The sequence below is a fragment of the Nycticebus coucang genome, chromosome 21 (assembly GCF_027406575.1).
Source record: "Nycticebus coucang isolate mNycCou1 chromosome 21, mNycCou1.pri, whole genome shotgun sequence".
NCBI classification, from domain to species: Eukaryota; Metazoa; Chordata; class Mammalia; order Primates; family Lorisidae; genus Nycticebus; species Nycticebus coucang.
The window spans coordinates 44,115,323-44,256,718 of NC_069800.1; the positions used below are offsets into that span (position 1 = coordinate 44,115,323).

The window sequence follows — 141,396 nt, forward strand, 5'->3', positions numbered from 1 at the left end:
GGGCCTGGAGCTTCTGAATAGCACAGGCCAGTCTTGGTTAGTCACTAGTATGAGAAGGAGCCTCTATTGAGTATTTCTGTTTCATAGATGCTTACTGAGTTTCTTAGATGCAGGCACCTTGCTTGGCATTAAGGATATAGAAGTAAGGAAACTTCCCAGAAACCCAAAGTGCACCTGGCCTAGTGGGAGACTCAGACATGTAGATAGGCTTGGTTTGGGGAGGGGAGCAACAGATTCTGTGGGAGCAAGGCCCCAGACACCCAGCTCAGTGCAGACACCTGGCAGAGTGGAACTGACCAAGCTGTGTCTTAAGTGCTCAGAAGTTGAGACCAGAGGGAAATTATGCAGGGAGAGGTGGACTTCTAGTGCAGACCTGTTCTGGCATGTGGACAGCTTCTGGCTCCAGGAACAGTACTATCTCCAGAAGGTCCAACTTCCTTAAATGGTCTTCCTTCAAGGCTGTGCCGGAAATAGCCCTTGGAAAGCAAGAGCAGTCATCCTCTGCTCTCCCAGCCCCTCATTCCACACTCATTGGGTCAGGTTTGCAGCAGTTGGCTCTCTTGGTCTCTAAGGCCCATCTTCTCCTGGTTTTCCTCTTGTATTACTGGCTCCTCCTTATCAGGGGGGCCCAGGCCTCAGTCCTTGGTCTTGTGTTATGCACAAGTTCCAGTCCTTTGACTTCCTTTCTGAACACACTCCCTCAGGGAACTCATCCAAGCTCATGGCTTTAAATACCATGTATATTAGGATTCTATAGAGAAATAGAACAAATAGGAGCTGCATAAAGAGATTTATTATAAGGTGTCAACTCAGGCGAATATGGAAGCCAAGAAGACTCACCATGTGCCGTCTGCCAGCTAGAGACCCAAGAAAGCTGGTGAGGACCAAAGGTACATCCCAGCTGGGGTCCGAAGGCCTGGGAGCCTGCAGTGCTGAGGGCAGGAGAAGACGGCTGTGCTAGCCCTGCATTCGGGCGGAGGAGAGGCAAATCCAACCTTCCTCCACTTTTTTGTTCTGTTCAATCCCTTAACAATTGGAGGAGGCCTACCTCATAAAGGAGGTTTTATGATCAACAAGTCAAATATTAACCTTTTCTGGAACACAGACACACCCAGAAATGTTTAATCAGATATCTGGGCATCCTGTGTCCCAGTCAAGTTGGCATGCAAAATTAACCACCCCTATGCCCATGCCCAAAAGCCATGCCTCCCAAACGGATCCTTCCAGACCCTTCTCCTAGACTCCACACTCTCATCTGACTTCCTGCTCAGTATCTCCATCCAGACACCCACGAGGCATCTCAAAGCAAATTCCTAACTCACTAGTAGCCCCCAAGCCTGCTCTTCTTATGGTCGTCTTCATCTTAAAGAGCGTCTTTTTTTTTTTTTTTTGATGTTTTTTGAGAAAAGATATATGGATTTGAGCTATCGTGTGCAGGTATGTGTATACAAACAAATAATCCATACAGTTATGAACCTAAGAGAAAGTTGCCTATATATACTCATATCCTGGAAATTTTTTACACAATAGACATAAAAAGTAAGTTACTTCATACAAAGGGAGAAACAGAAAAATCAGGCTTTTATCAGAGAGCATCTTTTAAAACATTGTATATATTTAAGGTATTCAACTTGATGATTTGATATATATGTATCGAATCATATATATATCAGAGCGCATATATATATGCTCTCTGACATAATTATGCATTGTGAAGTGATCACCACAATCAAGCTAATTAAAATATCCATCACCTCACGTAATTACCTTTGTGTGATAAGAACACTTAAGATCCACCCTCTTAGCAAATTTGAAGTATATACAGTTGAGTCTTGAACGACATGGGTTTGAACTTCTCGGGTCCACTTATATATGGATTTTTTTTCAATACATGCAGTTGGCCCTCTGTATCTGTGTCTGCAGCCAAAGATGGACCGAAAATACAATATTTGCAGGATGTGAAGCCTTCGTACCTGCAGCGCTGATTTTTACATGTGGGTTCCGCAGGGTGGGCAGTGGGACTTCAGTGTGTGCAGATTTGGGTATCCGCAGGGTCCTGGAACCAATTCCCCCTGCACACCCATGGTGACTGTAGTATACTATTCTTACCTAGAGTTACCACACTATACATTATAATCTCCAGAATTACTTATCTTGCATAACTAAAACTTTGTACTCAAAATAAAATAAAACTTTGTACTCCTTAACCGGCCTCTCCCCATCTGCCCTTCCCCCCAGCCCCTGATAACTATTAGTCTACTTTCTGATTTTATGAGTTTGACTATTTTCGATTCCACATGTAAGGGATATCATACAGTATTTCTCTTTATGTATCTGGCTTATTTCATTTAGTATAATGTCCTCCAGGTCCATCCCCTGCAAATGACAGGGTTTCCTTTTTTAAATTTGAATAATACTCCATTGTATATAGATAACCACATTTCTTTCATCCATTCATCAGTTGATGGACATTTGGGTTGTTTCTATACCTTATCTATTGTGAATAATGCTCCAATAAACATGGAGTACAGGTATCTCTTTGAATACTGATTTCATTTCTTTTGGGTAAATACCCAGAAGTAGGATTGTTGGGTCACTTTGTAGTTCTATTTCTAATTTTTTGAGAAGCCTCCATACTGTTTTCCATAATGGCTGTACCAGTTTATTTTATTTATTTTGAGACAGAGTCTCACTGTTGCCCAGGCTAGAGTGTCATGCCATGAGCCTAGCTTACAACCTTGAACTCCTGGTCTCAAGCAATTTTCCCACCTCAGCCTCCTGAGTAGCTGGGACTACAGGAGCCTGCCTGGTCCTGGCTAGCTTTTCTATTTTTTAGTAGAGACAGGATCTCACTCTTGCTCAGGCTGGTCTTGAACTGCTGATCTCAAAGGATCCTCCTAACTTGGCCTTCCAGAGTGCTAGGATTACAGGCATGAGCCACCCAGCCTAGCTGGCTGTACCAGTTTACATTATTCCACAAGCAGAGAACCAGGGTTCCAACTTCTTTACATCCTCACCAACACTTACTTTTTGTTTTTGAAATAATAGCCATCCTAACAGGGCTGATGAGGTGATATCCCCTGATTTTGATTTGCATTTACCTGATGATCATTGATGTTGATACTCTTCTTTTTTTTTTTTGCAGTTTTTGGCTGGTGCCGGGTTTGAACCTGCCACCTCCAGTATATGGGGCCAGCACCCTACTCCTTTGAACCACAGGCGCCGCCCGATAATCTTTTCTTATACCTGTTGGCCATTTGTTTTTCTTCTTTGGAAAAGTTTGCCTTTTTTTTTTTTTTTCTTTTTGAGACAGAGTCTCAATCTGTCGCCCTGGGTAGAGTGCCTGGGTGTCATAGCTCACAGCAACCTCAAACTCTTGGGCTCAAGTGATCCTCTTGCTTCAACCTCCCAAGGAGCTGGGACTACAGGCACCCACCACAATTGGCTTCATTGTGTCTTTTGCTGTTGAGTTTTATGAGTTTCTTATATTTTTTGGATATTAACCCCTTTATCAGATAGATGATTTGCAAAACTTTCTTCCCATCTTGTAGATTGCCTTTTCATTTTACCCATTGTTTCCTTTGCTATAGAGAAGCTTTTTATTTGTAGTCTCACTTATTTATTTTTATCTTTGTTGCCTGTGTTTTAGTGTCATATCTGAAATTATTACCAAGGCCAATATCAAAAAGCTTTTTCACTTTTTCCCTCTAGAGATTTAATGGTTTTAGGTTTTATATTTTAAGATGATTTGGGGGTTATAGTGTAAGGTAAGGGTGCAGTTTCATTTTTTTTGCATGTGGATATCCAGTTTTCCCAGCACCATGTATTGAAGAGGTTATTTCTCCCTATTGTGTATTCTTGGTGCCTGTATCAAAGATTAGTTATTTTTGGGCTTTCTATTCTGTTCCATTGGTCTGTGTGTTCGTTTTTATGTTAGTGCCATACTGTTTTAATTACCATAGCTTTATAAAATAAGTTGAAATCAGGAAGTGTGATGCCTCCAGCTTTGTTCTTTCTCCAGATTGCTCTGGCTATTCACAGGTTCTTTTGTGTTTCCATATGAATTTTTGACTTCTGCTCCCCTCTTTGACACCCTTGTCTCTGTCACACTACACTTTGGACCATTAAGTATCTCCTTGCAACTTGACCTTCAACATTCAGAATGATAACCTGTGTCTCACCACTTCCTCCGCTACCATGATTCAGCCACCGTCGTCTCACATGGATATTACAGCGGCCTCTTCATGGGCAGTTTGTTCAGTCAGAGGGATCCTATTAAAACTCTGAGAACATGTCTGTCACCTGTTCCCATCTAATCCTAGTAAAGGCCAAATCCTCACTGGAACCATAAGGTCTTTGAAAGCTACTTTATCTCTTTCATCTCTCTTCCCAGGCCCCCTTGCCTACTCTAATCCATCCTCACTGTCTTCATCTCCCTCCAACATCCCAGACAACTCCTGTCTCCAGGTCTTTGAGCTTGCTTTTCTTATTTCCTCTAGATACGATGCCTCATGTGGTAGGCAGAATAGTAGCCCCCAAAGAAGCTGACGTTCTAATTCTTGGAACCTGGGAATATGTTACCTTCCATGGCACAGGGATGTTGCAGATGTGACCAGGTTAAGGATCTTGAGATGGGGAGATTATCCTGGATTATCCAAGTGGGGACAATGTAATCACAAGGGTCCTTATACCGAAAAGGGGGAGACAGAGGAGTCAAGGTCAGAGGAGATGAGATGATGGAAGCAGATGTTGGAGTAATGCCGTGAGCCAAGAAATGCAGGCAGCACATAGAGCAGTGTTTTTCAACCTTTTTATTTTTATTTTTTGTTTTTTTTTGTTTTTGGCCAGGGCTGGGTTTGAACCCGCCACCTCTGGCATATGGGACCGGTGCCCTACTCCTTGAGCCACAGGCGCCACCCCAACCTTTTAAAATATTATAGCACACTTGAACCTATAGTTAAACTTCCATGGCATGCTTAAATTATGTTGATAAAAAAAAAAAAGAAAGAAAGAAAAAGAAGGTACTTACTGGGCTTTGAACTTCTTTTGAAAATAATTTTTTTTTGAGACAGAGTCTCAGTATATTGTGGCGTCACAGCTCACAGAAACCTCCAACTCTTAGGCTTCAGAGATTCTCTTGCCTCAGCCTCCCAAGTACCTGGGACTACAGGCGCCTGCCACAAGGCCCAGCTATTTTTTGTTGCAGTTGTCATTGTTGTTTAGCTGTCCTGGGCTGGTTCGAACCCGCCACTCCTGGGGTATGTGGCTGGCACCGTAACCACCGTACTACAAGCGCCAAGCCTTGAAAATAATTTAATTAATGATCTTTAAAATTTTTCACGGCACACCTAAGATCCTCCCTCAGCACACCAGTTGAAAATCACTGCCATAGAGGCTGGAAGAGGCAAAAAGATGGAATTCTCTTCCAGAGGCTCCAGAATGACCACAGCTTTGCCAACCGCTTGAGTTTCCCAGTAAAACCCATTTTGCACTCCTGACCTCAGGAACCGTAAAGATACTGAATTTGTGTTCTTTATGGTAATTTGTTACCGTAGCAATAGGAAACTGATAGTCCTCCCTCCCACTTAGGACATTACCCTGGGAAGCCTTCTGTAGCCTCCTGTAAACTTTCCCTAAACTTCCTATCTCTCGTCCCTCACCTATTTATTTTTTTCTCTTCAGCATCTAGTTAAATATATAATAAAATATATAGCATCTAACATACTATATATTTTATTTAATTTGCCTACTGTTTTTTTCACCAAACAGAATGTGAGCTCCAAAAGGAAAGGAATTTTTTTTATTGTTCTTGCTTCCTGATAAATCCCCAGGGCCTAAAGCAGTGCCTGGAACATTGGTGCTCGATTTGTTTGTGATATGATTGATAGGAGAGGGAGGCCTGCTCTGACAGTACAGCTTAGTGAATAAACGTGATGTGTGCCCAGACAGACGTGATTTCATCCAGTCCTCATGCAACCCCATGAGGTTGGTAACATTATCACTCTCTTTTACAGATGAGGATTCTTTTTTTTTTTTCTTTTAATTAGAGAAAGAGTCTCACTCTGTCAGCCTGAGTAGAATGCCCTGGTGTCATAGGTCACAGCAACTTCAAACTCTTGGGCTTGAGCAATCCTCCTGCCTCAGCCTCCCAAGTAGCCTTAGTAGTGACGGGGTTTCACTCTTGCTCAGGCTGGTCTCAAACTCCTGAGCTCAAGAGATCCACCTGCCTCGGCTTCCCAGAGTGCTAGGATTACAGGCGTGAGCCACCGAAGCTGGCGCCAACAGATGAGGACTGAAGTGCCTGGACCTGAATTCAGGCATCTTTACTCCCATGCCCATTCTCTGCTGCTGCTTCCTCTTTTTCTGCCCTAGAATTCTCAACAAGGGTGTTCTCTGGGGAAGAAAAAGCCTAGGTGCTAGAGGTTTCAATACCTCAAGGACTACATCACTATTGGTAAAATTATGTTCATCAAAGAGGAAGAGACTCGAGGGTAGAGTTTGGGTTTTTAATTTTATTGGAGGTGAGGTTCACATAACATGTAATTAACCATTTGAAAGTATTTAACTTAACAATTCAGTGGCATTTTAGTGCATTCACAGTGTTAGGCAACCGCCATCTCTATCTAGTTCCAAAACATTTTGTCACCTCACCCCAAAGGAAAACCCTACATCCGTTAAGCAGTTTCTTCCATTACCTCCCCCCCACCCCCTGGCAACGTCTGACCTCTGTCTATATAGATGTACCTACTTCGGATATTTCATGTTGAGGGAATCACGCCACATGTGATCTTTGGTGACTTTTCTTTGTTCACTTAGAGTGATATTTCTGAAATTCATGTTGTAGCATCTATCAAGACTTCATTCCTTTTCTCTTAGCTGAATAATATACTATTGTGTGTGTATATAGGGTGGAGTTTTTCAAGAAGGCAACTTGGCAAATGAAATTTTGAAGCTAGACAGCCATACTTGGAATCTGGGTCTCTTGGAGACATGGCTGTGTGGCGTTAAGCAAGGGAGTTCACTTCTCTGATTTTCCAGGTCCATTTAGTGGAGATCACATAGCAACCTTACAGGGCTATTGTAAAAAATAGGCATTCTATGTGCACATAAAGTACCGAGAGCATAGTACCTTTATGTAGTTTATAAATGGTTATAATGATATAATGATAATTCATTCAGGGACAAAGTTATCATGAAAATGCTCTGACATCTAGTCAGTCATGATCTTGGCTCCCTCAGAAGGTGAGCACGTTCTTAGCACCCAGAGTCCTGGGAAACCGAAATTAAGAGAGGGGTTCTGAGGCTGAGCTCATGACTGTTTTTCTGTTTTTATATGTTTAGTAGATTTAACCATCAGTTTTTTCCTTTCTCATTTATTTAACAGTCCTGCAAATACATGGCAGTGGAGGGAAAAGGAACTACCTTATAAAAAACATTCTAAGTATGTTCTAAGCATATGGAAGGAGTTCATCATTCGTCAACAGGGAAATGCAAATAAAAACCACAATGCGACATCACTAAGCACCCACCAGCATGGCTGAAATCGAAAAGACGGACCACACCAGCCGTGGTAGAAGATGCGGAGTTACTGGGTTCTCGTACATGCTGATGGTAATATAAATGGTACAGCCATTTTAGAAAACCAGTTGGGAGTTCCTTTTAAAAAAACTCAACATAAAAAAAAATAAAAAATTCAACATACATCTGCCCTATGAGTCAGCATTCCACTCCTAAATATTACCCAAGAGAAATGAAAATATTTGTCCACAAAAGTTTTGTACTAAATTCTAGCAAAAACGTTCATATCAACTTTAATCATAATAGTAAAAAAACTAGAACTAGCCTCGATGGTCATCATCAACAATAGAATCAGTAAAATGTAGTATATTCATGCAATAAAATATTACATTCCATAAGGAAATGATCTACTAATATGCACATCATATGAATGATTTTCTTTGCTTTTTAAATTTCGGATTATTATGAGGGCACCAATGATTAGGTTACATGGTTTGCGTTTGTCGGGTAAAGCTCTTCGCCCAGGGGCTGTGCTGTTTACTCTTACATTGTACCCATCAGGTGAGAACTTACCAATCCCCTTCCCTCCTACCCCTCCCTTTTCCTTCCTCCCCCTTTGAATTTAATTGTGTTTTTCTCTCATTTGGGTACATAGTTGTTTACCTATTGGTTTCATGTTACTATTGCTTACATCGGCTACTTGGTTTTCCATTCTTGTGATACTTTACGAAGAAGAATGTTCTTCAGCTCCATCCAGGTTAATACAAAAGATGTAAAGTCTCCGTCTTTTTTATGGCTGAATAGTATTCCATGATATACATATACCACGGTTTATTATTCCATTCATGAATTGATGGGCAGTTGGGTTGATTCCACGTCTTGGCAATTGTGAAGTGAGCTGCAATAAACATTCTCATACAGATGTCCTTGTGGCACAATGTTTTTTTTTTCTTCTGGGTAGATTCCTAGTAATGGGATTGCAGGATCCAATGGAACGTTTACTTTTAGCTCTTTGAGGATTCTCCATACGTCTTTCCACAGAGGCCATATTAATTTGCAATCCCACCAGCTGTGTAAAAGTGTTCCCTTCTCTCCACGTCCATGCCAGCATCTGCAGCTTTGGGGTTAGGTAATATCAAAGGGTGGTTTTGATTTGCAATTCTCTAATGATTAGGGCTGATGAGCATTTTTTCATGTGTTTATTGGCCATAATATGAGTCATTTTCAACTTCTATTTTTTGACATTACAGTCATTCAAAGGTGATAAGCATGCAGTAAAAACTGTACCTTGAGCACCCATACAACCATTCTATTTTTCACCTTCAGTACTGTATTTGATACATTTCATGAGGTATTCAACCAACACTTGATTATAAAATAGGCTTTTTGTTAGATGATTTTGACCAACTATAGGTGAATTTAAGTGTTCTAAATGTGTTTTAGGTAGCTTAGCCTATCCCAATTGAGACTGAAGGAAAAAAAGGTAGTCTAGGCTAGGCTATGATTGATGTTTGGTAGGTTATATATATATGTATATTAGAGATAGGGTCTAACACTGTTGCCATGCTGGAGTGCAGTGGCATAATCACAGTTTACTGCAACTTCAAACTCTTGGACTCAAGTTATTCTCCTCCCTCAGCCTCCCAAGTAGCTGGACTATAGGCGTGTGCCACCATACACAGCTAGGTTAGGTATATTAAATGTATTTTTGACTTACGATATTTTCTACTTATGATGAGTTTATTGGGATGTAACCCCACTCTACGTTAAGGAGCATCTGTATACCATCTGGTTCTTTTTAAATGGAATTCTAAAATAGACAAAACTAACCTGCAGGGATAGAAATCAGATCTGTGGTTGCTTCTGGGAAAAAGATTAATTAGGAAAGAGCATGAGAAAACTTTCTGGGGTGGTCAAAATATTCTGTATAGGCTGGGAGTAGTGACTCACACCTGTAATTCTAGCACTCTGGGAGGCCAAAGTGGGACGATCTCTTGAGTTCAGGATTTTGAGAACAGCCTGAGCAAGATCAAGACCCCATCTCTACTGAAAATAGAAAAATTAGCTGGGTGTTGTGGTGGGAGCCTGTAGTTCTAGCTACTCAGGGGGCACTGAGGCAGGAGGATCACGTGAACTGAGGAGATTGAGGTTGCTGTGAGCTGTGACGCCACGGCATTCAACCCAGGGCAACAGTGAGACCCTGTGAAAGAAAGAAAAGAAAGAAAAGGAAGGGAAAGAAAGAGACAAAGAAAGAAAGGAAGAAAGAAAGAGAAAGAAAGACAGGGAAGGAAAGGAAAAAGGAAAAGAAAAAGAAAAAAAATTCTTTTCTTTTTCATCTTATACTCCTTTATTTCCTATATCTCATCCAAGGAAAATGAAGTGAGATTTGGACATGTACCCAAAGGTATCTTCCAACTCTCACACTTGCTCCATCTAGTCCAAACGTTGCACTAGGCTTCTTCATTGTTGCCCAGACCATCAGTGAGGTCCCTTGGATCAGTGACCACCATGGTTCACTCTGCTGTGACCAGAGTGGTTGGATAGGAACAAGTGTGGAGACTATAGTCTTCTTTAGAGACTGTTCTCTAAGAATAGCAGAAGAAGACAAGGTTTAGCTACTAAGTGGTGGCCTGGGGAGAGATGGGAGGATCCACTCAAGGTTCCATACGTTGAATAGAAATTTTTGTGTAGCCATTGATTTATAAACTCTTCTTATGGGCTCTAGGTATTTAGAATTTGAATTAGGAAGCAACACTTGTAGGAAAAAGTATTCTGTATCTTGATATGCAGTCATCAAAATTGACTGAATGCTTGAATGCTTAAGATCTCAACATTTCATTATGTGTAAATGATACTTTCATTAACAATCTTCCTGTGGGCCAGGAACTAAGCTATGTGTTTTATATACATTATGTCATTTAACTTGTCAGCAAAGCCCTTGAGATAGACATTATCTGCTTTACAGATGAGAAAACTGAGGTGCAGAAAGGTTATGTAACTTGCCTCAGGACATACAGCTAGAAAAATGAAATTAAAACCCAGGGGTGACTCCAAAGCCCAGGCCTCAGGGATCACCTCTTCTCCCTAAACCCATTCTTTTCCCCGAGATTTTATAAATGCAAAGCCAAGTCCCAGAGAAGGCTGGAGACATGCTCAGTGCCACTTAGCTCTTCAGAGTCAGAATTGAACTAGAATCCAGACCTTCAGAGCTTTCTTACTGCATCACAAAGAGGTCAAGCTCGCTCCTACTTCTGGGGGTTGGAGCTAAAAGTAGAATTTTATTTTATTTTATTTGCAAGAGTCGATTTTCAAAGGGTGATTTTCAAAAGCATGATTTGTAAAGAGTTCATATAACACTCATATTGTGAGGGGCCCAAACTCGGGCATAGATATGCTGTGACCTGAAAATGAGAGATGGAGATTTCCATCTGTCTTCGTATTACTGGAGTAGTTTCAGGTTGGTTTTCTGTGAACTGTGGAGGCTTGCCATTCCCCCTCCCTGTAATTACGTCCTGTTCTCCCAAAGCCCTCTACCAGACTCACTTATTACTTTCCTTCCATGTGTGTTGGGTGGTAAGAAGGCCATTCGGAAGCTTCCCTCTCCTTATTTCAAGAGGAGAAGGCTGAGTTTCTCATTTTCCTCGACAGTAAGAGTTCTGATGTAGATTAGCATCAAGAACAAACTACAACAGCCAATCTAATCTGATTTTAACTCACATCCAATCAGTCAACAGTAAGCGTGGCTGTGGTCAGTTTCAGCCTATCAAGTTGTTTAAAAAGCAATGTTGTCTCCATTGTTCTTGGAGGGCTCCATCTTTTGTTTTGTGGGCTCAAACCACGATTGTTTCCCTGCAAAAAAGCTTGGTTTTTCTGGGAGGGAAAATCTATAGACTTTGGACTTTGTCCACTAAAGAGAAACTTCATCTTGAAATTCCTTTCTCTTCTCTTTAAAAGTCACAGAATGTATTTCGTGGTCTGCCTTTTCTCTGGAACTGGCAAATGGTGCTGTGAATGAATCACCCAGCTTCTAGGGAATGTTTTGCTCCAAGAGCTCAAGGGGGTACAACAAGATGATAAGCAGCCTCTTGAAAGGCCTCTCCCACCCCCCACACCATGGGGCCTGGAGCCTGTGGTTCATAGCCCTAGGCTGTGGCTGGGCTTTCAGAGACTGCTGGGCCCGACCCAGTTCTGCAGATGAGAAAACCTAGGGTTTAGCTTTTATGGGAAGGGAGCAGGGAGTGGGGCTGAAGCCATCCTGAAATGTAGTACTCTGCTTCCCAAGCCAGAGAACAATCAAGGCCTGTGGCCCTTAACAAGAGACCAAGAGTTCGGTTCTGTTGAATGAATTCAACAAACACACCCAAGCCCTTGCTCCGTACAGACTGTGCTGGCCCCTGGAGACATTGAGGTGGATCTGATGCAGTCCCTCCCTTCCATCTGTGTGGTCACACAGACACACAGACAGACAATAACAATAGACTGTGGCAAGCCCAGGGACACAGGAGAGGGCCCTAACCCAGCCCAGAGGAGAGTCAGAGAGAAAGCATCCAGGGGCAGGTGGCAATGCTGGGGTCTTAGCATCGGGCGGCACTGGTGAAAGGAGGTGATGATCAAGTGGCACAAGACCCCCTGGCAAGGTCTTTTCCAAGTCTGAGCCTCAATCTCCCCAAAATACAGTTTCAGGGGATGGCTGACTCAGCCGATGAGCTTCTGAGTAAGGGAAAGTGTTGATGGGAGTGTGTGAGTTTCTTTCTTTTTTTTTTTTTTTTGAGACAGAGTTTCAAGCTGTCACCCTGGGTAGAGTGCCGTGGCGTCATAGCTCATAGCAACCTCCAAGTCTTGGGCTCAAGCCATCCTCTTGCCTCAGTTTTTCTATTTTTAGTAGAGATGGGGTCTTGCTTTTTCCTCAGGCTGGTCTTGAACTTGTGAGCTCAAGCTACCCACCGGCCTTGGTCTCCCAGAGTGCTGGGATTATAGGCGTGAGTCACCGCACCTGGCGAGTGTGTGAGTTTCAAGGGTACCTGGCCAGGAGCCGGAAGAGATTCCCTTAGTTTGGCATTCAAGGCTTGGCCTTCTTCATCTCCCACAGGCCCAGAGTCTTCTGGGAGCATCAAGGCACTGCCCTACCACCCTCTCAGCTCTGCCCAAGTCCCAGTGTGTGTGTGAGAACATGCCAAGGTGAGTCACCTGCCCCTCCCCTGAACTTGGTCCATTGGAGAAACTACTGTAGGCAGGAGATAGCTCTCGGGGCCAACAAAGGACTTAGGTGCACAGCTGCTGGACTGTATCAAAAAGAAGATTCTTAATCAAGTCTCCGTCTCTCTAGGTGGGCAGGGGAGTGTCCCTAGATCCTCAGTGTCTGTTGGTGGCCCCTGTCTCTCTCCTGCTCTTACCAGCCAGGCCTAGCTCCTGAGGACGAGTTCTCTCCTCTCATCTCCTCCCACTCCCTCCAGGGCCTCCTGCAGTCCAGCGCCTGCCCTCCACTCCCCTGCAGCCTCCTTCCCTGAGCTCAGCTAGAACTGCTTTGTGGCTTGATCCCCTGGACACTCTTTTGGCCCTGTCTTATTTCACATGGCCTCCCACAATGTCTGACCCATGAAAACACCCTTCTGGGGGCCCTAGAAGCCCCTTTGGAGGCTTCCTCTGGCTCCCTGTTAGATAGGAGGGCTCCTTGAGGTTCTGCCTGGCTTTCTCATCCATACTCAACATCTTACTCTGAGCCTCAGTTTCCTCAGCAGTGAAATGGAGACAGTAATACAGGTTGAGCATGCCAAATCTGAAATCCAAGACGCAAAACTTTTTTTTTGAGGGTGGCGCCTGTGGCTCAAGGGGTAGGGCGCCGGTCCCATATGCCAGAGGTGGCGGGTTCAAACCCAGCCCCGGCCAAAAACCAAAAAAAACAAAAAAACAAAAAAACTTTTTTTTTGAGATGAACTTTTTTTTTTTTTTTGAGATGAAGGTTTTTGCTACACTGCCCAGGCTAGATTTAAACACCTGGACTCAAGTGATCTTCCTGCCTCAGGCCCCCAAGTAGGTAGGACTACAGGTATACATCCCTAAGTTCTGCCAAACATTTTTTTGTTTTTTAGAGAGTCTCACTCTATCGCCCTGGGTAGAGTGCCACGCATCTTATAGGATAGCTGACAAGAGCCTCAAACACCTGGGCTCAAGTGATCCTCTTGTCACAGTCTCCCAAGTAGCTGAGACTATAGGTGCTTGCCACACGCCTGGCTAGTTTTCCTATTATTATTATTATTATTTTTTTAAACAGAGTCTCACTCTGGTACCCTGAGTAGATTGCCGTGGTGTCATAGCTCCCAGCAACCTCAAGCTCTTGGGCTCAAGCAATTCTCTTGCCTCAGTTTTTCTATTTTTAGTAGAGATAGGGCCTCAACTGCTCAGGCTGGTGTTGAACTCCTGAGCTCAGCCAATCCACCTGCCTTGGCCTCCCAGAGTGCTAGGATTACAGGCATGAGCCACCCTGTTGAGCTTAGTTCTGCCAACACTTTTTGAACACCAATATGATGCTTGACATGGTGCTTAAAAGAAAGGCTCATTGGAGCATTTTAGATTTCAAGTTTTTCAGATTAGGGATGATGAACTAGCCAGCAGAATGCAAATATTCTATTTTTTTTTTTTTTTTTTGGTTTTTTGGCCGGGGCTGGGTTTGAACCCACCACCTCCGGCATATGGGACCGGCACCCTACTCGTTGAGCCACAGGTGCCACCCCAAATATTCTAAAATATGAAACATTCTGAGATTGAAACACTTCTGGTCCCAAGCATTTCAAATAAGGGAGACTCAATCCCCTGGACTGAGTGGGAGTACCAGTAGTACCTTTTCTAAGGGGTTGATGAAGGGATTAAATGAGCTAATATGTAGAAGACCTAACACCCTGATGTAGTGTGTTCAGTAAGTGTTGGTTAAATTATTAAGTCTTTTAAGACTTCCTTGGATATCTAATAGGTTTGTTCTATATAATTGGGCCAAAATGAAACACTTGACATTTTCCCCTCAGTGGGCTCCTACCCAGGCCTCGCCATCTCAGCAAATGCACCCCCATCCATTCATCACCCCAAACCTGGGACTCAGTCTAGAGCCCACCCTCTCTATACACCCACACTCCTGATCCATCAGCAAGGACTGTGGGTGCTGCCTCCAAATGTACTAGAATCATCCACTCTCGCCACCTCCCCTGCCAGGGCTGAGCCACTTTCGCCCCGTCTTGGCAACCTTTCCAGCCTCCTTGTTGGCTTCCCTACCTCCACCCACCTCCCCCAGTTCCTCCTATGCAGCTGCCAGTGGGATGTTTCAAAAAAAAATAGGCGGGGTCTTGTCACCACCGTCTGCCTCCTCCCTCAACATCCACAGTGTCCCCCACCCCAAGTGTGTAAGTCAGCTCTGATGCCTCCAGCTTCTTCTCCCATTACTCTCCCTGGGTCCTTCCTCTGCCCCACCCAAATATTAAAGCTCGTCTTCACCCCAGGGAACTGGGCCTGAACGGTCTTCTCCTGTATCTTCATATAGGCACTCTTTTTCATCCTTCAAGCTTTAGCTTGAATTCTTTCCTCTGAGACACTCTCCCTGACTGGTCCTCAGTGCCTCCCCGTCCTGCCAGCCCCCCACCCATTCACTCCCATCCTAGCAGGCAGCACAGTCTACATTTTTGCATCAATAGATTTGTTCTCTGCTTCATCAACCGCCTCCCCCACCAGCCTGTGAACTCCACAAGGCAGGAGCCATGTGCATTTTATCAACTAGTGTGCCCCACTGGACACTCTGTAAATGCTTCATCCACGCCCAAGGCCTCAAGCACATCTCTGGCCCTGGGCTCTGAGACCCTGGGGAAGTTACTCACCCTCTCTGGGCCTTGAGTGTCTGGTAATGGATGCCTCCTCCTAGGCCTGGCCCAAGTTGCAGCAGGGAGGGGAGGGCCCAGGCTGGCCCTTCACTGGCTGTGCTCTTCTTCCAGCAAGTTTCCACAAGACAGAGCTCCACAAGTGTTTGCTGAATTGAATCAAAGGACCTAGAAAAACAGATGCCAATATCTCTAGGAATGAGAAGGCCACGGGGGAGCTAGCTCAAGGCCTAGGGAGCTAATTTAACTATTGGGTGATTAAATATTTAATTATTGGGAAGTGGCTGTGGTGGAAAGTTGAGCACAGACCACAGGCGGCAGAAGGCTTGGTTCAAATTTGGGTTGTGGGAGGAGCCTCCCTGCTGACTCTGGGCCTTCCCCAGATCCAACCATCTGGATGGGAGAGGTCACAGCCAAGGCCATGTGAGGCCGGGGCCAGCACCAGGGCTGGGTTCCTTCCGGGCCCCTCCAGGGATCCCTGTCCCTGGAGTCCCTCCCTGAGCTAGCAGGGGCTCAGGGAAAAGGTGAGGGCAGACCCAGGGCATGACCTTGGGCAGGGTGGCTGGCTCAGTTCCTGCTCTGGCTAATGTGCTAGCCTCAGGGAAGGGCTGGGACATGCCTGGCACTGCTCCACAGACCTGGGGAATCCAGGCCTGAGATTCCTGTCCCAACAAGTTGGGGTCTGGTCAGCGTCAAACCCCAGTCTGCGCAATGCTGGGACACAAGGATGACTGGGCCTCATTTCTCCCTGGAGGGACATTCATTGTGAGGAGTGCAGAGGGGGGCCATGAAGCTTTAACCCAGGCAGGAAGAATGGGGGGGGGGCAAAGAACGAGCCAGAGCTACCTGGGGAGTAGGGGCAGGAAGGACATCTCAAGCAGAGCAGCCTGTAGGTGAGACCGAGGCTGGGCTGAATGCAATGCTTCAGCCCTGCTTGACCTCCTAAAGTGTGGACTTTGGCCTGAGGCCACAGGGGAGCTGCTGGAGGACCAGAACTGTGTTTTGGAAAGAGGAAAACCAGGGCTGATACAGGGTGAATTGCAGAAGGGGACAGATGGTATGGGATGAGTGGGAGGTGGGGGCAGTTGGGAATGCAGGGTTTTTGGCTGAAGTTCCTGAAAGGGGAATCAACAATTCCTAAGCTGGGGACCCAGGAGGAGACCAGTTTCAGGTAACAGAGGATGTGTGCTGCTTGGGGTAAGTAGAATCTCTGGGATATGGAGTAGAGGGAAGAGGGATGTCCTGAGAGAAGGCCTGCAGGATGACTGCACCGGGGGCCAGAGTTCTGGAGAGACCAGGGCTGAGGCGGGAGCTCCCTTCTCCGATTATCTCCCCTGGGCTACAACAGTGGCCTCCATAAGCTCCTTATATTGGTATTTCTCCTTCCCTATCTTTCTCTTCCTGCTCGCTCACTGTAGCTTCCTGGGGTTGGTGGCTTCTCAAAAGAGTACTCGTTTCAGCCTCTGCTGCAGGAGAACCCAGACTAAGATAAAGTCTAGTCGAAGCCACCAGCCAGTGGGCTCCTCCTGGCTAACACTGGCTGTGTCATCAGCCTCCAAACCAGGCCCAGGGCACAGGAGTCCCCCTTCCTCATTACCTGTACCTATCCCACCCTGGGAGGGTTCATAGACATAGACTAGGTGAGCCAAGGCCAAGGGGAAGGAGAAGAGCTGGATCCCAGAATGTTATAGAAGAGAAATGGACACTTCCCCCAGGAGTCTCTCTCTGGGACACTTCCCCCAGGAGTCCCAGGTGGGGCCAGCACAGAGTGGGTGGGAAGGCCTAGGGTATCCTCCATGGCCCTGGAGGGCTGTGGAGCCCTGTGACCAGGCCTTGTACTTGGGCATCCAGGCCAGCTGGAGAACAGAGACTCACTGTGATGGGAGGGGGTGCTAGATGGCACTTAAAAAAAACAACTTAAAACTATTTTCTAATTGCTCAAGTAGTATGAGCTCACTGTCTAAAACTTAAAAAATAAAGACAAGCACAAAGGACAAAAATTATTAAGCTCATCTGTGATCCCTCCATCATGGAACAACTTACTAATAACAAGGAAGTATTTATCCCTTTTATTTTTCCTATGCCCCCATTTATTTATTTATTTATTTATTTATTTTTTGAGATAGAGTCTCACTATATCACCCTGGGTAGAGTGCCGTGGCATCACAGCTCCCAGCAACCTCAAGCTCTTGGGCCCAAGGGATTCTCTTGCTTCAGCCTCCCAAGTATCTGGGACTAAGGTGCCCACCACATCACCTGGCTATTTTTTTGGTTAGAGTTGTTGTTGTTTGGCAGGCCCAGGCTGAGTTCGAACCCGTCAGCTCTGGTATATGTGACTAGCGCCCTAGCTGCTGAGCTACAGGCATGGAGCCATGCCCATTTTTATTTTTAAAAAAAGCAGAAATGGAGCCAAGTGCAGTGGCTCACACCTGTAATCCTAACACTCTGGGAGGCCAAGGTGGGTGTATTGCCTGAGCTCAGGTGTTCGAGACCAGCCTGAGCAAGAGTGAGAACTTGCCTCTAAAAATAGCTGGGTATTGTGGCAGGTGCCTGTAGTCCCAGCTACTTGGGAGGAGGCAAGAGGCAAGAGGATCTCTTGAGCCCAAGAGTTTGACATTGTTGTGAGCTAAGACGCAACATCACTCTACTGAGGGCAACAAAGTGAGACTCTGTCTCAAAAAAAAGAAGAAAAGCAAAAATGGAGTTACATCATTAAACATTATAACATTTCAATTTACTACTATAAATATGAACTCTTTCCATGTCTGCCGACTCTGGGCCTTCCCCAGATCCAGCCATCTGGATGGGAGAGGTCACAGTCAAGGCCATGTGGCTGAGGCCTGGGTCAGCACCAGTATGTAGGTCTATATCATTAATTTTAAGGCCATCATAGTTGTCTACTCTATTAATGGAGTCTTAAGTGAGCTGCCCAGAAATAATACTACTACTAATAATAACATCCACTTACTGAACACCTACCATGTATATGTCCTGCTGATCATTACATAGCCGTATGAGGTATTTCAGTTTATGAATGAGAGAAGTGAGGGTCAGGGGGTTGTGCCCAAGGCCACATAGCTATTGAGGCAGGATTCAAACCCTATCTCTGCCTCCAGAGCTGCTCTTCACCACAATGTCCAGCCATCTGCTGGGTCCCCTCTACTGGGCCCCCATATTTGCTTCTGCAAAGAAACTGTGATGACTCAGAACCCTGTGTGTGTATTTTACCAGTTCCACTTACAGTGAGACTTTATTTGGGGGAATTATATCGGGGTGGACAGTGTGGGGTGTGCATCCCTCCTGGCCCTCCCCATAAGGCTGCCTGGACATTGTGCCTCTTCCCTCAGCAGCCATGGAACCAATGCTGGCCAGAGAGGGGAATGAACTTGGCCAAGACCATACTGAGCAGAGGCTGCACAGGACCGGGGGCCTGGCTTCTGATTCCCCACCCAGGGCTTGGACAAAGCATGCTGGACACATGGCACAGATGATTAAAGGCCCAACTTCTGGAGGGCAGGGGTTGTGCCAGTCTCGATCACTCACTGCTGCATCTCTCCCCACCCCTGGTGCAGGTGCTGACATGTGGGAGGCGTAAATGGTCAAGAGAGGGATCTGTTTTCCTGTCGAAGTCTCCCCAGAGGGGGCTGGGGATCTAGTGGGGTTTGGGCCTGCAGAGAGGTGACAGTGATGCGGCAGCCTGTGGGGCCTGGAAGAACAGCAGGGGTGCTGGAGGGCAGGACCTGGTGTGAGGTTGGACAGCAGAAGGTCTGTGAGGCTGGGAATAGCTAAAGTCAACCCAGGAGGCTCCAGGCCCAGCCTTTGGGGCAGCCCCCACCCTCGCCTCTGCCCTGTCTGGGTCATTCCTGAACAGGAACAGAAGGGGGAAGCTGCACTAGTGACACTCAGCTGGTGAGTGGGAGGCAGGGCTTGGTTTCCTTTCCAGACAAGCCTTGGGTTTGTTCAGCCCTGGTGCCTGCCCCCACCCCTGCATGTCCCCTGCTGCTTCTGCCTTTGGCTTGGGCAATGGTGCACCCCAGAGCCCAGGGAGGCCAGGAGGGAGCCATCAAGGCCAGGAAACAGGTAAGTCTTGTCATGTGGGAATCCCCTGGGAGCCTGGTCTGATGAATCTCCTCTTCTCCCTGACCAACTGTCAGATGTGGAAGCCAGGGGCTACAGCTTCCTCATCCTCCCTGATGGGTGAACTCCTTGCTGTCCATCAAGACCCAATCTAAATGGCTCTCGTCTGGGAAGCTCTCCAAGAAGCCCCCAGCAAGGCAAACTGACAAATGCTCCCCCTCTGAGCTCCTGCAGCACTTGGCACACACACACTTAAAAATTAAAAGAATTACTGTTTACTGAGCACAACAAGGGAAGAGACCTCACTGCTTTTCAGCACCTTACAGGCTCCTCTCAGGATAGCTGGGAGGCGGTACCATCACCAGCTCCATTCTGCTCAGCAGCACAGTGAGGCTCAGGGAGGTGACACAGATACAGATGTAAGGCAGGAACAGGCGTGAGGTTGGACAGCATAGGGTCTGTTAGTCTGGGAGTGGCCAGAGGTCACTGTAGGTGGTGGGCCTGGGTGTCCTGGACACTGAAGCTCAGGGCTCCCTGGCTGTCCTGCACCAACTGTTTCAGGATCTGTTTCCTTTTCTGGATTAGGAACCCCCTAAGGCAGGGCCTGTGTCCCTGGAGACCTGGCTAAGGGAGCTGCTGACATAAGGACAAATCTTTGACCCTCCCCACCTGCCTGCATCACAAGAAGGATCTATGCTGGTGCCCTGTGTACAGTAGGGCTATTAATGAATTCTTGTGACATTTAGAAACCCTGATCACATTCCAAGTTTTGTCATGAACTTGACCTTGAGCATAGCGCTTCTATTCTCTCTGGTCCTCAGTTTTCTTAGCTTTAGAAAGAAAGTGTTTAGGCTGGGCATGGTGGCTCATGCCTGTAATCCTACTAGCACTCTGGGAGGCCAGGCAGTTGGATTGCTTGAGCTAAGGAGTTTGAGACCAGCCTGACTAAGAGTGAGACCCTGTCTCTAAAACTAGCTGGGTGTTATATTGTGGTGGGTGCCTATCGTCCCAGCTACTTGGGAGGCTGAGGCAGGAGGATTGCTCAAGCCCAAGAGTTTGAGGTTGCTGTGAGCTATGACACCAAGGCATTCCACCCAGGCTGACAGAGACTTTGTCTTAAAAATAAAAAAAATAAAAAAAAAAGGAATGCACTCTATTGGAATTCGTCTGCTTTTTTTCTTACGGCTTGACTGGGGTTCTGGGGCAGAAGACCACAGAGGTAAAATGCCATTCTCATCACATCATATCAAGGATGTGTGTTACCAACAGGACTGATCACCATTGATGTTGACCTTATTCCCCTGGTGGAGACAGTATTTGTCAGCTTTTGCATTGTAAGTTTACTCCCCTGCCCTTCTTCCCATAATATACTCTTAGAAAGGGAGTCACCGGGTGCAGCCCACACCTAAGGGCTAGGGAGTTTAGTATTAACATTTTGTCTTCTTTAGTATCTACTGTTCAGAGTTCTCCCACAAAGCATTGCTACATTCCATCTTCCCAAGAGCCTGGGAAACCGAAGATGGAGATATTCCTCTGAGGTTAAAGCCAAGGCTCACAGGGGGATCCCTGGGTCTTTATCCAGCCCCTGTGGGTCTGGCCTCTCCCTCTGGGCTATGAAATACAGAAGGTGTAAGCAGTACAGAACTACAGTGCCTGAGTCCCAGACCCAGGAAGGCTTGAATTTTGTCTGGGTTTGAACTTGAGGTCCTCCCCTTCCCCACCATGTCATGTCACCTCACTGAGCCTCAGTTTGCTCATCTATACAGTGGGCCTACTAGTAGCTCCTACTTCGTGTTGTGAAGAACAAACAAAGCACTGCATTCAGGAACAGGACCTCGCTTGGGAAACTCCACCCACAGTGACTGAGCTCTTACTATGATTATTATTTTTACTATTTTTTTAGCCCTCCTGTTGCAGACTGTCTCTTCTCTACACAGCAGGGTTCTAACCCCCTCTGGTCTGCTGGGGTCACAGCTCTGGCTGCAGATTTCCGGGCTGCCCTCTGCCCTCCGGTTAGGCGGGTGGATCAAGGGCCCTACCTCCTTTCATCTTTTCACACAAACTTTCTGGGATGTGGTGGAAGGAGGACTGGGCTGGAGGGGGGAGGGGAACTTTGCAGCCAGTGACTCCCTGTGACCTTGAGAGAGGATCTGTCTTCTGATCTCCTGTGGCTGAAAGGAGTGATGTGATAAGTGGCTGAGTTTCTTGTCACTTGGCCTTCACAGGAACCTGGTGGGGCATGCGTCTTCCCCATTTTCACGTGGGCAGATCTTTTCTGCCCTTGACATCCACTGTTTTGTCTCCAGACTCTAGACTGGGGAGAGATGCACTTGAGCCTCAGGTCTCCCATCTGGGAACTGGCCGCACAGCCCAGAAGGTGAAGCTGTGAGGGTTTTGGTTGTGGAGGACCAGGTTCACTGGTTGACACCACCTTTGTGTCATCACTTGGGCTCCGCCCACTCAGGTGCTGCTGTCTCCATCCTTCCCTAGAGGGGGGGTGGATGCTGGAGGGACCTGCCCTGGGCAGCCTCAAGGGAGCGCATGCTCACCTGCTCCCAGCTCTGATGCTCACGTGGTGGGGACGCATCTCTAGTGTTTTGGGTTTTAGGCCTTGAAGCCAGCTTGGCCTCACTCCCTGGAACATGTGGGGGGGACGCATCTTTAGTGTTTTGGGTTTTAGGCCTTGAAGCCAGCTTGGCTTCACTCCCTGGAACACAGAGATGTGCCCACGGGCACACGCCTATGTAAGCCGAGTCCTCTACCTCAGCTGAATCATGGCTGGTCCTCCGCTGCAGCTGCCATCAGACAGAGGCCTCCTGACTGTTCCCTGCCTGCCCCCATTCTGTTCTGGCCTCCACATCTCCCCAGCCCAGGCTCTGTTTGCCGTCCTCCATGGCTCCGCTCTGCCTCAGGGATAAAGCTAAACTTGGCATTCAAGGGTGTTCAGGATCCCCTCCCATCCCACCTCACTTCCCCCACTCCCAGCCTAGCCATGATGCTGTGCCCCATGAGCACCTGATTGGAGTTCCAGATACAACACTGTTCTAGCCTCTGTCTTGCTTATGTTGTCCCACTGTCTACACACCTGTCGTGTCCTATTCTTCCCTTGCCACCATCTCTGATAAGTCCCCCCAACACATGCTGGGGTGGGAGCCCCTCGGGCCCTTCCAGCCCCTGTGCTTGTCTGTCTCTGATGGAGAGCTCCTCACAATCAGATACCAGCCTTGGTTTGCTCCCTCCTGTGTCCCTAGCTCTTCACACAGACTCTAACACATGGTAGGTGCTCAGTAAATATCTACTGGCAAGAATGATTAGTATGGCCCAGCTAAGGCTGGCGGTGTGGAGCAGTCCAGGCAGAGGGACCAGCATGGGCAAAGGCCTGAGTGCAGGAAGGAGCTGCCTTGTGGGGGGACAGCAAGTGGCAGGCTTTGCAGAAGAGGGAAGAGGACCAGGTCCTACAGATCAGAATTTCTCTGTGTAAACTGTGAAGTGCAGTGCCATAGGAGACTTCACAGCTTCAGGCTAGAGCCTCCCCACCTCTCCACCCTATCTTGTAGCCCTGAGCCTGGTGGCTTCATGTAGATAACTCACAGCAAACCACGTAGGGTATGGCAGAGCTGGTCTGGAATTCCCCACTGAGTGTCTGTGATGGGTCCAACTTCCCAGTCGCTGCTCCAAAGGTGAGCTGGGCTGGGGTTGGACATGGCGGATTGGCCATCATTGAAGCCAAGTCACCAGGGCTATGGGTGAGGTGTGGCCACCACCAGTTCCCATGTCTTATGACAGTTGTAACCTATAGGTCCACTGCTAGTCATTTGGGGCAGGTATTACCCCACATTCTCCATAGTGCCTTCGGTTGTGGCTTTGACTCTGGTGGGGATAAGGAGTTTCTAGAGACAGAGGACTGTGTACAAGCAGAGCTCACTGTTTCAACAATGTTGACACCAATACTATCTATCATCTGCTGAGTGCTTTGGGCTGGGAAGTTGTCCCTGTTGAGGCTCCAGGCCTGGTCCGGGGCTGTGTATACTGTCAGTGGTCAAGAAATGTTTGCTGTCCATTAACAATGATGAATGATTTGCAGATATTAACCAATGAGTTGTTGTTTTACTAGGAAAAAGAATGTTTTAAGCAAAATTATGCACAAAGAGTTATTATCCACCAGGCTAGACCAGCAACTCCCACCTGCATAACTGGAAGTTGCTGGGGTTGTTATTGTCCTCTTACTGATAGGTAAACTGAGGCCCAGAGAAGGCAGGACCACATGGTCAGTGTTGGGAAGAGTTAGAATGTGAACGCTTATCTGTGGCTCCCAAGTCAATGTGTTCTCCAGCCAACTGGGTGGTGCCATCTCTGTGCTGGGGATGGGCCAGGCCATGGCCACTGCCCTCAGGGTGGGGACAGACACACTCAGAGTAGACTTGGGATGTGTCTGCATTGGGTGTGTCAGGAAGTTTGTTGTGGAAGAGATGGTGTTGACTCTGGACTTTGAAGGATGGGGAAGCTCGGAAAGCTGGGTACAGGGGTTAAGCATCCCTGGCAGAGGTTCCAGCCTCAGCAAAAGCACAGAGGGATGATTAAAAATAAAGAGCTCTTCATATGTTCAATAATGAAACCACTGTGTGAGCCACATCCTCCTGAGAACTGGGTCCCCTGAGCAGGCCCTTGAAGCCAGCGGTGGCTTCGGGTAGAAGGCTTCCTCTGTGTCCGCAGAGTCAATTCTTGTTAGAGAATTGAGCCAATTCTGGTAAAAGAGTACTAGGGGTGTGAATAACAATGGGAGCGCACACACGCTGAACACACACCACCTCATTTCATCCTCAGGTGGACCTTCCATGGGAGGTGCTCTCTTTAGCCCATTTTGCAGGCTGGCCTACTAAGGCTCAGAGAAATGGCATGCTCAAGGTCACATATCTGAGAAGTGGCAGAGTTGAGACTTGAACCTACGTCTGTGAGTCCAAAGTCTGCACTTTTAAGCTCTCATCTCAGCTCTAGAAAAGCTCAGAACTTTCTGGAGAACTCCTGGAGGTGGATTGAATGATGTGTTGGTAAATATTTAATGACCAGCTCTGTGGAAGAAAAAGTAAGATTTGATTTGTAGCATTTGCTGATTTCCAAGGTATAAATACTCCCACTGTGGCTGATATCAGGCTGCTGATGTGACATTATTGAACATGAACTTGGGGAAGAAATGAGCACAATAAATTCTTGCAAGTCGCTAAGTGTGGTTCCCCACCTCCCGCCAGTAGAGGCCTTCAGACATGTCTAAGGAGTGAACAGGGCTGAGAAACCTGCTCCTCCAGACAGGGACCCGCCCTGAGTCCTGGGAAGCTGCAGTTAATCTTTAAGCCAGCCTTGCAAACAAGTGCGGCCATTTCACCAGCCCAGGCTGGCTGCTGGTGCCCGCTCTGCTGCTGACTTGCTATGGGATCTTAAGCAGTCCCTTCCCCCTCTGGCCTGAGCTTATCACCACAAGCCCTACTATTCATTGAGCACAACCCTAGCCACTCTCACAGTTGCCAGTTCTAATATTTCTGGGAACCTTCTGTGGCCCTGTTCATTCTGGTTTTCCAGGTGAGGAGACTGGGCTGGGAGAGAGGAAGGATTTCTATGTAGCAGATGTGAACCCAGGTCAGCCTGGCCTAAGTCCTTGCTCATTCCTGGTCTGCTGGAGGTGAGGAGACTGGGCTGGGAGAGTGGAAGGATTTCTATGTAGCAGAGGGGTGACTAGCTTAGATGTGAACCCAGATCAGCCTGGCCTAAGGCCTTGCTCATTCCTGGTCTGCTGGAAAGTATGTTGTACCCTGAGGCCTTTGCCTTACACATTCTAGGGTGTTCCTCCCAGCTCTTCTCAACAGGAGCCTTTGTCCAGGCAGCAGAATCCCAGACCTGGTGCCACTTTGGCTGGGCCTTAGTTTCCCATCTGTGAAATGGGAGAACTTTCAAAGAAGGAACATGGAGGCAGGTGGTGATATTTAAAGCTGGGTTCAGGGCCCCCTCCTTCCTCTGTGCCATGATTCAGGAATGGCAGGAGAGGAGTGAAAGGTGGGGCATGGACTTCTAACAGGGCAGCCCTGGAGCCTGGGCCAGGGGGATGCGGGGGGGTGGGGGGTGGGGGCGCCTTTGTGGTGTAAAGCAATATTTCCTCATTGTCTTATTTTTTCTGCTGTAATTCTTGCCCTCCTGGGTCCAGATGTACTTCTTGGCTTTATTTACCTGGAAGTGTGATTGCCACTGAAATGCCAGCGTCAGCCCCCTCCTAAGCAGTAATATCCAGAACTCTCTGACTTGTGACCGGCTGCCAGTTCTTTTTTTATGCACTTAAAATGCACACCTATCTATCAAAATAAATGTTGCTTCTCCTTGCCCTGTCTCTCCTGCCCCAGTCCCCACTTCGAGAACCTCAGGGTCCAAAGCTAGGTTCTTGTCAATGCCTCAGTTTCTCATAGGTACAGGTGATCACTCGCTGCCCAGCCCAACGGTTGTTAGGATTAAATCCTCCGCTCATCCCAAGCCCCTTAGCATGGCGCCTGGCAAGGAGCAAGCGCCCCATCCGTACTGAAGTTATTATTACTAATAATCATTGCGGGAGAGGTGGATGTGGGGCACACCGGGTAGGTGGGTGGTTTGGGCAGCTGGGGGGAGCGTTGCGGCCCGGGTGGGCGCTCAAGCGTGGGGGGGGGCGGGGCTCCGGTGTCTGCGCCCCCCCCTCCGGGACCCCCGGCTCTGGCCGCTCCTGGGTCTCTCTCAGGTCACCGGCCGGGAATCCGTCCCTGAGCTTCCTCCTTCCTCCTCCTCCCGGCGGCCCGCGGGCCCCTCCTCCCTGCTCGCGCGCTCCCTCCCTCCTCTTCCCCTCCCCGGGCCGCCGCCGCCGCCTCCTCCTCCCTTTCTCTCTGGATCTGTCTCTCCCAGCCCGGAATCCATTCCGGCCTGGGAGCCGGAGCGGCCAGGCCGCCGTCCGCCCGACCCGCTGGCTGTCCGGCGGTCCGCCGTCCGGTGCGTCTGTCTGCCGGTGCGCCCGGCCGCCCACCGGCCCAGGTGAGCGGCCCCCGCCCCTCCGCGGGCCCCCGGTCCCGGCCTGCGGCGGGGAGCTCCGGCCCGGGGACCACCCTGGCGTCGGATCGCCGGCCCGCGGCGGCTCCTGTCCACCCCCCAGTCCTCAGCCCCCGGCGGAGCTGCGATCTCGGAGCGCAGGGCTGGCACACCAGGACGTGCCCGGCGCGGCCTTTTGTTGTGATGCCGCGGGAGGAGGGGGCTGGGCGGGGGGCGCCGGGGTCCCGGCCGCGCCGGGCCCCCTGTAGCTTGTGCTTTCCCATTGATCCCCCCAGAGAAGCAGGCGAGCCGGGCCCCAGCCCCCGGGCCAGGTCTAGGCCAAATCTGAAATCTGAGCCGGTCGGCGCCGCCTCTGGACGCAGCTGCCCAGCCCTGCGCCCCCCGGGCCTGGTTAGGAGGTGGGGGGCGGCAGGGTGGGCTGAGGGCTCCTGGGTAGAGGCGCCTGGTTGGGCTATCAGGACCTCCCTGCCCTCATAGGGCCTCTGGTGGGGGCTGGTGCCATCCTGGAAGGGACTGGGCGAGACAGGATTTGGTTCCCGCTGCCCCCAGCCCCCAACCCTGTCCCTAAGTAGGCCTAGCCACTGGCCCCCTCAGAAGTTGGCAAAAGTTTTAGGCGTTTGCCATTGGGCCAGGTCCACCTTGTCTGCTTGTGCTGGGGTTGAGGGTGGCTTTGAGTCCCCATCAGGGGTACCACTTGCCCTGCTGTGTGTTCTCAGGCAGCTACCTGCCGGCTCTGAGCTGGGGGCCTCATCAGTAGCAGGTGGGCCTGGTTGGGATTGCTGGGCTGGTGGAAGCATGAGAATGATGGAGGTGAACAGTAGAGGCTCACTTGGGGGTATCGGCACAGACTCAAGAGTGCACAGAGCATGTGTGTCTGTCCTGAACCTCATGAACTCTATACAATGGGGGCAGTGGTCACCGGGTCACCTGGGTGAGTCTAGGTAAAGCCACAGAGCAGCTGAGATCAGACTTGGTTTCTTTTTTTTTTTTTTTGAGACAGAGCTTTGAGCTGTTGCCCTGGGTAGAGTGCTGTGGCATCACAGCTCACAGCAACCTCCAGCTCCTGGCTTAAGCGATTTTCTTGCCTCAGCCTCCCAAGTAGCTGGGACTACAGGCGCCTGCCACAACACCCGATGATTTTTTTTTTGGTTGTAGTTGTCATTGTTTGGCAGGCCAGGGCTGGATTTGAACCCACCAGCTCTGGTATATGTGGCTGGTGCCTCAGCCGCTTGAGCTGCAGGGGCTGAGCCCAGATTTGGTTTCAAAAGTGGGCCAGGCTGGGAGTCAAGACACCTAGGCTTCTAGGCTCACTGGGTGACGTAGGCCCAGGGACTGCCTCTCTGAGTCCTCATATATGACATGAGAATCCTCAGGTGATGCTTCTGTGTGCTTCTGCATGGAGGGACTTGGTATGTAGTCGGTGCTCAATGAATAAGTCCTTTGCTGGATGGGTGGGATGTGAGGTTGCTGACTGGAGTGGGGTTCAGCTCCAGAAGAGGATAAATTGGTTTCTGAAAAGATACCTCGTAACTCTTGAGAAAGCAACAGCCTGGCACAGTCTTGCCACCAGCAACTGTGTGTCCTTGGGCAACTCATTGTTCCCTCTGGCCTCAGTTTTGCCAAGTATAAAATGGGCCAGTAATAACAATAGTTGCTAACACCGATTGAACACTTCTTAGAAGGTAGGGACTCTTGTTTATCCTCATTTTGCTGATGAGGAAACTGAGGCTTAGAAAGAGGAAGTGTACAGTATACTGTTTAAAGCTGGAATTAGGGCCTGGCTCTCGGAGACCCTAGTCTGGCTGCACTTGGCACCTCTCCAGTGATGAGGAGAGCAGGGGTTACCCAGTATGTGACCAGGCCCACAACTGCATTGGAAAAGACTATGCTGATGAGTGATTGAATGGAAGCCACAAGGTCCTTTCAGTGATGTGATCTTTCCACCCAGGAAAATGATTTACAGTGTGTCACGGCTCTCAGCTGACTGTCTGCCCCTGGGCCTTTGCTCCTGAATGTGCCCCTCCTCTAGTGCCCTCTCTATGAGCTGCTTGTCTGCTCCTGCTCTGCAAGACTGGACTTAAGCCCACCTCTCTCAGGAAGAGAGGCCCCCCACTCTCTCGTCTTGTCCCCTAGCCTCTTCTTGGAGCAGAAATTAGCCTCAGCACACAGCCTAGCTCCTGCTTTTGTTTCTCTGATTGTGACCTGGGAGTGGGAGGTGGGAGATGTCTGGACCTGCCTCCCCACTAAGACCAGAGAGGAGATGGCTCAGTGACCTGCTGATGGATCTGTCCACCCACCTGGTCCTCAGCTGACCCCATTTTCCCAAACCTGTCTAGATACAAGCATTTCTGACCCTCTAGTGAGCACCTACTGTGTGGTAGGAGCTTTGAACTCAGGCTGAGCAGTACTGTGATGGGGTTAGCAGTGAGTGGGAGCTATGGGGGGCTTTAGGAGGCTTCCAGGAGGTGGTATCTGAGCTGAGGAGGAGCAGAAGTCCACCAACAAGGAAGGGGGGACTTTTTTCCTTCCTGTTCGATATTTCTCAGGGCCCCCCGGGTCGTAGGGAGTGTTCAGCTTGGCTAGATGCTTGCTGGGGTTGTGCACAGGTCCTTGGCCTCCCAGAAATTTGAATCAGGAGCCAAGTAGCAAACAAGTTGCCAGATAAATTAATACATAATCACAGATAGGATAAGGCAGTGATTTTCAACTGGTGTGCTGTGAGAGTATCTTAGGTATGCCATGAAAAATTTTGAAGATCATTAATTAAATTATTGAAAGAAGTTCAAAGCATAGTAAATATATTCTTTTTCTTACTCTTTTTTTGATCAACATAATTTATGTGTGCCGTGGAAGTTTAAGTGAGATAAAAAAGGTTGAAGGTTGAAAAGCATGGTGATAAGGGCTCAGAGAGAGAGGCCTGGGGTACTGAGGAATCTTGAGGAAGGAATGAAGGAGTAGGCTTAGGGAAAGGGCTTGCCAGACAGAGGGAAGTGTGTGCGGAAAGGCCCTGAGGTAGGAAGTGTATGTTGTTATGGAGAAAAAAATGGGAAAACCTGAGAATGACAGGGAGGAGTGTTATCAGCAAGGCTGGACCACGTGGGCAGCTCTGTGGTCCTTGGGGAGGAGTTTGGCCTTCATCCTACAGGGCCAGGGGGCTGCTTCGTGTCCTCTGTGTGAACAGCACCATGGTGGAGGACAGAGGTACAGAGCTGACCAAGCACCTGATGGAAATAGATCTGTGGGCTGGACTCCAATATTCTATGGGGGCCCAGACCATGTTTTAAGAGGAGTGGGTATTTGAAGCTGGGCTTTGGAACTCAACTGCCTTAAGTTCGCTAGTAGGAAGGCCAGACAGGGTGAGAGCCAGGGGTTAGGGAAGTGCAGTGTAGACTGGCTGGAAGCTGGGACTGAGGAGGGGTCAGCTAGAGAGATGGAGACCAAAGGCCAGGTAAGGGCTCAGGAGTCAGTTCAAATTTTGACTGTCCCCACTTGCTATGTGTCTGTGAGTCATTCATTGTATCTTTCTGAGACTAGTTTCTTTGTCTTGAAAATGGGGACAATAAATGTCTCCCAGTGCTTGGCACCAGTAGATGATAGGTCCCACTTCGTGGTGTGTTATATTGGGCAGGTCAATTGGCACCTCTGGGTCTGGCATTGCCTTGAATGGTAAGGCCTTGAATAACGATCTCACTGAGCCTGAAGGTACCAGGCCAGGCAGGGCTGGCCTAGGAGCTAATGTTGGCAGCCAACACCACCATGTGCTGGGTGACCTTGAGCTCTGCTCTGCCTTCTCTATACCTTCTCCGTATGAGGAGGCTGAACTGGGAGAATGCCATAGGTCTAGCCCAGCCCAGCTTCTTGAAAGCCGGCCTTAGGTAAGGTTGGCCACATTTTCCAGCTGGAAATACTAAGGTCCAGAGAGGAAAAGTCACTTGCTTAGGGCCTCCCAGTTGCCAAGTGGCAGAGCCAGGCCTAGGCCAAGGGTTCTGGGCTCCTAGTCTAGCGCTTGGCCCCACCAAGAGCCTCCCAGGTCTCTGCAGCTGTAGAGATACTCCAGAGACCTGCACTGCTCTGCCTGGGGCTGTCTGACCAGGGCCTCACTTCCTGCCTGGGTTTGTGGCCCGTGCCTCTATCTCCTGTCGGGTTCCCACAGCCCTTTCCTTCCCTCTGCCCTTCCCACCCTTTTATCTCCATGGGAAACCTCAGGGTGGACTTCCTGTGGGGGTCCTTAGTTTCCTCATCCATTAAGTGGGATAATGAGTCATGGTTGCCATAATGTCCTAAGACAGAAATAAAGTGTTTTGTACACATTAGGTGCTCAATAAATAGGAACAGGGAAGAGCCAGACACCTGCCCAAGTTCTGCCTCCTCTGGCAACTGATGCCCCTGTCCTGTGATTCTGAAGCTGTAAATGGGCACGGGGCTTGCACCAAGTAGGGCTAAGGAGAGGATGGCATGAGGCTGTGCCTAAAACCCTCATATCTGGTGGCTGGCTCTGCATCACTATTCCTGAGGAGGGAGACTCAGCAGAGGCCTCCCTTATGTTCAAGGCTTCATTCAAAGCTGTGTGTCCAAAGGCAAGTCACTTAGCCTCTCTGGACCTCACCCTCTGCACAACTCCCTTATGAGGATTAAATCAGCTAACATATAACATATTCCTGGTGTCTTAATCTAGTCAGTAAATTTTGTATTTTTCTTTCTCCTTCTTTTCCCTTGTGAGAGTTCAGATATTATCCAGTCTAGAAATAGCTGAGGCCATCCTCTAAACCTGGAATGCTGTGTTGAGAAGCTTTCTGAGGTTCAGTCTTGGCTTCTTGGGAAAGAGTGCTGTGATAGATTAGTAATGTCTGCTTTAGGTGGAGGATAAGGGAGTATTGTATGTGTGCCATGAGAGTTAGCCATTCTTGATCTATTTTGACCTTCCCTTTAGCCATTCTTGATCTATTTTGACCTTCACTTTTCATAGATGAGGGAATTGAGGCCAGAAAGAACCAGGGCAAATCATCCAAGCTGAGGGAGAAAAATGCAGATCTCTTGTCTTTTGTTCCAGGACTCTTCCCAGCCAGTCAAGCCTGCCTCTTCCCACAGAACAGCTGGGTGGGGCTGAGGCAAGGGGTAGGTGCTGGGGAGGACCCCAAAGCTGGAAGCCTTAAGAACCTCCATCTTTCTACTTCTTGTGGGTCCTTGGGCAAATGACTTCCCTCCCCCCCGAGTCTTGGTCCCTTCCATACTCTTTTCCCCCTAGAACTACCCAAAGAAGTTGAGAATAAAAGGGGAAGCCAGAAGGAAGAAGTTGATTGATCTTGGCCAAATTCTCTCCTGTTCTGGTCCTCAGTTTCTTCATCTGTACAGTGAGGGCTCTTCCTTCCTGGAGGCTCTGTGGTGGTGAGCCTAGTCTGGGAGTCCTCTGGGGGCAGGGTGGATCCTCTTTGGTGCCCATGTGGGGCTGTAAATGTTGAGGGTGGGTGGGGGGTGGCGGCTGTGGGGGTGTTGAGAGACTCTAGGTATGGGTCCATTTGAATTCTTGGACTTGCTGGGCTGTGAGGCGAGCACAGGCAGAATCCAGGTGCTGGAGGGTAGACATTGGGCTGGAGTGGCCTTGGGAAGCATGGCCTCCCTGACAACATCTGATTAGCTTCTCTAAGGCTGCTTTGCCCAAAATTATGGCTTTAACTTTTGCTTTGATGTCGATGTACTCACATCTGACGTTGTGCCCTCCTAAGCTGGGTCAAAGTAAGGTGACCCATTCCATCCTTTGTCTATCCTGGGGGTAAAGAAGAACTTTTATTCCTATTAGATGGAAGAGGAGAGGCTCACAGCAGCTAAGGCCCGAGGCCACAGGCACCCAGTGAAGTGAGGTGTGAGCTAGACTTCTGGCTTCTGAATGATTTGTGATTCCTACTGAGTGTGTAACCAGTATGTACCCAGGCTGAGTTCTTTCCCAGGTACTGGGTGGGTATGGTCCTGAGAACAGGTGACCCTGACTCTTGGGTGTCCAGCTCTGGCTGATGGACCTCCACTTGGACCTGGAGTACCAAGCTTGTGGAAGCTCGTGGCATAAAGGGTAGTGGAAGTGGCAAGGCCTTTGAAGCCAGTTGGTTTGGGGTTTGAATCCTGGCTTTGCCACTTGTTTGTTGTGTACATTTGTGGCAAAATGACTGCTCAGAGCCTCACTTTCCCCATTTGTGAAGTAGGGATGACAGTGCCAGCTCTGACAAGGTGGCATGAGGATCGGATGAGCCAATGTGTGTCAAGTGGTTGGGAACACTTGGGGCCCGCACTCAGGAAGTGCTTGATGTTTATGAGTGCCTGGGATTATGAAGGTAATTCCCTGGAGAGGCCGGAATTCTGGGCTGTGACTGGCCACCTTTGTCGGTGGTTGGCTTGTCCTATGGGGCAGGGAGTGGGGGAAGGTTACCTGGAGACAGAGGCTTGGTGGCTGGATTGACTGGAAATAGCCAGCTCCATCCAGCCTCCCTGAGCCCAGCTCCTGCTTCAGCCCTTATTCGCACATGACCTACCAAAGCTTCCTGGTACCCTGGTGCCCCAACTTGGGATTTGAGGTGCTCTCACCAAATGGGCCCATCTCTTCAAAGGAGGCTGCCATTTGAGTACTGGGTACGTTGTGTCCTTGCCCACGTGGGTTAAGGGGCAGCTGAGGCTAAGAGAGGCAGTCATGGGCCCAGGCTCTGCAGCAAGGGCTTCTGGAGGTACAGGTGGTCTGGGCCCAAGCTACCCTGATCTCTTCAACCATTTCCCTGTCACTAAAGTAACAGTGTAGCCTTTCTGAGCCACTGGCCATCTTCCCGCTTACCTGGGTTGTCCAGCCCCTTGCTGCTGCAGGCCCCACTGCCTAGCCTGCCCTCCCTCTCAGTCCCTTCCAGGGGCCAAGATGCCTCTGGCTCCAGAAAGCTTTCATCAGCCACCCTTCCTCTCCCTCCCCAAGCCCAGACTGCTCTCCTCAGCACTCCCCTTCCTCATGGTTCCAGCATATTTTGCCTAGAGGATTCTTTTGCCTCTAAGGGAATACAATGATAATCATCACTCCCAAGGGCACAGAACTTTACAGTTCACAAAGAACTTTCCACAGTCGCCTCTGAGCTTCTGCAGCAGGGCTGAGAGAGTCAGAATGGCCACAGTAATCTTCATTTGGCAGATGAGGAAACTGTGGCCTCAAGTTAGCCTCAGGCTAGTACTCACTCTTATTGCTTCAGCAGATGGACCTGGGCCCCATTGAACCCCAGTTTCTCCAGGCAAGGACCCCTTTCCTCAAGCCCATGAAAGCCTCAACTTATTGTCAAAAAGGATTTGAAAGTTCAGAGGAGTAAAGTGATTTGTTTTAGGTCACAGAGCCCTGAAGGGGCAGAGCTTGGAGGGTTCCTTCTAAGAATCAAAGAAGAGGCAGGTTATACCCACTTTTCCTCCCTTTCTGAATGGAGCATCCTCAAGGAACAAGGAGCCTGGTGGACCAGCCCTTGGGGATCCTTCTGTAGTCACCCATTCCTTCACCACATAGTTGAGCCCTTGCTCAGTGTCAGGCAAATGGTATGCTCCGTCCTCAACATCCCTGCGAGGTAGCAGTCCTGGCTCAATTTCACCAAAGGAGAAACTCAAAGAAACAAGGGGACTTGCCCAAGGTGATCCAGTGCATGGATTTGAACCCAGGCCTCCTGCACTGTGGGCCTCCTCTGCCTAATCTGGACCAAGCTTTTTCTGCCTCCCTTGGAACCATAGCCACTCTTCCAGCCCTCTTCACGGTTCCTCTCTGGGCAGCATGAAACAGCAGACTTCTGTACCTTCAAATGCTGTCACCCATTAGCTCTATGACTTTGGGGAGCCAGTTTAACCTTTCTGTGCCTCAGTTTCCCCATCTTAAAAATGGCCCTAGTGGCAGTACCCACACCCTTGGCTTATTCCAAAGATCAAGTGAGGTATTGTGCACAATGCTGTCAGCAATGCTAGCACATAGTAAGCATTTGATGTTTGTTAATTGTTATTTTATTATAATCTGTGTTAACCTTGGGAGGAAGGGAAAGACAACCCCATTATCCAGATGGGAAAACTGAGAGAAAGGAAATAGCATCCACCAGACAACAATGGGGTACCACAGTTGAAAGGTTCTTAGGGTACATCCCACGGTCCAGATGGGGAAACTGAGGCCTAGAGCCTGAGCAGGGACTGAACCAAGATCCCACTTTCTTGCCTTTAGACTGGGTCAAAGCCTCCTATCTACTTACTTGCTCTGGGGCTATAGGTAAGTTGCTCCCTCTTGCTGAGGCTCAGTTTCCCTATCTGGGAAATGAAGATAATAAATGTGTCCACGTCAGTGGGTTGTGGTGAGGACCCTGTGCCATCGTCTCCATTAAGCATTTAGTCCAGGCCTGGCCTGGAAGCAGCACTCAACAAATGGCTACAAGAAGAAGGTCCCTGGTCCTTTCTATGACTCAATCTTCTCATCTGTGCAATGGGTTTATGTACAGGGTGAGGGAGACAGTTTTATCACATCCCACCAATATGGCTCCTTAGTCTCTGAGCAGCCACTCTAGGCAGGGGTGAGGGCTGGGAAGGGCAGATGAGCCTCTTGTTCTGCCAGGGTGGGTATGGCTGCGCCCTGTGGATTTTGTTCCTGAGGGGTGCCACCTCCCCAAGGCTGGGCCTGGTTAGGAGGCTGAATCAGGCCCCACCAGGTCTTCCTGGTGCCTTGTGGCTGCCAGCACCTGGGTACCACTACATTATCGGATCTACCTGCCACCTCTGCTGTGTGCCCGGAGCAGTGGCTTCTCTTTCTGAGCCTTGCTTTCCTCACCTGTGGGCAGGAATCTTTTCCTCCTAGGGCTACTGATGAGCTTATTCTTCCCATATGCCTGTCCATGCTGGGGTTATAGAAAGTGTCTTGTTCTCATGGGATCTGTTTAAAAGAAAAAAAAAATGCAAGCAAGGAAAGGAAGAAAGTGTCATGGTTAACTGTCAACAGTCACTACTGTAAGATGGGCAGGGTGCTGAGTGGCGGGAAAGGGAAGTGGCATTCTAGGCAGAGGACCGTGTGAGCCAACGCTAGGCGGTGGGACGGTTTAGAGGGCCCCCGTATCAAGGTGGGTCCCCGACCCCCAGGGTTTGTACAGGCCCTGAGTGAAGTGGACAGGGTGTCAACATGCTGACTGCTGGGATGTGGGGTGATGCTGACTCCTGCCCTCCATACTTCAGATTTCCTTTTGAAGCCTTTGGGAGCAATCGACTGTCCTCCCCACCCCCACCCTCACCAGGTGTTCCCAAAGGCCCCAGAACCAGATGAGCCATAGTTCTATTTGGGGACAATTCTGCTGTTCCTGTTTCTTTCCTGTGCCCTAGTTTTAGAAACAACGTGGGTTTGGTTACCAGTTGGCCATTTGCAGAGAGCTCCCCCCTCCACCCACTCCGCCCACACCTTAGATCTGTGGCTGTTGTGGGCGAAGTAGGATCCAGTGTTGCCACTGGGAGATGCTCCTGGGCTCTGCACCTGGGCAGGGAGTTGGCAGCTGGGCTCTGTTACCCACTGGTGATGGGTACTGGGGACCCCAAGAATGCACTCTGGGAATAGCTTGTACTCTAGGGAAACCAGATACTCACTCTGATTCTTCCCCTACCACAGGGTAGGAGCCATGTGTACTGTGGCAGCCCAGCACAATCCAGAGAGCTTCCCAGAGGAGGTGCCACGTGGCTGGGTCTTAGAGGGTGAGCAAGAGCTCATGAGAAGAAAAGAAGGGTGAGGGCATGCCAGGAAGGGACCCTGTGCGCAAAAGCATGGAGGTAGGAAATAGCCTGGCGCGTAGCTGGGGGGTGAGGGGGCGGAGGGCTGCAGGTCTTACACAGGTGATTAAAGGTGACTTGGTGGTTGATCAGGCAGGCTTTGCCCTGGGGCTGATGGGAGCATCTGGGTTGTGGTTGGCCTCCTGCTGCAGGTGCACGGGGAGGACAAGAAGGTTACAGACCTGGTACAGGTGCTCAGTCACTGATGTCAAGTAAAGCAGCCCACAGAGGCAAGGGCTTAAAGACGGGGGTCAAACCCCCTTACCTGGGGCAGAAGGTAGGGGCTGGTCTGGGGCATTGGAGGAAGTGGGCCAGGGAGGACTTCCTGGAGGAAGAGGTACTCTGACTCACCAGGAGGATGCGGGGTGGGGGCAGAGCCTGGACAAGGGCCTGAACGTGCTGTGTAAGCAGGTCTTCATGTTGGAGCCCCAAGGAGCTACAGAGTCATGACTTGAGGGGATGGCTGGCACCAGTCGGTGGAGAGCCTGGGGTGCCTGTCTCTGGGCAGTGAGGAGGGGCTTTTGGGCTAGTGCCTGGTCCAGGGTCATTGTGGTGAGGTGCCCCTGGTGGCTGCACTGAGAATTGATGGGCCTGGAGGAAAGAGGGGGTGGCCAGCTCTGGTATAGACAAGGGAGTGGTGGGGTGAAGGGTGGGGGCCTCTTCCTCTGGTCAGCCTGCCTGTCCATCCTGCCTGGCAGGGAGAGATGGAGACACGTTGCAGCCTGACTGGCAGATCCCAAAGGTGGCTAGGGTGCGGGACAAGGGCTCCTGGGTTCAGGGCCCGGCCTCCTGCCCTGGTTGAGTAAACCTCACCCAGGCAATGTTTCCTGACTCGGGTGAAGGGCCAGGCCTGCCTATGGCTACCCACCCATGCCTCTTTAAAGACCCCTCTAACCCTCTGGAACCCAGAGAGTCCAAACTCTAGACAGGGTCATTTGAGAGCTATGGCTGCTGACTCTGGCACCAGATGGCGTCTGGCTTTGAATCCTAGTTTTGTTATCTGCTGGCTTGGTGACCTTGGCCAAGTAACTTTATCTTTCTGAGCCTCAGTTGCCCCATCTCCAAGGATGGAGGACACCCTACAGCCTCCATCCTAGGGCTCCAGAGAGGATTAAGTGAGACTTTGGAGGGTTGTGCCCGGCATGGTGCCTACCTCTGGGATCCGGCGTCAGAGCTGTTGCCCCAGCTGGCTGGGGTGCTGGGACCTGCTGGGCTGTGGAGGGTGGCTTCCGTTCGGCCCTGGCTCCCAAGCACAGAGGACAAAGCCGCTTTGTGATAGGACGGATGGAGCGTGGGAGCCCCCCTTCTTGGGCAGTAAGGGCTGCCTGCCCCTCTTCATTCATTTCCCCAAGGGAGAAAGAACTTCCTCAGACAGAGAAGATGGGAAACAAAAATCGGGTTGTGTGGGGGAAGAGGCCAGGCTTGTTGGTGAACTCAGGCGGACTCATTTTCCCTCTGGGCCATTTTCTAAGTCTCAAGCCTACTGTGGGTGCCCCGTTCACTTACACATCCATCCATCCATCCATCCATCCATCCATCCATCCAAGTACCTCCCCCGTGCGAGGCTGTGTACTTTTAGCCAGTGTCTATTCTGGCCTGATGGTACCCAAGCATCCCAACTGTTCACTGTTTTGCGTATTATACCCACTACAGGGTGTTCAGCTATGGGAAAGACAGAAGTGGCCCCTGTCCTCCTGAGGCATGACTCACACTGAGCTATGTCATTAGAGCTGTGGTTTATGCTAGGAAGGAGAAGTTGATGGTCCTCACTTGGGCTGGGAAATGAGGGAAGCCTTCCACGAGGAGGTGGCTTTTGAGCTGAAACTCAAAGAAAGAGCAGAGTGGCTAGATGTGTTGCCATTTAAACACGTGTCTGAGCAATCTGAGCCTTCAGCCCCGCCGACACACCTCATAGTACCCAGGGTTCCTGAAGACCTGAAGGAGATGAGGGAGTGAGGGGTGTGGATGTCGGGCAGAAATGTGTTCTGGGCAGAGGGAACAGCAATGCAAAGGCCCTGAGGCAGAAGCATGCTGGGTTCTTGGGGAGACAGGAAGCTGCCCAGGGCCTGTGTGGATGGAGCAGGAAGGGGAGGGGCTTGTAGGTCACTTTAGGGCCTGGGAAGCCCCTGTGAGGACTTTGCCCTTTGTTTTAGGAGTTGGGGACTATGAAGTGTGTTAGCAGGACTGGAGGCCTCCAATTGGCATTTCAGGAAGGCCTTCTGCTGGGAACTGGCAAGCCCCAGAGAAGGAGGCTGGACCTGGGTTAGGAGGCAGGGAGGGAAGAGGACTTGGGTTGTGTGTGGAGATGAGACTGATAGAGCCTGGGACTGGTTTACATCGGGGTGGTGGTGGGGTAAGCAGAATCATCCTTTTTCTCTTGGGCAGCTGGTGGTGAGGGACAGCATCCCTTCATAGACAGCATCTGGTCCCAGTTTTCTCCCTTTTACATCCAGGTAGAGGCATAGACCCAGCAGCTTCCCCGCCTTGCCCTGAGGGATGGACAGAGTCCTCTAGTTCCTACAGCTTCCAAACACAGGGTATTCCCTAGGTAAAGCCAGCAGGATCTTACCCATTCCACAGATGGGAAAACTGAGGCTGAGAGTGGTACACCATGGCCTGGATTACACAGTAGGGCTGGACCTTGACCTCTCAGGGGCCTATGGAGCCTATGGATTTGGGAAATACAGACCCTTCTCCTAAATCTTAGCTAACAACTTCAGAGTATGCCTGGCATCGTACCTGGACTCTCTGGAGTTGGAAGCTGCCCAGGGTGCTCCTGGGGGTGAAGTTAGGAGGCTGGACTCCAAGTTGCATATTTAGCCTTTGGTTTCTCCTATTGTGAGATGGGCACAGTAATAGTCCCTACCTTACAGTGCTCTTGGGCAGGGGGAGGACCACATGAGGCAGCGAGTGTGAAGTGCAGAGCCCAATGCCGGGCATATAGTATGGGTTCAGTAGTCAACAGGCATTTTGATTATTGTTTTTGTGGGGAGCCCAGGCACTGGCCATGTCCACCTCAGAGCAGGGTTTTGGGGCAGGGCTGGAGTGCTGAGTGGCTTCTTCCAGATAACTCAGCACCTTGGCATTGAAGGTCCTGGAATCCATGGCCAATACCACTTTCCACATGGGGAAACGGAGTCTGGAAGGGCACCTGGATTTGCACAAGGCCACACAACAACTTGGGACAGAGTGGGATTTCTGTAGCATGTTACCTGCCACTCAGCTCCCCTTGCCCTGCTCAGGCATCACCCACTTCCGGGCCTTACCCTTCCCAGCTCTGAGGCTTCTTGCATGAGTCTTAGTGGGAAGGGCTCTTGTCCCGCCTTCCCACTAAGGTTGGGGCTGGGGTCTGGAAGGGGGCTCCCTTCCTGCCTATGAGGAAGCACAAGAGAAGCTGAGTCTGGGACAGGGTGTTAGTGGGAGTGCTGCATCCCCCTGGCTGAACTTTTGCCTTCCCCCGGCTACAGGTCCCGTCTCCAGAAGCACCCCTCCATCTCTGCCAGTGCCAGCCTGAGCCCGTAGTTGCTCCACCTGGCCCCACTGGCAGAGCTGGTTTGAGGCCTGCCAGCCCTGAGCATGTTCACACCATGAACACGGGACCAGACGCGTCTGGCCCGAGGATGGCCTCTTGCTCACTCCTCACTCATTCCTTGCTCACTTAGCAAACATCCTCTGGGACCAGAGTTCCGGCTGGGTGGGGCTTGGGCCTGCAGCTATCTCAGATCTGCGCAGTGCTCTTTGTAAGCTGGTGGTCAGAGGCTCTGCCACAGAGACGTGTCAGGCAGGTGGCAGGAAGGTGCAGTGGTTAGGGCTGGACCTGGGGCTGAGGCCTGCCACCTCTGCTTCCTGTGGGGCCCGTCCATTCATCCATCCAACAAGTATTTACTGAGAACTACTATGTGCCAGATAATATGAGATGCAGATATAGCGAATAACCAACCAGACAAAAATCCCTACTTTTGTAGAGCTCACATTCTAGAGGGGAGAAAGAAAAGCACAACAAATAAGGAAACTACACACATGGTCTGTAAGAAGGTGACAAGTGCCCTGAATCTGGGCTCAAGAAGGAATGGGAGTAGTGGAGGCTGGGCTGCCATTAGACAGTGGCCTGGGAGGGAGCTCACACCTGGAGGGAGTTCACACCTGGAGGGAGCTCACACCGAGGCAGGGGAGAGAGTGGCCATGCAAAGACCCTGAGGCCAGGGCAGGCCTGCAGTGTTGGAACATTAAGGAGGCCAGAGGAACAGAATGAGGGAGGGGGAGAATAGTGGGAGATGAGGGCAGAAGGGCTAAGGGGCCAGCGTGATGGGGATGCCTCTTGGCCATTCTAAAAACATTGGCTTTGGACTCGGAGTGCGATGGGGGTCACAGGAGGCATCTGGACACACCTGGCTGCTGTGTGGAGAGCGGACTGCAGGGTGAGGGTGATGGCAGTGTGAGTGATGGAGAGATGATCTGAGTGGTGCATTAGGATTGTGGTGTGCAGGTGATTGTGGTTGTTGGAGAGGGAAGGGATCAAGCATATATATATATATTTTTTGAGTTATTTAATTTAATTCCCCCCTTTTCTACTCTCTCTTCTGGAGGCATATTAATATAATGAAATCTCCTGAAGCCATCCATGACCCCAAACACTACCTGCCCATGGCCTGTCCCACCCCCTCCATACTGGTTCTATCCCACCCCTCTCCTGTGTCACTTTAAAGCAAATCCCAGGTGCCATCTTTCATATGTAAATACTTCATTATATATTTCTAAAAGACAAGGACTTGTATGTTTAAAAAGTAGCCACACAGCCATAATACATCTGAAAGAAATTAATAATAATTTTTTTTTTAGAGACAGAGCGTTACTTTGTCGCCCTTGGTAGAGTACCGTGGCGTCACAGCTCACAGCAGCCTCCAGCTCTTGGACTTAGGCAATCCTCTTGCCTCAGCCTCCCAAGTAGCTGGGACTACAGGTGTCCACCACAATGCCTGGCTAAATAGTTTCTTTTAAAATTAATTGACTAATTAATTAATTATATTTGTGGAGACAGGGTCTCACTAAGTTGCCCAGGCTGGTCTTGAACTCCTACAGGTGATCTATGGTGAACACTTAGGGCACACTTGGCTAGGGTCTGGGCCTTGTCCTGAGCACTTCACCTATATGAATTCATTTAATCCTCACAATAACCCTTTGAAATAGATTATTATGTTCATCTCTATTTTATAGGGGAGGCAACAGAGGCACAGAGAAGTGAAGTAACTTTCTCAAGGTCACACAGTGAGGAACAAACAGAGCAGGGTTTTGAATCTGGCAATCCATCTCTTGATCCCTATGTGTTGAGGGTTGTGTGAGCCTAGAAAAGAGGGTACCTTTGTCAGTCTGGGTGGCCAGCAAGGTCAGGTACTGCCTGAGGTCAGGCCCAATGGGTGCACTGGAGTTCTTAGGAGGGGCTAGGGAGGGAGGGAGGGTTGGTGATGCGCAAAGGCTTGGAGGCTGAGGATAGAGTTAAGGGAGGGCTAAGGGAGAGGGAGGCAGAGCTTATACTCCCCCTCGGAGTTTGGCCTTGGTCTTGTGAAGAGCAGTCAGAAGTGATAAGGGTTTGGACCATGTTGCTGGCCACTGCCCCCACCTCAGACTCAGAGATCTACCAGAGACCCCATTTCATGAATGAGTAAAGGGAGGCTGGGCCTGTGGTCACACAGCCAAGGTGGATTGTGTGGAGGGGCCTGGCCACTGTGTGCTCCTGCCCACCAGTGTCCCTGGAGGGAGGCACTGAACGGGCGTGGGCGGGGAGGAGTGGCACTGTGTGTTCCCCGAGCAGAGATGCAGCAAGAGCGGCTGGCAGGGAACAGCGGGTGCCGTGGGCAGGGGCCGGCTGGCGCCTGTCCCCCCAGGGCCCATCAGCCAGCAGGGACTGGGTAGCTGGGAGCTCCGGAAGAGGTGACCTTAAGCTGGGAGAAAGCAAAACTTGTCACCTCCTGATACTGGAGGATCTGCTGAGTGATCCTTGATATGCCTGGGGTGCAGGTACAGATGCTGAAGCCCAGGTTGGGGGTGTGACTTGCCCAAAGTCCCACAGAGATTCTGATGGAGGCCTTCCCATCAGCCCCTAGGTGGTCAGCCCTCAGCACCTGGGCCGTGATGGGTGTGGGGGCCCTTTGGGGTCAGTGTCTCTTCTTCCAGCTCCTCCTTAGCCCAGTACTCTTGGGCCTGGTGCCCCAAGAATCTTACCAAAGGTGCCGGTGCCCCCTGTCTACACCCTTCCTCAGAGCAGACCTCAGCCTTGCTGTGTGGCTCAGGGCTGGGCAGCCCTCCTCTCTGAGCCTCAGCCTTAATGGTAAAAAGGGATAGCCCCCGAGGCCTCCTGAGGTTGAGGTGGGCCTTCTGGCCTTGTGGCTCTCCAGCCCACCTGCTGTCTGGTAGGGGGTTCTGGGCTAGAAGTTGGGGTGCGAAGGGGTCAGTAAAACCCCCAAGTCTGTTGACCTCACTAGCTCCATGGGCAGGAGGGTCCAGCAGGCCCCTTCTCAGTGACCACACTCTTGGCCATGGGCCTTGGAGGAAAGAGGGCGGTAGGGGAGATGTATGGGGAAGGGGGCGTCACCTTCTATGTGCCTGTCTTTCCCCCATTTTTCTGCTGAGGAAACTGAGGCCGTGTGACTCGAACCAACCTAGCCCCTTTGTCTGAGGTCCCTGTGTAGGCCTTTGCCAAGGCAGTCCTGTCTGCCACCCTTTCTTCACAACAGCCTAGACTTTGGACCTCAGATGAGCTGCCCCTTCCTCCAGGAACCCCACCATGGTTTAGTTGTCTCCTTTTGCCTCTGCAGCCCTCAGGAGCTGGAGATCACTGTGCTCAACAAGGATCACTGCAGGATGGGGGCTCTGTGCCCTGACACCCCCAGCCCCAGGGGCCTGAGAGAACCTTCATGGGCCCCCTCAGTTTTTCAGGCCTTCCTGACTTGACTTGCTGACAGACCCTCTTGGAAACTCCCCTGAGTCTCCTCATACCTGGGCCAAGGGCCTCCACAGCTCTGCCCCCTCCAGGCTGCCTGTCCTGTGCTCCCTGAAGACACATTGGGGGAGAGGCTTTGGTGTCACTAGGCTCTGGGTTGCACCCTGGCTGTTTACTCTCTGGCTGCAGCAGCCTCCTGGAGCCCCTGTGTCCTCATATGTAAAATGAGTTTGGTCACAGCCTGCTCTAGGGCTACTGAGAGTGTTGGAGGGGTGGTGTGAACCCCAGACAGGAGGGCGTAGCGGGGAGAAGCTGGGTTGGGGGAATGTGGGTCTCCACACCCTGGTGAGCACACCCCATCCACCCCTAGTCTGTACAGGAGCAGCTGACGACAGTGGGGTCTGGGAAGGGACTGAGTTGGCCCTGGACCCTGGGCTCAGTTCCCCAAAGCCCAGGATGGCAGATCCCACTGGGGAGACACTCAAAGGCATGGGGACTTGTCACTCAGTTTCTAAGGAGTAGGATCTTAGGTACATCATCTAACCTGTCTGTGCGTTAGTTTCTTCGTTTGTATAGTCAGGTAATAATGGCACATAGTAAGTGCTAAATAAATACTAGCTATTACTACTGTCATTATTCAGATTCTCATTCAGAGGCTGTCCTTTCTACATTTTTACTTTTGTAGAAAAATACCCAGTTGAGGCGGTAATTCTTTTGTTAGTGTGAAAGACAAAAAGAGAAATGAGGTGAAGATCCCTGCTCATGAGCAGCTTCCACTCTGGTGTGGGAGGCCAGAGAGGAGGCAGAAAGAGGGCATTGGGCCCCAAGGGACACAGTTTCCATCTGCAAAATGGGCAGGTTGGACTGGTGCCTTGTCATGCCCTTTCCAGCCTCAGCTTCCCCCTCTGTGGATGGGGCCGGTGTTAGCGTACGGTTGTTGTGAGGAATATGTGGCATCAGGTGGGGACCCAGCCCTGAGGGTCCCCAGGGGGTCACACACTCATTCCAGAATGGTCCTTCTGAGTCTCCTTGGCCCAGACTGACACTAGCCAGTCTCAGCTCAGAGGCTAATGGGGTGGGGGAGAAAGGTCTTTAGAGTCTGGAGACTTGGTGCCTGTTCCCTGCCCTATCCTGGCCTGCTGTATGGCCTTGGGCTAGCCACTCTCCATCTCTGGGCCTCCATCTCCCCTTTTGCAAAATGGGCTGGCTAAGACTGGGGTCTGCTTTGTCCTTGGTATAAGGACTTTCTGTAAGAACCCAGCTGGAACCAGTGGGCTGAGGGAGAGGTGCCAACTGTGGCCTGGGGCCAGGAGAGCTGCGGGCCTCCACTGGTCCTCTGCTATCTTGGATGATGGCCTAGGCACCTGACTTACGTTCTCTGAGCCTCCCTCTGTGCCCTCCTCTGGAGGGGGGGGTGATTGTCACTGTGTAACAGGGTCCTAGTGAGAACTAGAGAGCTAACTGTGACAATGAGAATGATAATACTAGCAGTGGGTGTAAGGGCTCCCGCTTAACAAGCATGGTCTGAGTGCCCAGGGCTTTATACACATTAGCTCATTTGCCTTTGCAACTACTCCAGGATGACTATAAGCATCTCTGTTTCCAAAGGAAGCTTTGGTCTACTTGTCCAGGGACCCCCCTCAACCACAATGCCCCCACCTGCTGGCTGGAGCAGGTGCCTGAGGCAGCCTTTTTTTTTTTTTTGAGACAGTTTCACTTTGTGGCCCTGGGTAGAGCGCAGTGGCATCATAGCTCACAGCAACCTCAAACACCCGGGCTCACTTGCATCAGCCTCCTGAGTAGCTGGCACCCGCCACAACACCCAGCTATGTTTTAGACATGGGGGTCTTGCTTTTGCTCAGGCTAGTCTTGAATTTGTGAGCTCAAGCAATCTACCCATCTCGGCCTCCTGGAGTGCTAGGCTGAGGCAGCCTTCTGCTCTCCTCTCTCCAGAAGCAGGATGGCTGCCAATGGTCCCTACCCACTGCCTCCTCCCTCCATCCCCTTTGCATTCCCAGCAGATTCCACTATCCACTCTCCCTCCACCCTTGGGCCACTCTTATCAGGAGACATTCCTGCACTGGCTGAGAACAGTTTCCACCTTGGGCCCTTCCAAGAGGGTGCGATTGCTGATAGAGGCCCTGTTGGTGCCTCCTTCAGGGGATGGGTCTTAGGGTAGAAACTGAGAGCCCAGACGATCCAGGTTTGCCTCCAGACACTGTCTTTACGAGCTATGAGACATTAGGCAAACAGCCAGACCTCAGTTTCCTTCTCAGTTTTCTCATCTGCAAAATGGGGCTAACCACAGAGGACTGGGGCGGCTTTACCTAGGCTCACACGTCTATAGCGCACTTCTTAGCATGGTGCCTGCCACACACGGGAGCTGTTGTTATTCTGAGGGCCAAGTGTCCCTCCTCTTTGTGGGGCCCCTGTGTCTCTCCTCTTTGTGAGGCCCTGTGTAGTTTATTCAGCGCCTGTGTCTATCTTCTGGTGAGTGCATGTCAGGAAGGCCCCTGTTTTTCTTCTTCAGGTTTATGGGACGAAGGGAAGGTGGAGCTTGAGTTAAGTTATTTTCAGAAGTTGAGAACCAGCAGTGTGATCGTGGGCAGTCCCTTTCCTCTGAGCCTCCATTTCTTGGTCTGTTCTATGAGCACTGGGACCTGGGTGAAGCTTTGTCCCAGCTCCTTGTCACTGTTCCTGTACCTTCTGTAAGTCCTCCCTAGGCTGGCCCTGCCATTTGGCTTTTGACTGTCTTTCTTTGCAGTGTAGGGCATAAGAGGTGCTCAGCTAAGCTGATTCACGGAAATGCCTCTTGTCCTTGAAGCCCTTCTCAAATGCTGCCTCTCCCAGGAAGCATTTCCCGGTTTCTCCCAGCCAGAGGGGATCTCTGGTTCTCTGAACGCCTGGTCTGAGGCTGTTTGGTGGTACCTGATTCAGTCCACCTCAGTGCCCTAGTAACAGATAAATAACCAACAAGGACTTGTGCTTGCCCTGTCTCATTTAATCCTCAACAACAACCTTGCAAGGTAGCTATTACTATTATTCTTCTCTTTACAGAACAGAACAGAACAGAACAGAACACAAAGGCCAGAAAAGTGAAGTAACTTGCCCAGCTATGAGAGCCAGAGCCAGAATTTGAAACCAGGTAAGTCTGTGTTTTTCTTAAAAAGGGAAGAAAAACGTTTACAATTAGTGGGTTTTAGTATATTCACAGATTGTGCAACCATCACCACAGTTTATTTTAGAGCATTTTCATTACTCCAAAAAGAAACTGAATGCAAATGACAGTCATTCCCTACTTCCCCCTAAACTTTCCTTCCCCAGGCCTAGGCAACAATTAACTAGTTTCTGTTTCTGTAGATTTGCATACTCCACACACTTCATATAAATGGAATCATACAATATGGGAGTGTTTTATGATGGCTTTTCTCACTTTGCATAATGTTTTCAAGATTCACACGTATCAATACTTCACTCCTTTTTCTTGCCAAATAATATTCTATTATATAAACATACCATATTTTAATTTTTTTTTTTTTGCAGTGTTTGGCCAGGGCTGGGCTTGAACCCACCACCTCTGGCATATGGGGCCAGCATCCTACTCCTTTGAGCCACAGGCACCTCCCTGTATTCTTACAGTAAAAGCATGTGTCAGCCACGTTATTATTTACCATAGTATATGTTAAACAGATTTTTATTTACAGGTTACAAGGTTACACAATATCTTCTTTTTTTTTTTTTTTTGTAGAGACAGAGTCTCACTTTATGGCCCTCGGTAGAGTGCCGTGGCCTCACACAGCTCACAGCAACCTCCAACTCCTGGGCTTAAGCGATTCTCTTGCCTCAGCCTCCCCAGTAGCTGGGACTACAGGCGCCCGCCACAACGCCCGGCTATTTTTTGGTTGCATTTTGGCCGGGGTTGGGTTTGAACCCGCCACCCTCGGTATATGGGGCGGGCGCCTTACCGACTGAGCCACAGGCGCCGCCCACCATATTTTAATTTATCCATGCTTCAGCTGATGGACATTTGGATTGTTTCCGCTTTTTGGCTAATATGAGTAATGCTGCTATGGCCATTCGTGTGCGAGTTTTTGTGTAGACATGCGCTCTCCTTTCTCTTGAGTAAATACCTAGGAGTGGAACTGCTGGATCCTATTCTCCGTGTAACCTTTTGCAGAACTGCCAAACTGTTTTCCAAAGCAGCTGCAGCATTTTACATTTCTACAAGCAACGTCCGGAGGTTCCCGTTTCTCCACATCCTTGCCAACGCTTGTCTTTTTGATTCTAGCCACGGTGGGGAGTGTAAAGTGGTGTCTCACTGTGGTTTTGATTCGCATTCCCCTAATAACTAATGATGCTGAGCATCTTTTCATGTGCTTATTAGCTATTTGTGTATTTTCTTTGGAAACATGTTTATTCAGGTCTGTTGCCCATTTTAAAATTGGGTTGTTTGTCTTTTTGTTGTTGAGTTGGAGGAAATTCTTCTATCATCTAAATATCAGATATATTGTACATCAGATATATGATTTGCGAACATTTTCTCCCATTCTGTGGGTTTTCTTTTTACTTCCATGTTGGTGTCCTTTGGAGTTGTATTTGATAATGTCCAGTTTGTCTATTTTTCCTTTTGTTGCTTGTGCTGTAGGAGTCGGATCTAAGAAATCTTTGTTATCCAAGGTTGTGAAATTGATTTATCTCTCTCTCTCTCAATATATATATGTAATTATATATAATATATAGTAATGAGTGTGTGTTTTTTTTTTCTTTTCTTTTTTATTTTTTTGGAGCTAGAGTCTCGCTTTATTGCCCAACTTGGAGTGCAGTGGGGTGATCACAGCTCACTGCAACCTCAAACTTCTGGGCTCAAGTGATCCTCCTGTCTCAGCCTCCTAAGTAGCTGGGACTACAGGTGTGCAATACCACACCCAGCTAATTGTTTTACCTTTTGTAGAGATGGGGTCTCTTTATGTTGCCCAGGCTGGTCTTGAACTTCTGGGCTAAAGTGATCCTCTTGCCTTGGCCTCACAAAGTGCTGGGATTGTGGGTGTGAGCCACTGTGCCTGGCTGTTGTTTTCTTTTTCTTTCTTTCTTTTTTTTTTTTTTTTAATTGAGACAGAGCCTCAAGCTGTCACCCTGGGTAGAGTGCTGTGGTGTCATAGCTCACAGCAACCTCCAACTCCTGGGCTTAAGCGATTCTCTTGCCTTAGCGAGAGTGAGTGAGTCTTACTATATTGCCCTCAGTAGAGTGCTGTGGTGTCAACAGCTCACAGTAACCTCAAAAGACTACACTATGAGCCTTACTATGTTGCCCTTGGTAGAGTGCTGTGGCATCAACAGCTCACAGTAACCTCAAACTCCTGGGCTTAAGCGATTCTCTTGCCTCAGCCTCCCAAGCAGCTGGGACCACAGGTGCCCACCACAACGCCCGGCCATTTTTTGTTGCAGTTGTCATTGTTGTTTAGCTGGCCCAGGCTGGGTTGGAACTCACCAGCCTGGTGTACGTGGCTGGCGCTGTAACCACTGTGCTACAAGCACCGCACCCTGGCTATTGTTTTCTTAATTTTATTTTTGGATTGCTCATTGTTAGTGTATAGCAATACAATTTATTTTTATATATTGATCTTGTACTTTGCAAGCTTTCTGAACTCCTTTATTAGAGTTAGCATTTTTTGGGTAGAATTCTTAGGATTTTTTATACGTAAGATCATGTTATCTGCAAATAGAGATAGTTTTGCTTCTTCCTTTCTAATCAGGATGCTTTACATTTCATTTATTCCCCTAATTGATCTGGCTAGATCCCCCAGCACAAACTTGAGTAGAAATGGTGGGAATGGACATCCTTGTGGCATTCCTGATTTTAGGGAGAAGCATCTAATCTTTTACCGTTAAGTATAATGTAGCTGTGGGCTTTTCATAGCTACCCTTTCTCAGGTTGAGGAAATTCCCTTTTACTGAGTGATTTTAACAGGAAGGGTCATTGGATTTTGTCAAATGATTTTTCTGAATGTATTGAGATTATTGTGTGGTTTTTGTCCTTTATTCGATCAGTGTGGTATATTACATTAATTGATTTTCAGGAGTTAAACCAACATTGTATTCCTGAGACAAATCTCACTTGGTCATGGCACATAATTCCTTGCATATGTTGTTGGATCCAGTTTTCTAGGTATTTTATAGAAGAGTTTTTATATCCCTATTCATATGAGACATTGGTGTGTAGTTTTCTTATCGTGTCTTTATGTGGTTATGATATCAGGGTAATATTGGCTCTGTAGATTGAGTTGGGATGATATTAATTCTTTAAATGTCTTGTAAAATTCACCAGTGAAGCTATCTGGGCCTGGGCTCTTTTATTTGTGTGTGTGTGAAAAGTTTTAAAATTACCAATTCAATCTCTTTACTTGTTTTAGATTTATTCAGATTTTCTGTTTCTTCTCAGTTTTGGTAGTTTGTGTTCTTCTAGGAATCCACCCATTTTGTGTAAGTTATTGAACTTTTTGGCATGGAGTTGTTCATAATATTTTCTTATAATCGTCATTTCTTTAAGGTTTTTAGTAATGTCTTCTCTTTCATTCCTGATCTTAGTAATTTGTCTTCTCTTTTCTTCCTTTGTTCAGTTAGGTAAAGGTTTGTCAATTTTGGTTATCTTTTTAAATAATCAACTTTTGGCTTTGTTTTTTCTCTATTTAAAGAAATCTTCTATTTCATCAGTTTCTGCTCTAATCTTTATTGTTTCCTTCCAATTACTTGCCAATGTTCTTTTGCCAATGTCTGAAGGTAGAGGGTGATGTTATTAATTTCAGATCTTTCTTCTTTTTTAATCTAGGCATTTGCAGCTATAAATTTCCCTTGAAGTTCTCTTTTACTGTATCTAAACATTTTGTTATCTTCTCATTTTCATTTATCTCAAAGTATTTTCTAATTTTTTTTGTGATTTATTCTTTAATTCAGTTTAATTCTTTAATTAGTTCCTGAGGATGGTGTTGTTTAATTTTTACATCTTTGTGATTTCCCAGATTTCTCTCTGTTACTGATTTCTTGCTTTATTCTCTCATGGTTGGAAACATGCTTTGTATGATTGCACTCCATTTAAATTTATTGAAGCTTGTTTTATGGTGCAGCATATGGTCTGTCCTGGACAAGAATGTGTATTCTGCTGTCACCGAGTAGCTTGTGTAGTTGTAATTTGCATTTATCATATGAGTGAGGTTGAGCGTCATGTGGTTAAGAGCCATTTGGCTTGCTTTGTCTGTAAACCATTGGTGGTCATTTTTCTTTTGTGAGAGTTCAATATTTTTCTTAATTTGCTGTTTGTCTCTTGAATTTGTATATGGCGTTTATTGAGCCACACAGATATTACAGATTTTTTATTGATTTATCATTTTAAAAATGATTTCTAGGTTTTGTGTTATGTGTAGGAATGCTTTTCTCATTCTGAGATTAGAAAATATATTCTGGCCTTCTATTTTTGGAGCGTTAGTTTCATTTTTTTTTGTGGGTTAAATATGATTAATTTGGAATTTTTTTTTTTTTTTTTTGAGACAGAGTCTCACTTTGTCACCCTTGGTAGAGTGCTATGGCGTCATAGCTCATAGCAACCTCAAATTCTTGGGTTCAGGTGATTCTCCTGCCTCAGCCTCCCAAAGTAGTTGGGATTATAGGCGCCACCATGATACCCAACTAATTTTTCTACTTTTAGTAGAGATGGGGTCTTGCTCTTGCACAAGCTGGTCTTGAACTCTTGAGCTCAAGCAATCCCAAAGTGCTAGGATTACAGGCGTAAGCCACGGCATCTGGCCTGATTGATTTGGAATTTATTGGCAGAAGGAATGAGATTGAGGTCCAATTTGATTTGTTTCCTGCCGTCAGACTGTTGTTCCCAACTTTATTTTAAAAATAGTTCACCTTTTCTATCATTAATGTGAAATGCCACCTTCATTGTATATTAAATTTCTCTGTGTTTGGGGGCAGTTTTTGGATGCTCTGTTCTGTGCCATTGATCTATTTATATGCTGATATCACATAGTTTTCAGTACTATTGTACTGTTGTACTATTGTTGTACTATTTTTCCTTCTTTACTATTCCTTTTAGCATTTTGCTCTTATCCATATGCTTTAATCAATTTAAAAATCAAGTTGGCTAGTTAAAAAAAAATTCCTGTTGGGGCTTTTATTGGGATCCCATTCAACTTTTAGTTTGATTTCAGAATAATTGCTATCTTAATAATGCTAAGCTTTCTTTCATTTTATTTGCTAACTGCTATTGGTATATAGATATGTTACTGATTTTTGAATATTAACTTAATTCCCTGCCACTTTATTTAATTTGCTTTAAAGCTTCAAGTTGGATCTCAATCTCACTCCTTATGCCAATAAATTCCAAATTAATCATATTTAAACCTTAAAAAAGTGAAATTGTAAAGCTCTAAAAATGGAAGAACAGGATATATTTTAATAGTTTTGCAGTAGATTTTCTTGGATTTCCCAGATTTATATCCATACCATCTGCAAATGATGATACTCTTATCTTCTCTTTTCTAATATAATTTTATTTCTTCCATTTCATTTTCTAAGCTAATTGCATTGGCAGGCATCTTAAAGTGAGGTTAACTAGTGAACGTGTCCTAGTCCATTCAAGCATCTTTGATGAAATACCACAGACGAGGTGGCTTAAAAAACAAACATTTATTTTTCACAGTTATGGAGGCCGGAGAGTCTGAGATCAAGGTGCTGGCAGATTCAGTGTCTGGTGAGGGCTCTCTTCCTGATCTGTGGAAGGTCGCCTTCTTGGTGTCTCCTCACACAGCAGGAAGAGAGGGCTCCAGTCTCCTCTTCTTTTAAGGGCAATAAACCTATCACAGGTGCTCTACCCTCATGACTGCATTGAAATTACCTCATAAAGGCCCCACTTCCAAATACCATCATACTGGGGACTAGGGCCTCAACATAAGAATTTGGGGAGAACACTCATTGAGTCTCCCCTACAACATGCCTGTTTTTTCTGGACTCTTTCACTGTGGTGGCCCTGGCTCCCAATCAAGTCTACCAGACAATCCTTCCAGGGCCAAGCACAGGGTGGGGCGCTTTTACCTAATTATGAGAGTGATTAGAAATGAGGTCCAGGGTCTGAAAGTCTCCCATAGAAATGATAATAATAGCTAATATTTGTTGAGCACTTCCTGTGTGCCCAGGCACTTTACAAATACCACCTCCTGTTTTCCTCACAATAAGCCAATTATGCAGTGGCAATCATACCAATTCCCACTTAGTTTTTCTTTTTCTTTTTTGCAGTTTGAACCTGGGTTTAAACCCATAACCTCTGGTGTATGGGGCCGGTGCCCTACTCCTTGAGCCACAGGCGCTGCCCACCAATTCCCACTTTAGAGGGGTGAGCTGAGGCATGGCTGGGCAGTGGTGAGCTGGCCTCTGAGCCCAGCTTTTTGGTTCCAGACATTTTTTTTTTTTACCCCTCCTGGTGCTTCTGCTTCCCTGGAGGGTCCAGAGACACAGGCGGTGATTAAGAGGTTGCCCTTTGACCCCTGTGTTGTCTTTTGCATGGTGAGTGAGACAGCAAGGGTGCCTCCTGACAGCACTCTCCTGAACTGTGAGCAGCCAAGCTCTGCTGCACTCACTTGCTGGGTGGCCTCAGGCAGGGTTCCAGCTCCTCGGAACCTTGGTCCCATCTGTGAAGTGGGTATAATTCTAGTCCCTGCTTCATGGTGTTGTCAGAGCAGTCGAGAATCAACTACATGTAAAGTGTCCTGCTTTGTGCTCCTTTTTTTTTTGTTTTTTTGAATATTTGAATATTTTTTAAAAATCTTGTTTAAATTTCCTCTCCTTTGTCACCCTGGGTAGAGTGCTGTGGCATCATCATAGCTCATAGCAAACTCAAACTCTTGGGCTCAAGTGATCCTCTTGCTTCTCGAGTAGCTGGGACTAGAGATGCCTGCCACAATGCTTGGCTAATTTTTCTATTTTTAGTAGAAATGGTGTCTCGCTCTGGCTCTGGCTGCTCTCCAACTCCTGAGCTCAAGCAATCCACACACCTCCGCCTCCCAGAGTGCTGGGGTTACAGGTGTGAGCCACCGCCCCCAGCCTCCCCGCTTTGTGCTTGGCCTCCAAGGTCCTGCCGCCCACTACTGCCTCCTCTTATTCTCCACAGTGATGGTCACAACAGTAAATAACACGGCGCTGTTGAGTGAGCATTTATTCTTTTCCTGGCACATGGACTTGCTCTTGAATTTTCCAGATGTTAGGCATGTTCTTATTCCCTTTTTCGAAGGGAGGAAAGAGGCAAAATGACTTGCTCAAGAAGATTCACCTAGTAAAGCAGACCCAGCACTTGAACTCAGGCTTGACTGGTGTCCTTACTCCCTCTCACCACCTGAGCACCGTGGCCTCCCCTCCACCCTTAGAAGTGAAGGTGATGTTCGTCAGGGTTGGGAAGGAAGGGGCTGTTCTATTGTGTCCGAACAACGGCTTGTTGTGGGCATCTGTGACCAGGAGGTGAGAGAGAGTGTGGTGCTTTTGGTCAGTCAAGTCGTGGGGGGAGCTGGGAGAGGCCATCGGAGAGGGTGGCAGCAGTAACTGCAGGGCTGGGTGGCCTCAGGGGAGGGGTTTAGGCCCAATTTACAGGGGAGTGATAGGAAGATCTTGAATATTTTTTAAAAATCTCTGTTTAAAAAAAATCATGACAAAGTAATTTATTTTTTTTTTGAGACTGCGTCTCAAGCTGTCGCCCTGGGTAGAGTGCTATGGTGTCACAGTTCACAGCAACTACAAACTCCTGGGCTTAAGTGATTCTCTTGCCTCAGCCTTCCAAGTAGCTGGGACTACAGGCGCCCGCCACAACACCCGGCTATTTTTTGGTTGTAGTTGTCATTGTTGCTTGGCAGGCTGGGGCTGGATTTGAACCCGCCAGCTCTGGTGTATGTGTCTGGTGCCCTACCCACTGAGCTACAGGCGCCGAGACAGACAAAGTAATTTCTAAATGTCAGTTGACACAGAATATAAAGTAAAAAAGGGATTTTCCTCTCCTCACCCCACACCTTTTGGATGAAACATTGTGAAGAATTTAGAATCCTTCCAGAACTTTCTGGAAGCCTCCAGAGTATGTGTGCATGTGTTAATGTACACATGCATGTGGAAACCCATTTTTGTTACAGAAATATACTGGTTCATGTTTGCTACAGGCCAGGTACCACCACTAAGTCCATTCCATGCATCGTCACATTTATTCCGCCGCCAACCCTGTGACGTAGGTAGCATCATTGTCCCCATTTTTCAGATGAGGAAACTGAGGCCCCAAGCTGTCCAGTGGAGATTCTTATCTGCCTTCTTCCTCTTTTCACTTAACAGGGTGTGGTGAGCATCTTCTCAGGTCACACTGAGCTCTTGTTCTTTTATTTCTTTTTCACATTTTTTTGTAAATACAGGTTCTCGAATCTTGCTCTGTTGCTCAAGCTGGAGTGCAAGTGGTGCATACTTCACTAAATCTCAAACTGCTGGGCTCAAGCGATCCTCCTGAGTAGCTAGGACTCCAGGAGCACATAACCACACCTAACTAATTAAAAAAATTTTTTTTTGTAGAGATGAGGTCTTGCTGTGTTACCCAGGCTGGTTTTGAATTCCTGGCCTCAAAACCAGATTTTCCTGCCTCAGCCTCCCAAAGTGTTGGGATTACAGGCATGTGCCACCAAGCCTAGCCTTCTTGGCCTTTTAAAAATTTTTTTATTTTTAAAGGAATATAAAACTATTGACCACTGTTCACTATTATTTACAATAAAAGTAAACAATATACAATTAGATAACATTCTGATTATTATGACTTTTTTTATGGCTTCTGCTCAACCAGTAACCCAAATACTGAAAAGTTTGAGTCTACATGTAAGGGATGAGTTGCGTTAAGGAAAAAACATGCACGTCAATAGTTTTAGATTACAGAGTTTGTTCACACATTTATGTAAAAAGGGATGAAACTGCCAACATGGTTTAACCATCTGATTAGGTTTCTGTAAGCCAAGCCTAGGAATGGATTACTACAAGAATCTTTAATGACCATTTAACTAAGTCTTATTTGTTTACCTCATTAGAACACACCAGGATTTGTCTAGTTTCCTCACGTGAGTGGGTAGGTTATTGGTTATGATAAAGCTTTTCCTTTTAGAAATTTTGTAAACACAATTTTGCATCTATATGACTACAGATATAGATTCTGACGTGGCTGCTTTTAAATTATCCATTTAAATTGTCGAATTAAGAATCAACTATTTAATTTGAAACATTATGGCTTCAGGAAAATTTTCTATTATTACATTGCTCAGAAGGATCGTATTGCAGACACCTGGGCTCACCTGTGATTTTTGTTTTGGTGAATGTTTAAAAACAAAGAAAATCATTTACATATGAATGTCACGTATACACATACAGAAACAAATTTAAAAAAAAAACAAAACAACCCCAGAATGGTCCTTAGGCAAAGAGTTAAACACAAGTTCTTACTGAATAATGGCTATGGAAATTTTCCTTAGTATTTAGAAAAGCTGTTTTCTAATGCAGAGGAAATAATATACCATGGTATCAAGTGTTTTTTTTTTTTTTTCTGATAAAGGAAGCAACTAGAGAAAGCTTTTGTTTGTTCAAAGTAACCAGTGCTATTGATGCAAGCCCCTAACGACTCTCCCAGCGCTACTTTCAAAATGAACATATCAAACTTGATTTATTAGAATGTAGTTATTTCTTCACACTCCCAAGACCCAGATTTTTTTATACATATAAATATATATAAAAAGCAATGCAAACAATTATTGAGCTTCATCTTCTGGACAAGAATGCCAAGTTAGTCTCTCTTCATAAAAAGCAATAACAATCTGAGGACACTTCGTGTTTGCCTCTTTTGCCAGCACCAAATCTGCCTCATCTGAATCTTTCCACTTCATAAGAAACCTTAATTCTCCACTGCTGTCTGTGGCACCATTTACTCTCTCAGGATCAAGACCTCTGGCAAAGCCTCTTGGTTTGTCAGCAGCGTCTCTTTTCTTTTTTGATTTGCTATTATCCGATTCACTGTCAGATAAAGATTTTCTTTTTGTACCATCCTTTTCTTTACCAGCTTTTTGAGAATTAAGAAATGCTCCAATTAATTTTGGACGATCCAAATTTTCTACGGGTTCCCAAGTATTATCAGCATCTGTAAATCCCTTCCACTTCAGGAAATACTCCACCTTCCCATTTACTACTCATCGATCCAGAACTTTTTCCACCACAAATTCTTCAGGTTCCGCCTCTTCAACCTTTTTACTCTTCTTTCCCATTTTTTGCAATGTAGTTTTATTGGAGGCCATTTTTATTGCAGACTTGAAGAGCTATTATTCACCGGCTCCGAGCTGCTCTGGGTCACGAGTCTGCAGCGTCCCCTGGCCTGCGCGCCTTAAGCTCCTTTTTAATAGCTGCTCAGCTTTCCACTCCGTGACTGCAGCATCATTTATTTAGCAGTTCTCTGATGAACACTTAGACTGTTACAGGTTTTCTGCGGAGAGTTTTAAGTAGGGGAGGCCTCCAGTTGTCTGTGTGCTTCACAGAGATGCCTCTGGCCGCAAGAAGAGGATGGGCTGGAAGGGGCCACCCCTGCTGTGTCCAGGCCTAGGACGTCAGGGCCTTGGCCTGAGGGAATAGAGATGTGTGCAGGGAGGAGATACCATACCCAGGGCTCTACCTGGTTAGGGCCTAGCAGAGGGCTTGGCACATAGGAGGTGCTCTGTAAATATCTGGTGAATGACTGGAGGAGTGTGTGTGCAGAAGCAGGGGTGGGATGCAGGCCTGGAGAGGTTAGGTCAGCTGGGCCCTGGGGAGCATCGCACTAGTACTCAGGACATCGTGGGCGTGTTGGGGAGCTGCATCCTGGTACCTCTCCTAGGGAGTGATAGTGCAGGCCGCTGCCTCGGGTGACTCCTCAGAGGAAAGGGGCCATCTTCCCTGGGAAACCTCAGGCATCCCCAGCACAGGGTCCCCACTGCTTCCCTTTGACCCCCCCAACCCCCACAAGGATCTATCTCTACCCCGGAGGCTGCAGTGGAGGAAGAGATGTGGGGAGATGGGCCCTTCTTCAGCGGGAGACTCATGGTGACTGGGCATTTGGGCCCCCAAATCAGGAAGCCTGAAGACAGGGGCTCTGCCCCTGCAAGGAGGGCCCTCTCTGCCAAGGTCACACATCACAGGGCAGCAGCCTTGCTGAGTCTTGCCCCCATCCTAAATGAGTCATCCTTCCCCAAGCACAGCCTGGAATCTGGTGCTTTCTGCAGGAGCTGAGCTCGGCTGTCTTCTCTGTTCACTCACTTCTACCAAGGGCATCTGGCTGCTCCACGGGACAGGGAGGTCCCAAGGGTAGGAGGTGGGGCCAAGAGTTCCCCCTCTGGACCCCATGAGCAGACACTGATTCCTGATTCACACACTCAGTGTGGTTTCCTGTTCCCCTTTCTTTTCCACTCTCACCCATGCTGTGTGACCTCAGGCCAGTTCTTCAACCTCTCTGTGCCTTAGTCGCCTCATTTGTAAAATAAAGAGATCATTAGTATCTACCTCCTAGATTATCATGAGGATGTGATGAGTCACTATGTGCAAGAACAGGGCCCCGTGGAGGGTCAGATCTCTCGTATTTGAGTATCAAGGAATGCTATTTGGTCTCTACAGTGTGGCATTCCAGGAAGGAAACAAGGTGCACATGACACATCAGTGCTCAGTTGGTCTTTGTCTATTCTGTACCTATTTCCAGAGCACCTGGTGGGTGCCAGGCCTATCCTGGTCTCTGGGGATGTGGACATGGATCCAGAAAGGACTTGCCCACAGGGAACTCACAGTCAAGGGCGCTAGACTGATCCCAGTCTTGTTTACAGTTGTGTGTTCCTGTGATGCTGGAAGGAGACACACCGTCATGCCCAGGTGGCAGGATTATGAAGCATTTCTTTTCTTTTTTTTTTTAGTTCCTGGAGTTCCCAAAGAATACATGCTGAATGATAAAACATTACCATTTTGTTGAGTACTAGCCGTGTGCCTCACTGTCCTAAGCACATTCTGTGTACTTTTCTCATGGATGGTCCCAATGGCCTTGTGACATGGGGATTGTTATCCTCGATTAACAGAGAAGAAGCTGAGGCATGGGGTCCCCCCCTGGGGTGGCAAGACTGGGATTCAGTTACAAGAGAGTGCTCCAGCATGCTGGCTTTTAGTTGCAACCTGCCGGCCTCTACATACACACACACACACACACGTGCACACGCACATCATTTGTATAGTTGGAACCAACCACCAAAACCAACAAGCAGAAGAACAAAAACCAACCCAACTCCACAAACCAAGGCTTAGGTCCCCTTATCTTGGTCTGAAAGGTCCTGTTATGCTTCTTTTGAATGCCCCAGTGGGGAGCAGTCTTCTTCATTAGTTTAAGAGCTTAGAGGCCAGGGGCTGTGTCTTTTTCTCCTGCTCCTTCTCAAGAAGGCACATACATTCTTTTGATGTAGGAAGGACCTTCAAGGTCCAGCCCTGACTTGCCCTATCCCTTCATGACACATGAGCCGAGTATCCATTTTCCTGTCTTTGATTACCTCCAGTGACAGGGAGCTCACTCTTATCATTTAGTTCATTTGAAAGAAAGCGAGAGCTCTTAGTTCTTTATATATGCATGTATTAAATTTTGTTTTTACTTTAAAATTCATTTTTATAATTTTTATTTCCTCTCAAAGCCCACAAATAAGTCCCCAACTATGGCGTCTTCTGAGGCAGGACCTGTGTCCCCCTCATCTCTGTATCTTCCTGTAGTGACTAGCAGAGGGCCTGCTAGTTGGTGCTGTAAACGGTGCACCAGGGAGCAGTGTGGGGTGGCTGACCGGGCCTCAGCCTCCATCAGGCCTGGGGCTGTAGGTAGCCAGCTCAGCAGGTCCTGTGGGACACCAACAGTATAAGTGCTGATGGGCTGTGTGACCGTAGTGGAATGGGTTGCTATAAAGACTGGCCTTCCTTGTCCTCAGCCCACTGACCAAGCAGCCCTGGTGTTCCCTTGGGCTGTTGAGCAGGTCTCCCCAAGGGTGTCTGAGCTAGATGGTCCCTGGGGAGCATGCAGACCACACCCCCCATTGTGTAGCCTGGCAGCCTAACGCCCAGAGAGTTCAGGGTGCCTGAAGTTCACATGGGGAGGAGGGTGGCAGAGCTGGGCTTGGCACTCAGGACAAATAGCCTTGCCAAAGGCCCCAACTAGTCAAGGGGACTGTTTGTCATTGGGTTCTCAGAGGAAATTCTGGATTGGTTTTGGGGTCTTCAGCATCCCCTGGAGAATAATTGGAACCCACATTGCTGGTGTGTCCAGAATCACACAATATCAATAATAGCTGGTGTGGCAGGGAGACCTGAGATGTTGCTGGCACTCTGTATTGTCGCATTTACTTACCACAACGACTCTCTCATTTACAGGTGAAGAAATGAGGCACAGAGAGAAGTTGAGTAGTGAGGTCACATAGCTGATTAGGGCCAGAGCCAGGATCTGGGTCTGGAGAGTCTGGTTCCGGAGCCCACCTTCACCACCATACCCTGCCTCACTCTTGCTCTTAAAATGCATTGGCAGGGTTGAAGGATGTTTCAGGTCTGGGAGGTTCTTAGCACTGGGCCTACCAGAGTCAGACCCTGATGAATAGTGAGCCAAGAATGAGCACCGTTACAATTTCTCTTTCTAATCATACCCTCACAGCAGCCCTGAGATGTCTGCTTTATTCCTGTTTTGCAGATGAGGACGCTGGGGCCCAGAGAGAGGAAGTGACTTGGACAGAGACATACAGCAAGGAGAGGTGGAGCTGGGCCTCTAGTTTGAAACCCCTGACTCCACACCTGGTGTTGGTGCCAAGACCCCAGGCTGCTTCCCAGATCCTCTGGGACAGCCCCTGCTTTCCACCAGGTAAAACGATGGCCCTGTCAGGGCTCAAGATGGGTGGGGAAACCCCAGTCAGGCTTGATGGGATCTCTGACTACCGAGAGCCTGTGGATGGGGAAGTGAGAGGCAGGGTGGTGGTGGCAAGGCTGTGGGCACTGGGAGTTTTCAGTTTGGTTCCCTCTGTGTTTCCTGAGCTCTTGACCTCCTAGCTTCCTGGCTCAGAAATCTCTTAACTCTTGAATAGACATTCATTTAACTCAACTTCTTATTGAGCACCTACTGTATACCACCCTGTACTAGGCACCAGTAGTGACCAAGACAGACCAAAGGCCATGACAATAATCATATAATCACATGAATTTAAAAATAATTAAAAATAAGGAGAAGCACAAAAGTCAGCAGAAGTTAATCCAGGGCCAGGATTTGGGAAACACTTCTTAAGGCAGTGACTTTTGAACAGAGAATGGAAGGAGGGCCAGGTTACCCTGGTAGAGTAGTTAGGACACTGGGAACAACATGTGCAAAGGCCCTGTGGCTAGAGTGAGCTCACAGCCATCTCTCCTTTAAACCTCCCACTTTGTGTTGCTGGCTTGGTTGCCAGTTGTCTCCCAGTGTTAGACAATTTCAGTCAATCATACATTCATTCATCAAACCCCCAGTGAGTCCCTTCCTCTGAGCTAGGTGATAGGTACATGGGCATGACTCAAATACTGTCCCTGCCCAAGAAGGAGAGAAACAGAGACTCAAGGGAGAGGTGAAGGAGGTCAGGGCTTCTGATCATGAAGCTTCTTGCCTGGCCCTATGCCAAGGAAGCCCGTTTTATGGGTGCCATCATTATGCCTGTTTTACAGATGAAGACACTGAGGCTCTGGGAGGCTAACTCCGCCTTCACTGGGCCTCAGTTTTCCCAGGCAGCCCTTCCTGCTCGCAGAGTTTTTCCTCCACCCAGGATCCTCTCTCCTCTCCAGCTAGGATCATGGGCAGCAACAAGAGCAAGCCCAAGGATGCCAGCCAGCGACGCCGCAGCCTGGAGCCCTCCGAGAACGCCCACGCTGTCGGCGGGGGCGCCTTCCCCACCTCCCAGACCCCCAGCAAGCCAGCTTCGGCCGACGGCCACCGCGGCCCCAGCACAGCCTTCGCCCCCGCCGCCGCCGAGCCCAAGCTGTTCGGAGGTTTCAACTCCTCGGACACGGTCACCTCCCCGCAGAGGGCGGGGCCGCTGGCTGGTCAGTGGGCCTGGGGTGGTGGTGCGGGGACGTCCTCGTCCCTCCTGGCCAGGCCTGCTTCTCACTCTCAGGAAGAGGAAGAGTCTGTGGCTTACTTGGCCTGGAGGCCGTGGGCGTGGAAGGGCTTTACGAACTGTAGAGCGTCAAGCGCTCTGCGTTGCCTTTGGGGGTGAATCAGACGCGGACTGTCCAGGCAGGGGAACGCTGCCGGAGAGAAGGGCACAACGGGGACCAGGCCTGAGGCTACTGTCCCATGGCCCAGCATTGTTCTCTCCCCGGGCGAGTCGGGAGAGAGGCAGGACGGGCAACCAGCGCGTGGCACCCGGGCAGAAGGCTGCCCCACTGCACGGGGGTGTTTGAGGCTGGGACAGCGCCCAGATGCGCCCCTGCGCCCTCTGCTGGCGCTTTGTGGGCACGGCAGCCCGGGCCCGCGACGCTTAGATGGCGATGTGGTGGGGACACTAGACACACATGTTCCCACGAACATGTGCCCTCTGCTGGCACACGCACACAGGCGGAGCGGAGACAGAGACACAGGCACACAACGCACATAGGAACACACTCAGGGACACGTGGATGCACAGATACACATACACGGATAACGTATCTCAGATAAAGACACACGCAGTGCAGCCAGAGCCTGTGCAGAGACACGCGCAGGGGACATAAGGCACATGCTCAGCTAGGAACACCGTTGTGAAGACTCCGAGTCACAGGAGCACACATCCACACACGTGCAGTTAGAACATACACACAGAGACACAAGGACGGGCGTGGACCTCTCAGACACAGACACACACCCAGATGAGACAGATGGACTCACAAACACACCCATGCATTTGTTCAAGAAATATTCGTGGAGTTCCTATTATGTGCCAGGACTGTTCTCACAAACCCCTCTGGGGGAGAGAAGTGAAGAACAGGTATGGAAATTGTGCAGGGTGTTGGAAGGTGGCAACTGTGTGGAGGAACAAAACCAAACGGTGGGGGAGGGAGGGAACTGGGGAACTGGGGCATGTGTGGAGGTGGAGGTTGTAACTAAAATGGGGGGACAAAGGGACCTCTTTCAAGGGACAGTTACCTGGAGCTAAGTCTTCCCAGACCCCTAGAAGCACCCAGTGTCACTTACAGAGAAACAGAGAACACTTCCCGCAGGGCCTTCTGCAGCCACCAGCTTATTCAGCCTGTAGTTCCGTCTTAAACACTGTGTGCCAGGCTCTTGGGAACAAAACAAGGATGCCTATTATTGGGGACTTCTGGTTCTATGAACAAGACAGATGCTAAACAGATTAGCCAACCCTCAGTACCCTCTAAAGACCAGGGGCACATTCAACATGAAGGGACACTCACACCCCCACACACTGCACAGACACGCATACAGCGTGGACCCCCACTGAGTGTGACCATGTCTCTGGGCAGGGCACTGGTGGTGTGTAGGAGACATTGCCTTCCCCCGAGTCCCCCACCCCATCCCACCCTGCTTCACTGACACACCCACCCCTCTCTGCAGGCGGAGTGACCACCTTTGTGGCTCTCTATGATTATGAGTCACGGACGGAGACTGACCTGTCCTTCAAGAAAGGGGAACGGCTCCAGATTGTCAACAACACGTGAGTGTACCCCTTTCCCACTGCCCCTCAGGACGCGGTGTGTGTGTGTGGAGGGGAGGTTCGCAGTAGAGGGTTCCTGCTGCACAGGAGCCGTCGACAGAGGGCAGTGTGGAGCCAGGCACCTGCTGCACTCTCGCCCTTGGCAGCACCTGCTGTCCTTTCTGGCTGCCCCGCCGGCTGGGCACCCCTCCCTGGCCGCAGGGAACCCCTCCCCATCCCTGCCTCTGCTTGCTCCCTCCAGCCCTCTCTCAGCTTCTCCCTCTCTCTGCTTCTCTCTCGCTGGCCCTTAGGAGGAAGGTGGATGTCAGGTGTGTACACACTGCGTGGGCGGCGGACTGGGGGAGTGCTTCGCTGGTGGGGAGGGTGCCGTCTGCATGCATGTGCTTAGACCGCCAGTATCCCTCACTGTGCTCTCTGGCTCCCTTGGCTGCTCTCCACCCCCCACCAGTTTGCCCTGGTCCTGGTCCTGGGCCAGGCTGAGATGGAGGCCACACCCTCCATCGGACCCTCCCCACACTTCTTCTCTATGCTCTTCCCCACTCAGACCCTTCAGCCCACCTTGAGTGCCAGCTGCATGCAGGGTGCAGTGCTGAGCCCAGTGAGGCCTGGGTAGAAAAGACCTTGTCCACACCCTCCTAAAGCCAGATTGCAGCTGGGGAGCCAGCCCTTTGCCCCAGTCTAGGCCAAGTGTCAGGCAGAAACTGGGGTCAGCTCCTGGAATCCCTGCAGTGTGCCTTCCTCTGGTGGTGGCCACAGGGCCTGGGAGGGTCAGGGCTTTGAAGGAAGGACAAGGAAGTTGTGTGGCAGGTGGAGGTGGTGGACAGCCACCCCTTGACTAGGGCAAGTTGAGGGAGGGTGGGGACTGGAGGGGACTGATACCTTTGGGGGGGTGCAGGGAAGGGGGGTTCTAGAGGGTAGAGGAGAATTGATCCATCCCTGAGTGTCCTCAAAGGCCTGGCTCAGGAAGTGGGACATGTGCGCCATCTGCCAGTGTGTCTTGCTTGTCCATGCCACGCTTTTCTTGTGCATGCTATTCCCTCTGCCTGAAATGCCCTTTCTCCAGCCTCTGCCTAGTGCACTCCTATTCGTCCCTCAAGATCCAGTGCAGACCTGCCTTCTCTGTGAGGCAGAAGGGAACACAGGTGCCAGGTGCTGCGCCAGTCATCTTTGCCCATGTCCTCCCTGCATTTGCTCCTCTCTGCAGTCCAGTGGACTCTAGCAATGGGGGAGGGGCCTGTCTCATGAAACTGAGGCTCAGAGGTGTTGAAGGTCCTTGTCCAAGATCATATGGCTACCAAGTAGCAAAGCCAGGATTAGAACTTGGGCTGTGGCTCTCTCCCCTCCTCAAGCTGCTCTCTGGGGGAGGCGAGGGACTTTCCTAGCACCCCCCCACCCCCACGTCCCACATGTCAGAGTCCTGACTCCAGTCCCTGTATTGTCACCAGCTCTTTGCATCTGCTTCCCCTAAACTGGGAGCTCCTCAAGGGTTGCTCTCTGGTCTCCTCTCTTCAAGTCTCCATGTCACCTGTTGTTCAGTACATTGCGGGTGGCCAGCTGGTGAACAGGATGAGTGAACAGAATAACAGTGCTCTGAGCAACTTTTGTGCTCTGTGTGTGAGCCAGGTCCTGTGCTGAGTGTTTTAAGTTGCATTATTTTATCTCTGTGTCACTGCAGCCCTGAGAAGTGGGAAATCTCATTTGCTCCATTTTACAGATGAGGAAACTGAGGCCTAGAAAGGTGAAGTGACTTGCCCAAGGTCACACAGCTAGAAGGGGCAGAGCTGGAGGGGTAGGCCAGCCCTTGGAGCCATGCCCCTTGCAGGAGGGCTTAGAGGAGGTGCAGTGAGCCAGTGGAGGGAAAGGCCTGTGCAGGGGGAGGACCTATCAGGACTGTGGCTTTGAAGTGCTAGGGGCATCTCAGTGTAGGTGACAGCTTTAGTAACGATGTAGGGTCAGCAAAGGCTCAAGGAATTTTGATTCTGCCCCTCTTAACCAGAGTCAGAGGGCAGGCTGCCCCCACTCCTTTGTCTAGCCCCTTTCCTCCCCTTTTCCTGCCTTCTAGGATGGGTCAGGGAATGTTTGACCAGGCTTGGGGCTGCTAGGAGGATGGAAGAGATGGAGTCTTACCCATGGGAAACCCCTGCGTAGCAGTGAGGGGCCCCGATGGGGGTGGGGTGGGTGGATTAAGGAGCCCTTTCTCACCCTTCCTCGTATTACTACACTTAGCTCAGCTGAAGTAGAATCCCCGCAAGAAGCTGGGAATTGGAGTAGAGCTGGGGCTGGTGCTAGAGGGAAAAGAGAGAGAAGGGGATTGGGGAAGTGGTGCTTAGTGGAAGATGGGCCACCCAAATTTAGGCGATTGGGTCTCATATGTCACCCAGGGACCACCATGGCTATTTAGGGTTCATTATTGTTTCGTGCCTCCCCTTCTGTATGCATGAGGGAATCTAGCATGGGCCGCCCCCCATGTGTGGGGGCTGGGCTTGCTGTCAAAGGAGGTGGAGAGCTTGAAGATGAGCCCATCTATTGGGGTTTGCAGATAAGCTGGGGCAGCTGGGGGTGGCCAGCCAGAGCCTGACAGCCCCAGGCCTGAGGGTGGCTTGGGCCCAGGAAGTGCCAGGCAGTCAAGTTTCTAAGATGAAGACCACACTCCATTGGCTTTGTTGCCAAATGGCCCTGGGTACTGTGTAGCCCTGGGTCAGAAGAAGCCCAATGGGGTCTGAAGTCTGCTAGACCTAGTGTCTGAGTTTCCAAGGGTCAGGACCCTACTGGGTTGCTCCACGAACTGCTCCTTCCTACCACCCAAATTCCAGCATCTTCTTTGGGGGAGCTTTCCAGCAGGCACTGCCAGGCAACAGCCCTGAGCATTCCAGGGCAGGGGGCACCTCAGGACTAGAGCCTCCAAGCACCCTGCCTTCATGTCCTCCTCCACAGTCTGCCCTGGCCTCACCCTTCCCTCACCCACTCTTAGGCCTTGGGGCTTGGAAACTTGATTGCCTGGCACTGCTTGGGCCCTGGCCAGCCTCAGGCCTGGGACTGTCAGGCTCTGGCTGGCCACACACCCAGCTGTCCCTGCATGTCTGCAGTCTCCAAAGAACACCCTTAACTGTCCTAATAGTCCAAGTGAGTTAATATCAAGATGCAAACTGGCATCATGTCCCAGGTTCCAAAGATGCCACAGCCCTGGTCCACATGCCAGCCTGGCTGGCCACAGGATTAAGTCTATAAGGAGGATCCTGAGGCTCAGAGAGCTGAGGTTAGTTGCCAGAGATTACATGGCTAGTGATCAGCAGTTGAGATGTAAAGTCTCAAATCAGGGCTTCCAGGCCTAGCACTTTCTCCTCTGGCCACATGTAGGAAGGTGAGGGGTTGAGCAGGGGATGTGTGATTCCTTCCTTTCCTTCTTCCTGCCCATCTCATGAGGATCAGGCCCCAGGGAAGGCACTGGATGCAGTAAAACTCCTCAACCTGACAGACTGATGTTGCTGTTACATCCCATCACAGCCATCTGAGGGAGGTTTGAGCCTCCAAACCCTTGACATGGGAAGATAGGGCTTGGTGCTCCCATTTCACAGGTTGGCAAACTGAGGCTCTGATGATAATCACAGCAATTATCTCAGCTTCCTCTGAGCCCCAGCTCAATGTGGTCTATTTACACACTTTGCCTGAGTGGGAGAATCCCTGAGTATTATTTCCTTTTTATAGATGAGGAAACTAAGACCCAGAGAGGGGCTCGACGCTCATAGCTCAGTGATTAGGGCACTGGCCACATACGCTAGGGCTGGTGGGTTTGAACCTGGCCCGGCCCATGACAACAACAAAAAAATAGCCGGGCATTGCGGCAGGCACCTGTAGTCCCAGCTTCTTGGGAGGCTGATGCAAGAGAATCACTTAAGCCCAAGAGTTTGAGGTTGCTTTGAGCTGTGACACCACGGTACTCTACCGAGAATGACACAGTGAGACTCTGTCTCAAAAGAAAAAAAAAAAAGATCCAGAGAGGGTATGGTACTCACCCAGGGTCACACAGCAAATCCTTGTTGGCGACTGGGACTGTGCTGCTCTGGGTTTAAAGACATTTTTAGAGAGTAGGGAGAGGCACTACAGAGATACAGATTTGGTTGTTTTTATTTGTTTAGCCAAATTCGGATACTAACAGCTCATGCGTATTCAGCAGCCCTGTTCTGACATTTTCCATCCTCTAAGGGAGGCATGACTATTTCCTATCTGACAGAGGAGGAAACTGAGACTGGAGGGTGTGATGTGGAGGCGTCAAAGTCACACAGCCAGCAAGGGATGAGCTGTGATGTGGCCCAGGGCAGTCCAATTCTGGAGCTCAAGCTCTCAGACACCTCCAAAGTCAAAGGCTAGAATGAAGTTGGACCTTGTGTGTCCTTTAGCAAAATTGCAGTGTATTTCTTTCCCTGTCTCTTGTGAAATAAAACTCTCAAAGTAGACTGTGAAACCCCAAACTCACATCTGGGCTGATGTTGGGAAGCTGGGAGCTCTGATTGCTGAAGTCTGGGTAATGTCAGCCAAACTCCTCTTGCTTCTGGGGCCCTGCTCGGCTGGCCACTGGACATGTGCTTCCTGCCAGACATCCATTCTGTGTGGGGGGCAGAGGCTTCTCAGAGGGCAGCCTCCAGACTCTGGCTTTGCTAAGCTGTCTCCTTTTTCTTTTTTCTATTTTGTAAATTTATTTATGGGGATAGACTGGTCTCACTATGTTGCCCAGGTTGCTCTCAAACTCCTGGCTTCAAGCGATCCTCTTATCTTGGCCTCACAAAGTTCTGGCCTTACACTGCACCTGGCCGAGCAGCCTCTTTGTGCAGCCTCTGACCTTACACCTTGGCCTAGTCTTGGTGCTTTAGGTTCTGTCGTCTTCTGCTGGCTTTCCTGAGGGCCTCAATCTCTGTGAGTTCCTGGAAGGCATACTGTGTCTGCCTATGGGCACCCAAGGGCACCGGTTCTCACCCTTGCTTTGCCATTGATTCACTGTGTGCCTTGGGGAAATCACTGCCCTTTTGTGCTCAGGTTCCTCAGGGGTAAAATGGAGGCTTTGGACTGAAAGATCTGAGAGATCTGTTCCCTATGACTTGAGTCCTTGTTTTATAGCTTCAGGCAAGTCCCTGACCCTCCCTATCTGTGCCTCAGTTTCTCCAACTCTCTAAAGAAAGTGCTGGGTGCTGTGTGACCTTGGGTGATCCCTCAACATCTCTGAGCCACAGTTCCCTCGTCCGGGGGTAGAACCTTGCCTTCCTTCCTTGCAGGGTGGTCATGAGGGTCCAAAGAGACAGACAAGTGTGTATACCTTGGGTGGTTTCCCAAGAGGGAAGTGGATGGAGATTTTGGGCATCCATGGGCTTCTTTCCTTGGGAAGGGACTCCCCCTCCCCCTCCAGGGAAACCCCTCCTGCTCAGAGACTGCACTGAGCTGTCCCCCCAACTGAACATGGGCACATGTGTGGCCATGACACAACTGAGTCAGGCCCACACAGCCCCAGCTGAACCCCGTTTGGCTCATTCCATCTGAAGGGACCCCACACCCTCTGGTTCACCTTGGCCCACCCAGCTGATCCTTGGGGTCTGTGGTGCTTACCTGCATCTGACAGGTCCTCAGAGAGCTCCCCCCTTGCTTCTCCTGGCCTCAACTTCTTCATCTTTAAAATGGACCGAAGAATGTGGCCAGGGGCAGCTCAGACAAACAGGTGCCAGGGTTCAGATGGCGTAACTGTAGGCAAGGTCCTTTCTCTGGATTCTGGAAGGGATTGGGGGACAACCTATTCGTACAGATGATCTCAGGGTCATGGTGAGGTCCAAAGGCCACCTAGGATTGAAAAGAGTTCAGCAAGCTGTCAGCCTCACCACTCTCTGTAGGTGAGGGTTCCTTCTCAGCTGGAGGCTGGGGCCTGGCTGTGTGACCTTGAGCAAAGGCTTTTGATTCTCTGTCCTCAGTCTTCCCATCTGTACAGTGGGAGTGAGAGGGTCCCTAGTTCTCAGGTTGCCTGCCCAGTGACTCCCCCCCAATCCCCATGGACCTTCCCTGTCCCTGTTGGTTGCTGTGGATGTGAGGCCTCTGTGGCTGCCCTCCCCCGCCCCCACCGTCCCGTCCTCAGCACCGCCTGGCTCTCCCGCTCTCTCCCTGGCTCTTCCTGTCATTCTTTGCCTCTCACCACCCCCGTCTCTGCCTCTTCTCTCCTGTTGGGCTCTCGCTTTCTCCTCCCTCCTCTGTCTCGGGACCCCCGATCCAGCCAGACCTGGTTCACGTTCAGATGGCTGCAGAGGTACTTCCACCCCACCCTGCCCCAGACCAGGCCCAGGGGACCTGACCCCAACCCCTCCTGCCCCTCCTCCGCACCCTCTCCACCCCTTCCTCTCCACCGGGCAGTTAGCATAGATGTGCCCTGGGCATTGGGGCTCTGCCACCTTAGCCCCCTCTGACATGGCTTGCTGTGTGACTTTGGGCAAGTCCCAACTCCCTGTGGCCTCAGTTTCCCCCTGCAGGTGGTAGGCTGCAGGAGGAGGTCTGAAGTCTTTAGCCAAGAAGCCCTTTAGATGTGACCCATGATTTGTGACAGAGATAATTATTTGCTCTAGTTTTCAGGGTGGGGTCTCAATTGTCCCTGGGCCCCATTCATGTCTCACTGGCTCCCAGGATTGGGCTTCTGAATCTCAGGGCTTGGGAGACTTTGTAGGTCTAATTTGACTATTTCCAGCAGGAATCTTCTCTCTTGTTATAACTTTGCTTGCCTTCAGGGACAGGGAGGTCACTCCCTCACTCCAAGGCAGCTCTAGGCATCTTGAGATGTCTCGATACATCTGAAAGGTAGCAGATTACTTACTGTCCCAGGACTTTGCCTTCAGGCTGCTCAAAGTCAGTCCTGCCACAGTCCTAGACAAAGCCCCTCTGAGCCAGCTTAGGTGAAGAGGCATCTAGGCCAGGGAGGGGCAGAGTTCAAGGCTAACTTGCCCTGGCACAATGTGGGAACTCAAGCTGGCCCCCCTGGGCCTCATTTGACATCAAGGGGCCCTAGCACAGCACCTAGGAAGATCACGGGCACCGGCTCACCGCTCATGGCTCCCTTCTCCTTTGCTCCTCCTTCTGCTCTGCTCAGAGAGGGAGACTGGTGGCTGGCCCACTCGCTTAGCACCGGACAGACAGGCTACATCCCCAGCAACTATGTGGCGCCCTCTGACTCCATCCAGGCCGAGGAGTGAGTATATTTACTCTCTGTTCCTGCCAGTGCAAAGTCTTTCCTGGGCTAGGGTGGAAGGTCTGGCTGCCCAGGGCCCTAGCCACATCCAGGCAGGGGCACTGTGAATAAGCAGAAGCCTGGATGGCTGGCACCACCCACCTCCCTCCCACCCCAGGTGGTACTTTGGCAAGATCACCAGACGAGAGTCCGAGAGGTTACTGCTCAACACTGAGAACCCGAGAGGAACCTTCTTAGTACGAGAAAGTGAGACCACAAAAGGTATGGGTATTTCTGTTGACCAATGGAAACTGAGTCTTTTATGGGTGGTTTGAACTGGGTGTTGCAGAGTAAATAGGAGTTTGGTATATGGCGTGGGAAGAGAAGAGCTATCCAGGTGGTGGAAATGGCAGGATCAAAGACAGGGAGGTACATCTAGGGACCACAGTTATCTGGGGTGTTCAGAGATGCAGTGAAAGATGAAGCTTAGCCTCTCTGGCCTCAGTTTTCTCAGACGACGAGTGGGCATAGGTTGTCAGGAGGTCTGAGCGTCACACAGCAAAAGGTTTATTCCCAGAGTGGGTGCTAGTGCAATGGCCCCCTCTTCTCCTTCCCAGGGGCTCTGGGGCTGCACTGGGTGCTGGGCTTGGCTTTGCATCCCCCATGTCCTACAGTCTTGGCCCCTGCTCCCCTCCTGACCCTCCCCCCAGCCAGAGAATGAAGATCATCCCCTTTCTCTCCAGCCCCTCTCAAAGTGGGTTGCAGGCGCCTCGTCACCATGGCAACCAAGCTGGGCCGCTTCCTGTGGGCCTGGGGCTCAGCGGGAGCTGGGAAAGCAGAGCATCCATGTCGTGCGTGTGCGTTTATGAGCAGCTGTGTGGCCGTGTACAGATGTGCATGCTGCGTGTAGGTCTGGGCATGTGTGTGTGTGCACGTGGGGGTGGAATTGTGTGTTGCTGTGTGGGAGTGAATTGTTGCAGTTTGTCCTTGTGCCTGGGGGTCTGGGGAGCGTGTGCTTGTGTAAGCATGTGGCCATTGGGCACGGCATGCCTGTGTGTGTGAACACATGGTCAGGGCTGGCTTCAGCCTCAGGCCTGTGTCTTCTACCTGCACACAGCCTGGACCATCTGCAGAAAATCATGGTTGCCCAATGCAGGCTTGAGATCCTTGGGTATGGGCTTGAGTGCCAGCTCTGTGTCTGTCTTGCTAGGTGACCATAGGCCAGCCACATTTCCTTTCTGGGCCTCATTTTCCCCAACTGTACACTGGAATTGTAACCTCTGCTTGAGGACTATCCAAAGGAAGGTCTGTGGGCTGCAAGGGGTGTGCTTCAATTCTGATGTCTGCACAATGGCAGGCTAAGTTCCCGAGAAGGGCTTTTTCTGGCCTCTGGAGCCTCTGCTCCACCTCTGGGGCTCAATCCCCCTTCCTGATGCCACCCAGGTATCTTTTGGGCTCAGCTTAACAGAGGCTTCTACCTGGGCCTGCTGGGGGGAGGAAACTTTTCCAGCTAAAAGCTTATCTAGGCTTGAAGGAAACAGGAAAGGAGCCACCAGGGCTGGCCCTGCTTGGCCTTGGCAGCCTTCAGGCCTCACCTAGAACATGATCTACCCATGATGCTGTCACCTCTGCCAGCCACCCCATTCTGCCTGAGCCTGGGCCTGTCTTCAGGAATGAGCAGGCCACAGACAGTTCCCTGTGGGCCTACCCAGAGAGAGAAAGCTGTTAGGTCAGAGAAACACAGCCATGTGGGGCCCTTCCCAGCCTCCCAGCAAACACTTACCGACTTCTTACCACCTGCCAGGCCCTCTTATATGTTGTCTCACTGAATCTTCCCAGCCATCCTGGGAGTGCCCCCTTTGTGCAGAGGAGGAAACTGAGGCTCATAGAGGGCAAGTGACTTGTCAAGGTCACATAGTTGGGATGCACACCTGGGTTTCAGAGGTCCTGCCAAGGCCCAGGGTGCGTGGCAGGACACTCTGGTCACCTGTTCTTTGCTCACTTGGCTCTGCCTGGGTTGCTGCCCCAGAGCTGGTTGCTGAGAGACAGGGTGGGCCAGTCAGGCACAGAGCAATGCTTGGTGCCATGGCCTTTGGGGGCAATTGGCAGGGTGGTCACACTCACCTTTGGGCCTGCCCTGCAGGTGCCTACTGCCTCTCTGTGTCCGACTTTGACAACGCCAAGGGCCTCAACGTGAAGCACTACAAGATCCGCAAGCTGGACAGTGGCGGCTTCTACATCACCTCCCGCACCCAGTTCAACAGCCTGCAGCAGCTGGTGGCCTACTACTCCAGTGAGTGCCCAGGGCTGCCGGCAGTGGGGGTTGGGCTAAGCCCTGGGGGAATGGGAAGGGTCTTGAGACCTCAGCTGCAGACCCTGAGGAAGGGGCTTTGGAGCCTACAGGGGCTGAGGGCTTCTGTTATCCTGGAAGGCCAGGTCTGCTGCTCCTTCTGCTTCCCCTCCCTCCCCCAAGCTCCCTCTTCCTGTCTCCCTTCCTCCCCTCTCCTCTTCCTCCTCCTTGCTCCCCTTCTCCCTAACCCCCTCCTCCCCAACCCCTGCCCCTCTGGCCTTCGCTCTCCTCCTCTTTCTCTGTAGCTGGCTGGTGTGGAGGGGGCTGCCCTGAGGAACACCAGAGTGAGCTGGTGGGAGGGAGGGGACAAAGGCTGGTATCATTTGTCTCCATTTGTCTCCACAGTAGGACCGGTCTGAACCAGTTGCTGGGAGAGGAGGAGGGGGTGGCTAGATTGTAGCAGCAAAGAGGGAGAGTGTGGGAGCGAGAGTAGTTGAAGGGGCTCACGGTGCGTGCGGCGCCCACCATGCAGGGTGGGGAGGTGGGGCCTGGTGCAGTGGTGTGGCCTGCCGTCCTGGACATCCTGAGCCACCCTGTGGATTGCAGTGTCAGAGGCCTGCGTGTGTCTGTGCCCTCTGTGTGTAGGTGTGGTCTACTCCACACCCCCGGCCTCTTCCCCTTAGCTGGGCCTCCCACTTTCCCCTAGGATCACCCCCATTCTTTGCCCTGGCCACCGCTGTAGGGTCCTGTTCCTACAGATCAGAACCCTCCAGGGGCTATCTTGGGATCTTAAGATAAAGACCCCTGCTGGCTCTGAGGCCTGTGTGGTCTCATCTCTTTTCTGAGAGCCTCTGCACAGGCCCTGCCCTCTGCTTGGAGTGCTCTCCCCTACTTAGCCCCTCTCCCTCCTCCAAATCCCAGCCCAGCTGCCACTTTCCTGGGAAGCCTCCCAGGACTCGGGCCCTACTGCTGTTGCACACGCAGCTGTCCCGTCCTAGACATAGTCAGACACATGCATGGTACCCTGGCGGGGCGGGGGGGGGGGAGGGGAGGGATTGAGCTCTTCCTTGGCTATGAGCTCCGAGGATGGGTTCCTGTAGACTTTTTCCTCACTGGGTCCCTGACTCCCCTTAAAGCAGTGGTTCTCAACCTGTGGGTCACGACCCACAGGAACTGTATTAAAGGACCACAGCAATAGGAGGGTTGAGAACACTGCCTTAAAGTGTGATGAATGAATGAATGACTCAGTAAGCAGATGTGGTGCATAGAGCACTGTGGGCCAGGGTGTGGGGGGCTGTGTACACATAGCCATCACACCTGGCCTGCAGGCAGCCTGCGTATGTACTATGAGTGGGGATGCACACACAACTGGACAGGGAGGCCCAGGGCAGACGCCTCTCCTGACCTGCACTCCCCTGCCTACATCCTCAGAACACGCTGACGGCCTATGCCATCGCCTCACCACCGTGTGCCCTACGTCCAAGCCGCAGACTCAGGGCCTGGCCAAGGATGCCTGGGAGATCCCTCGGGAGTCACTGCGGCTTGAGGTCAAGCTGGGCCAGGGCTGCTTTGGAGAGGTGTGGATGGGTAAGGCCTGGCCCTGCCCCTCAAGAAAGACCGTGGTCCTGCGGGGTTGGGTGGGGTGGGTTCACTTGAGAACCAGGCAGATGTCTGTCTTGCGTGGAAGCTCAAGGCTACCTTGGTTCCCTTTCCTTTAGTCACCTGTGCTGAACAGAGAAGCACTGTTGTAAATATAGAGCACCCCAGTGCCCACTGGCACTGAGTTGGGGTGTAGCTCCCCAAGTGCTATGCTCGGCACCCCTGCAGACCGTCATGTCTGTTTATTAAGAGTTGCTCAGAGTCAGGCATCTTGGCTCCCCACAGACCTGCCAGGCAGCCTCTCTCCGAGCCTCAGTCTTCCCAAGTGTAAAATGGGGCTGGTGATAATAGCACCCATCGTGGGACTGTGAGACACACGGCCTGTGTGTGTCCACATGTTAGCTGTTAGCCATGGGAAAGGCAGCCCCCGCTTGTGGGGCGGGGGCTGGGGCGCTGAAAAGCTTAGGGTCTGGCATGTTCTGTGCCTGTTAGTGATTTCCTGTCTAACCTTGGAGAAACAGCAAAACCGTCCTTGAAAATGAACACCATTTAACAGTGACAAAACTCAGGCCCCTCTTCTACCGGCTGGTTTCTGCTGACACAGGAATGCTACAGCCAGGGTGGAGGTGGCCTTGACAGTTGTAAGTCTGTGGCTTTATCAGGGGAGCATAGTCTGCTGTTTCCAAGGTTGTTTCGTCCGAGCCACAGCGTGCATTCGGTATCACTGTCTCCTCTCCTCTCTTCAGAGCTGACTGAGGAGAGGGGAGAGGCTTTCCTTAGGGCAGTGGTTCTTAACCTGTGGGTCACGACTCCTTTTTAACAATGAAAATACCACTGCCTTAGGGGAAGCAGTGCAGGGCCAGAGGCCTGGAGACTGGGGGACTGGCCAAGTCAGGGAAGGGAAGGTGTGGGTTTTGAGCTGGCGAGCAGGGAGAGGACCTGAGCACCCCTTGGATGGATCCACAGCTTTGGCCATTGTGGGGACTGCAAAACTCATCCTGGCTTGGGCATGTGGTGGTGTCTGGAGGGAGGGTCTCTCTTCCTCCCTGGCTGCTCCAGGTACACTCCTTAAGGGCCACGTACAGATCCCCAGATGGCCTAGGCCAGGAGGGCCACAGGGACGGGCCCGAGCCCCAGCCCTTAGATCTAGGCCTGGCAGTGGGGAGGAATGGGCCCAAGGCCACTCATTAAAGAATGCTCCAGCCTAGCAGGGACCAGTACCCAGATTAAACACACTGGTCTAGAACACATCTTCCCCCAAAGTCCCCAGTTTAAAAACCACATAATAGTAAAACGCTAGCTACATTATTCACGGAGCTCACAGTGGTCCTGGCCTGATGGCTGAAAGCATTTCACCCTCAAATAGCTCCCACAGGTAGGCCCAATGGGATTTCCATTTCCAGGTGAGGAAACTGTGGCAGGAGGCAGGGGCAGGAGTCATACTCTGGCCAGTTTGACCTCCATGCCTCTGTGCTTGGTGCAGAGCTGCACTTTCTAGGGGTTGTGGGCTCCAGAGGCAACCTCTTGTCTGGTGGCCTCAGTTGTCCCCTGGAGCATCGCCTCCTTACCCCTGGCCCCAGCTCGTGCCCATTCCATTTGTGGACACCTGAGGCACCTTTGATGCCCTGCTCAGAAGGAACATGATTACCCGGGAGTGAGAGCAGTTGAGTTGGAGCCCCTTTGGGGGACATTCCTGAAAGTCAGAGTCCTGACAATAGCTACTGTTTTTTGAGAAAGTTATAGAGACTCATTTAATTCTTGCAACAGCCTTATGAGGAGCACCGTGTAATTGTCCCCATTTTACAGATGGAGATACTGAGGCACAGAAAGGGGACTGGCCTTGACTGGCTTTGTCACATGGCTAGGAAGGCCAAAGCTGGAACTGGCACCCAGGCAGGGTGGTCCTGGGTCCTTGTGCTGTAGGAACAGAGGGTCCTCTGCTGAGGCAGCCTGCATGCCTCCCCCCATAGGGACCTGGAACGGCACCACCAGGGTGGCCATCAAAACGCTGAAGCCGGGCACAATGTCTCCAGAGGCCTTCCTGCAGGAGGCCCAGGTCATGAAGAAACTGAGGCACGAGAAGTTGGTGCAGCTGTATGCAGTGGTGTCTGAGGAGCCCATTTACATCGTCACGGAGTACATGAGCAAGGGTGAGGCCTGCATGGGGTCATGGGACCGCCCCTTGCTGGACAGCCTCCACGGATAGGGCTGTTCACAACAGGGCAGATGGGGTACAAGCTGCACTTCCCCCCAAATCTAGGATGTACATCTTCAGAGGTGGATCGGAATATAATCAGATTCTCACATCAGTGGAAAGTTAAACCAAGGATTGCCTTCCTCATTTCACTTTTTAAATGATTTCCTATGGTATATCTTATTTCCCCCATTTTTCTGGTTTCCTAAAGCTGTTTGCCATATTGGGGCTAAAAGAGAACTCCCTCAACCCTCGACGCTGAGCTGCATCTAGGTCAAGTTGACAACAATGAAGTTGACCTTGACTTAATTTTTAAATTACTTAGTTATTTTCAAAATTCCACTTTTTGGAGGTATTATTTACATACAATAAGATACCCCCATTCTACAGGACGTCTTAGAAGTTGCTATACATAGGGAAAATGGGAAATTGTAGCCGAATATACCTTTATTTACAAAATATTCATTACAAAATTTTACAAAATACTTATAAAATATTCTATACCTCTTTTTATATACAAACAAAGTCTTCTCTCCCACTCGTGGTGAACACTGTCCAAGATATGTATTGTTAAATTTTCCCTATGGTGACTCTTGCGCCATGATGTAAGTGTCTGGGTTAGTGAGTTTTAACAAATGGATTCTCTGTGCATCCCTGACCATTATCAAGACATCAACATCTCCATCACAGAAAGATCCATGTACCCCTTTGCAGATGGTACCCTCCAGCCTCAACCCCAGTCACCAATGATCTGCCTCCATCATTACAGATGCATTTTGTTTGCTCTAGAACTTCACATATGGAATCTTTTACCTCTGAGATTCACCCTTGTTGCGTCTGTCAGTAGTCTATTCCTTTTTTACTGCTGACTAGGATTCCATTGTATGCATATACTACAGTTTATCTGTCCAGCTGGAGGGGGACATTGGGTTGTTTTCCTTCCTGTTTGTCTTTCGAATGACACGCCGAGTAAGACTTTAATCCAAGTTGGGTTTCCATATAATCTGCTGTGCTGGTTAAAGCCAGGCCAGCCTGCCTGGGTGGACAGGATTTGAGAGTCAGGGCTTCAGGGCTCAGGGAGGACAGGGTAGGGGCTAGAGCTGGTATTTTTCTGCCCAGGGAGTTTGCTGGACTTTCTCAAGGGGGAGACAGGCAAGTACCTGCGGCTGCCTCAGCTGGTGGACATGGCTGCTCAGGTGAGTCAGCCCCCACTGCCTCCCACACCATGAGCTCTCAAGCACCCAGACCCATCTGGCTTACCTAGTTCTGGCCTCTTGAGTGCCCCCTGCAGGAAGCCTGACTTGATTGCTCCCCACCCCCACCCCCCTCATTGATCTTGCCCTGTGTATCGCTGCTGCCATGAGTGGTGGTCCTTACCTGGGCATTAGGAATCATTGACTTGTGGTGGGACCTCAAGCCTCAGTTTTCTTCTCTGTAAAGGTATTTAGTCACTCAGCAAATACTATAAGATGTGCTCTACAAGCATTTTTAAAAATTTAATCCTTATCACAACCAGGAGTAATAGGGACTGGCTGTTATTAGCATTTGACAGATGAGAAAACTGAGGTTCAGAGATGGGACTTGGAACAGTGGGCAGGACCTGGTGCCTATCCGTGTCTCTGGGTCAGTGGAGGTGTCTTTTCATGGTCACAGCATTTTCCCGGCTGTATCTTATCTTGTGCCTCCCTTTGGCCCCTGCCCTGTGCTCTCTCCTCCCGCTGGGTGCTGCTTCTGCTTTTCATGCCAATGCTTGAAGAAGTGTGCAGAGGCAGGGAGTGTGGTTGGCTCTCCACCCCGGGGGTGACACCAACCTGGGTCACGTGCCCTGTGCCCCTGGGAAGGCTGTGGGGTGGCCCTCAAGCCAGACTCCGGCGGTTCTGTCTGCAGATCGCCTCAGGCATGGCATATGTGGAGCGGATGAACTATGTCCACCGGGACCTCCGCGCTGCCAACATCCTGGTGGGTGAGAACCTGGTGTGTAAGGTGGCTGACTTTGGGCTGGCCCGGCTCATCGAAGACAATGAGTACACAGCCCGGCAAGGTGAGTGTGGGCTGTGTGGCGGGTGACGCATGGCCTTGGGCAGTCACATCCTGCTCTGAATCTCAGCTTCCTCACCTGCCACGGGGAGATGAGGATGGTGGCTATCTGTTAGAGCAGTCATGACACACCGATGAGCCTCCCTGACCATTTTGGCTCCTGCAGGTGCCAAATTCCCCATCAAGTGGACGGCTCCAGAAGCTGCTCTTTATGGCCGATTCACCATCAAGTCGGATGTGTGGTCCTTTGGGATCCTGCTGACAGAGCTCACAACAAAGGGACGGGTCCCCTACCCTGGTAAGCAGTGTCCCCATGGCCCATCTTTAGTCCCCAGACCCCTCTGTCATAGTGGCCTTGGGCCAGCCACACCCCTCCCATGCTTCAGTTTCTCCATTTGAATAACAAAGTAGTTGAGCATCTGATCTTAGGCTCTCTCCATGGTCAGGGCTCTCAGCCTTGGGGACAGGACTTACCTATCGTCATGTCCAGCCTGTCCTAGGCAGGAAACCCTTTTGTTGTCCCTTTAGCTTCTCCCACAGCATTCTCACTGGAGCCAGGCTCACCCCATGTCCTGCTCTGCCCACAGGGATGGTGAATCGTGAGGTGCTGGACCAGGTCGAGCGAGGCTACCGGATGCCCTGTCCACCCGAGTGTCCTGAGTCCCTGCATGACCTCATGTGCCAGTGCTGGCGGAAGGAGCCAGAGGAGCGGCCTACCTTCGAGTACTTGCAGGCCTTCCTGGAGGACTACTTCACATCCACTGAGCCCCAGTACCAGCCCGGAGAGAACCTCTAGGAGCGGGAAGGGCCAGATGGACTTCTCGGCTTGGATCCTGGTCTGGGGGGCCCCTTATGTGGGTCTTGCCTCCTGTTGCCTGCCCATATGGGCCCTCCCTCTGTGGAGCTGAATTGCCAGGGGACAGGCTCCTCCCTCTTTTGTGGCGTGGAAGGGCTTTGGGACATGCTGGAGCCTGTGAGGGCAGGGCCAAGGCCAGCACAGTGACTCTGTCCCAGCTCCTGGGACATATGCCCCCTCCCTGGGTTCCCTCCCTAGGTTCACCAGTCTTTGGAGAAGGAGCCGGGAAGAGTGGCTGGACTGGGGCTGGGCACCCTCTTTCTGTGCATTGAGCTCCTTTTCTATTTGCCACGCCCCCCAGGTCTGTCTCAAGAGCTGGCCAAAGAGCCTTTCCAAAGAGGAGCGAAGGGCCCCTGGCCCTTAGCCTGCCTGCCACCCTACCCCTTGCCATCCACTTTGGAAACATCTGTAGGCAGAGGCCATCAGAGCCAAACCCCTCTGCTGTCGCTCCCAGGCTGGGGGGCCTGAGTTCAAGGTGATGCTGGTGGGTGCCATGAGCACCCCTCAGGCCCTGCCCTTCTTAGATCTGAGGAACCCTTAGGGATCGTCAGTTGCCCCCATTTTACCCATGGGGAGACTGAGTCCAGAGAGGAGTTGTGACTTGCCACAAAGAAATTCAGGGTTGAAGTGGGATTGGAACCTGGTGCTTCCTCTGTCTTCCTCAGGAACTAATGAGAATCGTCCTCTGAGGCATCAAGGACAGACTGGGACAGCCCAGGGGCAAGGGTGGGTTAGAGATAGTGAGTTTGCAGCTGCTGCCCACTCGACTGGGCTGTTGTCGGGGAAGAGATTGGAGGCAGATGTGAAGCTGAGCTGGGACTAAGGGGGGAGGTGCAGGTGTAGGGAGGCAGGCTTCAATCAGGATGTGGATGGCTTTTGACCTTCAGAGCCAGCTAGCCATGAAAGAGTGAGCTCCCAGGCAATGAAGCAGAAATAGAAGAACCAATAGGCTAGGAGGCCCTGGCCCTGACCTCAGGAGGGAACCCCAGGTCCTCCTTTCCCCACTTTGTCCTGTGACATTTCAATGTCTGGCCTCCGGTCTCCTGGTACCCGTTTACTTATGAGAAGGGAGAGGAGTACTGGGTGGGGTAAAAGAGGATGAAGATTGGCCGTGTGAACTTGGGCAGCCCCTGCTGTATCTCTGGACTGTAGTGTCTGCCCCATGTGTGGCCATGGTCCCTGCAAGCTCCTGTGGCAGGACATCCACGGGGAGCCCAACCCTGCAACGTCAGGCGACTGTTTCGGGCGTGGCTCTGCTGTTCATTTGGACGGCTTCTGCCTGGGCCTCAGTGTGCCCATCTGTAAAAGGGCAGACACGTTTGTGGCATCCTGACAAGGGTCTCCGTGTGTGTATGTGTGCACGTGTGTGTCTTCATGTGTGTCCATATTTAACATGTAAAAACGCCGCCCCCGTCCCCTAGACACATTGTACATTTCACCCACGGCACCCCATGTCATAGCAATAACATTCCCGCTGTCAAGGGTTCTCGAGCCAGCCAGGCCCTGCCAGTGGGGAAGGAGGCCGAGCAGTGCCTGCCTATGAAATTTCAACTTTTTCTTTCATATGTGTTGATTACCCAAGTCTCCCGTCCTTTGCAGTCATACCTGGGCTCGCTTACCCGAGCGTGCTCTCAAATCCCCTCCAACTGTCCAAGGCCCTTTGTTATAAGGTGTCCTAATACTGTCCTTTTTAAAAAAACAAAAACAAAAAAAATCCCCCTAAAACCCCACAGTGTTTTGTAGATTTCAGATGACTATGCAGAGGCCTGGGGGATCCCTGGCTCTGGGCAGGGCCTGGGGATCCCAAATTCCAAGGCCCAGGCTTGGGGGGAGGTGGGAGGGGGATCCAGAATTGGTTGTAAATACTTTGCATACTGTCTGATTAAACACAAACAGACCTCAGAGTTTGGCCAACATTTTATTCAACACCTTCTGTGTGCTGGAGAATGAGAGGGGTGGTTTGTGAGAACAGGCTGCCAGTGGAAGGGCCTTTGGCAGTTCTAGGGTAGCTGGAGGGCTCCAGGCCAGGATAGAGATGACATGATCAGATTGGTGGTGGCTGTGTGTGCAATCTATACCTGTATTTGGGGTGAACACCCGGGAGAAGCACCAGGGGAAGCTTAGGACTCTCCAGGTGTGACGAGGACAGGATTCAAATGCCTGTGGTGGATGGTGGCAGTTGACTCAGGGGACTGGGTAGGATTGTCAGGCCTGTATGGAGTTGCTGGTGTGTTCACAGGGCCATCCCAAATACACTGCTAGGATATTGCTGTGTGTGCTACTTGTGTGTTCCCTAGGAGTGCTGGGCAGGGTAGGAGTAGATGGACAAAAGTCCTGAGCATTCCGAAGAAAAATCCAAAGACCTTTGCTCTCCTCCCTCCTCCCCACTACCACCTGGAGAGACGATTAGCAACATCTCTGTAGGAAGAAATTTATTTTACATAAATACATATCGGATTGCACACCTATGCATGCCGAGTCACCTCTGGCTATAACAACATTGTTTAATTAAAAGCAGCTGTAAAAACTGGACATTCCTCTGTTCAGTGTTATTTCTACAAGTTAAATACACCATAATGTCCAGGTCAGAATAGAGACCCCGTGGGTGTGCTTGTGTCTTGGTAGCAGAGACCCGGCCGGACGTGAGTCTGCCTGCTGGTAGCAGTGCCACCTGGATGGGTTTGCTTTTGTGTACATGTGGGCAAGTGTGTGTGTGTGTTTGCTCATGGGTGTCTGTGCATCCATGTGCCCTTGGATGTCGGTGTGCGTGCGTGTGTCCAAGTGGTCTGTGAGCCTGACTTCCTGGAGATGTGTCCCAGATGTGTATACATGGGCATTAATGTGGGATTGGGCCTGCAGGTCTGTCCACTCTGGCTGTGTGCGGGATGTTACGACTTACGTCCTGCACGGACACAGGAGGTGAAGTGGAGGCTGGGGCGTTTGAAAACCAACTTGTGCGGCTGCGTTCTACCAGGAGTGGGGGCATGTGCCCGTGTTGGCCAGGCTGAGCTCGTGCGTGCACCCGGCGCTGGCCTCTCGGGGCCCACGTGTGCCTGGGGGTGCAGGGCCAAGTGTGAGCATGCGGGGGGAGCGGGAGGGAAGAGCCCCAGCAGGGACAATGCACACAGCTCAGGACCGAGACGGCCCGAGGCACTGGCATGCTTGTCGGGGGGTGGGTGTGGGTGGGTGGTGCGGATGTCGGGACTGCATCCCACCAGCTTTCTCCACTGCCCTCTCTCTGCCAGGGCTCTGCAGCGCTCTCTGGGCTCTGTCTTGACTTTTTCTGTTTCTTTCTCTCCACCATCACCCCTCCTCTTTATGTCCCACGCTTCTGATTTTCTTCTCTCTTGTCTGTGTCCCTCCGGGTCTCGCGTCTCCTAATTCCTGTCTCTCTTCCTCTGTGCCGCACGCTGTGTCTCTTGGTTTCTCGAGTCTCCCCCAGTCTCCCCCACCCTCCCCATTTCTGCCCCTTGGGCCTTCCTCTGTCCATCTCTTTCCCTCTCCCTCTCTGACTCCTCCCGGGCCCTCCCACACCAACATGTCTTCACCCAGGCCGTTTCCATTGCTGGGAGTGCTCTTCTCCCTCTGCAACTTGGCAAACTCCTATTCAGCCTTCAAAAAACAGCTTCGAGGCCACAGTCCACCCTTGAGGTCTCTCCCTGACCCCAGTCAGGATGGTTCTGCAGCTCACCCAGTAGAAGGAGCACTTGAGGGCTGGCTTGCGGGTCCCAATTGCCAGCCCAGGGTAGGACACACAGGCCATGTCTGGTCAGGAAAGGGAGGCCTGAAAGCTACTCGGCCTCTGTCTCTGTCTACCTCTCTGGCTGCAGCTACTCACTCTGGGCCTGTGTCCAGTTTACTTGAGCTTGGCTCTGCGTGTGAAAAGAGCAAAGGCACAAGGCGGTGGCCCCTCTGTCCCCTCCTTCCTCCACCCTGTCCAGTGTCCAGCCCTCTTCAGGGGATTGAGACCCTGAGATCCGAGGTCCAGCCTTCCCTTTCTGGTTTCGGTTGGTTTTATTCTTATTCTGGATGCATTTTTTCCTTTTGAGAAAAATAAAATGTTTCCTCCCCCCATGACAGAAATAACATACACTCTTTTTGGCAGAGTAGGAAAGATGCTGAAAGTATAAATTAGGAAAAACTAAATCATAGTTCACACTCCCAATTCTGCCCTTCGGCCTGGTAACTGGGGCCTGTCTCCAGGGTGTGTGTGACCCTCTGGGCTTGTCACTGCTTTCTGCCTTAAAGTCTCTATTTCTCTGTCTCTGCGTTTCTCCAGCCTCTGGCTGGCACTTGTTGGCTGCAAACTGGCCTAAAAGTTTCCTCATACATTTGTACATAACCCTTAGGCTGGAGATTCCTGGGCTAGTCCCACCATGGCCTATGCACGTGTGTGAGCACGGTGCTTCTCTGCACACGTGTGTCAGGCCTTCCGTGCCTGGCCAGTGTCTTCCTGCAGCCCATCTGCCTCCCTTTCTCCATATTTTCATGGTTTCTCCTTCCAGCATCACACTTCCAGTGCAGGCAGCACAGGTGTGGGGGACGCACCCTGTGTACAGGGGGGGCGTATGCATGAAGCCTGTGTGTGGTGTGCGCCGTGTACCTGAGTTGCATGCAGGGTTGTGTATGGGGTGTGTAGCACATGTCTTTTGTGTAGGGTGCATGCCGTGTGGTGTGTGGATTGTATGTAGGGTATGTGGTGTGATGTGTGTACGGTGTGTGGTGTGTGTGTGGCATGCTCATGTGCCTGCCGACGCTGCCTCCCGGGCTCTGCCCTTGGCTGTGACAGTCTTCGTTCATATTTTGCTCTTTTCATCTCCTCTCTTCTCTCTCATAAAATTATCCGGACTAGACTTTGTGCTGGGCACACATGTGCTATACATCCACACACTAGTCCCTCATCTGCATTTTCTCTCATCACTGTCTTCTTTTCCCATTTTTCTCTTGGGGGCTCCAAAAAGCTGGGGCTTTCAGAGAGAAAAAAATGAGCAGTGATACAGAGAGATGGGGTGGACAGGGAGGGAACCAGATGGAGACGGGTGGGCTGGAGTGGAGGTAGGGAGGGGCAGGAGCAGGGAGGTGGGTTCTCTGTCTGTCTGTCTGTCCGGGTCCATCCTGATTCTCACTCTGCCCAGCCCTCCAACCTAGGGCTCCTCCCACCCAGCACCAGACTTGTGTTTCCCTTGGAGCATGGCTCCTGGGATCCTGGACCTGTGTCCTTCTGTCTGTCGGTCCGTGTGTCAGCCTCTGCTTCCCACTCCCTCTTACTGTGGTCTCATTAAGTACCTGTATCTTTCTTTGAATGTCCCACGGCTGGATCTCCATGCCAGTGGGTCGGCCTGTCTGTCTCTGCCCGCCACCTCCCCTCCTTTTCTTCTTCCCTCCCTCCCTTTCTTGCCGCCCTCTCCGTGTGTCCTTCTGCATACGTGGGAGTCTGTATGACTCTCTCATTCACCCCATTTCCCCATCCCTGGGGCTCTTGGGGGCTTGGCCTCTGGGAGTTATTTTTCCCTCACTGCTCTTTCTGGGCCAGCCGCAGCTTCAAGCCTTGTCTCCTGGACAGTTTCCATGGTGACCATCCCCTGGACATCTCACCCACAAGCCCCAAGACTTAATGCACCTGTCTATTGCCACTCCCATGGCAGAGGGACCTAAGGCACTGGGCCACATGCCCTGGGTGCCATCTCTTGCCTGTGTTCTGCCCTGGCCTTCCCTTTCTTCTTCGGGTATCTGGTCCTGCTCAGAGTCCGGTGTCTCCCTCTCCCGTCAGGCTCCAGCTGCTCTGTGACACCCAATTCCCCAACTGCAGGTTTCACCACGCTGTTCCTGCTGGCATGACTCTCCTTTTTTTCAGCCTGTCTGGGAAGGCCTCCTGATAGCCCCCTTGCCTGGGTGCCCCATCCCTCATGCTTCCTGCAATGAGATCTGTCCTGACCTTGGCCTCAGTAACTCAGTCCCAGGCTGGGCACCCAGCCAGAGTGACTTCTGAGGCCCTGAGCACCTTTGCCTTTCCTCCAAAAAGATGAATATATTAACATTATTTATTAAAACATTTTCTTCGAGCTAAAGTTTATTGTTCTTTCTTCTGATCAGAAAAGAAATTGAAACATTTTCTTGGGCCCCTGAAAGTATCATGGGCTGTGGTGTTTGCTGAGTGCCTCTTGCTGGGCAAATGTTGATCATGGCAGGCAGGCCGGCCATGTGTCCTGTGTGCCTCCTACCCTCTCACTGCAGCCTCGAACTCCTGGCCTCCAAGTGATCCTCCTGCCTCAGCCTCCAGAGTAGTTGGAACTGAGGATGTGCAAATGTCAGGATGCCTGGCTGTATCTTCCTTTTTCATTTTGCTCCTGTAGTTTTCCCTTGTGTGAGTGCATCAGAGTGAGAAGCGTGCGTGTGTGTGTGTGTGTGTGTGTGTATGTGTGTGTGAGATCCCCTTCTCTGTCTTTCTGTCTTTCTTTGTCCATCTGTCTTACCCCAGCAGGTTTGTCCTCTCCTCTGAGGTCCCCTCATTCATTCGTTTCTACCCCTAACAAGCACGTGTAGCCTCTGTGAGTGTCTTCGTGTCTGCCTGGGAGTGGGGCCCAGTTCCTCATCTTCCCCTGGGCCTCCTGCCTGCCCAGATCTGCAGGCTCGTGGGATTCCCAGTGTGGGCCGCGCTCCCTGCCCGCTCACCCGCCTCCCCTTGCTCCAGCTCTGGGGGGTCCCGCTGTGGGCTGGAGGGTTTGTTTTCTTTCACTCCCTCGGCTCTTGCTAAAACACTCATCTTGGAGCAGCTGCTCCTGCCCAGCAGAGAGAGACAGAAACAGAGAGGCCCCCTCTCTCCCGCCCACCTATTCTCTCTCTGTCTCTAAGGCACTGGCCTGGCTTCACATGTGCAGCATTATATGCACACTGTGTGTGTACATGTGTGCACGTGTGTGTGTGTGTGTGCTTGTACACTGAGCACTTCACGTGCTTGCTGCTGCCCTGGCTTCCCCCTACTCCAACTGTTCCAGACGTGCCTGCCCCTGGCTTCTCATCCTCCACGTCTGTCCCTCCTGCCCTCCTCCCCACTTCTCTCACCCTCTGCTGTTTCATTTCACATTAGTCCCTGAAGCTCTCCAACTTTATTTTCCCCTGCGTTCCTGCACTCATTCACCCCCTGGCTTATTTGTTTCTTTAGCAAGTTTTTTCTTTTTCTTTTCTTTCTTTCTTTTTTTTTTTTTTTCTTGAGAAAGAGTCTCAATCTGCTGCCCCAGGCTAGAGTGCCCTGCTGTCAGCCTAGCTCATAGCAACCTCGAACTTTTGGGCTCACGTGATCCTCCTGCCTCAGCCTCCCAAGTAGCTGGGACTATAGGTGCCCGCCATAACACCTGGCTAATTTTTCTATTTTTAATAGAGATGGGGTTCTGTCTATTGCTCAGGCTGGTCTCGAACTCCTGAGTTCAAGCAGTCTGCCTGCCTCGGTGCTGGGATTACAGGTGTGAGCCACTGTGCCCAGCCTTTAACAAGCTTTTATTGCGTGTTTTCTATGGATCCAGCCCAGGCTTGGGGGCTTCGGGGCTTCGAGGTTAGAGGTTCAAGGATGAAGTGAACTGGGATCCTCAACCAACCACTCACTATCTAGAACAGGGGTCCTCAAACTGCGGCCCACGGGCCACACAAGGCAGTGTGATTGTATTTGTTCACAATAAGGTATGTGCAGTGTGCATAGGAATTTGCTCATAGTTTTTTTTTTTTAAACTATAGTCCGGCCCTCCAGCGTTCTGAGGGACAGTGAATTGACCCTTGTTTAAAAAGTTTGAGGATGCCTGATCTAGAAGGAATGACAAACAGAATGGAGGCAGAAGGGCCCCAGGTCTCAGGAGAATGGAAATAGGAGGAGGGCTCCCTGGGGGGCCTGAGGATGGGGGGTGACCAGGTGAAGTGGGGAGCAGGGGAGAGGGCACTCCAGGTACAACCCCACACTCGCAGAGCTGGGAGGCCCGGCTGGGGCAGGCGGCCCATTGTCACAGCCTCTCTTTCCTCTGGCTTTCTGTTCTTCCCTTTTTGGAGCGTGTGATCGTGATTGTGGGTGTGTTTGTGAGAGACAGAGACATGCAGACAGACACCAAGAGAGGGCAGTGGGGGCGCACAGAGGGCTTCTGTGGCTCCTGTGTTTATCTCCCTCTCCTCTCTGGGGCTTTACTGGTATTTTGTCTTTTTTTCCTGGGATTCTTGCGTTTGTTCCTGCATGTAGGATTCCTTGGCTGTGGCTCCCCCCTCCTCGCCCTTCCTGTGACCCCCGAGTCCCCACACTCTCTCTGCCACAATCCAGGCATGCGTGTCTGGTGTGCGGTGCCCGTGTCACACGGCTGCGGTGTGTATGGTGTGATGCGTGTGGTGTGTACGCAGGGTAGTGTGTGTGTGGCGTGGTGGGCATACGGCGTGCGGTCCCTTGTGGGCTGTGCTGAGGGGCCTCCCTCCCTGAAACATCTCCTCCTTCCTTGCCTTCATTCCCCTGTTCTTCCGGACGTCCCCCTCTCTCTCCCCATCACGTCTTTCTGCTTCTCTCTCTCTGTTTTCCTTTCTTCGTCTCCGTTTCAGTATCTGTTTTTCTCGTTCTGTCTCTTGTTTTGTTCTCTTTTCTGTCTCCCTGTCTCTGTCCCTGTCTGTCTCCGAGCCTCTCTTTGTCTCTTTCTGTTTCTCTCTGCCTTTGCCTCTCAGGTTTGGTTTAACTCTGTTTGCTATGGGCTCAGACATTAATTCGTTTTCCCTGCTAGGATGTGACCCTAAGGTCGCGCGCGCGTGTGTGTTCACACACGTGTGCATCTTTTTGCTCTTTGCAGCAGCCTTGGCCATTATTCCACTTCTCATTTATTTACTCACCGCCCCCCTTCCCTGGCACTCGCGTGGTCCTCTCAGGGGTGTGCATGTGTCTGTGTGGCCAAGCGGGGCCCGACTCCTCACCTGTCCCTGGGCTACTGTCCCCTGGGCTAGCTCCTGGCCTCCCTTCTTTGCTGGCCTGCAGGATCACTAGGGTGCGTAGTGCCCGTACCCCTTTGCTCCAGTGTTGGGGGGACGCTGCCGGGGGGTTTGTTTTCTTTCACTCCCTCGACTCTTCCTGTAACACTCATCACGGAGCAGCTGCTCCTGCCTGACTGTGTGTGTGTGTGTGTCCCTGTGTGTGTGACAAAGAGAGATGGGGTCAGAGCAGCCCCCTCTCTGCGGGACTCGGCTTTTGTGCTCATTCTGTGAGTCACTTGCATTTGTCCCAACGTTCAATCAACACCCCTTGGTCTCTCCTGTGTGCCGTGTGTGCGTGTGTGTGTGTGTGTGGGGCTCTGCACCTCTCCCCCCTGCCCGCCTATTCTCGCACTGTCTCTAAGGCGCTGCTGAGTGTGTGGCATTCAGAGAGAAAGGCTTGCACGTGTGAATCAGAGTGTGTGACAAGCTGTCTGTCCGCGTGTCATCTTTGCCACTGTACCTAATCCTCTCCTTACACTCTGGGGTAATTTATTTTGTACTTTCTTTTGGTCAACATATGCTGAACAGCTCCTGCGAGGCGTGCACATGCGCGCACGCATGTGTGTGTGTGTGTGTGTGTGTGTGTGTGAGAGAGAGAGAGGGGTCTCGCTGGCTCTCTGCTTGCCCTTCTCTTCTGGGCTCCGTCTTGATTGTCGCTACCTGGCCATTTCAGTGTCTCTCCCAGCGTCCCTGGTGTCTCTCCGTGTCTCTGAACACACGTCTCTGAGACCCCGTCCAGCGTTTGCTTTTGCACTGCGATGAGCAGAGGGCTATCTTCCTGTCCGTCCATCTGTCTGAGAGTTATTTCTGGGCCCTTGTCGACCTCCCTTGTCCCTGCCCCTCTCCTGGGCCTTCCCTCCCTGCTCACTCCTGCTGGGCCATCTCTGTGCCCCCTACCCACCTATGTGGGTTCTGTCTCCTGCGTCCTCACCCCCCCCCCCAAGCAGGTCCCTGTGGGCCTCCTCCCCATGCAGGTCTCCAGAGGCCTCTCCCTTTCCAGGTGGGGGTCTAGCACTTGGTCTTTTTCTCTCTTGCTCATATTACTTTCTTATTTCCTTTTTCCTCTTTGTCAAGGTTTTTTCTTACCTGAGCATCATTTGTATGTGTGTGGGTGTGCGTGACTGTTCCTGTCTCCTTGTATAATGCATTCAGCTTTCCTCCCCCTTTTTATTCCCTCATTTAAAAAATTGAGGTATAACTTACAGACCATGAAATGTGCAAACCCGAAGCGAAAAACCTTGATGAATTTCACATGCGTCTACACCTGTGGCTTCACCACCGGTCCCAGCCCCTGACAGGTTCCCTCGTGTGCCTCCTGATCATGGTTCGTGTGCCTCCTGATCATGGTTCGGGGGCTGCGGGGGGTGAGGGGTTCTCACTACGCATGTGTGTCACATTCTGTCTGTCTGTCTTGGAACTTTCTCAGCTACTGCTTCCCTCCTGGGAGTCTCTGTCTTTGTTCCTTCATCCCGTCAACAATCAGCAAATACCTCCTAAGCTCTGTGTGTCTAACGCTCTCCCCTCCACCCTCCCCTCCGGCTCTCTGCCGCTCTGGTTCCCTCTCCTAGTCCTTATTGAATTCCGCTCCTATTCTGTGCTCCCTGCAGGAGTGTGTGTGAGTGTGTGTGTCGCCCCATCACCCACCGCTCCCCCTCACTCTCTGCTTCCCCCACCTCTGCTGCCCTCCCCTCTTCTCCCACTTCTGGGGCTCCATTAGATTTTTCTAGATGAGCCTGTCCTGTGTCTCTCTGGCTATCCCTCCCGTCCTTCCCACACTGCTGTCTCCAAGGAGTAGTAGGGCTGGTTCCCAACCTGCACATGTGTCCCTGGCCCCTTGCCCCTTCCCCGCTCTAGCTGGCTTTCTTTGCTCCACCGATGAGCCACCTACACTGAGGGCTCCATCTGGGAGCATGGAGCTGAGTTGGGGCCTGTCCTCTCACGATGGTCGACACCTCTCACCACAGAGTGACCTCTACCCCCTGCTAGCCCCTCCTGTGCCTCTTCTGACCCCCCCCAAGCTGTCTTCACATTGCACCCCCTTCTTACTTTCTGTCTGGCTGCATTTTGTGCTGGCCCCCAGATGGTTCTCACAGTGACCTCATGACGGTGCAGATGTGGCTGTCTCTGCACACATGGTATCCCCTGAGCCTCCATGCTTCTGGGAGGTGCCTTTGTGAGTCTTGCCCTTCCTCTGGGCTTTGCTCCTTGTCCTCTTCCCTTCCCTCTCCATCCTGGCAATCTCCCCTTTTGCAGAGACCACCTGAGCCTCCCCAGCCTTGGTCCATGCTCTATTCCCCTCCCGGCTGGTGCAGTGCTCCAGCCTGCACTTGGCCAACCCTAGGCAAATTTGGTCATGTGTTCAGAACGAGTACCCCTGTTGGGTTGGCCTAGGGACAGAGGTGTACCCATGGCCTTGGTGCTTGGTCTGCCGGGCTGTGGGCATATGGCCTCACGCCCTCACCCTCTGCTCCATCTTCTCACTCCCCGATCTTCTTTTCCTTCTATCTTCTCTGTGGCAGTGGGTGTTTTGGTCTGTCTTGGAGTGAGTGTCTTTCCTGAGTCCATCCTTGTATGTGTCTGAGTGTCAGGGAGTGTGTACATCTGGTTTTCCCTCTCCTGTCAGTGGACGTGACTGTGTGTCCGTTGGACTCTCTGGGTATCCTGGTGTCTGACTTGTGTGTCTGTATGTCAATCTATGTGTCCTGGCACGGCTTTCGGGCTGCCGGCATAGAGGGAGCTCTGCTGGTCTCCGCACTGACATGTCGTATAGCTGCCGCCGGTGTCTGTGTCCCTTTCTGTTGGCCAGTCCCCTCGTGGGCAGGGTTGAATTGGAGTGTCTGTCTGGATGATCCTGTCCGTATGTCCTTCCTCCCTTCCTTGGGGGCTCTGGAGGGATCTCAGGCTCTCTGTCTGTCTGACCATGCAGTGTCCCTGGCTAGTTGGCTCACTAGCCATTCTCTCCCCCTCCTGTCCCCCCCTGCATCCCCTCTCCTGGGTCCTTGGTTGGGGTCTGCACGTCATTGCCTGTGCCTGAGAGGCTGTGTGCGTCAAACAAGCCCTGCTGAGACCCCTCTTCCTGCGTGGGCTGCGCGTGTGTGTGCGTCATCCAGGAGCCTCTGGAGGAGTGGGGGTCTCTCCTCGCAGCTCCTGCTCGCTCCAGCCCCACCTCTCTCCCTCTGATCCTTTCTCGAGCTTTCCTCTCCTTCCTTCCTGCGTCAGGCTGCGGCTCTCTCTGCTCCTTGAGCTCCTCGCTCTCGCCCCTCCTGTTGACTGTCTGGTGCTGAGCAAGTTTGTTGAGGGAACTTTCAGCATTTACTTGAGTCCTCTGTCCACAAGCCCCTCAGGGGGCAAGTGGGGTGGGCAGGGCTGGGCCATGGGCTCATTTTCCCTTCACCCCCTCTCGTTGCCAGGGTTGCATTTCCCCCCAGGGGTGCCCCACTGGCTAATCCAAGGCACAACCTGCAACTTATAGGGAAGGCCCTTCGGCTGTGGCATCCTGCAGCCCCTCCTTGCCACAGTGCCCACCTCTCCTCTGCTCCAGTCTCCCTGCCCTGGCCTTTCCCACCTCGGGGATTTTGCACATGCCATTCCTGCTGCCTGGACCACTTTTCCCCAGGGAGCTGAAGACTCCCTCGTTTGCCCCTTTTGGATCTCTCTGCTCGGATGCCCTCTCCTCGGAGACGTCTTCCCCGCCCGCCCGCCCGTCTGCTGCTCTTCTAAGCCCTGCTGTGCTTTCTGCACACAGCATTCATTGCTCCCGGCCATCCTCTCCCATGTTGACTTCTGGGCTTTTGATCTCTTGCACCGCCTGTTCGGCCACTATGCTATAAGCCCCAAGAGGGCAGGATGTGTCTGTCCTCCAGCTCTAGACCAGTGCCTGGCACGGAGAAGGTGCTAAGCCTTGTCTGGCCTGGCAGAAATCCCTCCCCTTGCCTGTCCAGTGCCCACGAGGCAGCCCTTAGTTCCATCTTCACTTTCCCCACCTGCCCACCCTGTGTGTTTCCAAATCCCACTGTAACCTCAGCCAAATTGCCCCCACCCCCATTTGGATGCTCAAACACCTGATTCCTTTCTGGTTTTCCCATCGCTTCACACAGTGGCCAGTGACGGATCTGAAAGGTGCACCTCTGCTTCACAGCCCCGGGGGCTCCCACCTCCGGAAAGTGCTCAAGCCCCCTCATCCCCTCCTGCTTCCAGGTATCCCCCCACAAGCTTTCCTGATTTGACATCTTTGGATATGCTGCTCTCTCTGCCCAGAAATCCCTTTTCTCCCAGGCCCGCTTGTTGAATTCCAATGCATCCTTTTATTGAGGCAAAATTCATACAAAATTCATTTCACATGAAATTGACCTTTTTTTTTTTTTGACAGAGTCTTGCTATGTTCAGGCTGGAGCGTGATGGATATTCATAGGCATTATCATAGCTACACTACCGCCTTGAACTCCTGGGCTCAAGCAATCCTCCTGCCTCAGTCTAGAGAGGGTGATGGGGGATCCAATCCCAAGTAGCTGGGACTACAGGTGAAAGGAAGCATCGTCAAGTGAACAACTCAGTGGCATTTAGCACATTCACGGTGTTGGGCAGCCACTACCTCTATCTAGATCCCAAACACTTTCATCACCCCAAATAAATCTCATACACATTATCAATCACTCCCCATATCCTCCCCCTTCTTCCTATTCCTGTCTATTCTGGACATTTCACGGGAATGGATTGTACAACATGCAACCTTGTGGGTCTAGCTTCCTTCTCTTGGTGTGTTTTTGAGGTCTATCCCTGTTGTAACATGTGCCAGGACTTCGTTCCTTTTTATGGCTGAATAATATTGCATTGTATGGATGGAGCATACTTTGTTTATCCACTGTGCAGCCTTTTGAGTTTCCTGGGTTTGGGGGGAGAACTGGGGACTCTACCTTCTTAGGCCCTCTGTTCCCGGGATGATCTTGGCCGCCTTGGGGCTGGCTCTGACTGGACACTTGACTTCTAAAGCTGTGACTCTCACCTTCCTTCCCGAGCTGCCTGCCATAGCTCACTGCAGTTCCCGCTGCCCCATGGCTACCTGGATCTCCCCTCACCTTCCCAGACACCAGCTCCTTCTCGAACCCATGTCTGAGACCATGTCTGTCCTTTGCTGTGTCAATCCTCCCTGGGGCCCCCTGCAGCCCCTGGACACAGTCTAGGCCTTCACTAGGGCATCAGGCCCTATTACACCTCTCCAGCCTCATCCCTTTTGGTCGCCCCACATGGCCATCACCTCGCAGATGGCCTGCCATCCTAGACATCCCTTTGGCCTTTGCACTGGGAGTGCCCTTTCCTGATCCCCCCAGTGCTGGCCGCCTGCTCCAGGTCGCTTGCCTCTGCAGATTGACAGACTAATCCCTGAATTTCCCATCCCTCCCACCCCTAAGCAGAGTCATGTCCTCCTGCTGTGGCCTCCAAAAGGATGGGGCTACTGGAATAGCTCCCACTCTACTGCACAGCAGCCTTCGTCAGTGGGCCTCCCTCTAGGTGGGTAAGGAGAGGGACTTGGAGGGGGGATGAGGGACAGAGAGGGAGGGCTGAGTGCCTGGCCCTGGCCCCTTCCCCTTCATCTTCCCCTCCTCTTTGGAATGCCCTTTGGCTTGGTTTCCTTCCACCCTGGGTGTGTCTGTCTGTCCCTCTGTCTGTCCCACCTTCCTCCCTCAGTGTGGTGGCCTTGTGCTCCTTTTCAGCATCAGATATCTCATGGTGCCACACACAATTCCCTGTCCCTCGCTCTGTCTGTAATACCGTGCTGTACTTTTTGTTTTCTCTCTGCTGTAGCCCTGGAGGTCATTGTCACTCTTGAGTGTGTGAAAGGCGTGAGCACGCAACACGCACACAGAGATGACAGAACACGCACGCACCTCCGCCTGGCCCCTCTCAGGGGGTCTTGCTTTTGTGTCCGTTCCGTGAGTCAGGTGTTCATCTGTCCTCCTTCAGTCAGCATCCCTCCTGTGTGCTGGCTGGGTGTGTGCACGCCTCTCCCCACGCCCTCTAGCCTGTTCTCTGTCTCTAAGGCTCACCAAAATCTTCCCTGGCTCTGAGAGAGAAGGAGAAGGGAGTAACAGGGAGGGGGCTGTGTGCTGGCAGCCCGCGCAGCCCGAGCCTCCCTGGCCTGGGCGCCTGGTGTCCAATTCTGTTCTCAGCCACTCCCTGTGACTCCCAGCTGCCTCTGGGTCTCTCCCTCTCTCTGACTCCCTCTCCCTCTCTTCCCTCTTTCTCCTTCTCTTGGCCTCTCTCCTCCCTTCTCAATTTTTCCAGATGTGCCATGTCTGACTCTGTCTCCTGCCACGTATCCCCCTCGCTCCCTCCTCCTCTCTCAGGTTGTCTTCGTCCCCGCCTCCTGGCTCCTGTCTCCTTCTGTCCCTCTGCCTACCCTACCCTCCCGGGCTCCTGAGGCTCCATCCTGGGGTCTTACCTACTCACTGGCACCCTCAGCTGTGACCTCACCCACTCCTGAGCCCCATGCTGAGGGATCCTCACCCACCCCCCATATCCCACAGAAACCACAAAGCTAGACTCACCCTCTTCTGCGACCTGGTTCCCCAGCTCCAGAGCTGGAGATTCCTGTCCCTCCCCTAGTTGCCCAGGCCAGGGCCCCCCTCCTCCCTGGCCCCTACACCATCATGGGGTGCCTGGACTGTGGTCTCACACACCACCTCTTCGGTCACCAAGCTCTAAGCCCCAAGAGGGCAGGGTGCATCTGTCCTCCAGCTTCTGATCTCTTACACCACCCTGAGGCCGCTCTCAGCTCCTGCCATTGCCACCTCTCTTGGCCGCCCCCCGACCCCCCACTCCCTGTGTCTTCCTGGAAGGACTCTGTTTCTGTGGTTCTGTCAGGGATCAAACCTGTGAACTTGCCATTGTGCAAAGAGCAGAACCCCCACCCTGGGTTGTCAGGCCTGGCACTCAGGCCTCCGTCCCCTTCTCAGCCTCTCTCCCTCTCTCACCCCAGGCATTTCTGCTCCTCCAAGCCTCTGTCCTCTGCCTGGTGAGCGGGCCCATCTTTCCCCTCTGCCCTCCACCCTTTCTGTTTGACAAACTCCTCTTCCTCTCAGGGCCTTGCTCTGTGGTCTTGGGCTCAGGATGCTCCTCGGGAAGACCCTTCCCCTGCCTGGCCTCTGCATCAGCCTGGGATTCTCACCCCAGATTGAGGTATGCTCAAGGGCAACAGGCTAGAGCCCCATCCTACCCCCAGGAACCTGCACACAGCAGGTGATCAATAAATGCACCCCAGTCTCCTGAGTGAGTGTGGGACTGCTGGGGGTGTGGGTCTCGGTGCCTCTGGGCCTGCCTCCCCTTGCCTGCCTCCTCTGCTCTGCCCGCTGCCTCCCTGCCTCTCTTCTCTGAGCCTCGTGCATCTGTGTGTGCATGTGTCTTGGCCTCCTCACTTACTCTCTGTTGCTGCGCCTCCACTCATTCTCTCTGCACCATTTTTCTCTCTTTGTTTTCTTTCCAGGCACATGTTTTTTCCCGCATCCATCTTCCTGATAGTACGTTCAGAAAATACAGAGAAGCACAGGAAAAACAACAGAAGTCCCTATGAGTCCCACTTTCCAAGAGGAGGGGCCCCAGCAGTGTGCTGGGGAGTGGACCTGGAGTCGGTGTGAGCACCCGGGCACCCGTGCATGTGGTGTGTGCCTTGCAGCCCTCGTCTCCCCCAGGCTGTCCCTCGTCTCTGTCCTGCACCCCCTTTGCGTCTCTCAGTCCCTGTCAGCGTGCGCTGTGTCTGGGGCCCTCTGCCTCTGCTGTGCTCAGCCTGGCGGTTCCCACCCACAGCCACATTCATTCATTCATTCATAAAACCCATTCTCCTGGCCGGGATGTGTGCATCTGGGAAGAGTGTACTCCTGCGGACATTCGGGGCTCCCTGAAATTTGCCTGCACTCTGTAGGAGGCCCCTGCGGGGTGACCATGTCTCTGGCTCCCCGCGCATGCATCTGCTTGTTTTTCTGCACCTCCCTCCCTCTGTAGCCTTTTAAAACTGCCGACTTGCCCTGTGCCACAACCTGTGTGTGTGTTCACAGTTTATTCTCCCTCCGTCTCTGCAGGTCACTCCCATTCATAAGCTCTTTTGCTCATTCAAAAGCTAGAACATCATTTTTTTCTAAGTTGTCTGCCATGAGTGCAGAAAGCTTTATTAACTTTGTAAAGAGAGACACCCATGAGTGTTACGACCAGCACATCACAGGAGTAACGGGGGTGGTTGAGAGTGCTTTGCTGGTGTGGATGCTGCTGTGTGCCTGTGCTGGGGCCTGTGTCTGTCTGTCCTTCCACCTCCAGTCTTCCTGACTGCCTCTCTATTTTCCTCTTCTTCACGCTTTCTTCCTTGGAGATTTCTGGAATTTCACTCTTGCTGCTCAAGCCATGAGACTGAAGAATAGGGCTGCGTGTGTGTGTACAGGTTCTGAGTGTATGAGTGTGCAGGCTCTGTGTGTGTATGTGTGTGCAGGCTCTCTGTGTGTGTATGTGTGTGTAGGCTGTGTGTGTGTGTGGGCTGTGTGTGTAGGCTGTGTGTGTATGTGAAGGCTGTGTGTGTGAATGTGTGTGCGGGCTGCGTGTGTGAGTGTGTGTGCGTGTGCAGGCGTGTGCACTCTCTTGCTTCCCCCCTTGCTACTGCCCCTTCGGAAGCCTCACGGCCTTTGTTCCCCCTCGGTGGACATTTTCTTTCTTTTAGAAATGACACTTACTGTTTGTCTTTGCTCTCAGATATGATACACATCCCCTGTAGAAAAGGAGGGAAAAGCCCAGAAGAACATGGAGAAGCATATGAATACAAGTCCCCGTGACCCCGTCCTGAGGAGAAAGGAACCCCGGCTAACGTCTCTATGATGGTTTCCTGCTGTCTGGGAGCCTTTCTTTCTCTCTGTGGATCTTTCTTCGCAGATTCTATTTTGCTCTCTTCTCACTTAATCATTCCTTCAGAAGCATTTGGGGTCCCCACGTGGGACACGCCTGTGTGTCTTTGTCAGCGCATTTGGATGTCTCTGTCTGGAAGGTGTGTCTGTGTGAGGGTCTCCTGCCTCTCTTCCTCCGCGGGGTGAGAGAGAGAGAGAGAGAGAGAGAGCACGCGCGCTGTGCTCCCCTCCCTCCCTCCCTCCCTCCCTTCTTCCTCCTCCGCCTTCCTCAGGGACGCTGTGCTGTGCTGGCCCCTGCCTGGGCCCCCATCCTCTTCCTGCCCCTTCTGGTTTTGAACTCCTTAAGGATGATGAGAACTTTGGGAAGTGGGGGAGGCAATGCAGGAGGAGGGCACAGCTGTTGGCAACAAGTAGGGCAGTGTTTCTGGAAGATTCCCTCACGTGTCCCTGGGAGACAAGGGGGCAAAGCCAGGGGTCTGGCTGTGGGGGTGGTTTACTCTTGTTTTGCTGGAGTAGGCTTTATGAAAACACCACTCGCACGTTGTTAGCACCCAGCACCCTGGTTTGAGTGGCCCTGCTTCCTGCCAATACTGTCCCGAACCTTGCCCTGACGTGCCCCCTCTCTCCTCTCCAGCTCTCTTGCGCTGGCCTAGTCTCTGTCAGTGTAGGCCTGGACTTTGCCTAGAGTCCTCTGCTAGCCTGGGGTCAACTTTGAAGTTTGCAGAGTGCAGAGCCAAGCCAGGGCCTGAGAGGTCCCAGGGGTCTGGGATAGCGAAGGTGAGCAGAGGGAGGGAATGACCCGTACAGTTTCCCACTCTTGTGAGGCTCCAACCTAAAAACTGACCCCCAAAACACTTTACCCTATCTTTGCCTCAGGTTTTCCCCAAGGCCTCTGGCTCAGCTATTGTATACAGGAGGGGACTTCAGGGAAGGTCTGAGTATGGATTTGGGGTCACTGCTCCTAGCTGGGGCCTCACCCCTTCAGCCTCAGTTTCCTCATCTCTGAAATGGAGCTGGCAATGGCCCCCCTTTCAGAGGCTGTGGGGAGGCTGGAGGAGTGAAGGCAGCATGCTGAGAGGACAGTGTGGCACAGGCCAGTGCTCGCGGACGTTTGCTCCCTTTGTGCTGTTCCTATCATGGGCCCTCTCTGGACTACACTCCTGGGTCTGTGGCAGCGTCCCCAGCACCTCTCCTGGAATGCAGGAGGTGCTCCTGGCTGGTGCTTGAATGAGTGACTCAGAGCGAGGTGAAGAGCAGGCCTGACTGAGGCAGACAGACAGGTGGACAGATGTGGGAACACACATTAACCCAGACACGGCAGAACCGACGGGGCATTGGAAGGAAATTGAACTCAGCCCTAGAGACAGACATTGAGAAAGAGAAGACTGAAGTTGGAGGAAGCGGGCAGGAGAAAGACCCCAGTGGAAGACCCAGAGCCCCCCCGCACTAACAGACTGGCCGGCTGCAGAGTGTGAGCGAGGTGACGCTGGAGATTCCAGGAGGACAGAGAAAGAGAGGGACAGAAAACCAAAGGTTAACAGTCACTTGGAGAGAGACGGAGAACAGAGAGATGTGGAGATGCCAGGAGTGATGGGGATAAGCCGAAAGACAGAGATACCCAAGGACAGAGAGAAAGAGGCTCAGGGAGACAGAGGGCACATAGCAGGGGACAAAAATGTGGGTGACAGAGGGGACTGGGGGAGAGAGTGAGACAGGATAGTGCCCAGTAGGGAAGGGGATTGAAGGTTGAGATAGCACTCCAGGGCAGGTCTTGGCTTTGGGGAAGGCTGGGCCAGTGTCAGGAAAGCAAGTTTTAGCAAGTAGGAAGAATTCTGGGCTTCACCCTGTGGACCATAGGGAGCTAGAAAAGGTCAAGGAACAAGGGAGGGATCCTGGCATAGTGGTGGGTCTTGGTAACATGCCTTCTGGAGGCCAGGGAAGGAGGACAGGACAAGGCTGTGAAGGGGCTGTGAGGGGCTGAGGACAAAGGGAGGTTGGTCCACCTAGGTGTGGCTTTTCTAAGATACTCAGAGAATGAGTCTGGGACAGAAAATATGGAGCTACAGGGAGAGGATGGAGGAAGGAAGTCTGCTCAGGAGCACAGGGGACATGGGTGGCCTCCCCCAGTGTAGGGTTCCCATCCCTAAAGGCTTTGCTCTGGCTGTCCCCTTGGCCCCGGAGGCAGTCCTCCACCCCTCCCTGCCCCTTCGCCCAGCTCCCTCCTTCTCTTTGCACCTTCCCATCAGCCCCCAAGTGGGTGTTCTGCTTTGGGGCTTCCATGGGCCCTGGCACAGTCCCATCACTACTGTCACTGTTTTCTTATAACCATTGGTCTCTTCCGTGTCTGCCTTGTCCCCTGACTGGGAGTGGCACAAGGCAGGCCTGAAGCACATGTTCTCTCTGGGGCTCTGTTCTCACCTGTCCAGTATAGGGCTGAACACACGTGAGGCACTTGGGGACACCCGAGAGCAGCTGGAAGAACCAATAAACCACCTTCTCCTCCTGGTGAACTTGTCTGCATTTTCAAAGCTCAGCTCAAATGGTCCTTCCTTGCTAAAGCCTTTCCTGATCCCTTTTTTTGTAAGTGGCTCCCTCATAAATGTGGTTGTTAAAACAAATCCCACGTCACATCATTGTTCTCTTTTTGTACGTCTGCTTTCTAAAGGCTGTGGGTGCTCAAGAGCAGAGCAAGACAGGATGTAACAGCAGCAGCAACAGCTAATCCTTGTGCAGTGCTTACTACACTCTGGAAACGGCGCCAAGCGCCTTCTGTCTGTTTTTCACTTCGTCTTTTATGATCGTATTCATAGAGTCAATAAGATTATAGATACTATTATTATCTCCATTCTACAGAGGGTGAAATCAAGGCTCAGAGAGGTTAAATGACTAATCCCAGGTCACACAGCAAGTCAGTAGTGCAGGTGGGATTTGAACCCAGGCTGCCTGGTTCCGGAATCACCTCATGAGGTGACGTACAATGATGTGTGTTAAGCATTTCTCTCTCACAGTTAAAGGTCCTTGGGGTCTTTCTCTTTCCTGCATGTCTTGTCCTGCCCTGGGATCCTTGTCCCCTCATTCTGTACCTTCTCCCTGGGCAGCTCATCCCCTATCTGCTGTGCTGACCCCCAGCTGTCCTTCCTGCGGGCCACCAAGGATGAAGACACAAAGCCAGCACCTGCCGGGCCCTCTACAGAGGCCTCAAACCCACCACCTGTCTCTGCAGCCCCCAAATGTGTTTTTCTCCTGTTCTCATTAGTGCTGGGCGTCACCACCTACTGGGGCTACAGCAGGGGCGGGGTGGGGGGAGACATCTTTGAAGTCTCCAGCCCCCACTGCCCATAACCTGTCTGTCCCCACTTCCTGCTGACTGGCCCCCACCTTGGCCCCCAGCTCCACTTCTGGCTCAAACACCTGTTACTTTCCCAAGGCTCCATGTCTGTAAAGGAAGCTAAAGCTGAAGCATTCTTCATGGGGTGCCTCAAGGATTAGGCAAATCTTGAAAAGCTGTTGTGGCAGGCCCAGGCCGTCCAAGATCTGTAGCTGTTATTAAATGGGTAGAGGTCATTAAAGGTTTTCTGAATGAATGAGTGGGTGTGCCATTCTTATTCCCTGTACTTTTCTCAGGTCTCCCCACTCCCGCACTCACATTCCTTGTCTCTAGGGAAGGAATTTTTAACATTTTTGAAGGATGGCCACTCTTTGAAAATTTCTTGGATTTCTCCAGCCCCTGTGCGAGCCTCTCCCATCTTAGAAAAAGAGCTCTCCCTTGATTCCGTCTCTCTCCCATCTACAGCCTCACTTCTTTCCTCCCTTCACAGGAAAATGCTGGGAAAGAGTTGTCCCGCCACCCCAACCCCTCTAACCCTGTTTCCTCCACCCACTTCCACCAGCTCATCCTCCCTGCCCCTGGCCCGGTCACGGTCATCAGTGTCCTCCATGCTGCCAAATCTCATGATTTGTGGTCTTCATCTCACTTGGACTTTCAGCAGCATTTCAGTGCTGTTCTTGGTTTCCAGGTTACCCCTCTCCATCTCTCCTCATGTCCTCCGATGGCTGGAGAAGAGTTGGGGAACGCCTTCTAAGTGTGGTTGAAATGTTGTTGGGACCATGGCTCAGTCTGTCTCTGTCTCACTTCCTTGGGAAGCTTGATTCATCCAGTCCTATGACTTGAAAACCCAGTAAGCCTCATGCTGATGATTCTTAGCTAGGGCCAGAACCCCAGGCTTTGCTGTCCAGCTGCCACATGGCCATCTTCCTGTGTAGGTCTATGAGCCACTCAAACTTGACATGCTCCAAATGAGCCCTTGACCTCCATCCTCCAAGCCTGGCCTCTGCCTGGCCTCCCTCATTTTTGTCACTGACAGACCCACCAGTCACACCTGAAAGAAGGGTCTCACTCCCCATACACCACTGTCACTCCTTGCCCATCATTTCCATCACCCCCAAATATGGATGATTCTTGAGTTTCTACATCCTGCCTAATCTTTACTCTAACCCTCAGAGCTATAAAATAAGCCATTTCCCTCAGGGACCTGCTACTACGTATGTCCCAAAGTGGACTCAGCATCTTCCCCTATTCATGCTCCTCCTGTGGGGGTCCTTGTGTTGATAAAGATGCCGTGCACCCTAGCACGGAGGGTGGCACCCCACAGAGCGCTTGATTCATTGAACCTCTCATTGGGTGGTCACCCGCCAACCTCCTCTGTGTCTGTTCCATCACTGAGGTTTGCGTTTCCCAGTTCTCCGTCTTCTCTATTCCTTATTCTGTGGCCATCCTTGATGCCTTCAGCACCCACATCAAGGCTGTAGCCAATGCCATGGTCTAGATCTCCCAGGTGCCAACAATCCTGTCCTGTGTTCCACCTCAAGCACGATCACACCTTGCTACACAATGACAACGTCTCTGAAAGCTCAGTTTTGAGCTATTCCATCTCATTTACTTGAGCATGTCTTTGACCTCAACAAGACCTTGGAAATCTTTACCCCCCTAATTAGCCTCCCATGCCCACTTGCTGCTGACACTGCCCTTGGCAAGATCACTGGTGATTTCTGTCTCGTCCAGTTGATGGTCTCGGTGGTGGCCATATTCACTTTTCTTAGCCTTCATGATGTGACCCTCTTCTGGTTTTCCTTCTCAGTCTCTGTTGCTGGATTCTGCTGCCTCCTTCTACCTCTAAACAGCCTCCTTCTCATTTTTATCTGCACGCTCTACTTTGGTGACTTCATCCAGTTCATTGGTTTGGTGAACTATTTATTTGCCCACGACTCCCCTACTCTACCTACCTCTCCTTGGATGCCAGACTCTAGTGCTCATTCACCACCACTATTTGGATATCTAACAGGCATCTCAAACTCACTAGATAGAATGAGGCTGAACTCATTCTATCTCCCCTGCAGACCTGCTGTCCTTCCTAACCTTCCCCTTATCAGTAAGTGACACCATCCTAAGACCCCAGAAGGCATCCTGGAGCCTCTGTTCTTTCATCATTCATGTCCATGGATAAGTGCCACCTACTGAACTTCCATAGCTTCCCAAATCCATTCCTTTTTCTTCATCCCAGCTGCCCAATCCTACTTTCCAACCCCATTGTTTCTCTGGGACACCAGCCCATCCCCCTCTCTGGCTCTCTGCTTCTACTCCTGTTTCCAGTTCATTCTCCATCAAGACCTAGAAAGATCTTGTTAATTAGATCGCGCCACCTCACATCCACCCATCCATCCATCTGCCGTCATCTAGGAAGTACCGGGTTCTATGCCAGTCAGTGAGAAGGTAAGTGTGTGTGTACAGTGTACAGCGAGCCTGTGTCTATGTCCGGCGTATGTCTGAACGTCCCATTTCCCTTCCCTCACTGCCTGTGTTTCTATCTCATTCCAAAGCCACATTCCCCTTCTCTCTACAGAGGAGCCTTGTTAGATTTTTGGTCTGAGTTCACAAGCCATTCTTGCTTTGTGTGTGTGTGTGTGTGTGCGCGCGCGCGTGTGTGTGTACATCTGTCAGTCTCTCACATCTTTCCCCCTGGGACTTGGGCTGTGCAGTTCCCCATCTCTGGGTCACTGTCATTCACACTTTGTCCATCTATTTGTTGACTCATCCACAAGAGGTTAATTAAACACCTGCTTCATGTCAAGGCCGGGCCTGGCCCATTATGGGCCACTCAGTGTGCGTGTGTGAGTGCACATCGTCTGCTGTCCCTGCCTCTGTCCCCTCTTCCTCCTCTTCCTCCACCTGCCTTCACATCTTGGGACCCCGCCCCTCCTGCTGTGCACCTGCTCCCTCTACTCTTGGTGCTGACAGCCCCACCGGCCAGATTCTCTTCACACTCACATGTTGAGAACTCTAAGCCCACCCCTAGCTGGTTTGGGTACTGCAAGCCTGGCATGTGACAAACACACATCACTTCCACACCCTCATGTGTTTTTCTCTCTGTTCTCATTAGTGCTGAGTGTCATTGCCTGCCTGGGTCCGCAGCCAGGAGCCCCGAGTCATCTCTGAGTCCATACTCTCCTGCTACCCACGGCCCATCTGTTCTTCCTGTAGAATCTTCCTCCAAACACTGCTGGGTGCCCCTCCCCCATCTTATCAGCCCCTCCCTCAGCGTAGGCCTAGACAACTGAAGCCTGGACCACCATGTCCATCCACCTATCCACCCGGTAACAGACTTGCATGGAGCACCCACTGGGTCTCTGCTGAGGACACAGACCCCAAAGCCCCAGGCCATGTCCTGCAGGAGCCTGCAGTCCAGGGGAAGGACAGACCAGTTGTCATTGATTGCACTACAAGATGGGTGACAGGGGCTTCCCAAGACTTTATGTCTCTTTGTTCATGACACAGTGTGCACTTGGGGTTGGGGGAGCGGGGATGTGACACCTGTCCTACTTGCCTGGGCCATGTTTTCATACCTTCTTCCTCTGTCCAGTCCTCTGCAGGCTGCATTCTCCTGCTGTGGCCCACACCTTCCATGAAGGGCACCTGTGCCCTGCCGTCCACACCCAGGGCTGCTGCGGAGGATCCTCCTGATGTCTGCTGTCCCTTCCTTGGCCCCACTCGGATGCCCAGCAATGCACAGACTTGCCAAGACAGGATCGAACTCCTCAGAACCCACCTGTGTTCCCATCCCCATCTCTGCAACCTGAACCTCTTACTGATTCTTCCCCCAGCACCTCTCTCCAGTTTTCCCAAGTTCTTCCTAGTCCTCACGGCCAGTATTGTTGCCCCAGCACCTGCCATTCTTCTTTCTCTCCTGGCTCCTCTCAGCTGGAATCACGCACAATGCTCTCCGCGTGGAGAGCACTCATCTTGATCTGTCCCACTCCTGGCCCTATCTCCCACCCTCACAGACACTGGGGAGGGCCCCCTTGGCCTTAGCAAGGCCACCCTGCTCCTTCTGTGCCCACCATGGTGCTGAGGCAGAGCCTTCCACCCGCCTCCACAGTCACTTTTCCTTTAAGCCTCCATCTTCCTGGTATGGTGGTGGCTCTGGGCGTCCTGCTGTCCTAACAGCTCCCCCTCACTGTCGCCTCAATGACCTCTTGCCCTTATTCTCCTGTCTTTCAAGAATAAGAACCACATCTCCCTTGATGAAGCCCCAGCAGGCCCCTCTCTCCTTGGGAACCCCATGATCTCCCCAGAGTCGCCCCACCCCAGCATGGCCAGGCATGCCTTGGTTTGGGTGCCTTTCCTCCCCGCCAGACTGTGCCCCTTGGTGTCTGTGTCTTCCCTGGACGTCAGCCCAGAGGCAGGCTAGGAAATGTGTGAGACTGGGGCGGGAGGAGAGATGGACGGACAGATGGGAGGTATGTTTGCACGTGGTTTCCTCTCTTCCTTGTTTATCAGTCCCTTTCTCCACCCTTTCTGCCATCTCTCTATTTTATTCATTCTCACCAGTGACACACAAATACATTGTCTTCTTAAAGATTAGAACATTCTATACAAGACTAAAGTCTCTTCTGCCATACCCCCAACCTATATCCTAGTCTCCAGTCTTCCCTTTCCCCAGAAGAAAGTAGAGTTACCAAAATAGTGGGAAAAAATTCATCACACACATACACACTCTAATAAAACAGCTGTAGTTGTAGCCAGTGGTGAAAGATTGCTTTCCTCCTGAGACCAGGAACAAGGCATGGACATCTGCTTACGCCTTTCCTATTCACCATCGTATTGGCCATCCTAGCCAGTGCAATAAAGCAAGAAAAAGAAATAAAAGAACATACAGACTGGAAAGGAAGAAATAAAACTCTATATTAGAAAATGGCATTATTGTCTATCTAGAAACTTCTAAAGAACCTACATAAAAACATCTCCTAGAACTATTGAGTTTGGCAAGGTTGCAAAATAAAAAGGTCAATATAAAAAAAAAATCAATGAACAATTGGAAATGGAAGCAAATATATTCCTCTAGAAAATGCAGAGTATGGTTTGGTAGTCTTGTCATCAGAATATATTGTTCTTGTTTTTAAGAGAAATTGTCTCACACTGTGTATATTATTCTCCTGTGAGCTTTTACTGTCAACTGCTCCCTGAGGGCCCTCCTTCCTTGTTAGAACATTCAGTTGCTCTTAATTCCTTCCCTCTGCTGCAAGGAATTCCAGAGAAGGCATGCACTAGAACTTTAGCATTTATTCCCCAGAAATGGACGTTTTGGTTGTTTCCACTTTTTCACCCTTGCAGATAAGGTTGCAATGAACGTGTGTCTGTCTCCTGCGCCTCCTGCTCCTTCTGCTTTAGGTTCTAGAGCTTCCCAAACTCCGGGCATGCATCTGTCTCCTGGGGTCTCCCAGTTCTCTGTCACTCTCCTTCTTTGCCTCCTTCTCTCTTTTTCTTCCCTCATCTTTCCCAATTCTCTGAGGACTTGGCCTGAGTTTGTGTGTGTGTGTGTGTGTGTGTGTGTGTGTGTTGCCTATTCCCCACTCTGTGTATGTAACAGGGCCCCTCAGGAAATGGATGTCACAACCAAACTTGGGTAATTTATGGACACTTCCTCTGGGGTCTTCCTCAGGGTTTGTTTTCACCCTTGGGGTCCCCCATCTTCTCATCCCTCCACCTGTCATCCCAGACACCCACCTATGGAAACCCACCAGCCTGCTCCAGGAGCTGAGGCTCGAGAGTGGCGTGTGTGTGTGTGTGTGTGTGTGTCTGAGTGCATGTGTGCCGCTCAGCAGGCTCCCCAAGGGCGCCACCTTCCTCTCTTCCCTGTGAATTTACACGTTGTCTACTCCTCTCCAACCTTGATATCCCTGGCGCAGCTGTGCTCTTTCCCACTCTCCTGAGAATTGTTATTCAATTTTGCTCCGAGTTTGTGCATCGTTCCTGCTGTGCACTATGCAGACACCTATGTACACATTGGTCAACACTGGGTTCCACCCTCTGCCATTCTCAGTGACCCCCCATCCTTTTGCCTGTGTGTCCCTCTAAAACACCACACTGTCATGGTGGGTCCCAGGGTCTGCTGTCCTGTCTCTCTCTCACTGCCTGACTCCTTCTGTCTTCCTCACCCTCAGATCTTGGGGCTCACACTTTTTGCTGGCTCCTTGGGCCAGTTCACAGAATCCTTCTTCTCGCTGATCCCCCAGAATCCCTGCAGCCCAGACCCTCCTCCTCCTCTCCCCACTCCTCCCTTTGACTCATGCAGACTTGGCTTCTGCATGCAAGCCCGGTGCATTCTGTCCCATCCTCTGAACGTGTTTGTCGCCCAGTTCTCATTAGCGCTGAGCATCACCACCACCTGGGGCTTTGCAGCCAGGAGCCCGAGTCATCTCTGACTTCACTCACTCCTACCACCCACCACCCATCTGTCCCCTTTCCTGTCAAATCTCTCTTCGAGGGGCTGTGAGCAGCCCCCTCCCTGCTCTCATCCCTGTCCCCCCCACCCCAGCCCAGGCATCAGCTTTTTGATGCCTGGACCAACCATGCACCCATTACCCATCATCCATCTACGTGCAGGCTGACACCGAGCACCCTGGGTCTCGCTCAGCGCACCAGTGCGTGCGCGCATTCATGTGCCTGTGCACACGTGTGTGTGCATGTGTGCCCGTTTGTGTGGGGTCGCTCCTGGCCACTTCTCCAGTTCCTCCTCACCTCCTGCTCTCCTGCACAGACGCCTCCTGCAGCTGTGGCTCCCCTTCTTGCCTCCCTCCCTCCCTGAGCAGGAGTTTAGCCCCAGGAGTCCAAAGGCCCTGCCACAAGTGCTGCCTCACTTTAGTGCCCCCTCCATGTCTGCCCTTTTCTCAAGCCCCAGACCCCACAGGCCCATCACCCACTCCGTGGTTCCGTGTGGCCCTCCTAACCCATCGCATTTCCAGAGCCAGACGTTTGACCTCCCCTACCCCATCGCTGCCCTCAATCTGCCCCCAGGTCTTCACAGTCGCCTCCAAAGTGTCACTCCCACATCCCCCTTCTCTTCCCAACTCCCACTACCCTTGCCAGTGAATATTGGGCACTGGCTGTCTCTCTCCCTTTGCCTCTGCCATGGAGTAGCCCGGTCCCAAGCCCCTGAGCACCCGCGAGGCTGCCCTTTGGCAACCTGCTGCCCCTGCTGTCCTCTGCCACCAGCTCCCAGATTCTGAGAGCTCCAGGTCTTCTCTGCCTCTTAGGGTTTACTTCCTTTGTTTCCTTTGGAGAGTTTTCTCCTACCAGCCTGCATGGGATCTGGGTGCTCCTGGGCCTTTCTGGCTCCTGCCGCTGAGTGCCTTGTCCACTGCCGGCCCCTTCCTCCCCTTCCACAGCTCACCCCAGCCAGCTCCTCTCTGGCCTCTCTGCTGGCATCCTCCACAGAAAAGCCTCAGCCAAAACCCTGCCCTGGGACCTGCAGGACCCAGGGAGCACTCCTCCGGGAGCACCAAGCATCAGGATGTGCTCGTAGGTGCCCCCCCCCAGCTGCACGGGAGGGACAGTGGAGGCAGGACAGACAGAAGGTGTCTGTGGGGCTTCTCCACTCTCTTCCTCTTCCCCACCCCTTGCCCTTCTCCCCTTGTTCTTCATCCTTCCTTTCTGAAAGTAATGTCCAAATTCCACATGTGCTGGAAGGACCTATTATATTCGTAGAAAGCACGAAGACTTCCTATCCACGCCTGAGGTCCCCTTTGACCCTGCTCCTGCCCAAGCTGCAGCCAGGTCCCAACAGGAAAAGCATCTCCCTCAAATTCAGGAAACCCAGGAGCGTCTGTTTACAAAGGCACAGAGGTGTGGCACGGGGTGGGGGACAGGAGAGGAAGGGGTCAGTGCAGGGACCGGGGAGTAGCAGTCTTGTTATCACCAATGGTTCTTAGGAATGAAGGTGGAGAAGTTTCTAGAATTGTGGAGAGAGGACTGCTGAGAGCAGAGAGATGCAACAGCCTGAGCTCCAGGGAGCAGATGCACTGGCCTCCTGTCTCCTCCCCCCCATCTCCTGCTGGGGGACCCCTGGCCAAGCCTAGCAGGGAGCAGGGGGCCTAGGGCACCATTGGTTCAGTCACACGGCTAAACTTCTGGGTGGGAGCAGGTGCAAAGTGGATCTGGTGGAGCTGGAAGGGCCCAGGGGAGGGGAGGCATCTCACCCTAGTTCTCCCTCTGGGCCTTCCTCAGGCTTGGGTCCCCCTCCAGCACCCCACTCACTGTCCAGCCACCAACACAAGTTAGCCCCATCAGGCTGTGGCTGCGCCTCCACCTGCCTGCCTGCCCTCTCCACCCAGGGCTTCACTCCCTTTCTTTGACTTCTCTGTTGACCACCCCCCAGCTCCCTCACCCACGCTCTTCCCCTCTCCAGAGGAGCCTTATTGAATTTTGCTCCATGTGTGCGTCATTCCTGTGTGTGTGTGTGTGTGTGTGTGTGTGTGTAGCTGCTGCCCTTCCCCAGCTTTCTCTCTCTCCTTTCTGAGTCTGTGGAGTTTCTCTCTCCCTCCCTCCCTCTCTCTCTGTACATACATGCTCAGGGTTGCTGCTTGCTTCATCTGCCCGCCTGTCTGTCCATCTGTCCGTTCCTTCCAGCCTGCCACCCAGCCACCCAGCCACTTCCCAGCTCACCCACCTTCCCACCCACTCTCCCTTCCATCTACCCAGGAGATACAGTGCCCTGTTTTCTCCAGATCAGCTCCACCCCTCTTGGGGTATGGCGGTCCCTTCATCTTGGTCACACCTGTCTGTGGCCCAGACCCTTCCTGCTGAGCTGGGACCCGTCCACCCATGGGTCTTTTTCCTATGTCCTGTCCACCTACAGCCCTGTTGGCCCTTCCCCTGGAGAAGACCCCGGGGTGCCTGGGGCCCTCAGGCCTGGCTTGGCTAGCTCTCTCTTTGAGCTTCTTGGTTCAGGGTCTGTCTCATGTCTAATGTGACCAACATTTGCCACTGGAGAGGGGATAGATGAGCAGATGGCTGGACTGTCTGTCAGGGTGGGGGTCTCTCCTCTTCCTTCAACTCTCTTATTTTCTTTCTCCATTTGCTGCCTCCTGTCTTTTAAAAATTAATGTTTAACTACTTAAGTGACACCTGAGTACATCATCTTTGCATAAAAAGACCACAGGGTCCTCTTCGACTCGCCTCCCATCCTGCCTCTTCCTTTAGAAGGAACCACTTTTTACTTTAGCAGTCTCATTCTATACTATATACTTATTTTTCTTTTAAATCTTGTGTGTGTGTGTGTGTGTGTGTGTGGTTTTTGGCCAGGGCTGGGTTTGAACCCTCCACCTCTCGTATATGGGGCCTGGTGCCCTACTCCTTAAGCCACAGGCGCCGCCCCTACATAATTATTTTTAAACATAAAAACATCCGTTTTCCCCTATGGAAATCTAAAGTGTTCTGTGGTAGAGTTTGGCTTAGGGCATTTTTTCTGCAGGGATTACACTGAGCTGTGTGTGTGGTTGCTTAGTGAGAGACTCAATAGTATTGGGGGATCTCTTTCCGTCTGGGTGCACACAGACGTACACTGGCCTTTTTCTCCGCTGTGTGGTGTTCCAGAGGACAGAGCCATTGCGGTTTATTTAGCCTTTCTTCTGAGAATGGGGATCGAGGCGATTTCTATGCTTTTTGCCGCTAAAACATGATGGCCGTGAACACCTGTGCCTCTGCTCGCTTTGTCCTCTGGGATCTGGCCGCTGCTTCTCCTTCCTTCCTCGTTCCCTCCCAGCTTTTCATCGCTCCCTGTTCTTCCTAGACGCGGCTGTGCTGTTGCTCTCTCTGTGTGTGTGTCTGTGTGTGCTGTTGTCTGTTTCTTCTCACTGTGGGTTTGTGTTAGTCAGGGTCCCAACAGGAAAGAGACAGAGCTCTGGAATGTAGGACAATCTGAGGAGTTTATTTACAAAGGTGCTATGTTGCAAGATGTGGGAGTCGAGAAATGCTGACGGATTTTGCAGAAACCCAGGGCTAATAGTGGTGCTGTTGTGACCAGCCTACTCCCTAAGAGGGGAGGGTGGGAGTAATGACCAGGCCCTGGGGACAGATGGTCACATGGGGAGGCTGCTGTGAGAGGAGCCAGAGCCTTCAGCTAAGGGGCCACCTGGCCTGAGGTGACCCAGGGGAATGAACATCCTCATCTCACTCTCCTCCAACACCCCTCTCCTGCCAGGGCAGCCCGTTGGCCAAACCCAAAAGGAAGCCGGAGGGTAGGGGAGCCCCTGATGGTGGCTGTTGTAGTCAGCCCTGGAGCACGGAGAGGGGTGCAGAGGGAAACTGGAGCACCAAGCAGAAGGCATGTAGAACATTCTTTGTCTGGGTCTGTTATAAAGTTTTTTTTTTTTTTTTTGAGACAGAGCCTCAAGCTGTCACCCTGGGTAGAGTGCTGTGGCATCACGGCTCACAGCAACCTCCAACTCCTGGGCTCAAAGGATTCTCCTGCCTCAGCCTCCCAAATAGCTGGGACTACAGGTGCCCGCCACAACGCCTGACTATTTTTTGGTTGCAGTTGTCATTGTTGTTTGGAGGGCCTGGGCTGGATTCGAACCCGCCAGCTCAGGTGTATGTGGCTGGTGCCTTAGCAGCTTGAGCCACAGGCGCCGAGCCTGTTATAAAGTTTTATTTCCAGTCTTTGGATTACTTTGTCCATCCATCCACCCCATCCATACATCCATCCAGCTAACCAACATGCATGGAGCCCTCCCGGGGAACCTGTGCTAGGCAGGTGGTGAGAGGCACCTGTTGGAGGGGTTGATGCACCTGTGAGCCTGTGCCTGGTCTCTGCTGTCCCCCACCTATCTCTTTGCGTGTCCAGTGCCCCACCTTGTTTTCAACTTTCTTATTGATACACCATCCTTCTCTTCCTGTGTCTGACTTTGCCTTGCTCATCTCTGCTTCTTCCCTCTCCAGAGGAGAATTATTGAATTTTGCTCTGAGGCTGTGCGTCATTCCTGCAGCGTATGTGTGTGTGAGTGTGTGGGGTGTGCTAGCTGCTTTTCCCCTGCAGCTGTCTCTTTTGGGGGGGCTTGAGGAGTTTTTCTCTGAAGTCCTGGCGTTCTCATTGATTTCCCTGATCCAAGTTCCAACCTCCCTTCCCAGAGGTAATCTCAGTTATCACCATGATGACCAAAGTAAGCCACAGGAGTCTTTCTCTTTCTGGTTCCTTTATCTGATTCTATTCTTACTCCTTGAGTTATGACATCTATCCATCCATTTGTCCATCCATCCCTTCATCCATCATCAATCATCCATTTATCTGTCCATCTATCCACCACCATCTTCCATCCATCCATCCATTCATCCACCCACAACACACAGTAGCTACTGGGTGCCAGGACCTGCGTCCCCATTTTTGCTCCAGTATCGCTGTGTGTGAACACGTGTGTTGGTCTCACCTTTTCCTCTGAGCATGATTAGAGCTGCCCCCACCCTCTCTGTCAGTTAGCTCAGTGCTGGGCTGTTTGTCCAGCCTCTCCAGCTCTCCTTCCCCAACTCCTCCTCCTGTTCTCACCCCTCAGGCCCCCAGGCTGTCCCAGGCTTCTCTGTTCACTTCACTCACATTCCCTCACCCGAGGTCCTCTGTGCTGAGGCCACTCTGGCCCCTCCTACAGCCTAGACTCCTTTCCCTTCCCCTGGAGCCAGTGGCCTGACCTTGAGGAAGCCCCTACCTGGCCCCTCAGTGCATGGCATCACTTCTGTACCTGTACTACCAGCACTGGAGCCCAGAATCATCTCTGACTGTCTTCTGTCTCCACGGCCCCGCTGTTCCTTCTTCCTGCCAAGACCTCCTCTCCCTCCCCTCAGCCCCTGCCTCAGCCCAGCTATAGGAATCTGATGCCTGGACCATATCCACCCACCCATCCACTCACTGCCAAGTATCGTGTGAGCACTTCTCGGGTGTCCTGCTGATGACACAGAGCCCCAAACACCAGGCTGTGTCCTGCAGAAGCGCAGCATCACAGAGAAACTCCCTCAAGTTCTTGACCTTCTGTTTGTATCTCACGCCTGCCCTCTCCCTCCTCCTGTCCATGGAGGTGCCAGGGAGGAAACCCTTAGCTCTGCTCCCTCACCCCTCACCCCCTATTTCTCTGTGGCCACCTGTGACTGGCCCTGAACCCACTGCCAGGCCCAGGCAAGTTGCCACCAACGTCCTGATGGCCAAACCCAACCTGCTCTTTCTTGTCCTACCTCAATGTGATGGGCAGTCCCTGCTGCAAAGCTTTCTCCCCTCTGCTAGCTCCGAGGATGCTGATGGCTTAGGGCTTTTCTCCTCCTCTCTGGCTGATCCTTCTCTGCTTCCTTTGTAGGATTTTCTGTTCACCTTCCTCGGAATGTGGCTGAGCCCCAACCTGACCTTCTGCTGCCTCTTCCTGCTCTGCCCACTCTCCTGGGGCAGTTTCTTCTGGGAAACAAAGTGGGTTGCTGTCCACACCCATTGCACCCAGCCGAGCCCAGACTTGAGCGCTCATCTACCTGGGCTGGGGTTTCCCATCCTCATACTCCCCCATCGCCCCCTCCCACCCCACCCCCTGTGCAAGAATAAGGCATTCTTGAAAAGAAAAAGGGAGGCTGAGAGTGAGTGGAGAATTGGAGTCTATGTAGATTGGGGATTTGCAAGTTCAACAATAAAGTGGGGCCATGAGAGCTGTGGGTTTGCCCACAGGAGGGGAGAAGCCAATGGACTGTGGATACTAAACTGCTCAGGGTGAGGTGTCCACCAGGTGGGGGGTCGGGACAACCGGTAGTGGCCTGGACCCCCCTATAGAGAACTTGCTGGCTGACGCTGTTCCCCAAGACCCCCCAGGCCCGGGCACCACACGTCCTTCTTGTCACTCAGACTTGAACCGTCCAGGGAAGAGGGTCTGCACCTGGATTCCTTTCGGGTCCCAGGTGAGAGACGAGGATGGGCAAATGGACAAGCAGAAGGTGTGTCTTCCTCCCTTGCCGTGTCCTCTCTTACCCTTTATAAAATTAGTTTTTAATTACACAAGTGGTTCACTGATCTACTGTGTTTGTAAAAACAAACAAACAAAAACAAAACAACAAAACAAAACGCAAGCCTCACAGATAAGAGGATAAGACCGGACACTTGCCCACTTCTCATCCCATCTAGTCCAGGGTCCAAATTGTGCTTCCCACAGGAAAACAACAGTATTGATTTGAGAGAATCATTGCAGAAGAGTCTCTGTAAGTTGACTGCCCAAGGGACAGTAAGAAACTGGTCAACATAGGGAGGTGGTCAACATAAGGAGCTATGCCTACTCTACTGATATGTATATATGGTGCAAGTCAGTCTGTGAACATTAGGTCAACTTAAGGAGGGGGGCAGTAGGGAGGTGGTCAACTATGGAGGTCAACTATTATTTCTTGTTTAAAAAGGAGCGGTACTGTGAGTGGTGTTGGCTTTGGCTTTTTATTTTGAATGGGGAGTCACACTGAACTGGGCATGCGATTCCGTGGTCTGCTCTGCCATGAGCTTCTCTCACGGTGCTAGGGCAGGGGGTGAGGGTGCAGATGGCTGCCCCTTTGTACCTGGTGCTGTGCACCCTGTGGGTGGGCACGCGGCTGCTTCCCCACACGCACTAAGACGCACAGCCTGCCTTCCCACCTCTTCCCTTTCTGCTCCAGGTTCCCCAGAGTCTGTGCTTAGCACCCAGAGCCTCCCTGTGCCTCTCCTCCTGTCCCCGACCCCTCAGCTTCACATCGTCACTCCTCATTCTCTCGGGATTTGGTCATTGCTTGGTGGGACACCACGTGTTCAGTGTGTCTGTCCTGCTGGGGGTCACACCTGTGTGTCTCCCTCTCCCTGGGCCCTTATCAGGGTTCAGTCTTGGGCTTAACCCACTTTCTGTCTTCCCACCCCTGAGCTTGGCTCTCTGGGTGTATGTGTGGCTCATGGGCCTGGGCTTGGGTCTGCCCCAGGGGAACCCACCCTGCCGCCTTTTCCTGGGTCAGTCTTTAGCCCGTGGTTGGCAAGTTCCATCTTGTTTGTCTGGGCATCCAAGTGTCTCCCACCTGCTCTGTCTTCCCTGTCTCCGTGAGGGTCCATCTGTCCATGCACCCACTCTCCCTTGAACCATCATCTCCCCACCATGCATGTGTGTGCACGTGTGCGCTCCCACTGTGTGCTGTGTACCTGTCACCTCTACAGGGGTCTTCGTGAGTTTTGCTCCCACTGTGTGCTGTGTACCTGTCACCTCTACAGGGGCCTTCGTGAGTTTTGCTCCCACTGTGTGCTGTGTACCTGTCACTTCCCACAGGGGCCTTCATGAGTTTTGCCCCCACTGTGTGCTGTGTACCTGTCACCTCTACAGGGGCCTTCGTGAATTTTTCTCTGAGTCTCTGAGAGCAAAGACCCTCTGCCCAGCCCCTGGCCTGTCTCTGGGTCTGTTGGCATCCTAACTTTATGCCTCTTTGTTCATGTGTACGTGTGTACATATATGTCTGACATGAGTCTCCCTCCAGGGCACAGTCAGGGTCATTCTCAGGAATGTTCATCTTTCTGTCTACACACCTGGTGCTCGCTGAGCTCCAGGTCGTGGTCTGTCTACAGCTTTCTTCTCCCGCCCTCCAACATCAGGCCCCGACTCCTGGTCCTGGCCCTGCTTCTCTGGTCAACACGCCTGTCCCTCGCCTGCTACCTTGAACCCTTAACAGCAGCCTCAGATTTGGAACCATACACACGCAGCTTGTCACCCACAGCTCATCCTCACATCCCCGGCCATCACCTCCCAGGCCTCAGCACTGAATGTCACCCACCTGAGCATGAGCAGCCAGGCGTCATCTCTGATGCCCTCTCCTGTCACCCATGGCCCATCCATTGCCTCCTCTTGTCATGTCTCCATCCAAGGGCTGGTCAATACCCCAGCCCAACTCCCCAGGGCCTGTTACCACCCAGGACTCAGCATCTCATGACTTGACCATGGGCCTGTAGTAACCGCTGCATCCATTCACCCATCCACTCATCCATCCATTATCCTCCCTCTCTCCCCTCCTCCCTTCTTCCCATCCCTCCCTCTCTCCCCTCCTCTCCTTCTTCCCACCTCTTGATCCACCCATCCACCTACCCATCCAACAAGCATGCCCTAAACACCTACTGGGTGTTCTACGGAGGATACAGCTCCCTCCGCCCAGCCTACATCCTGTGTGGCGGAGTCCCTGGGGAAGCAGACCCATCACTGCACTGAGAATGCAGGGTGATGCAGGGTGCATCCTGCGTTCTCCCGTCACTCTGAGCATCCCAGTGTGAGCATCCCAGTGTATGCGCCACATCTCTGGATCCACTCTAGACCCCACTGCTGAAGCATTCTGTGTCCGTGCACCCCACTGAGGACCCCACCAGCAGCACAGATCCACCAAATCCTCGACCAGCTCTGTGCTTCCCATTTCTCCTGATCCAGGATGGAAAACACAGATAAGCCCCTGGCCTCTGCTTGCCTCCCACTTCCGCCCAGGGCTGGCTCTTTCCGCAGCCTCCCTCTCCATCTCCTTTGATCTCAGCCCTTCCAGTCAGTGTGGTTGCCCCAGCAACGGCTGCCCGTCCATCCTGCCTCCCCTGGGTGCTCTCAGCGGGTGAGCATACTCACCTCCTGCACACCTCGGGGCCTGATCTCCTTGACCTTGGTTCCTATCTCCATCTAGTCCTCTCTCCTTCACAGACCTTTCAATCTAGCCTCGCCACAGGGGTGGCTCTGTGTGCACCTGGGGGCTTGGACAAAGTCTCCAAATGACACAGTCCATTTTCTCTCCTTGGGGGACCTCTTGCGGGGGAGGTCTGTCCTGGTTTCCAGACCCCCTTTCCTTCCTGGTCTCCCACCTCTTGGGCCATCCCCCTCTTGTTTCCTTTGCAGCCTCTGGTGCTCCCATCAGCCCCTCTGTGCCCTGCAGATCTCACCCCTGCAACTCTGCTGAGCAGGGTCAGGGGAAGGCCCCTGGAATTCCGCTGTGCTCCTTAAAGAAGTCTCTGAAGCCTTTTCCTGGGACCCTATACTGTCAGGGGATAACTCCCCTGCGCTGAGCACCCAGAGGCATCTCCCCCACCCCCTCTGGGCTGCGAGCTCCTCAAGGGCAGGCAGGATCTGCATCAGCACCGAGCGGGGTTGGGGCACGTCTGTGGCTGGAACGAGGAAGGATAGATGGACGCCTGGGGATCTCGAGAGGGCGCACCCTTCCTCCTCCTCCTCTGTCTCATATTCCTCTTTTTCTCCCCTCCATTTTCCCCCTCTTCTGATTTAAATTATTAGTTGTTAATAGTACATGTGATGTACAAAGAAATTCTCTCTGGGCAAAATTAAAGTGTGATGGAGAAGACTGGAGTCTCTTTGCCCCCACATCACATCCTCACCCCATCAGGGGAAGCCACTGCGGCCAGTTCTGTGCGACCCTGTGCATATATATGTATCTCTCTTCTCATCCTGATAGAGCTGCTTTGGGGGAATGTTTTTATTTTTATTTTTTTGAGACAGAGTCTCACTATGTCACCCTCAGTACAGTGCTGTAGCGTCACAGCTCACAGCAACCTCTAACTTTAGGGCTTGAGGGATTCTCTTGCCTCAGCCTCCCAAGTAGCTGGGGCTACAGGCACCCACCACAACACCCTGCTCTTTTTTGGCTATAGCTGTCATTGTTGCTTGGCGGGCCCAGGCTGGATTTGAACCCTTCAGCTCGGGTATATGTGGCCGGTGCCCTAGCCACTGAGCTACAGGTGCCAAGCCTGGAGGGATGTTTTAAAATATAAATGCTATTTACTGTGTGCAGGGTTTGCCAGTGGTTTTTTTGCTGTGACAAGACTTGCCCTGAGCTTGTGGCTGCATGGTCTTCAGAGTGCTGGAGCCAGCTTGTACTGAGGGCAAAGGCCAACTGTGGGTATCTCTTCCAGCTCTGCTCAGCAGTGGCTGCTTAAAACTGGCCATGATGGTAGTATTTGCACCCCAGAAATGGACATGAGCTACACCTTGGGAATTCTCCCCCACAGAGGGCCAGTGTGTGCCCTATTTCAGAGTCAGTGCCAGGGTGGAGCTGCGTCCTGGGGGATCAGCTCTCCTGGGGGTGGACCTGTAAGTTGTTTTCTCTTTTTCCTCACGAAAGACAGGGACACCACAAACACGGTGCTCAGGACTCCCCTTCTGCCGTGTTGTCTTCTTCTGGGTTTGGGAGTGGTCCCAGAACTTGCGCACAGTCTGTGGGTTTTTTTCCATCTCCCTGTCTGAGCAGTCACATGCTCCCTCCCTCCTTCCCTCCTTCATTCTTCCTCGTTTCTCTCTCCTTTCTTCTTCTCTCCAGATTTGGCCTTTGTCCTGAGGGTCACAGTTTGTGTCCTGGGATATGTGGGTCACAGCTATGCCCTGCTCTTTTTAGTCTCTTTAGCAGGCCTTGTCCTCCCTCCCTCATTTCCGGGTGTGCAGAAGTGTGCCTGTGTCTCTCTGAGTCTGCCTGAGGGTCCCACCTCCCCCTCTTCATTTTGTCTTTGAACTTTATTATTGATGGAGCCCCCGCTCTGCCTCCGCCTGCGTCTCGCTCAGCTACGCTTCCTCCCGCTCTCCAGAGGAGCTTTATTGAATTTTGCTTCGGGTTTGTGCGTCACTGCTGCTCAGTGTGTATATGTGAGTGCATGTGCGTGCGTGCATGTGTGTGTGTGTGTGCCTTCCACTTTCCCCTTCGGCTGCCTCGCTTGCTTTCTGGGGATTGTAGAGTTTTACTCTTTCTCTGTGTGTGCCTGTGGGTGTGAGTCATGACTCTCTCCGGAATGGTCATGGCAGGGCCCCACTTTCTCCGACCTTTTCATGGACTCTACATCTGTCTGCAGAATGCCCAGTCATCTCCAGAACAATGTCTGTCTGTCTGTCCACTCTTCTGTCCCTGTTCCCTGGCCTTTCCTGCCGCACCTGCTCCCTGCACAAGCTCTCTTTGGACACAGAGCTCTCTGTAAGGCCTCCCCGATCTCCTCTACCCTAAAACCACCCACCCCCATTTATTTTTGCCTGTTACAGATTTGAAGTCAGTGTTTTGTTTTTTTTTTTAAATATTTACACGTTTAAAGCTGTATTTTATGTCACATTTAAAAATGAGGATCTAATACTCTCAAATACCTACCAAAAGTAGATTACAATGCATGAAGATCACATAAAATGAACTTGACTTCTCAGTGTCACAAAGAACAAACGTTTGGAATACAAAAAGTCCAGGGATGGATATTAGAAGTAGGAAAAGGCTGGGCGGCGCCTGTGGCTCAAGGAGTAGGGCGCCGGTCCCACATGCCGGAGGTGGCAGGTTCAAACCTAGCCCCGGCCAAAAAAAAAAGAAGTAGGAAAAGGTACAAAAGAAGTTTGCTTAAAAACACCAAATTTTAAAAAAGTGGCTTCTCCCCCAAATCCAAATAATCGTGGTCTAGGCGACTATCAGAGTAAATGCTTCCGGTGCTCATTCCTTTAATAAGAACGAGCCCATGCAGGTTTGTATGTCCAAGCGTGTGCAAGGGACATGCACACCACACACAAGGATGTACACCCGCAGGGACAGACATAGCTGGGTTTTGGTGGTTCTAGGCACTTTGCATCCACATTCTTAAGTCTGCTGCCTTCCCATGACGTTGGACAAGTTACTTCTTTGGAGGCAGGACATTTTCTTCGAAAAAGCCCTGGTTGACAACATTGCCTGCTGCGGAGTATCTGGCCACTACAAAGGAGGACCCGTCATTTGCAGATGCCTTCCCCACTCCCATCTTCTCTGTATCCTTCCATACCGTGGTGGCGGAGCGCCCAGTCCCCGAGGTGAAGCCCGGCTGCTGGAGGTTGTGGTTCTTGGTCTCGCTGTACCATCCGTCAGCCACCTCCTTTCCTGTCTGATCGTAGGGTGCCCATGCCAGGTTCTCCCCACACTGGCCGCGGCTGGACTCGGGGCTGTGCTTGAGGATCCTCGTGCTGGCCAGGGCCTCGGAATACTGCTGGGCTTCCCGGCTGAGCTTCTTGCAGAGCTTCAGAGGGGGAAGCCGTGCTGCTGTTGGTACTCACTGTGGGCCTTCAGGACCTCATTATGAAACTGTTCGGAAGCTGACTTGCCCATGGCCGGCTCCTTTCGTTTTTGTTTTGTTAGAGACTGAGTCTCACTTTGTCACCCAGGCTAGAGTGTGATGGCCATACCTCATGGCAGCCTTGAACTCTGGGCTCAGCCTCCTGGGTAGCTGGGACTACAGGCGTGTGTCACCATGCCTGGCTAGACCCAGTGTTGAGTGGGAGTTCCACAGGTGCCTCAAACGCATCCCTCACCTCTACACCCCTAACCAGTTGCTTTCCTGTTCTCTTTAATGCGGAATGTCACTGCCTTCCCTGGGGCGTGCTGCAGCCAGGAGTTTGGCTGTCGTCTGACTGTTCCAGTCCACTTTCCTTCCTGTTCAGCCACCCATGGCCTGTCTCTCACCCTCCCCGGCCAACTCCCTCCCAGAGCCTGCTAGAACCCTTGTCCCCTGAACCCCTGTAGTGGGTGGACAGACGAGGGGACGACTGTCCCATCCATCCACCCGCCTAGCAAGCCGACATCCACTGAGCACCTGGGTACTGTTGAGGACAGGAGACCCAAAATCTTAGACTGCGTTCTAAGGAGACCAGGGGAGGCTAAACCAGTTATCACCCATGGGAAGACAAGGTGATAGGGACATCTGAAATGTCTAAGCACCATCGTGTGTGTGCACCCCCTCCTCAGCCCCACTCGATCATACCCCCAGTATCCCAGACTGCCCAGCCTCTGATCAGACACCCCTCATCACACGTCCTGTCCTCCATCTCTAGGGACAAAGCTTGGCATCCCCTCCCTGACTCTTCCTTCAAATCTGTGCTGGCTCTTCCCCTTTCTTTGTTCCTCTTCCTTCCACGGCCAGTGTGTTGCCCTGGTGACAGCCATCCTCTTCCTGCCCCCTGAGCCCACTTTCCTCCAGCATGAGGAGAGATGTGCCTTGATGAGCTGTGCTCTTTCCTCCCTCCGTCCATGGACAGGCGATGTGGGAAAGGCACATTGCTCTGTCTGCTTCTGTTCCCGCCTGTCACACCCTGTCCTTGGCAGCTGACTCTGGCCAGCCGCCTTGAGTCCACCATGGTCCCTACATGAGCCCTCCTTGACCGCCTGCTTGCCACATCCCATGGGCCCCTCTTGCCGTCTCACTTCCCTGGCCCCCCACAGGGCCTGGGGGGTGTTCATCCTTGCCTGTAAGGCTGCCCCCTCCTTGCAGGGACCCTGGATGCTCCTGGTGTTTCTCCCCCTGTTGGGCCATTCCTCCTCTGCAGCCGCTGCTCCACGGCTCCTCAGGAGTGATGCTCTGGGCTCAGTTCTCTGCCTTGTCCTGCGCTGTCCGCTCACCAAGGGTGAACCCCTCTCCTCTAGGACTTCTGCTGCTACCCACTGTCCTTCTCAGCCCTAAGGCTCTCTCCATCCATGTACCTGAGAACAGGACCGGGGGAAGGGCTGGGGCAGGGAAGGGTCCTCAGTGTACACAGGACCTCTCTTCCCCAGCCTCCTTCCCTGCACAGCTCCCTGCCTCCAATGGAAGTAGACCAAGCCTCAGGCACCTCTTTGACTCCTGTGGGGCTCACCCAGCCCCACCGTAGGCTGTCGGGTCCCCTCTATAATCACTGGGGACACTGTCTGCCTCCAGCAGACCACCACCATCCTGCCTGGGCACCAGGCCAGAGGCTTCCTGGGTGGCCCGTCCTCAAGCCCTACCTCCCCAATCTGCCCTGCCAGGCCACATTCTAAATCTCCCATCTGAGGCCAGGTGCGGTGGCTCCTGCCTGTAATACCAGCACTCTGGGAAGCCGAGGTAGGTAGACTGCTTGAGTTCAGAAATTCGAGACCAGCCTGAGCAAGAGGGAGAACCTTTCTCTAAAAATAGCCGGGCATTGTGGCGGGTGCCTGTAGTCCCAGCTACTCAGGAGGGTAAGGCAAGAGAATCACTCAAGGCCAACAGTTTGAAGTTACTGTGAGATGTGGGTCCTGCTTCACAGCTTCTGGAGCAAGCCAAACTCTCACATTCTTGGTGACTCCTCCTCTGCCCCACTCCCAGCTTCAATGACCCTCTCAAAGCGGCAGGAAGGCCTGGGCGTTTTGCCACCTCCTGGCCCTTGGCAGGGATGGGCTTTCACCTGGCCTCCCCAGCAGCACACCCCCAGGAACAGCCAGGCACATGTGTGTGCTGGAGGGTCTTTCTTTCCCACCAGACTGTAAGCATCTTGAGGGCTGGGTCTGGATGGGAGTTCTCTCTGGGTCTCAGTACACAGGAGGGGCTGAGAAATGTTTGTTGCTGCAGGAGAGTGTGGGTGGATGGACAGAAGGCACGTCCGTCTGTGGCCATCTTCCTTTACTCCAAATCTGTTTCTTATGCCCTTTTCTACTTCCTCTTTCATTCTTTTCCTTGGAAAAATTAATTTTAACTATGCAAGTGATAGTCTGAACCTGTTCAACTTAAAAAATATTAAAAATATTACAAGAAGGACTAAAAGCTCCTTTGAAATGTCATGCCAGCTCCTGGTTTCTGACTCATCTTCCCATATGGATCCACAGTTATTAGACTGGTGTGAATTATACTGGTAGCTAAACAGGTAGATGATAGAGAGAGAGGGAGGAAGAAGGAAGGAAGGAAGGAAAGGAGGGAGGAAGGCAGAGAGGAAGGGAGAGAGGGAGGAAGGGAGGGGGAGGGGAAACCATGGCTGTCTCACTGCTGGTTTGGTTATTGTTACTGTAGTTTAAACATAAATGCCCCTGCAGTGCGTGTGATTTGGCAATGGGCTTCCTCATTCATCAGTGTGTCTTGGGTCTATCTCATTCTTTTATTGGACATAACATAGTTGAGCCTCCTCCTGCCAGTGGGCATTTGGGTGTCCCTGCTCTTTTGACGAGGTGGCAGCAGCTTCCGTGCAAGGCCTCTTCATGGCCTGCTCGCCTGGGGTCCTGGTGTTTGTCATCAGGCCGCATCTGCCCGTATCTGCCTCTCAGAATCTCTCTCCTTCCTTTCCCCATTCTCTCTGCCTCCAGATTTGGTCCTCGTGTGTGTCACAGTAGCGTCTGTGTGTCTCACCCAGGTCACACCTCTGAGTTCCTCTGTATTTGGAGGCTTTGTAACTCGAATTCTCATTTTCTAGGTGACTTCTCACCCCTGTGCACCCATTCAATGTCCCTTCGATTCATCCACCTACCTCGGACACTGAGCACCTTCCAGGAGCCGGCACTGGAGATGGCTCATACCTGTGAGTCAGCGTGTGTGTCCCCTCCGGGGGGCCTGTCTCTAGATCCCCTTTCCCTTCTCTTAGCCCTCAGCCACACTCCCTCCCGCTCCAAGGAGCCTGATTGAGTCGCCCTGGCTGTATGTCCCTCCTGCTGTACGTGTTCATGTACGTATGTGTCAGTGGGTCGTCTCTCTGAGGCACGGCCAGGGGTGGCTTCCACCCTCTCTGCCACTCTCATGGCTCTTCATCTGCCTGCCAGTTCAGCTGGCCACCGCAGCACACTTAGTTAGTTCTGGGGCAGGGTCTGTCTGTCTTGTTTCTCCATCTGCCCCCTCCTCTCCCGCTACCCCCGTGCTCTTTCTCTCAAGCCACGGGATCCCTCCTGGGAGCCTTCAACCTCTTGCATCACAGTCACATCTGGCACCGTGTTTCTCTTCCTGGTCTAATTAGCACTGAGTGCTCCTGCCTGCCTGGGGCTGCGGGGAAGCTGGAGTCATCTCTGACTTCTCCTGCCACCCACAGCCCATCTGTCCCACTCCCTGCCAAGTCTCCCACTGAGGGGCCACTCTGAGACCCTTCTAAGCCAATGCCTTCAGCTCCTGTCTGTGACAGGCCCCAGCATCTTGTGCCTGGACAACAGAAGAGGCTTCTCCTTGGTCCCTCCACCCTCTACTCCTGCCCCGTCTTCTTCATCCTCCACTAGCCTCTGGAAGAATCATGAATCTTCTTTGCTCAAACTCTCCAGCATCCTTAGCACAGCCCATAGGCCTAATGTGATCTGTCTCCCATTGCCCCTCTCGTCTCTTTCCCCTGCCCCTCTCCAACTCTCTCCCCTTCGGCTTATGCTGTTTCCACCACACTGGCTTCCTTGGTGTTCCTTGAACAGGTACCAAGACTGTCATTTGTGGTGTTCATGGCATGAGGGCACCTACAGAGGGTCTGAGCGAGGCCCTTCTTCTGTTTATTCTCCAAGGTTGGTTTGAGGTTGTCTCTGCTTAGAAGAAAGATTACCCTTTTATTTTTGGAGACAGAGTCTCACTATGTCGCCCTAGGTAGAGTGCCGTGGCGTCACAGCTCACAGCAAACTCAAACTCTTGCGCTTAAGTGGTTTTCTTGCCTCAGCCTCCCAAGTAGCTGGGACTACAGACACCTGTCTTGGTGTATGTGGCTGGTGCCCTAACCACTGATCTATGGGTGCCGAGCCGAAAGATTATCCTTTTCTTTTCTTCTTTTTGATAATCAGGCCCAGCTGAGGTTCGAACCTACAGCCCCTGGTGTGCAGGGCCAGCATACTAACCACTTAGCCATGGTACCTAGCTTATCCTTTTCTTTTAAATATACACATAGAAAAGCCCTTGAACATTATTGCTTAGTTGTTCCATCATCTCTGTTATTTTTGGATCTATTTATTGTATTTTCTCCTAGGTGTAGGCCACATTTTTCTGTCTCTTGGACGGTCTAGGAATTTTTGAGTGGATGCTGGATATTGTTAATGTTATATTTTTGATGGTCTGGAATTTTCTTGTCTTCTGTTAGGCAGTGGGCATGCAGTTCAATTACTTGCTAATTACTGTGATTATTTGAGGCTCATTTTATTGTGGCCTTTACTCAAGGGATAGTTTATCCTTTTAATTAGTCCTGGATAAGCATCAAGGACTAGGTTGAGGGCTAATCAAAACTTGAGTGTCTCTCTACCCCATGCAATCTGGAAATTATTCAGATTAAAAGGCTTTCAGCTTTCTTTGCCTGACCTCTTGGAGTTTCGCCCCATACATGTGCAGCCTTGCACTTAGCAATGATTCAAGGAGACACATACGTAGATTTCTGGAGCTGTTTTCCTTGCATACCCTGCCTCCCAATGTACAGCCACCTCAGCCTACCTGACTTTTGTTCTTCATTCCAAAGATCCACTCAGGAATACCACGAGACTCTACTTGAGTTCCCACTCCCTGCATCTAAGATGTCTGTAGGTAGAAAGCTGTATTAATTGTAGAACTTGCCTTATTTGCTTACCCTTTTCCAGGGATCACTGGCTTATGTGACTACTTATCTGATGTCTTTCAATAGTTGTTTCTAAACATAAGAGATGAGTTATCTGCCTACTCCCTATCCAATCAGTATGCAACAGTGGAATGGGCATAGGATGACCATAGGGACATTCCTGTTTAGAAAGAGAGGGATGGGAGGCACACAGAAGTCACGGAGCTGGGTGCGGTGGCTCATGGCTGTAATCCAAACACTTTGGGAGACAGAGGTGGGAGGATTATTTAAGGATTATTTAAGGATTATTTAAGGAGTTCCAGACCAGCCTGGGCAAGACCAGGTCTCTACAAAAAATTTTAAGAGTAGCAAGGCGTGGTGGCGTGCACCTGCAGCCCCAGTTATTCAGGAAGCTGAGGCAGAAGGTTCACTTGAGCCTATGGTAATTCTGAAATCTAGCTGGAGAAATGTCAGTGGTTCCTTGGTGAGGATTCACCCAACTGTCACTCCGAAATAATTTTTCCAGGTGCTCTGCACTAATGTCTCCTTCTGTGCTCTTGGTCTGACCTTGGAGTGAAAAGTAGCCTGTGTGTGCCACTAGAGAGTGTTCTCAGCCTGCTTCCTGCTAGTAGAATTTAGCAAGTTCAAAGACCTCTTTTCCTTTTACACTGTCTCTGTCCCCCTTTAGTCCACATCGGGGCAATTTCTGCTGATACAATTCTTTTAAAACTTTGTTTCAGGAGCTCATGCTCATGCTATAGTCCCAGCTACTCCCAAGGCAGGTGGATCGTTTGATTTCCGAAGTTTGAAACCAGCCAGGGTGATATAGTAGCGAGACCCTCGTCTCTAAAATAAAACAAAACAAAGAGAAAACTTCATTGTTCCCCTGTGAATTTCTTTGGGGTCCACTCTACTAGACAAAGGCTATACCCACAAAGTCACTTGAGATAAGCCCTTCATGACATCGTGGTTTTGCAGAGACAAGCTCTTAAACTTCCTAAATGTCCAATTTTTTGATTCAGGGGGTGCGTGAGGCAAGACCTTAAACTTTTCAGAGGGACCTTTGCTGACAGAGTACTCTGAGGTATTTTTCACCCACACCCTCACTTCATCTTTAGATCATATTTTCTTGGCAATGCTCTGGATTTGATCTTTGCCTGAAAACCATTTCTTTTCTGAGAGGGAGAGAGAGAGAGAGATACTTGCTGCATTACCCAGGCTGGAGTGCAGTGGTGCAATTTTAGCTCCTCCCTTCCTGGGCTCAAGCAATCCTCCTGGCTCAGCTTCCTGAGTAGCTAGGATTATAGGCACGCACCACCATGCCTAACTAATTTTTCTCTTTTTTGTAAAGATGAGGTCTCACTAAGTTGCCCAGACTAGTCTTAGACCATCCTCCTGCCTTAGGCTCCCAAAGTGCTAGGATTACAGGTGTGAGCCACTGTGCCCAGCTGAAAACCATGTCTTAATTTTAACACTGCCTATTGTTTGAAGAGCTAAGACTTTTCAAAACCATCAAGTCCTGGTTTCCTCAGGTTTAGCAGTTACCCATTCAGTTAATCTTTCATCTTGCATTTTACTATAAACACCAAAAATAAACCAGATGGCATCTTCAACACTTTGCCTGGAAATCTTAAATAGATCACCCAGTTCATTAGGCACATTTCCTGCTTTTCATGTTACTGTAAGCAATGGTGTTACTAAACTTTCTGCTACCATATTGAAAGAACTCCTTTTTATCCAGTTTCTTTCTTTCTTTCTTTCTTTTTTTTTTTTTTTTTGAGACAGAGTCTCACTCTAGCCCAGACTAGAGTGCAGTGGCATCATAGCTCACAGCAACTTCAAACTCTTAGGTTCAGGAGAATCCTCCTGCCTCAGCCTCCCAAGTAGCTGGGCTGATAGGCACCCACCACACACCTGGCTAATTTTTTCTTTTTTTAAATAGAGACGGAGTTCTTGCTCTTGCTCAGGCTGGTCTTGAACTTCTGAGCTCAAGTGATCCTCCCGCCTTGTTCTCCCAGAGTGTTAGGATTACAGGCCTGAGCCCACATGTCTGGCCCTTTCCCTCCAGTTTCTTTTTTTTTTTTATTATCATCTTTTTTTTTTTTTTTTTGGTTTTTGGCCAGGGCTGGGTTTGAACTCGCCACCTCCGGCATATGGGACCAGCGCCCTACTCCTTGAGCCACAGGTGCCGCCCTCCCTCCAGTTTCTAATACGATTTTCCTCACTTTTCTTTTAAACTTTCACTGTAGTCTCTTCAAAGGACATCATGCTTCTATAAACAGTTTCTTTATAGCTATTCAAACATCCGCTATCATCTTCCCTAAAAATCTTTCCACCTTCCCCCTGATACCTGGTTCCAAAGTGATTCCCACATACTAGGTTTTTGTTATGGTAGCACTTTACTCTCCAATATCAAAATATGTATTCGTTATCTTTTTTTTTTTTTTTTTTGTAGAGACAGAGTCTCACTGTACTGCCCTCGGTAGAGTGCTGTGGCGTCGCAGCTCACAGCAACCTCCAGCTCTTAGGCTTATGTGATTCTCTTGCCTCAGTCTCCCGAGCAGCTGGGACTACAGGCGCCCGCCACAACGCCCGACTATTTTTCTTTTGTTGTTGCAGTTTGGCTGGGGCTGGGTTTGAACTCGCCACCCTCGGTACATGGGGCCGGCGCCCTACTCACTGAGCCACAGGCGCCGCCCTTGTATTCGTTATCTTTGATTGTGTAATAAATTGCTCTGAAACTTGGCCCCTTAAAACAACAAACAGTTGGTGTCTTACATGGTTTCTGGGGGCCAGTAGTCCGGGAGCATATGTGGTTTGGGGTCTCTCCGGAGACTTAGTGAAGTTGGTGGCTGAAGCATTGACAGAACTGGAAGACCTGCCATCAGGAGGGCTCACTCACTGGACTGTCGGCAGCAGGTCTCAATTCCTGGCCGTGTGGGTCTCTTCGTAGGGCACCTTGTCCTCCTTGAGGTATGGCAGATGGCTTCCCCAGAGGGGGCGATGAGAGAGACGGAAAGAATGAGAGGGGAAGGCAGAGGGAGAGAGAGGGAGGATCGGCAGTCTTTATGACTTAGTCTCCAAAATGCTACACCATCCCTGCTGCTTTGTCCTGTCATCAGGAGTCACCAAGCCCAGTCCACACTCAGCAGGGACATAGGGCTCTGCTTCTTGAAGGGAGGAGTGTGAAAGAATCTGTAGACGTGGGCAGTACCTGTGGCTCAAAGGAGTAGGGCGCCGGGCCCCATATACCAGAGGTGGCGGGTTCAAACCCAGCCCCGGCCAAAAACTGCAAAAAAAAAAAAAAATTTGTAGATGTATCTGGCCACGCTTGCCATTCAAGGCCCCCTGGTATCTGGCCGTGACTAACCTTCCAGGGCTGGATCAAGGCCTTTCAGAGGCTCCAAGATTAGGGTTCTCTCTCCCCAACAAAAAATAAAAACAACCGATAAACCATAAAGTAAATGTAAGGGAGGTCCACAAAATTCTAGTTTTTCTCATGATAACAATTTTGATAATACTTTGAAGTTATCGAGGTATAATGTACATACACAAAAAGTGTCCGCTTTGATGAGTTTTGACAAATTCGTACACCAATGTAACTACCACTACGATTAAGGTAGAGTTTTCCATTCCCTCAGAAATTTCCCTCCATGCACCTTTGAGTCAGTTTCCTGACCTCTCTCTGCCCCAGGCAACCAATAATCTGCTTTCCACCAATAGAGGCTACTTTTACATCTTCTTGAGTGGCGCTTAATGGAATCATGTACTTTTTTGCTTCTGGCTTATGTCACTTAACATAATGTTTTTGAGATTTCTGTATGTTGTTGCATGCGTCAGTTGTTTGCTTCTTTCGTTGTTGAATAGCATTCCACTGTATAAATATATACAACTTTATTAACCTTTTTGTATGCTGAGGTCCGCCCAGTTTTAGCTTATTGTGAACAAAATTGCTAGGATATTTGAGGGCTGGACTTATGTTTCCACTTCTCTTAGGGGTAGACTCGCTATCTAGAATGGTTAGTGCATGTTTAACATCATAAGAAACTGCCAAAACGTTTTCCAAAGTGATTATAACATTACATACTCCCCGTGGCCAAGTGCGGAGAGTTCCAGTGGCACCAAGTTCTTTCCAATGTTTGATGTTGCCCATCATTTTAATCTGTCAGCCATTCTAATAAGGGTGCAGAGGTACCTCATTGTCATTTTCATTTGCATCTTCTGAGTAACTAGTGGATAATGTTGAGCCTCTTTTCATGTGCTTCTCTGCCATTCCTGTGTCTTCTTCAGTGAGGTATCTGCTCAGATATCTGCTAATTCAAACAAAATCAGTTGGAGTATCTTATTATTGTGGAGTTGTGAAAGTTCTTTCCATATTCTGGATATGGTGTGAGATAAGGGCTGAACCTTGCTTTTTTTCCATATGGATTTCCAATTGTTCAGCACCATTTGAGAAAAATTATCCTTTGCCCATTGAATTACCTTGGCCCCCTTGTCAAAAATTGATTGACTGTGTACATGTAGTTCGACTCTATTTCATGTTCCATTTATCCATAGGCCAATATCACATTATCTTGATTACTTTAAGTTTATAGTAAGCCTTGAAATTAGTCCTCCTGCTTTGTTCGTCTTTGTCAAAACTGTTTTGGCAATTCTAGGCCCTTTGCATTTCCATGTCATTTTCTTTTTTCTTGAGACAAAAAAAAAAAACCAGAGCGACAGAGTGAAGTCTAACTTCACTGGGTAGAGTGCCATGGCGACTCAGCTCACAGCAACCTCAAACTCTTGGGCTCAAGTGATCCTCTTCCCTCAGCTTCCTGAGTAGCCGGGACTATAGGACACCTGGCTAGTTATTTCTATTTTTAGTAGAGACAGGGGTCCTGCTTTTTGCTCAGGTTGGTCTTGAACTTATGAGCTAAAGCAATCTTCCTGCCTCGGCCTCCCAGAGTGCTAGGATTACAGGCATGAGCCTCTGCACCCAGCCTCCATATCAATTTTAAAATATTTATCAATTTCTACAAAAAGCCTGCTAGGATTTTGATTGCAATTGCATTGAATCTACAGGTTAATTTGGGCAGAATTGATACCTTCATGCTGTGTGACCCTGGGCCAGTCATGTGGCATCTCTGAATCTCAGTTTCCTGAGAGGGTTTAGTGAGTAAGCAAAGCTGACCTGAGCACACTGAGGGGTGGGCTCCTGTGTGTTTGGGTAGGGGGAAGGGGTGCCAGCAGAAGGTCTCAGGGTAAGGGAGTCTATGTCCCACGGCTAGGGTCTGCCTTACTGCTCGCTTGGGACTCTCCAGGCATCTGGTCTCCTCTCCCTGGGCCTTTGTTTCCTCATCTGTAAGTCAGGGGCAGTGGTGAAATTGTTGGGCAGATTAAAAGAGATGGTGGATGAGTGAGAGCTAAGAAAACCATCTGTTTTCTCCATTCCACCTCTGGGCTGCCAAGCGCGGCAGGCGCAAATCACATCACCATGCTGATTGGCGCCAGCAACAGATTAATTTTCTCCAACCTTAACTGGGTCTTAAGTGCAGCTCGGCAACCCCTTGACAGGTTCCCAAACTCCTTCCCCTTCCATTCCTGTAACAGCTGTTGTGCGCTCCCTTGGGCGCCCTCGCTCTCCCCAGTGGCACACAGCAACCCGGGCTCTTGCTCAGTGGAGGAAACCCTGCCCCCTCCCTCGTGCCTGTGCGAGATCTGTCTGCACCTTCCTGTGTCCAGGGCCAGCTGTCCTCTGCCTGTCTCCTTCTGGGCCTCCTGCCTCCTTTCTCTGCCCCCAGGTTTCTTCCTCTCTGCTGCTCTTCCTCTCCACCCACTAACATCCTCAACAGCCCCCGTCCATGGCCTCTATCTCTGCCAATCCCTCCCTCTCCCTCCTGGACTGGCTTCTTCCCATCTGCCCTTCTGTCGCAGTCCCCACTGCTCCAGTGTGGGCCTCCCAACTGCTGCCAGGACCCCAGGGGCTTCTCTGCCCACCTACCCTCCTGGGGGCTTTCAACAGCCACAGATAAGTGGGACAACTGCTGGGGATCCTGGGTAGGATGCAACCCCCTCCTTTCTGGGAACATTTGGGACCCCACAAAGTTCACCCAGGACTCGGGGATAAAGTTACCTGCCGAGGGCTTAATTCACCTCGGCAAGCTCAGCCCAACACTGAGGTATTATTTAACTCTAATCCGTCCACCCCGCCTGGATCTCATCAATGTAGGGCCTTCCAGCTTGATTCTTCTTTCTTTTTTTTTTTTTTTTTGGCCGGGGCTGGGTTTGAACCCACCACCTCCGGCATATGGGACCGGCGCCCTACCCGCTGAGCCACAGGTGCCGCCCGATTCTTCTTTCTTAAAGCACCCTCTCTGTTCTCTCCACCCTCTGCCAACAAATCCCCTCCTCTCGCACCCCTCCCAGCCTTGCTGCCCCTTCTCTGGGCTTGCCCTAGGCCCTTCCTGGCTAATGTCACCAGGGTGTCCATGGGGCCACAGTCAGGAGCTTTAGCTTGGCAGGGTCTGAGACCACTATCCAACTCTTCTTCCTCAAATACCTTGCGCCTGGGTTCCTAGCACCCATGCCTTTCCTGGTTTTCTTGATCCCTCTCTGGCCTCTTCTTTCCCTCCTTCGCTTTGAAGCTCCTCTTCCCTGGTGCTCTGAGCCCTAAGCCTTCCTCCTCCTGCCTCTTCTCTCCTCTTCTGATTCCCTCTTCCTAGGCCATCCCCCTTGCCAGTGCTCTGCCCTTCTCTGCATTCTCCCCAGTGCCAGACCCTGGGTTAATGGTTAACATTGTCAATCACACGGCCTCAAAGCCATCAGGCGCCCAACCAAACCAAACTCCTTTTTTAAAACTAGAGATGTTGTCTTATTATATTGCCAGGCTGGTCTTGAACTCCTGGCCACAAGTGATTCTCCTGCCTCACCTCCCAATCCTCAGAGGTATTGAAAACTGGAAACACATAGATGTTTTTGTTTCCCTCCTCCAACCCCACTATGCATCCCCACATCCCTGAGCCAATGCCTGCCTTGTTTGAGAGTATGGAAGCCCAGCCTCCTTGCTTCCAGGAGGGACAACTTGGGGTATAACTTACCCTCCAGAGCTCCCCTGGGGTTCAGGCTGAGGCAACCCCCTGTGGGACCTGGTCTGAGGTCACAGCCTGACTAGATCTCCTTTTCTTTTCCTGCCCCGCTTGCCCACCCCCTTAACAGTTTATCTTGGGACTACTTCCTGAATAAGTCACTTGCACATAAATTCCAGGGTCTACTTCTTCAGACTCTGATCCAAGTCAGTGATGAACACAACAGCCAAGGCCTTGCCAGACTCTCCTGACCCCCTCTGAACCCTTGTTGCAACTCTCTCACTCCCTGCATCCTCAGGGCTCCCCTCCCAGCTTGGGCCTGCCATTCAGGAGAACATGCCAGACTCTTCCTGGACCCCAGAGTATACAGACTTGTCCACTCTGGTCTAATTTTCTCTCCAGCCAGCCCTCTGCCACAGTCCTCCACTCAAAATCCTACCAGTCGAGGCTCGGTGCCTGTAGCTCAGCGGCTAGGGTGCCAGCCACATATACTGGAGCTGGGGGGTTTGAATCCAGCCTGGGCCTGCCAAACAACAATGACGATTACAACCAAAAAAAAAAAAAAAAATAGCTGGGTGTTGTGGCGGGCGCCTGTAGTCCCAGCTACTTGGGAGGCTGAGGCAAGAGAATCGCTTAAGCCCAAGAGTTGGAGGTTGCTGTGAGCTGTGATGCCACGGCACTCTACCCAGGGCGACAGCTTGAGACTCTGTCTCAAAAAAAAAAAAAAAAAAAAAAAAAAAGTTCTACCAGTTGAACTAACAGAAATTAGGCAAAAGATGTGAACCACCACCTACCCACTAGCATGGCTAAAATTAAAATAAAGACAAAAACACAAAACCTAACAATAGGAAGTGTTGGCAACAAAGAGTAACTGGGATTCTCATACATTACTGAGGGGAATGCAAAACGGTACAGCCTTAAAAACTCTTTGATAGTTTCTTACAAACATCCACTTTACCACCGGACACAGCCATCCTTCTCTCAGTAGTTTACCCTAGAGAAATGACAGCAGCTTATGTCCATAAAAACACCTCTCTAGAGATGTTTCTGGTGATTTTGTCTATAATTTGCCCTAAATGTGAAACAAGCCAAGTACCTTTCAACTGGTAATGAGGTTAAAACAGACTACCGTATTTTTCAGTACATAACGTGCTCCTGTGCAAAACATGTTTGGGGCCTAAACTTTGCAGTGGCCCCTCCATCTCCCGTGAGAGGCACAAAGCATGGAGCCAGCTGCTGCAGAGAAAGGAGCCAGCGGGAGCCCAGCTGACAGGTGAGAGTGGTCTGGGTGACCTGAACACCTGATCTCCCTTAAATGTCCCCTCCCAGCCCACCTTCATCCTCATATCCTCTCATTTCCTATTCTCAACCGTGTCTATCAGTGGGAATGTGACGATGGTAGCCTGGCTGAGAAGCCGATTGGGCTTATTTCCTGGGAAGCTGGTGTGAGGGGACAAGGCCAGCCCTGCCTGCAGCAGGCTCTGGATGGTAGATCCCTGCCTTTTCAGGCTGTTTCATCTCTTGTGCTGCTGCTCCCATTGTGAGGCCTCCACGTGCGGAGGAGGAGTCCCCCCATGATGATGTCCCAGTGAAGTGCTCTGCATTTACATTTCTGTTCAGTGACCAGACTGTGACCTCCTCGAGTCATCTAGACCTTGGGCACTCAGCAACATCAGAATGAATGACACCAGCCTTGCCCAGCCTTGCAAATTCTACAAATCACCTGGGGAGCTGGTTACACTGAGACTCCTGAACCAAACCCAAATACACTGAATCAGCTCTCCAGGGGAAAGACCTGGGTATCTATTCCACTAACAAGCATCCTAGACGGTTCTTCCTACTGGCAAGTCTGGGAAATTAGACCAATCAACATCTTGGGTGTTCAGACAATTACAATCGGGTACCACCAATCTTTCATGCTTTGCTGCCAAGTACCCTCGCAGACAGAAACTTCACGAGGGCTGAGGCCCAAGGTCACAACAGCAGGCTACTAGTAGAACTGGGTCTCAGAACCTAGGTCTCCCAGACCCCAGCTCAGTGATCTTTCTTCTCGCATGGTGTCCTGGGGGCCTCAGAATGGAGCCAGCTGTGTGAGAGATGAGTAGCTGGCAGAGGGCAGGGATCAGCTGTGGCCCCTCACACCAGCTTCCTGGGAAACAAGACCACCAGGGTTCTCACTGGGGTTCTCAGCAGAGCTGCCATAGCCATGTTCCTACTGATGGACATGGGTGGGAATAGGAAATGAGAAGATACGGGATGAGGATGGTCTAGGAGGGGACCATTGGGAGAGGTTGCATGCTTAGGTCATCCAGACCCCTCTCACCCGCCACCTGGACTGGCTCTCTGCTTCTCCACAGTGACCGACTCCACACCTTGCACCTCTCACAAGAGAAGGTATCACTGCACGGCCACTTTCTCCCTCCTGTCGCCAAGGTCCTAATGCAAGTCATTGCTTTGTGGTGTATCCGCTTCCAAGGTGGTGGCAGTGGCTGTGTCTGGAGTGACTGGCCAGGCAGGCTGCAGACTCCTGTAGCTGCAATGCCGGCCGGGGGTGAAGGGGTGGCTGGGGAGGTGGGTAGTGCTGAAGGGGCACAATTACCATATTCCATGTATTATTTTGGGTAGGGATATCGTTACTGTTTTCTAGAGTTATGCTTTTAACACATAAGCATAAATTAAAGAATTAAAACCACATATATAGATACAGACTCAGTATTACCCAGGTATAATGCACATCCTTATTTTTCCCTCAAAATTTTGGCAAAAAGTGCGCATTCTACACAGCAAACTACAGTAACTAACTGTGGCACATCCAGACAATAGAACAGTTGTCTGTAATAAAAAGGGACAAATGTGGCTGGGTACCGTGGCTCGTGCCTGTAATCCTAGCACTCTGGGAGGCTGAGGTGGGTGGATTGTCTGAGCTCATGGGTTCCAGACCAGCCTGAGCAAGAGCGAGATCCCCCATCTCTAAAAATAGCCAGACGTTGCGGCAGGGGCCTGTAGTCCCAGGTACTTGGGAGGCTGAGACAAGAAAATTGCTTGAGCCCAAGAGTTTGAGGTTGCCGTGAGCTATGACACCACAGCACTCTACCAAAGGCAACAAAGTGAGACTCCATCTTAAAAAAATAATGGGGGTCAGATCTCAGACCCACAATGCCCCCGACTGCACTTGGAATAAACCCCAGGAAGGCCCTGCACGAAATGCTTCTCTTTCCCACCATCTTTCCCCAGCTGCTGCAGCCACACTGGCCTTGTTGCCTGTCCCTGAACATACCACGCTTGTCCCTCTGGCAGGGTCTTGCTCAGTCTAGAGGCTCCCTGTCACAGGCTGAATTGTGTCTCCCCCAATTCATATGTTCAGTTCCTACCCCCCTGTAACTCAGAATGTGACCTTAAGTGGAAACAGCGTTTAGTTAGGATGAGGTCCTACTGGAGGAGGCCCCAATCCCTTGTGACCGATGTCTTCCTGGGAAGGAGACTTGGATGCTGGCACACACAGGGAGAGTGCCAGGTGAAGTGAAATGGAGATTGGGGGATGCTCTCGTCTACAAGCCAAACAGACTGCCAGGAGCCAGAAGAAGGCCTGGGACAGGTTTTTCTTACCTCCCCCAGAAGGGACCAACCCTGACAACCTCGATCTTGGACTTCTAGCTTGCAGAACTGAGTGGATACATTTTGTTGTTTGACACATAGTTTGTGGTACTTATTCTGACAGCCCTGGCAAAGCGATACACTTCCTCTGCCGGGTACCATTCCGGCCCTGCATCGCCACATGACTCCTCCTCTGTCATTTAGGTCTCTGACAGAATGTCACTTTTTCTGAGAGGCCTTCCCTAAATATCTGGTGTAAATAGCTTGACCCTTCCCCCACCCCACCCCAGGGGCAGGCTCTGGTCACCCTCTAGTCTTTTGCTCTTGTCCTGCAGTCTCGTAGTCCCTCTTAAGCCCACTTGAGCACAGAGCGTGTTGTTATTCGCACACCTGTTGGTTATGGTCTCCCGTGCAAGTTTAAGAGCTCCATGTGGTCAAAGGCTTTCAGCGTCTTCTGCTATGTCTTCCAGGCCTGGCACCAGGGGCTCTGGGATAAGAGCTTTACTCAGATACTTCTCGCCAATCAGCAAACCACTCAGTGAGAAGGTATGGGGAACAAAACCACCCCAGGACACGTGGCAGGGCAGGGAGGGAGGTCAGTGCTTTGTGGAAAGTGGAGAATGTGGAGTAATTGCTGGGGAATGTGCAGGTGAACATCAGGGAAGGCGTAAGGCCTATTTGTAGCTGGTGAGCCCAGAGCTGCGCTGAGGGAGGCCCTGTACTAGGCCTGGTGCCTCCTTCCACTTGAAATTCACGTCTCTTGGTCCTCTCCCAGCCCAAGGTGTCTGAAACAGAGACTGTCACCTTTCACAGAGGACTGCTTTTTATAGCTTGCTTCCTGTAGGGGGCACTACCAACTCTGCCAGGTCTCCTGGCGGGGTGGGGGGGAGGGGGGCGGGAAGGGCAAGGAACCCCAATGTCCTTCCTCCTGTACCCCAACATCTGATGGGTCAGCTCATCCTGTGCACCTCCAGTCTCTCTCCTCCAGCCTAACATCAACTCCATTAAGAACCCAAGGATTCATAATAGCCAGGTGACAGTGGTGGCCTCTGAGGAAGGAGTGGGAACTAATTCCATGAATGCATTAATCTTTCAAATAAAAGTATTACATTTATACAGAGAGTGTTGGTCTCACAGTTGTCTCCCAGATTCCCCCACCGGAGGGGGGGGGGTCAAAACACTTAGCAAGGCTCAGGAAGGCCACTTCCCAAAGCAGCAGGAGTTGGGGGGTCCAGGAACTGTGGGGGCGGCAGGGAGGTACAGTCCAGGGCAGCACGCTGCCGGCCCCTCCTATTGTGCGGTGAAGTTGTTGGGTTTGTTTTGCTTTTTTTTTTAAGGCAAGCATGAAACAAAGTTTATTGAGGAAGAGAAAAGTAGGTTTACAGAGTAAGAAAGTTTACAAAGCAGGATACATTCGCCATAGATAGCAAACAGGCCTCCATTGCCAGGGCAAACAGACACAGAGGCAAAGAGCCGGGTGAAGCCATTTTAAGGCCCACTCGTGAGCTCCTCCTGGCTGCCCAAGGACTCAGCGGTTGAGGCTCTGGCAGACCCCAGGCCCAGCCCCACCCCTTCACCCTACCAGAGCTTGTCTTTGGGGGGCCTACTGACCCACAAGCCTCCTTACTCTGTTCCACGACTCTGGTGCATATGGACAATGGGGCCCTGTGTGGCTGCCAGGACGTCCACTGTAGGTACCACCATAGGTGGCCCGTGGATCTTGAGAATCCATTGTTGTCAGGACCCTAACTGCTGAAAGAAAGGAGAAGTTTCCCTTGTGCCAGCTCTCTTCCAGTCCTGTTCCCAACTGTTTCTACAGCGGGAGAGACTGAGGCCTTGAGAGAGGGGTCAGTCTGGAGTCACAGCATGAGGCAGGGGAAGGCCCGGGGACCAACCTCTGACCGGAGCCTATCCCAGACCCCTTGGCCTTCCTCTCAGGCACCTGCCTCCACGGAGTTGGGCGATGCTGAGGCAAAAGGGTCCAGCCCTTTTGAACTGAGAAAGTGTGCCCAGGGCCTGAAGAATTCCAGCCCTACTGCGTGCAGCCTTCCCTTCCTGGCTCCTGGCAGCCTCTTCTCCTCCACCCACACTCACACTGCCCCAGTCTCTGCCCACTCTTCCCTTTGAAACCTCTCCCCACTGCCCCAGTTGGTTCAATAATTAAAAAAGGAAAGGTTGAGCTGCATTTCAGACATTTCATGTCAGAAAATGTTTATTCAACAGCCACCAGGATTAATGCCAGTAGCCAGGTGCTGGGGGTGATTCAGAGGCCAGGGCTGGTGGCTCCAGCTGACAAAATCCACACTAAGGTGAACCACCGCCAGGACCCAGGGACAGGTGAGAGGGCCCCAAAGAACTCCTAGCTCATATGACTTGGCAGAAAGAAAATGATTCAATTTTGCTCCATTCAGTGAAACACATGTTCTTGTTCAAAACTAATTTCCCACTATCACCCTTCACCCTGCACTTGCAGCTTGATTGTCCCTTCGTCCTGTCACTCTTACCAAACACTGTCCTTCTCCTAAGAATGTCAGGATTCGGGAATTATTTTCTATTTCCAGAATTCCACATTGTGAATTTCATTTTCTATCTCTGGAAGGATATGTTGGCTGCCTTAACAAAGGTGACCCTAGAGGCTGGAGGAGAAGGAAGGGAGGGAGACTTTTCTCTGGGCATCCTATTGTAGAGTTTGAATGTTGAACCATTCAACATTATCTTTTATTAATTAAAAAAATATAAAAAATTCAAAAACAATTTGCATTGAGAAATAATACCCTTCTAGACCCTGCTCCCCTGGCCAGCTTCCCCTTGGCTTTCCTTCCTTCATTGCCAGGACTTTCTTTGCCTCCTTTTTTGGGGGTTCCTCTGCCTTCCTATGAGGCTGTTCTGGATGGCAACAATCCCCAAAAAGCCTCCCCGTGGCCAAGTCACCTCCCCTGACCTCTCTGGACATGGCCCACAGTCAGCCAGTCAACCTTCTGGAAAGTCTCCCCTGAACTCCCATTCCCTCTGGCCCTGTCTTTTTGATCTCCCTGAGGTACCTCTTTATGTGCTGGCCTGATCTCCACCTGGAGTCTCTCCTGCAGTATCACCCATCCCTGAAACTTCAACTCCCTTCTGGACCCAGTGATCTTCAGTGTATACTCCATATCAAATCAAAGGAATCCCCTGCTTGGGGTCCACCCTTACACCTCCAGCCCAAACCTCCCCTCCAAGCCCCCAGATCCACCTGCCTCCTCACCACCTCATTTGTTTATCTTGGGGACCTCACACCAACATGCCTGGCTTCAAATGTACTTTGCTACCTCCTTACTGTTTCTTCATGTATAAATGACGATAGCTTAGATAGTGTTCTGCTTGATGGGATAGTTATAAGTATGAATGGATTAATATAGCAAAGCTCTTAGAACAGCCTGGGGCACATTGTAAATACCAAAAGGCATTTGTGAGATTAAAACGTCCCACGTGGAACTCCCGATCTTCCTCTTGCAGAACTGGCCCTCTTGCAGCATCCCTTCCACTGCCGTTCAGCCCATTCTGGAATGCCAAAACCTGGGTCTTGCTCAACTTTGCCCCGATCCCCCACCTCCTCCTCTGCCTCCCTGTCCCCCCTCCAGTGTACATCCCATCACCAACTCTGCTCCATTTTACCTCCTAAATCTCCTTCATCTTCACCCCCTCCCTGGCCCACCGTCCCCTGAAATTGCTCTTGTTAAGCTCATCAATGTTCCCCTAATTGCCAAATCAAAAGAAATTTTCAGCCTTCATTGGTTTGGATTTTCTGCTACATTTGGTCCTGCTGATCCCGCTCTCCTAGAAATGCTTTACTAGCCCAGTTTCCATGACAACCTGCTCTTGGCTCTGCTCACGTAGCCACGTGGCACTGACATTTCTTTCTCTCAGTCGCTTTTGTAGGTGCCCTGGGCTCTACCAGCCCCTGCGATGATGGGTTGGGGGTCTTTAGATGCTAGTGAGGCTCTCTCTGCCTTTCAGTTTCCCAAGGCCACAGCCATCGATACAGTACCCACCCCAACTTTGTATCCCCTGTTGAGATGCCCTGTGAACCAGACTGCTGCACCTGACTCCCTGCTGGCCCAGGGGTCCACAGGCCCGCCTTTAAAATCAGCTCTGGGCTGTGGTCATGACTTCCTCCTGGCTCACTTACTTCCCCAAGTCCCAGTGCAATCTCCATAAAACAAAGATCTGTCCATGCCTCTTGGTTGCTGAAACCTCATCCAAGGCTTCGCACTGCCTGTAAATTCAAGAGGTTGGGCATCTTTTCATGTGTTAATTTGCCATCTGTTTATCTCCTTTGGTGAAGTGTTTGTTCATTTTTTTTGCTCATTTCTTTTTGGATTGTTTGTTTTTTATTATTGAGGAGGTTTTTTGTTTTGTTGTTGCTTTGAGACAAGGTCTCCCCCTCTGTAGCCCTGGCTAGAGTGCAGCGGCATCATCATAGCTCACTGCAACCCCCACGTCCTAGGCTCAAACAATTCTCCTGCCTCAGTTTCCCTAGTAGCTAGGACTACAGGCACATGCCATCACACTCAGCTAATTTTTAAATTTTTTTGTAGAGATAGGAGTCTTGCTTTCGTCCAGGATGATTTTGAACTCTTGGCTTCAAGTGATTCTTCTATTTCTGTTGCCAGACCAAGAATTCACTCAAGCCAGTCATCGGAGAAGCGGAAGAGAGATCAATAGTTCCACTTTTATTTACAGAAAAGCTGAAAAACCAGCAATTCCAGGGAACAGCAAGGATATCTCTTCAAAGAGCTGTTCTACCCTCCTTTTTTCCTTTATTACTTTTGTTCTCACAGTAAAAATAAACATTAGCAATGTTATTACTCTTCATAGTAAGCATTAAACAGATTTTTCTTCAGAGGTTACAAGGTTACACAAGATCTTCCTATCTCAAAGCGGTTTTATCTTCAAAGCATTTTTACTCTAGGCTAAATTTATAGTTAGTCAACATTTCACTAGATGCACAGAGTGCCCTGGGTCCTTGACTGGTACCGTGGAGTCCAGTTCTCCAACTTAGCTATGACCGTAAGCCTTGGAAGTGAATAAAGAATCTCTTGATGTCAGCACGTAGGCTCATCTGGCCTTGTTAGGGCCTGGCCAACAGCGCCCTGCACGAAATGGCGTTTCAGGTTAACAGTGGCTGCTAACACCTCAGCCTCCTGAAGTGCTAAGATAACAGGCGTGAGCCACTGCTCGGGGTCTTCTTATGAGTTTCGAGACTTCTTTATACACTCTAAATACAAGTTCTTTATGAGATCTATGACTTGCAAACATTTTCTCCCAGTCTGTGGTTGATCTTTTCATTCTCTGGGCAATGTCTTTCAAAGAGCATGCTTTTGGAACTTGGATGAAGTCTAATGTATCAGTTGAGTTCCTAATGGATCATGCTTTGTCATTTGATTCTTTTGTGGTGTCATATGTAAGGAATCTTTACCTAACCCAAGGTTTTTCCTTATATTTTATTCTGAAAATTTTATAGTTTTAGGTTACACCTTTTTTTATTGTTCGCTTTTATTTTTATGCCTGAGTTAGAGTTGGGTTTTTGGTATCAAAGAGAAGAGAAACTGTGCTAATAGTGGGTCACTACGAAAGTTTTGAGACAGTGTTACAGTCAGTTATTTCACTTCCAAGAAATACAGTTGACAGTGTCCTTTCCGATTGTCACTCTTGCAAGTTTCACCTTACTTGGCTTAGGGTTGGTGTTGGGAGGGCTTCTTTTGTTTCCATCCATGGGGCTTTTGCATGTCTTGATTTTTGTGCATCTCAAAACTTTCCTAATGACCCCTGTATTATAATCTACCTAAAAGGCACAACCTTTGATGCCTCTTATTGCCCTTAGGATATAATCCTAAACTCTCTACCACGGCTCAATGGACTTGCATGAAATTCCTGGCCTGATTCCCCACCCTTTTCCTTTCTGGCACCTCATCTTGCCCTGTGCTCTGGATTTATGAAATGAATGGCAATTCTTTGAGCTCAATGCCCAAGGCAATTCTTTCTTTGAGCTTTAGGGCAGGCCGGATCAGACCAGCAGGCTGAAGCAAGACTCCATCCCTCTTTTTCTCCAGATAAAGACTTTTGGAATTCAAGGCTATACCCAGGACCTCAGCCACTTCATCCTTTATTTCTCTTTCCTCCATCAAAGCTTCCTT

At 51.1% G+C, this 141,396-nt stretch overlaps 1 protein-coding gene and 2 pseudogenes across 5 annotated transcripts; 1 reads left to right on the forward strand and 2 right to left on the reverse strand.

Annotated features, from left to right (window-relative positions):
- Positions 1–26,267: 26,267 nt before the first annotated feature.
- Positions 26,268–81,048, forward strand: SRC (SRC proto-oncogene, non-receptor tyrosine kinase). 5 transcript variants are annotated; one of them, XM_053574209.1, is made up of 16 exons: positions 26,268–26,492; positions 36,136–36,293; positions 46,288–46,375; positions 60,002–60,169; positions 61,114–61,371; positions 62,882–62,981; positions 63,272–63,289; positions 70,093–70,191; positions 70,349–70,452; positions 72,314–72,463; positions 73,892–74,047; positions 76,030–76,209; positions 77,373–77,449; positions 78,141–78,294; positions 78,457–78,588; positions 78,878–81,048. In XM_053574209.1, the coding sequence occupies exons 5-16, from the start codon at positions 61,122–61,124 to the stop codon at positions 79,084–79,086; spliced, it is 1,629 nt and encodes a 542-aa protein (XP_053430184.1). In that variant the 5' UTR covers positions 26,268–26,492; positions 36,136–36,293; positions 46,288–46,375; positions 60,002–60,169; positions 61,114–61,121; the 3' UTR covers positions 79,087–81,048. The 5 variants fall into 5 exon arrangements, with proteins under 5 accessions (XP_053430184.1, XP_053430183.1, XP_053430185.1 ...); XM_053574208.1 differs by having other exon boundaries at positions 46,293–46,375; XM_053574210.1 differs by lacking the exon at positions 36,136–36,293.
- LOC128573798 (chromobox protein homolog 3-like) lies at positions 55,869–79,127 on the reverse strand (annotated as a pseudogene).
- A 37,869-nt stretch (positions 81,049–118,917) lies between the features above and the next one.
- LOC128573876 (Golgi-associated plant pathogenesis-related protein 1-like) lies at positions 118,918–119,436 on the reverse strand (annotated as a pseudogene).
- Between the last annotated feature and the right edge of the window lie 21,960 nt (positions 119,437–141,396).

Coding starts and splice junctions, on each gene's coding strand:
- SRC (XM_053574209.1), top strand. CDS start 61,122: ATGGGCAGCAACAAGAGCAAGCCCAAGGATGCCAGCCAGCGACGCCGC. Junction 74,048..76,029: donor CTTTGGAGAGGTGTGGATGG/GTAAGGCCTGGC, acceptor CTCCCCCCATAG/GGACCTGGAACGGCACCACC. Junction 76,210..77,372: donor CACGGAGTACATGAGCAAGG/GTGAGGCCTGCA, acceptor TTTTCTGCCCAG/GGAGTTTGCTGGACTTTCTC.